This window comes from Schistocerca americana, chromosome 7 (assembly GCF_021461395.2).
Source record: "Schistocerca americana isolate TAMUIC-IGC-003095 chromosome 7, iqSchAmer2.1, whole genome shotgun sequence".
Lineage (NCBI taxonomy): Eukaryota > Metazoa > Arthropoda > Insecta > Orthoptera > Acrididae > Schistocerca > Schistocerca americana.
The window spans coordinates 454,943,217-455,087,395 of NC_060125.1; the positions used below are offsets into that span (position 1 = coordinate 454,943,217).

At 42.9% G+C, this 144,179-nt stretch overlaps 1 protein-coding gene across 1 annotated transcript; it reads right to left on the reverse strand.

The window, feature by feature from the left end:
- Positions 1–41,328: 41,328 nt before the first annotated feature.
- Positions 41,329–106,296, reverse strand: LOC124623001 (myrosinase 1-like). The gene is made up of 11 exons (XM_047148791.1): positions 106,143–106,296; positions 94,225–94,358; positions 88,766–88,900; positions 85,413–85,535; positions 81,827–82,010; positions 74,974–75,068; positions 69,325–69,469; positions 59,383–59,531; positions 51,268–51,402; positions 48,943–49,049; positions 41,329–41,511 (listed from the first exon to the last, which is right to left on the reverse strand). The coding sequence occupies exons 1-11, from the start codon at positions 106,294–106,296 to the stop codon at positions 41,385–41,387; spliced, it is 1,488 nt and encodes a 495-aa protein (XP_047004747.1). The 3' UTR covers positions 41,329–41,384.
- Between the last annotated feature and the right edge of the window lie 37,883 nt (positions 106,297–144,179).

A 144,179-nucleotide genomic window follows, 5' to 3' on the forward strand; every position in this document is an offset into this window, starting at 1 on the left:
TACATGGTCCAGAACATAACAGCTCTGTAACATCATCTAATGAGAGTGCAGTGGCTCAAAAACTACTTAACAGTGCAATCAATGGTATTAAATTGATAAACAGACTGGTTTGGTATCACACCTATTTAAAGCGCCATTCATAGAAGCAGTCCTCAAATTTAGTATAATGATATAATTAATGGATTCGTATTGACACGTGTGCTGCTGTGAAGGAAACGAAACGTAATAGAAATCATATTTAAATGTCTCGGTTCTCAGAATCTCTAGTCAGTAATAACACTCCTGCAACTCGAGTTTGGAGATCAACGCTCTGCTTGGCAGCTATAAAAGTGTGTGCTTCAGAGGGCAGTTAATCTTCATACGGCTTTCCACTCCTCCTACTGTGCGTGCAGTGAATTTATAACGCCGGCCGACGAGCTGCTGCATCTGCTCGCTTCCCAGCGCTTATTTCAGGAGGAGGACTAAGCCGCACCAAAAGTCTTCGTCATTTGTTGGCATTTATATCCAGGTGCTGAACGAGTTATTACAATTCAGATGACAGCACTTTTGCAAGTAATGCCTCGCAAAATGGTGCACATTGCCTATAAGTCACGCAAGTATGTACGTTACCGTCCCCATACTTTCGTTTCTTCAACAATTTTCATCTCATGTACACAAGCTAATGGAATGTAACGGATTGTAGCCAGAGACGTCTTGTTTTACACGATGGCCCACTCAACGACCTACACACATCAAAAAAAGTTTTTCATCACACCGGTTACCAGAACTCCTGAGGATAGATGTTGACTGGATATTGTATCACGGACTCAGTCCCTTTGACTGTTCTGAGATGTCATAAACCCGCCAAAAGATGTAAATAACCATGCTTGAGCAGTGCCTACTACACTGAGGGCGTTCGAAAGCCCATCAGTTCCAGTCATTCCACCCGGAATGAGGTACACAGTTTGTGTTGTCTGTAGTTCAATCGTCCCTAAAAGGTCAATACCGCTGTTCGATCACGTCCGCATTGTTACTATGTGCCAGGAAGTGCTCTAAACAAGCAAAGTGTCCAGGCGTATCGGAGTGAACCAAAGCGATGTTGTTCGGACATGGAGGAGGTACAGAGAGACTGGAACTGTCGATGACGTGCCTCGCTCAGGCCGCCCAAGGGCTCCTACTGCAGTGGATGACCGCTACCCTGACGGCAACGCCACCATGTTGAATAATACTTTTGGTGCAGCTACAGGACATGGTGTTACGACTAAAACTGTGCGCAATAGGCTGCATGATGCGCAACTTCACTCCCGACGTCCATGGCGACGTTCATCTTTGAAAACACGACACCATGCAGTGCGGTGAGATGTAATTGTAATGGCCAGTATTGTAAAAACAAATTAAGATGAATGAGGTAAAACAATCCTGGGAATCGCTAAACGTCTTAAAATGACAGCAGAGCAGATACGACACAAACTTAGTCTCCTGTATGAAGTCTTCAGATACTCAGTAGCACGGTGATTGTGATTTGGATTTTCCGTTGTTTCACTGAAGTGTCTCATTCGCACTCCACAATGTTTCCTTCATCAAAACACACTCGATTTGCTTTCAGATTAACATCCTGCTTGGCTAGTGCTCCGTATGATGACATCGATGTCTGCGCCATTTTCAAACGTAACATATGAAAAGAATAAATCTATTATACTTAATGGCACTATAACGTAATATGATGATGATGGTGATGAGTCCCATACTCCTTTTGAGAGCGTAGGGGAGCGACGCGGGAGACCCGCGCCGCTCTTACTAGGCAAGGTCCTAGTGGAGATGGTTTGCCATTGCCTTCCTCCGACCCTAATGGGGGATGAATGATGATGATGAAGACGACACAACAACACCCAGTCATCTCGAGGCAGGAAAAATCCATGACCCCGCCGGGAATCGAACCCGGGACCCCGTGCTCGTGAAGCGAGGACGCTACCGCGAGACCACAAGCTGCGGACCAACTTAATATATAGTTAACAATTATTTCTACAGAAATTCCCATTTTGCTCACAAAATTTTGTGGTCCAGTAGCATTTTATCTACAGCAAGCAGCTTACCTTTTCAGCGCGGCGCTACTTGTGGCAAGTGGCATGGAGATCACCTTGCGTTTTTACTGAGATGTCAGCTGCCTGGCGCTGGAGGTGGCGAGGACTGCCGCTCGGCGGAAGCTCGGCCACCACAAGGAACTGCCGCTACAGCGATAAGAGCCAGAAATCTGAGGCCTGTGAAGAAATGCTGACCATCGGGAGCCTCAGTCATACGGTAAATGACACTGATGCGCTACATAAAATTACCAGAAGAAATACGTTCTAAGGACAAGATATGAAAAAAGGACGCATCACGAAGGAATTATCCGGATCGGACGGAAATCGTAGATGTGATATAAATGCGCAGATAAAAAGATGACTACAATTTCAGAAAAATTGGATGTTTATTCATGAGATAGAGCACCACAAGCTGAGCAAGTCCGCGTTGGTTCACTTCTGGCCCTTATGCAAGCAGCCATTCAGCTTGGCATTGAAAGAGTTTTTGGATGTACTCCTAAGGGATATCGTGCCCAGTTCTGTGCAATTGGCGCGTCATACCGCTACTTTCCCGAGCTCGTTGGCGGGCCTAGCCCATAGTGCTGCAAACGTTCTCAGTTGGTGAAAGGTCCAGCGACTTTACTGGCCCGTGTAGGATTTGGCAAGCACGAAGGCAAGCAGTAGGGACTTCCGCCATGTGCGGGCGAGCGTTATCTTGCTGAACTGTAAGCCTATGTTGACTTGCCAAGAAGGGCAAGAAATCGTGACGTAATCATCAACGTACCACTGTTCTGAAAGGGTACCGCAGATGACAGCAGACGGGGTCCTGATAAGAAAGAAAAGGCAGATCACACTATCACTCATGGATGTCGGGCCCTATGGCGCGCGACAGTCAGGCTCGTATTCCTTGGTTATCTGAACTGTCTCCAGAGACTGGCATCGGGGCTCAGTTCGAAGCGGGAGCCACCACTGAGAACAATTCTACTGCAGTCAATAAAATTCCAAGCCGAAGACGCGTCTGGACATGTCCCGAATACCACTGGGATACCAACTTGAATGTCGCCTCCAACCATCTAGAGATGCTTACGATATAACGCGCGAATAGGATAGATGTTGGCACAACATCGAGTAGGAGAACATCCCACAACTCTGTCAATCAATGCGAAGCCGACTAACTGCTTGCGTAAGCGATAGAGGTAGACCAAGGCATTATTGATTTTCTCAGTTTGTGAAGCTCTTTCCCTTGAACGAGTCATCCACTTTTTCTGAAATTGTAATTATTTATTTGTCTGTACGTGTACATCACAGCTGACAATTTCCGTCCAATTCAGACAAATCCTTCACGGTTCTGTGTCTTAGGGTGTATTAGTCAACCACGCACATCGAAGATCACACTACTAATTTGGAGCTTTTTAGCTTTTGAATAACTGACACTATCAATGGGAGGCCACGAGGTTGCGATCACGGATATACTTCAAACTTTGTACATCTTTAGTAGGCCGTTACAACAACAACGTGTGAGTAGTAAGGTGTGCTACTCTGACAATTTCGAGAAAATCGCAAGAGGAGATTTATGGGTGGATGATGTAACTGATGTACTCTATCTCTGCGAAGATGTCGGAAGTAAAAAGTAATGACGGCCAGGTGCACTAGGCGACTGTTCGAATTCTGTCAACACTTATTTTTTAATCTATACTTTTTTCGTCACTGGTCACATTATTTCATTTATATGACGTTTCAGAAGTAGCATAATGAAAAAAGCACTTCCTTTTTCATGAAGTTTAGTAAATTTCATATGTTATTTGACTATTTACTATTTGTAAAGCCCAAGTCACCCCTCGATAAATAATGATGCGATTGACGTTCACAATCAGTAATGTAGTAAGTCATAGTGTGCCAGACCAAAAGAGTAATGTGCTGTCGACATCACACTTTGCAGGATGGTATTTGTCATGCAGTTATGGAAAACATAAACTGAAACTTCATGGAAATACTTCGTGCCAACACATGTGGTTTATTTTTTCATTATATTACCTCCCAAATGTCATAATTTAAATAATATGACGAGTGTCGAATAAAATAAAGTAGTAAGTTGGAGTGTAAGGCGAACTGTCGTCTTATATACAGTCGTTTTACGAAATTCGAACGCTAATCACTTGATCACCAAGAACCCTAACGTCCAATTCCTACGCACAGACACAGACGGCACATAATAGACGCTTATAGCTTCTCCTGCAGATTTCTCGGAATTGCTAGAGTAGTGCACCTTACTACTTGCAGATTATGTTGTTTTAATGACCTACAAAAGGTGTACAAAGTTTGAAGTAAATCTGTGATCCCAACGTCGTAGCGTCCTCTCTTAAGCGATAGTGACCCTCATCACTTAACGCCAAATCCGTACCACGTAGTCAGTCCGATAAGATGGCTCGACGTGGATATCTGACTGAATGAGAGAATGGAATTCTAGTGTTTAGGCATTCCCGTGATCACACAATGAATGAACTTGATTTATCAACTCAGAGAGTCCAGTGTGTCTACAAGGAATGGTTTACCACTCGGCAGTCATGTAACACGGCATAAGAACAGGGACTAGTGACAAATGTCTCACCTTGTCAGTGACAATTGCCATCGAAAGGCTGTGGGATGACACGTTTCATGTATCTCTTTCATTGTGCCAATTTGTAGATATCTATATGATACTACAATGAAGCGCCAAAGAAACTAGCATAGGCATGCGTATTCGGATATAGAGATACGTTAACAGGCAGAATACGGCGTTGCGTTCAGCAACTTCTGTATAAGACAACAAGTATCTGGTGCAGTTGTTTTATCGGTTACTGCTGCTACAGTGACAGGTTATCAAGATTTGAGTGAGTTTCAACGTGGTGTTACAGCCGTGGCAAGAGCGATGGGACACGGCATCTCCGAGGTGACGAAGTGGCGATTTTCCAGTACGACCGTTTCACGAATGTACCGCCAGTATCAGGAATCCGGTAAAACATCAAATCTCCGACATCGCTGCAGCCGGAAAAAGAATTTGCAAAAACTGCTCCAACGACGACAGAAGAGAATCATTGAAAGTGACAGAAATGCAACCCTTCAGGAAATTGCTGCAGAATTCAACGCTATCCCATCAATAAGTGTCAGCGTGCGAGCCACTCAACGAATCAACATCGATATGGACGTCCGGAGCCGAAGGCCCACTCGTGTACCCTTGATGACTGCACGACACACAGCTTTACGCATCGTCTGGGCCAGTCAACACCGGCTCCAACACCGACTCTATACTGTTAATGAATGGAAACATGTTGCCTGGTCGGATGAGTCTCGCTCCAAATTGTAATGAGCGGATGAACGTGTACAGGTATGGAGACAACGTCATGAACCCGTGAACCTTGCATGTCAGCAGGGGGCTGTTCGAGTCGTGGAGTCCGCAGCTCGTGGTCAGGCGGTAGCGTTCTCGCTTCCCGCGCCTGGGTTCCCGTGTTCTATTCCCGGGGGGGTCAGGGATTTTCTCTGCCTCGTGATGACTGGGTGTTGTGTGATGTCCTTAGGTTAGTTAGGTTTCAGTACACTCCTGGAAATTGAAATAAGAACACCGTGAATTCATTGTCCCAGGAAGGGGAAACTTTATTGACACATTCCTGGGGTCAGATACATCACATGATCACACTGACAGAACCACAGGCACATAGACACAGGCAACAGAGCATGCACAATGTCGGCACTAGTACAGTGTATATCCACCTTTCGCAGCAATGCAGGCTGCTATTCTCCCATGGAGACGATCGTAGAGATGCTGGATGTAGTCCTGTGGAACGGCTTGCCATGCCATTTCCACCTGGCGCCTCAGTTGGACCAGCGTTCGTGCTGGACGTGCAGACCGCGTGAGACGACGCTTCATCCAGTCCCAAACATGCTCAATGGGGGACAGATCCGGAGATCTTGCTGGCCAGGGTAGTTGACTTACACCTTCTAGAGCACGTTGGGTGGCACGGGTTACATGCGGACGTGCATTGTCCTGTTGGAACAGCAAGTTCCCTTGCCGGTCTAGGAATGGTAGAACAATGGGTTCGATGACGATTTGGATGTACCGTGCACTATTCAGTGTCCCCTCGACGATCACCAGTGGTGTACGGCCAGTGTAGGAGATCGCTCCCCACACCATGATGCCGGGTGTTGGCCCTGTGTGCCTCGGTCATATGCAGTCCTGATTGTGGCGCTCACCTGCACGGCGCCAAACACACATACGACCATCATTGGCACCAAGGCAGAAGCGACTCTTATCGCTGAAGACGAGACGTCTCCATTCGTCCCTCCATTCACGCCTGTCGCGACACCACTGGAGGCGGGCTGCACGATGTTGGGGCGTGAGCGGAAGACGGCCTAACGGTGTGCGGGACCGTAGCCCAGCTTCATGGAGACGGTTGCGAATGGTCCTCGCCGATACCCCAGGAGCAACAGTGTCCCTAATTTGCTGGGAAGTGGCGGTGCGGTCCCCTACGGCACTGCGTAGGATCCTACGGTCTTGGCGTGCATCCGTGCGTCGCTGCGGTCCGGTCCCAGGTCGATGGGCACGTGCACCTTCCGCCGACCACTGGCGACAACATCGATGTACTGTGGAGACCTCACGCCCCACGTGTTGAGCAATTCGGCGGTACGTCCACCCGGCCTCCCGCATGCCCACTATACGCCCTCGCTCAAAGTCCGTCAACTGCACATAGGGTTCACGTCCACACTGTCGCGGCATGCTACCAGTGTTAAAGACTGCGATGGAGCTCCGTATGCCACGGCAAACTGGCTGACACTGACGGCGGCGGTGCACAAATGCTGTGCAGCTAGCGCCATTCGACGGCCAACACCGCGGTTCCTGGTGTGTCCGCTGTGCCGTGCGTGTGATCATTGCTTGTAGAGCCCTCTCGCAGTGTCCGGAGCAAGTATGGTGGGTCTGACACACCGGTGTCAATGTGTTCTTTTTTCCATTTCCAGGAGTGTAGTTCTAAGTTCTAGGGGACTGATGACCATAGATGTTAAGTCCCATAGTGCTCAGAGCCATTTCGAGTCGTGGAGCTATGTAATGTGATATTTTGGGGCGTGTGCAATTGGAGTAATATGGGACCCCTGATACGTCTAGATACGACTCTGACAGGTGATGTGTACGTACGCATCCTGTCTGACCAACTGCATCCATTCATGTCCATTGTACATTGTACATTCCGACTGACTTGGGAAATTCTAGCAGGACAATGTGACACCCCACACGACCAGAATTGCTACAGAGTGGCTCCTGGAACACTTACGAGTTTAAACACCTCCGCTGGCCACCGAACTCCCCAGACATGAACGTTATTGAGCATATCTGGGATACCTTGGAACGTGCTGTGAAGAAGAGATCTCCACCGCCTCGTACTCTTACATATTTATGGACAGCCCTGCAGGACTCATGGTGTCAAATCCCTCCAGAACTAATTCAGACGTTAATCGAGTCCATGCCACATCGTGTTTCGGCACTTCTCAGTGCTCTCGGAGGCCCTACACGATATTAGGCAGGTGTATCACTTGGTAGGCTCTTCACTGTATTATAGGTGATTGTAACAATTGCGAAGATCGAACCGCTGAGATTCGTCTCATTTTTCAAGTAATTATTCAGTTGCATATTCTTGATTTAATGAGTTGCGTGTCTCCATAGAGAAAGTGAATGAACCCTGTACCAGAGACGTTGGAAGCCATCTGTGGACGCCAAATGTATTCGGAGGCTGGGCCTACTTCTTAAGGGAGGCCATATGGGATATAGATCCGGGTGCTCGCCACCGTCCGCAGCTCGTGGTCGTGCGGTAGCGTTCTCGCTTCCCGCGCCCGGGTTCCCGGGTTCGATTCCCGGCGGCGTCAGGGATTTTCTCTGCCTCGTGATGATTGGGTGTTGTGTGGTGTTCTTAGGTTGGTTAGGTTTAAGTAGTTCTAAGTTCTAGGGGACTGATGACCATGGCTGTTAAGTCCCATAGTGCTCAGAGCCATTTGAACCATTTGTGCTCGCCACCATATAGAATCTGTGGCACCATTGTTTTGTGTTCGTCGGCCCCAGCCTCTGTAAGTCTCTAGAATTGTGGACTGGACCTGTACAGATTGGGGTCACTTTCTAAAGGGCTTGGTTTCAGAATAATGCAGCGCATTGGGCCAGCTAAAATAAAATTATTAACTTCTCATGATAGGAGCTCACGTTAATGCAGAATTTTATGACTGATACAATGTTCGCTGCTGACTGTAGAAGATTAATTTTTTCTCTTCCCTGTAGTAACGTAGTACTGCAAAATATTTTGCGTCAGCACATGCGGCACTTTCAAAATTTTGAGACATGTTTACATGTCATCGTCAACAAGTCTCAGGATTATAAATTTCTCTCGCAAAATCCTTTGCAGTACAACTTCTTAATGGCCCAAAGACCAAAATTTCAGTAGGCAACGACTAACATGATGCCTTCCGTAAAATAATCATTTTTATGATATTTCTCAGTTAAAAGATTATCTAAGTGGGGGAATTTTTCGCGAAAAGGTCTTCCAAGAAAAGTGGCGGGGGTTGTTCAGGAACAAAGAAAGATGGGATAGTTATGTGGTAGTTACTGTTAATGATTTTCTCGTTTCTGAGGGAAAGTAACAGCAAAGTCCGGACGCAAAACCACGAGTACAACGAAATTACTTACTACAAAATTTGAAGGTAGACGAAGGAGAAATACATATTACAACTGCGGATTCAGCGTGGTGTCTGTTCTCCGCATTCATATAAAAATTCTTTATCTCTCAGCATGAGGAAACATCTCATTGGATAGCTTAAAAATTATCGACTAGTTGGGATGTTTGGGTTCCGTTCCTTAAAATTTGACAGTGTATTCATTGGCTGGGCTTTCCCATTGGTGGAGGGAAGTTGACCAAGACGTTCTCGGGAAACTCAGATTGGAGGGCAACACAAGAGCATTCTTCTGGGCTGGACATCGAGATTGATACGGATGTAGGTACTTGGATTCGAGAGTCATCTGGCCACTTTATGATTGATGAGCAAGCCGCAGAGGAAGCAGGTCTGACAGGAGTGAATAGTTTCACGGCGATATGTACTAGTAAAAGATTCTCGGGGTTCTAGCCGCGTCAAGTGGTTTAAAATCCACGAGCTTTCGACCGAGTACTCCTCGGCCATTGTCAAGTGGTGACTGTCTTCTGGTTGTTGCTGCCGTCCTTTTCTTCCAAGGATTTCCATTTCAGTACACGGACCATTTCCGTGACACTAGCGTGTTGATCCAACCTATAAGTATCAAATCTAGCAGTACTCTCGTTTAACACGACTTGCTGCTGTGCCAAACGCTCTAGCAGCACTTTAATATGGGCTGCAGTAGTGTTCTGTTGATGGTCTCCTTTCTAGATGAGCAACGCTCTCTTAGTATTCACCGGTGGTCTGAAGTCGACTATTCGCCTTCCCTACAAGCGACTTTACGTGCTCGGTCCACTTAATGACACTTTGTAACCTAACATCTTCTGATTTAATCGGTGTGACTGTCTCAAGCAGTACATCAGTAATACAGTAATCGAACATTACAGGATTGTTTTCCGTACTCATCTGCATGAACTCACGTCTGCCTACATTTAGAGCAAGATGTTACACATTACACCAAACAGAAATTCTGTCTAACTTGCCAGCACCCTCCTACAGTGACTCAATGGCTTCTCTTTCCCATACACTTCAGAGTTATCAGCAAAGAGTCGCGGTTGCCACTCACGATATCCGCCAAACAGCTAATGAGTGCAGAGAACAAGGGCGCCCTGTCACACTTTTCTGGGTCACTCCTGACGACACCTTTGTTTCTGATGAACACTCGCTGTCCAGTTCTATTATTCAATTCTTCAAAAAGTATTCGAGCCACTTCCAAATCTAAGAACGTATTCTGCATACTCGAGCCTTTGTTGCCAGTATGTGATGTAGCACTGTATTAGAAGATCTGCTTGAATCTCGGAGTACGTAACGTGCCCGCTGCTATTCATCCATGATTCTTAGGGCATGGCAGCGACGGTTTAAAGAAATTCATCACTGCTGCCAGACAAAGTTGAAGTACTGCTGCACAGACACTGTGTATAAGTACAGTTTACTGCGAGTAATATACTATAATGTCAGTCAGTTGTTGCAGCAACGTATGAAATTTTACACCTGCACATTAGTTCTGACAAAATCTTGCTGGTGGCAGAAACATGCTTGGCGTTATTTTAGTCCATTTTGATTCTCCCCGGTTTGCTGCCAGGAACACGTATATTTCAAAAAGCGTTCCTCCCGTAAAGTATTTCTTTATGAAGTCCTCGAGTTTCGAACTTATTGTATTCATATTCTGCCTATATTTTAGATTTGAGGGATGAAAGAGTGAAGCCACCAGAGGATCAAGTAGGTAAAAAGACGAGGGCTAGTAGAAATCCTTGGGTAACAGAAGATATATTGAATTTAATTGATGAAAGGAGAAAATATAAAAATGCAGTAAATGAAGCAGGCAAAAAGGAATACAAACGTCTCAAAAATGAGATTGACAGGAAGTGCAAAATGGCTAATCAGGGATGGATAGAGGACAAATGTAAGGATTTAGAGGCATATCTCACTAGGGGTAAGATAGATACTGCCTACAGGAAAATTAAAGAGACCTTTGGAGAAAAGAGAATGTCAAGAGCTCAGATGTTCTCGGTTCTAAGCAAAGAAGAGAAAGCAGGAAAGTGGAAGGAGTATTTAGAGGGTCTATACAAGGGTGACGTACTTGAGGACAATATTATGGAAATGGAACAAAATGAAGATGAAGATGAAGTGGGAAATATGGTAATGCGTGAAGAATTTGACAGAGCACTGAAAGGCCTAAGTCGAAACAAGGATCCGGGAGTAGACAACATTCCATTAGAACTATTGATAGCCTTGGAAGGGCCAGCCCTAAGAAAACTCTACCATCTGGTGGTCAAGATGTACGAGACAGGTGAAATACCCTCCAATCCCAAGGAAAGCAGGTGTTGACAGATGTGAAAATTACCGAACTATCAGTTTAATAAGAAACAGCTGCAAAATACCAACACGAATTTTTTACAGACGAATGGAAAAACTGGTAGAAGCCGACCTCGGGGAAGATCAGTATGGATTCCGTAGAAATGTTGGAACACGTGACGTAATACTGACACTACGACTTATCTGAAAAAATAGATTAAGGAAAGGCATACCTATGCTTCTAGCATTCGTAGACAATGTTGACGGGAATATTATCTTTCAAATTCTGAAGGTGGCAGGGGTAAAATACAGGGAGCGGAAGGCTATTTACAGTTTGTACAGAAACCAGATGGCAATTATAAGAGTCGAGGGGCATGAAAGGGAAGCAGTGGTTGGGAAGGTAGTGAGACAGGGTTGTAGCCAATCCCCGATGTTATTCAATATGTATATTGAGCAAGCAAAAATTAGGAATAGGGATTAACATCCATGTTGAAGAAATAAAGACTTTGAGGTTCGCCGATGATATTGTAATTCTGTCAGAGATGACAAAGGACCTGGAAGACCAGCTGAACGGAATGGACAGTGACTTGAAAGGAAGATATAAGATGAACATCAACAAAAACAAAACAAGGATAATGGAATGTAGTCGAATTAAGTCGGGTGATGCTGAAGGAATTAGATTAGGAAATGAGACACTTAAAGTAGTAAAGGAGATTTGCTATTTGGGGGGCAAAATACCTGATGATGGTCGAAGTAGAGAGGATATAAAATGTAGACTGGCAATGGCAAGGAAAGCATTTCTGAAGAAGAGAAATTTGTTAACGTCGAGTATAGATTTAAGTGCCAGGAAGTCGTTTCTGAAAGTATTTGTATGGAGTGTAGCCATGTATGGAAGTGACACGTGGACGATAAATAGTTTGGACAAGAAGACAATAGAAGCTTTCGAAATGTGGTGATACAGAGGAATACTGAAGATTAGATGGGTAGAACACATAATTAATTAGGAGGTATTTCATAGAATTAGGGAGAAGAGAAGTTTGTGGCACACCTTGACTGGAAGAAGGTATCAGTTGGTAGGACATGTTCTGAGGCGTCAAGGGATCACCAATTTAGTATTGGACGGCAGCGTTGAGGGTAAAAATCGTGGGGGAAGACCAAGAAATGAATACACTAAACAGATTCAGAAGGATATAGGTTGCAGTAGGTAATGGGAGATGAAGAAACTTGCACAGGATGGAGTAGCGTGGAGAGCTGCATCAAACCAGGCTCTGGACTGAAGAAAACTGTTATGTCATCATCAGGTGGTGCTGACGCAATAGTCTGTCCGGTGTCAGCCGCTAGTATTTATCCCTCGTGGGTCCAGGCGCGATTCTGTGCGCCGCAGCGCGCGGCGTGTCCGGTGGTGGGGGAAGTAGTGGCTGCGGTAGGTAGTGCGGGGCGGGGGGAGGGGGGGGAGCGCAGTATCTCTTCGGCGGTCGTACCGGAATGATCTGGTGTCCGCTTGCACCGTAGCTCCTTGATAGAGCTTGGTATTAGCTTCCAGGCGCTACAGAGTTCGTAACCAGTGTCCCTATTGACGAGGTTCTCTGTTACGCGAATTTCTATAACCTCTCTGAAGATGCAGTTTGTCTCGTCATAATTCACTGTCCGTCCAGTGTTTATGCATTCTGCTAGGGAAGATTGGCTTGGCTTACCTAGGCGGGTGTAGCGTTGGTGTTCTTTGCATTGATGTTCCACTTTACGAACCGTTTGGCCGATACAGGATTTGCCACAGCCGCACGGAGTTTTGTATGCCCCTATTTCTTGAGGCCGACACCGTCTTTCACTGTTCCTAGTAAGGCGCGCGTCTTGGCCGCCACAAATAACAGCTGGGACTGCATGTTCAAATACGCCATAGGAATTCGAGTATCTCGGCAACATGGAGACTGGCTACAAACTCAGTAAGGTCTGGTAATCAGTACTAAGCTCTATCAAGGAGCAACGTTGCCGGCGGACACGAGATCATTCCTTCACGACCACCGAAGAGAACTAGCGGCAGAAAGCTGACAGACCTTTGCATCAGCACTATCTGATGATAGCAGAACGGTTATTCGCCGAAATATCGTGGGCATTCGACGATCGTATCCATTTGGACACCCGATAACCCTTCAAAAAGCATATACGCTGGTAAAGTCTCAGGTCACAATTTCTTTTACTTAAAAAGCGAATAGTTTGTAGTGAATTCAGCATCAGACAAAATTTTGAATACTGATATATGTATCCTGAAGATGACCGAGACATGACGATAACATAATGTAAAATGTAATGTAGGCTTACAGACGTATTTTTCCCCGATTTCTATGAATAGTTAACAGCATTTATAGCTTACGAATAGCCAATAATTTTGCGATTAACGTTAAAATAAGGCTGTACTCGCAACGTGAATTTGCCACTAAAAAGGTCCCCAAGGCTGGGTGACCTAACATCTCAGAGTAATTCTTTGAGGACTTGTGGTTCATCAATAATAATAATAATAATAATAATAATAATAATAATAACAATAATGCCACTCTGGAGACTCGCCTGTTTTCGGATAGCACTCAGAGGAAACAGTCAGCCTTCATTTTACCTGGGCTTCAAAGGAACAATATCTAAGTTATTTGACATTTATATGAAGCACTAAAACTTGAGTTAGAAAACTCGGTACGTCGTTGTGTATATAACAACTAGAACTTAAGGTTCATTTAAATTATATATAGGATGATTCAGCTGCCCCCACAGATGTCGTTTTATGCAACCAACGATGTTAATAGCTCGCCTTCAAAAACCACACTCGAGAATTTCATATTTTTACTCTCTCTCTACGCGCAAACTACATTGAAGCGGCAAAGAAACTGGTGTAGGCATGCGTATTCAATTTCAGAGATATGTAAACAGAATACGGCGCTGCTGTCGGCAACGCCTATACAGGGTGTTACAAAAAGGTACTGCCAAACTTTCAGGAAACATTCCTCACACACAAATAAAGAAAAGATGTTATGTGGACATGTGTCCGGAAACGCTTAAATTCCATGTTAGAGCTCATTTTAGTTTGGCCCCCATGTTCTTCCACCTACGCTCAATGCAGCACGTTATCATCATTTCATACGGGATACTCTGCCTGTGCTGCTAGAACATGTACCTTTTCAAGTACGACACAACATGTGGTTCATGCACGATGGAGCTCCTGCACATTTCAGTCGAAGTGTTCGTACGCTTCTCAACAACAGATTCGGTGACCGATGGATTGGAAGAGGCGGACCGAGTCCATGGCCTCCACGCTCTCCTGACCTCAACCCTCTTGACTTTCATTTATAGGGGCACTTGAAAGCTCTTGTCTACGCAACCCCGGTACCAAATGTAAAGACTCTTCGTGCTTGTATTGTGGACGGCTGTGATACAATACGCCATTCTCCAGGGCTGCATCAGCACATAAGGGATTCCATGCGACGGAGGGTGGATGCATGTATCCTAGCTAACGGAGGACATTTTGAACATTTCCTGTAACAAATTGTTCGAAGTCACGCTAGTACGTTCTGTTGCTGTGTGTTTCCATTCCATGATTAATGTGATTTGAAGAGAAGTAATAAAATGAGCTCTAACATGGAAAGTAAGCGTTTCCGGACACATGTCCACATAACATATTTTCTTTCTTTGTGTGTGAGGAATGTTTCCTGAAAGTTTGGCCGTACCTTTTGTAGCACCCTGTATAAGACAACAATTGTCGGGCGCGGTTGTTATATATCTGTTACTGCAGCTATACTGGTAGATTATCAAGATTTAAGTGAGTTGGAATGTCTTGTTACAGTCGGCACATGAGCGATGGCACACAGCATCTCCGAGGTAGCGATGAAGTGGGGATTTTCCCCTTACGACACATTCACGAGTGTACTGTGCTTATCAGAAATCCGCTAAAACATCAAATCTCCGACACTGCTGCGGCCGAAAAAAGATACTGCGAGAACGGGACCAACGATGAGGCTATTGCGCAAAGCGAAGAGATTTTACAATTCCAAAAATTTCCAAACAAAATGGTTTTGATTCCTCTGTTAAATGAGACTAATTTCGGAGGATTAGCCCTTTTGCAAATAAAAAAGTTGACAACGTTTGCGACTGTTTCCAGCACTTTCCAGCTGTTGTGGGATTCCATTTAGTTAATCACTAATGTTTTATAAGAGTAAGTTAGGCTGTCTGGGGTTGGAAAGCTGATTTGAACACAACGGTGCTTTAGTAGGTTGTCATATTTAAATGTTACACTCCTGCCTTTCTCCGAACTTGCAATGATTTGCCTAGCCAGTCAGAGGGGGACCTGCAGCTTTCCACTGACCGCAGCAGCCTAAAAAATTGTATTTTTTAACATATTGGGCAAAATGGTGCCAGAGATGTAACAAGCGAGAATTAACAAAGAAATCTTGAGGCTGACACTGGATTGATCCCAAGATTCAGCTGTTTGTAGCCTGACACTCACCGAGACCAACTTTTTTGTTTTGTTTACACGGGCTTCGTTTTCTCTTTTCTCCTTGCGTTGTCAATTGCACCTTATAAGGCGTCAGACTTTAAATTTGTTTTAATCTTCTCTCCGCAGCATGTTTCTTCCTGTAGGTGAACAAAAATAATCAATGTAACAAAAAATTTCTCTTGTATGAGCATGTGACGATAAAGATGGGAACCTGAAGCGTACTAATTAAGTTGAAAATTGCTTATATCTTTCCTCAACTTCATGTCTTCTTGAAGGGATTCAGTGCAACGATATAGTCCCTCTGAAATATATTAAAACTATTATGAATAGGTACAAATATTTTATTCTGCTTCATTCAGTATATTAGATAACTGATTGTAACATATTTCTGAAATACTCATACATTGTGAGCATACGACAACAGTAATGTGAAACAAATATGTGTGACTGGCTTTAAAGTTTACTGTGCTCGAACTGCAGGCAGGGTATGTCTGACAAGGTGTAATTGCCCTCGACATTCTGTGTCTACATTTCCCCTAAATAAACAGTTCGTTTTACAAGTTTCTTTAAGTTGTGACTGCAACCACAGATTAATGCAAATGCATTCTAGCCACAGTTCATCCTTAGAGGCATAAGTGAAATACATTACAAAAATAAAGTTCCATGAAAAAATATCAAGTTTCTTAAACTCACTGTGAAAAATATGACAAGTCCGTGAACACATGCAAGAACTTATTTAGTCTTTAAAATAACGCTGCTGCAGTCTGGAACCGCAAGACCGCTACGGTCGCAGGTTCGAATCCTGCCTCGGGCATGGATGTTTGTGGTGTCCTTAGGTTAGTTAGGTTTAACTAGTTCTAAGTTCTAGGGGACTAATGACCTCAGCAGTTGAGTCCCATAGTGCTCAGAGCCATTTGAACCAAAATAACGCTGAATGTTAGACTTAGTCCGCAGAATCTACCGCAGAAAATATTTTTAAGTCTACTCGAGCACAAAGGAATTTTAAAAGTCCCTAGATCAGTTGCACGAAAAATTTGAACACTCTTAGAAACACAAGATTCCGGGTTACCAAGGATTCTACTTCGTTAATCGCATACCACCGTCTGCCCACGACCAGTACGCTTGAGGTCATTTTATAGCCATCAGTATGCACGTGAAAAAAAATTATTGTAATACTACTACTAAAAACATGTTCCTAAACCTATCACCTGATTCTCATGCGCTAGTTACTCTTACAAGTATAAAGGGTTGTGCTGGGGACTTGGTTGTCATACAGTAAAGGAAAAACTGCTCCGAAGCCACATACAAACGTTTAGTTACATCAATGAATATCTTTTCGTATACTGCAAGTAATTTCTTTTAGTAGAATATATGTTTCAGAAGATAACGTACGAATGCTATCTTTTTTCGACCAACTTCTAAATTTTATTTTTCTTTGTGCAGTTGAGATGAGTGAGCTATAGTCTCCCGTAGCTAGCAAATGGTTCGAAAATTATTCGGAGCCAGGGTTTTCTATAGAATATATCGAGGGGAAACGACATTTCCAAAAATCTCGTAAAGTTCTTGACAGATATACTTCTAATACTCTCATTAACGGTACTCCAATAAACATGCGGACGACCATAGGCTATAATCACATTTTAAACAATATATCGGTTTTCTGTTAAAGCAAATTGAGAAAAAAAAATGGTGTGCTGTGCTGTGAAAAATATTATTTGTTTTCTTTCACACAGTCTGTTTTTGCTACGATTGTGGGACATTTAAACCATTAGTCCAGTTTTTTTCCGATGCGTATTGTTTCTTCTTGTAATAGTTTTAAACAATAATTGTACACACAACAATGTGTTATTTAGTTTTTTCCTTATAAACGTTTTAACAGAAAACCTGTGTATTAACAAATCATTAGAATCCTACTACTAGTACTATTACTATTACTTCAACTAATCAGCTACTCAGTCTGAATCGTAATAATTTTGTAATTTACCCGTTCGCAGATTAAAAATCTACTCACAGATCCAGCAACGGGAGGTCATTCTCAAATCCCATATACCAATGATTCCAACCGATTTACCCATTCAGTTTAAGTGAATCAAGGTTTCGTTAGGAATAACAACAAAGAAGGCTCAAAGTCTGACATTCAAATATTTTGAAACTGATCTACAGTCGCAGACTTTCCCAATTGAATGTGTTCCTTCTCTGGTAGTTTAGAACGTCAGTTCACAGCCATCACCCACAACATAAAAAAAGATGCATATTTTTAAATTTTGTAACTGTATAGTGCACAGACAATTTGAGAAAGGCACCTTAAAGGCAATGAAAAACAAAAAAAATGTTTTTTCATTCATATTCTATATTATTTATTGAAACTTAGGGTTAAATACCTTCGAAATTGGCGTAATCGTGAAGAGGAGCAGAAATTCGCGACACACAGGTCACACGGATACCCAGATAGGACGTATGTGAAATTTCGGTATATATTTACCAACTGCGAAGCATTGTTGGGTTAGCTAGTAACATAGTTTTTCCTCGTCACCACAGTGTTAGACGCCAAAATATACCAAGAGTCTCATTAGTGACGGGGCTAAGGGTATATGAATATTAGCCGACATTCACTTTCAAGGATAATATTAAGGCCTCTACCCTAGCGGATTGACTAGGGGTTTGTGGTGATAGTAGAACATGCTGCGGCCGGTAGATCTGAAATAAGATCTTTGTTAAAGTACAGCGTAATTTGACGAGAGTCTTCCATGATTTATTTAGCTAGAGTGTGTTACATTATGCATCATGTCTGCACAGTTCATGTGTACACAATCCCAAATCACTTTAGGGACACAGTATGAGCTCATTATTATATTAAAAGATAGCTAAATAAAAGCGATATATTTGTGAAATATTGACACTACTGGCCATTGTCCGCCCCGGTAGCTGAGTGGTCAGCGTGACAGACTGTCAATCCTAAGGGCCCGGGTTCGATTCCCGGCTGGGTCGGAAATTTTCTCCGCTCAGGGACTGGGTGTTGTGTTGTCCTAATCATCATCATTTCATCCCCATCGACGCGCAGGTCGCCGAAGTGGCGTCAAATCGAAAGACCTGCACCAGGCGAACGGTCTACCCGACGGGAGGCCCTAGCCACACGACATTTCCATTTCCACTGGCCATTAAAATTGCTACACCAAGAAGAAATGTAGATGATAAAACGGGTATTCATTGGATAAATATATTATACTAGAACTGACATGTGATTACATTTTCACGCAGTTTGAGTGCATAGATCCTGAGAAATCAGTACCCATAACAACCACCTCTGGCCGTAATAACGGCCTTGATACGCCTGGCCATTGAGTCAAACAGAGCTTGGATGGCGTGTACAGGCACAGCTGCCCATGCAACCTCAACACGATACCACAGTTCATCAAGAGTGGTGACTGGCGTATTGTGACGAGCCAGTTGTTCGGCCACCGTTCACCAGACGTTTTCAATTGGTGAGAGATCTGGAGAATGTGCTGGCCAGGGCAGCAGTCGAACATATTCTGTATCCAGAAAGACCTGCAACATGCGGTCGTGCATTCTCCTGCTGAAATGTAGGGTTTCGCAGGGATCGAATGAAGGGTAGAGCCACGGGTCGTAACACATCTAAAATGTCACGTCCACTGTTCAAAGTGCCGTCAATGCGAACAAGAGGTGACCGAGACATGGAACCAACGGCACCCCATATCATCACGCCGGGTGATACGCCACTATGGCGTGACGAATACACACTTCCAATGTGCGTTCACCGCGATGTCGCCAAACACGGATGCCACCATCATGATACTGTAAACAGAACCTGGATTCATCCGATAAAATGACGTTTTGCCATTCGTTCACCCAAGTTCGTCGTTGAGTACACCATCGCAGGCGCTCTTGTCTGTGATGCAGCGTCAAGGGTAACCGCAGCCATGGTCTCCGAGCTAATAGCCCATGTTGCTGCAAAAGTCGTCGAACTGTTCGTGCTGATGGTTGTTGTCTTGCAAACGTCCCAATCTGTAGACTCAAGGATCGAGACGTGGCTGCACGATCCGTTACCGCCATGCGGATAAGATGCCTGTCATCTCGATTGTTAGTGATACGAGGCCGTCGGGATCCAGCACGGCGTTCCGTATTACCTTGCGGAACAAACCGATTCCATATTCTGCTAACAGTCACTGGATCTCAACCAACGCGAGCACAATGTCGTGATACGATAAACTGTAATCGCGATAGGCTACAATCCGACCTTTATCAAAGTCGGAAACGTGATGGTACGCATTTCTCCTCCTTACACGAGGCATCACAACAACGTTTCGCCGGCCGAAGTGGCCGCGCGGTTCTAGGCGCTACAGTCTGGAACCGCGCGACCGCTACGGTCGCAGGTTCGAATCCTGCCTCAGGCATGGATGTGTGTGATGTCCTTAGGTTAGTTAGGTTTAAGTAGTTCTAAGTTCTAGAGGACTGTTGACCTTAGGAGTTAATTCCCATAGTGCTCGGAGCCACTTGAACCATTTGAACAACGTTTCACCAGGCAACGCCGCTCAACTGTTGTTTGTGTATGAGAAATCGGTTGGAAACTTTCCTCATGTCAGCACGTTGTAGGTGTCGCCACCGGCGCCAACCTTGTATGAATGCTCTGAAAAGCTAATCATTTGCATATCACAGCATCTTCTTGTGTCGGTTAAATTTCGCGTCTGTAGCTCGTCATCTTCGTGGTGTAGCAATTTTTATGGCCAGTAGTGTACATCGTCCTTAACATAAGGCATAAAACTTATTTGGTTTTACGTTTATTTTTAATTTCACATTAATCTATATAAAACTAGATATTCATATTTATTTAGTCCATAGAAATTTATTGTTCCGATGCTCTTTAACCAAATGAAGTGCAAAAGCTTGTACCACGTCTACTGCGTTCGCACATGAAACAGTAAGTGATTATTTTTTCCACACACTTAGTGTTAGAACTTTGAGTGCTTTTTTTTTCTGTGCATCTCTTGGATATCAGAAGCACTTGTGACATAGATACTGATATGTTATAATGGTAACGTTGTTTTCTGACTCCTCCATCACTCTCCACCACTCACCGTACTCTTGTTCAATATCAGGCAATTCATGCGTGGAAAACAGACTGCAAAATCGAATGCCCTCTATGTTGGTCACTCTGAGCACCGACTTAGAGAGCACATGAGCTTACACTGAAGACCAGCTGTCTGACCAACAACCAGCGGAATCCGAGCGAAAGCTAGCGAATACGACCCGAACATGAGCTAATGGTTGTTCGCTCGCACTCGGCTACCGTTGACTCCAGTGAATGGCCACTCGCTAATCCACGATCTCTTGTTTTCGCTTAGATATAAGCCAGCCTTTGGAGACAACCAGCAACAAGCCCCAGATGTCGACGAAATGTACTATCAGTTGCATAACAAACTAAGTTTGTCATTTGTGCCCGGAATGATGGGTTTCTGGACAACTGCTGGAGTAAGTTACACTTGATGTTAGTCATTTGGTAGTGAAGCTGCTTGTGACACTGACGAAGAGTCGTTTTCCAGGAACAGTTAGTGTATTTACAGGCTCGGAAGGAAGGTCTGCTACGAACCGAATAATCCTATCAAACGCGACTCTAAGAGGAATGTCTGGTATTTAGTAACATAAATGTTTTACGCTGAGTAGGCAGAGGAGAGAGGTTGTGGACGGCAAACTGCATCTCTACTACACTTGTAAATATTCCAAGAGGTTAAGAAGGTCTTTCTAAGTCGATGTTGCTACAAATATAAGGGAAAACAGTGCAGAAATCTATATAGAAGGAGCGTGAAAAACTAGAATTCTTATTAATTAAAACCCGGGAAAGACCGAAACATAGGGAAGTCTCTGACGTTGCCCTTAGCCACCGACTTAACGAATTCCAAGATTCAATAAGAGAACAAATTAATATGCAAATTGGTGGCTATCTTCTGGCGACGAAATAAATCTTGAAGACTGAACTCAAAGGTAATTTCACTATGAGAGTTCTCAGCTTACATATTGGGCTTAACGATGTAAATGAAATTAATAGACTGGTGTGACGGAAACAGAGTTTCATAGAGATATCAATGACATAAAAAGAAAATAGCATATATAGCTGAACTGTTGCAACCAGTTGATTCATACTCTGGGCAGGCTGTTTCACATTTAAGTATTGATAGCGTGAGCATAGAGAATTTTGATATTTATGAACTCTTCACAACTTAAAAACAGCATTCCACATGCTATACCGAGAAGCCGCCATCTGATAGTCACACTAGTGAGTGCAAACGTTAATTGACTGTTATTTCAATATAAATAGGGCCAAAGGTAATGCTGAACAGGTGGAGAGATTTAGAGGATATGATGGTATCAAACATTATGGTTCCAGCGGCCTTTCCAAGTCTCAAACGTCTGTGAGGTATATGCGCAGTCTGAAACGACGAATGAAAATTTGTACCACGGCCAGGTTTCAAATCTGGGTGTCCTGCTCTTTATACTGATGTGCTAACTGCTACGACACCTTGGTAGCGTAGCTTTGCACAACTGCACAGAGTACCCTAGCGGATCTCCCTTCTCAATCCAAATTCCTATAGGCGCCTCAGTGCACATGATATGCCCCCTAAACTCGAACAGCCTGGTAGAGGCTCTCCAACTATACTGGAAAAGCATCTCAGCATCGAACTAAACGGGGGATCCTGCCTCAAAGCAGGGCAGAAAGACGTTAATCAGACAACATGATTCCAGTGACTTTTACAAGTCCCAAACACCTGCGATCTATATTTGCAGATTGTAGCAACGAATGAAAATTTGTAGCAAGGCCGGGATTCAAACGTGGGTCTGCTGCTCACTAGGCAGACCGCTGTCCACTATACCACCCGGAGGAGTGGCTGTGTTCAACTGTACGGACAACCCTACCACACCTCTTTCCTCTCCCTTAATTCCAGTTCGCGCCTTAGGCCACTTGGCATCCCCTTAAACTCTAACTGTATTGCGAATTTTCTCCAACTGTACTGAAATAGCACCTCGGCATCAAACAAAATGGGGGCTCCTGCTTCAAACCTAGACCCAGATGCTTTAGTCAAATGAAACATTATGGTTCCAGAGCTCTTTTCAAGACTCAAAGATCTTCGACGTATATGCGTGCAGAGTGAAACACGAATGAAAATCTTTACCAGGGCCTGGATTCGAGCCCGAGTCTCCAGCTCACTAAGCAGTTGCACTACCTGCTATGCCACTTTTTACTGTAGCTTTGCACAATTGTACGGACTCCCCTGGTAATGCAAAGCGACTTTGCCAGGGCGAAGTAGTGGTTAGTGCATCTGTCTAGTGAACAGGAGACCTGGATTCGAAACCCGGCCTTGATACAAAATTTCAATCCTCGCTTGTCTGCATATATACGTACATCATAGTTGTGTGAGGCTTGGAAAGATCTCTGTACCCATTTTGTTTCATTATATTAAAGCACCTATGACTGTGTTTCAGGCAGGATTTGCCGTTTCGTTCGATGCTTGGGTGCTATTCCAATACACTTGGAGAGGTCCTGCAGTGTTGTTCGAGTTCAGGGGGAACAACAGGTGGGCCGAGTCGTGAATGGGGATTTGGACTGAGGAGGGAGGCTCGCAAGCATTGTCCATGCAGCTGTGTGAAGTCAGTCTGCCAGCGTGACGCAGTGGTTACTGCATCTGTTTAGTGAGCAGGAGATCTAGGTTCAAATCGTGACCTTGGTACAAATTTTCATTCTTCGCTTCAGTCAGCATATATACATCGGAAATGACTGTAGTTACACAACACTGAACAGAACTCTGATTAGTGCCAGGAAAGACCAAGTGCGTCAAAACGACATGAGAATGTTTGTTTCCGTTCCTGATTGATTTATTAATTACCAGAAATAAATTTGTTCGTTGCGACGGGGCGGTAAATAATAAGTGCGGTTGAAGAGTTTACACGAATGTGTATATACAAATGTTGATTAAGAAATGTTATTGCAAATTTTGGCTCTCACGTAAGTCTCAGGGGATGATTTCCACACTTGGTGCATTAGTACACTGTTCCACACCCGCGCATTAGTTATAGTTTTGAATTAATATTCATGAGTGCAGTTTATGCTAGGGAACAAAAAATTTGGCCATTATTATAGCAAAATCAGTTTTTCACGACACAGTTCAATCTATTTATTGGATTTGCCCATTTCTTTCACACAATGAAATTAGCACTGATGAGACGGTTTACAGTTTCATTTTAATAATAATTTGACTCCGAGCCCCCAATAGCAGGCTGCTATAAACGAAAATTACTCAATCAGCTCGAACAGAACCACAAGTCCCACTGTCCTCTTTGTTCTAGCAGTTTTGACGCGAAATCACAGATCGCCACCTGTTCACTTACACCGATGTATACCTTGTAATTCGTACTCACACAAATAATCATAGTACTTCCAGTTCACCAAATATATGCATGCACACTTGCACTATTAAACAATACTCTTCGTCGAAATAAATCGGCTCGAAAAAAAATTCTCAAACGACCACATGGACCATACTCAAGAGGGGCTCGGTCGCCACCCACCCTTCAAAACGACTGACCAACGCTGACCTCTGGCCAAGATGGCCGCTCGCTTATATATGCTCGGATGTCTACTCCCTGGCTATGCAAGTGCCAGTCTCACCAGTTAAGGTTACAAATTTTGATACATACATCCCTCGACAGAGATAAGTGCACCATCGGATCCGCACTAAAAAGTACATCTTATTTACTATGTTACATTAATTTCTTGGATTATCCTATCGCCCGTAAATCAAGTTTTAGTTTTTGCAAAATTTCGCCACTTAGCGCAAATGTGTTTGTTGACATCTGTGCTGCAAAGTTTTAGCACAGAACTGCATACAGCACCGTTTTTAGACGTAATCTATAGCGACCTATACAATGCGGTGCTCAAAATCTTCGTATTTATAATAATTAATTAATTATGGGCGATAATGTTAATAATAATTTGCAGACAATGAAAACTGTTGCAAGTTATGTATATAGTATAACTTAACTAGTTTAAAATACGTGTGATGCCACCCAAAATATTATATAGTGGCGTTCTTTACGTCATGAATTTTCTATTGAATTTTATATACAATTTTCCCTCAAACTTTGTTTATTGCTCTTTACGTGCTTAATTATTTAGGTATCTTAACATATGACTACGTCACTCTATCAGCTATGACGAAACGTTTTTAATGAGTACTCGCTCATCCCTGTAAGTTGTTATTTACTATTTTTATTAATCTTTCAGTATTCGTGATATTAAGCGATTTTGAGGTTACCATAACTTTTGCGTCTCGTGGCTTGAAATAAAGATCGATCTTTCAGAAGGTGCATATTGCTGACCACAATCCACTGCCGCATCGCTCTTCACCGTAAGTTACATAGTTTTTGCGTAATGCGCGTAAAACCAAACAATGCCCAAGCAGCGGGCCACGTGGCCGCCCGGCGGGGGAGACATCCCACCAACCGTTGCAAATCTCGCTCGGGCGCAGTAGGTGCTTCCGCGAATGGCGCACCATGTCGCGCGCTCGCTCTCCACAAAGCAATGCTTGCATAGTAGACCTATTCATCTAGCAACGGGAGTTCGTACCGTCACAACGTCAAGTAGGAGAAGATGCTCGGCCACTCAGTCAGTACCACTGGGGACAAAGTCCGTCATCGTTAACTTTCGCCGCTGTTCGAGAGATCACAAAATATAAACCTTTCGCGGACAGCTGGTATGAAGGCGACCACTCGTTACACAAAAAGTTTGTCCACACCTGTCCGCTGTATGTTACGAGTATATGATAACCACGTACGCGTTTCTACTGAGCGAATCCCGCAGTACCACTGAAGTCTGTGCTGGCGCAACCATCGTTCAAGGCGAATGTTTTTGACCTGCCCATACGTAAGCAAAATACCTGTAAGGTAAGCACTGGCCCAGGAACATTCGTGTATTCAACGACAGTGTTCGCAAAGAGGACTGTAATAAGTCAGTCATTTCTGTTACGAGAAAGAACGCTAGAACCACTTTAAAGCAGTAATTTATCGACGTCTAAGGGAATCACAACTGTAAGAAAGAAAAGAGTTCTGTGTCAAAATACCCGGTGTGTATATGATCCAAAGTCAAGCGGAAAGTATCTACCCACCAACGTGGATTTCCGGAGAACTGGGCTCAATGTGGCAGGTTGACTTACCAAAAGAAAAACTTACTGTACCTTTACGTGGGATAGACTTGGTCACCTTGAGTGCAGAAGAAGCGTACAAGACCACTACAAGAGCACATCCAAACGAACACAAAGACAAATTCGACGTATAGTATACTCAAAGCCCAAAACGTCACTTCAAACTTACAACACTTGTAGCGCTTTGACGGACCGGACTTAAACACGTCCTACCCGTACGACGCTGCAAACGGAAACTATCAAAGGGCGTAGTTTCACTTTATTATTTTTTCACCCCCCGCGCTCCATATGGACTGGGGGGGGGGGGGGGGGGGGCTGTCTCCGACACAGGCAACCCGCTCTTCTGCCCGCTGACATAAAAGTAAAACGAAGACCAGATAATGGAGATATTTACATTGAATTTAAAACTTTTTAAAGTTTAAAAATAAAACGGAAGTTTTTGGATAAACGATAGGTGACTTCTTGCACTGGTAGTTAGAAACAGTAATAATAAAAGGTAAAATGAAACACATAAGCCCACATTTGAAACGTGTTGCCAAAACGCTGATATTTACTGTAATTTATTCGTACAGCTGAAATATTCTCTTTCAAATTTTGAATGTGGCAGGGGGTCAAATATAGGGAACGAAAGGCTTTTTACAATTTATACAGTAACCAGATGGTAGTTATAGGAGTCGAGGGGCATGAAAGGAAAACAGTCGCTAGGGAGGAAGTGAGACAGGGTTGTAGTCTATCCCCGATGTTATTCGATCCGTATATTGAGCCACCAGTAAAGGAAACAAAAGAAAAACAAAATTAAAATTTTGTGGTTTTATCGATGACACTGTAATTCTGTCAGAGACAGCGAAGGATCTGGAAGAGGGGTTGAAAGGAGAATACAAGAGGAACATCAACAAAAACAGAAAGAGCATACTCGAAAAAAAATGTTAAAAAATTTGTGAAATCCTAAGGGACCAAACAGCTGAGGTCATCGTTCCCTAGACTTACACACTACTTATGCTAAGTACAACACACACACACACACACACACACACACACACACACACACACCAATGCCCGAGGGAGGACTCGTACCTCCGGCAGGAGGGGCAGCGTAATCACTGACATGGCGCCTCTAACCGCGCGGCCACTCCGCGTGGCGATAATCGAATATAGTCGAATTAAATCAGGTGATGCTGAGGGAATTAGATCAGAAAATCAGACACTTAAAGCAGTAGATACGTTTTGCTATTTGGGGAGCAAAATAACTGATGGTGATCAAAATAGAGAGGGTATAAAATGTAGACTGACAATGGCAAGGAAAGCGTTTCTGAAGAAGAGAAATTTGTTAAAATCGAATATAGATATAAGTGTCAGGAAGTTACGGAAGTGAAATATGAACGATAAATAGTTTAGACAAGAAGAGAATAGAGGCTTTCGCAATGTGGTGCTACAGAAGAATGCTGAAGATTAGATGGGTAGATCACATAAGTAATGAAGAGGTTCTGAATAGAATTGAGGACAAGAGGAATTTGTGGCACAACTTGACTACAAGAACGGGTCGGTTGGTAGGACTCGTTCTGACGCATTAAGGGGTCATCAATTTAGTACTAGAGGGCAGAGTGGAGGGTAAAAATCCTAGAGGGGGACCAAGAGATGAATACACTAAGCAGATTCAGAAGATTTTAGGTACTTCTAAATCAAGAATTTTGCACAGGATGGGATAGCATGGAGAGCTGCTGAAGACCACAACAACAATAACAACAACAACAACAATATATTCTCCATAATTACAGCCTATTGTCTGAAAAGCTAAACTAGACCATACAAATAATAGTTCCTTGGGTAGTTATAAATTTGAACATTAACTATTTATTTCTCATACTTAATACCACAACTACTTCTACTGCTTCAAAACACTTAACCAGCTATCCAACTACTATTACTACTATAAGCCCTACAGATTCTGTTCGCTGTTTCTTCTTCTTTTTTGGTGCGTTTAACTTGTAGATGCTTCTTACCGCTACTATATCCACCCTCATACTACCCCGATCAACAGCCGTTGTTTGCTGGATACCTTGGGTGTCGGGCAGCACGTCAGCAGCGTTTCTATTATAGCAGGCAATTCTACCCATCGCTTTTACGTCTTAAAGTCCACACTTAAGTGATAAATTGCACGAACGCAATGTAGGTTCTTGGGAAACTCTATCATTCGGTGATCACTGATCTCAGTTACCTCCTCTCCAACCGCAGAGCACATTGTCTAGTCCGGATGGCAGCATGCTGACTTATGGTTGAATGCCTCGTGAAGTCTACTTAGCCTTCCAGGGTATATAGATGCAATATAGTCCAAGATGCTCCACTCGCTCTTTAGTGCTGTTTTGTGATCCAACATTCTTAACTTCTGTCGTTCATTACCGGCCGCATCTTCATAGATCGCTCAGTTTCACAACGTGTGTTCTGGACCTCCTGCACTGCCGCAGGCACAGCTATCATTTATCTGTCATTGTATAGATACGTAGAATGCGGCCATAGCCAGTCAAATAATGTATTAATCCAGGTTAAGAAGTGTCATTTTTAATTTGTCCATGATGTTAAGGAGAAATTAGTGTATTCTATAGCCTGTGCCTGATGTGTCCCATTCTTTTTTCCACAGTTGTAAAAGAAAATCTTTTATAAATTTTTTCGAATTGGCCTCAGTTCCACGCACCCTTCACACTTCCATTTGTTTGCCCTTCTTTAACAATTAAAAGGCTTTCCATTTCCTAATTTCCAAGTCCACGGGGCATGCTCCTAGAACTATAAACAAAGCATCATTTGTCGTAGTGCAGCAGGCACCCTATAATCTTAGTAGCATCCCTCGTTGAACTCTTCTCCTTAATGAAGCTGGATTCACCAGCTGCAATGTATGACCCCAAATGCTCGTACGATATCCTACCATGCTAATGTAGATTGCTGGTATATTTTGATTATTTTCAAGGGGTGCCGAAATTGCCTATTTGCGATGGTTATAACTTTATTCATCACGTTTCTTCCTTTTCTGCCTGCTTCCTCTATATAATGTGCAAAGTTACGACATTCATCTAGAAATATCCCAAGATATCTCGTTACTGCGCATCTCGCAATCGTTACATCATTTAATTTTATTTCAGAGGTTCTCACTAGGTACCATTTCAGCAGGAGGTACGTTTTTTTGTGAGGTGCTAGTGACAGTTTAATGTTTCGACATTGCTAATTAAATGAAGCACCTTCCTGTCGGTAGTAAATGGAAGCACCTGCAGTGGATTAGGGAGTCAGCTGTTGAAGGAGCAAAGGTGCACAGCAGCGATTGGGGAAGGAGCGGCTGTTGGGATAGAAGACGGGGGGGAGTAGAGGGGGAAAATGGTGACACTAATAGTTGTTGGGAACAGGGAGGTACGGAAAAAGACACATTCGGATAAGAAGGGGTAAGGAAATGTGAGGATGGGAAGGAGAGAATGCCCTGATAATGTAGATTGGATTGGGTGGACCTATAGCTTGTAGGATGGGTAAATGTCAGGCTGGATTTATGACCTTTGAGAAGCAGATGGTTGAAGTTTCTTTGGGAGAACATGTGGAGGGAGTATAGTTGGTGGTTGATATTTCACGTGGCTTAGGAAAACAGTACTTACCGCATGCAGTCCAACACTGCTGCAGGGCTCTTCTCATTGTTGCCGGGCTGCCTCCATAGGTTGTTGCCAGCGTCGTAGCGGTGTAACAGTTTAGCGTGCGTATGGCGGTAATTGTCTACAGTACGTCTTTATAGCTGTACATCGGAAGATCGTTTTACTCATTGAGCTCTTTCTCTGGCTCTTTCATGTAATGCGCGAAACTTTCAAGTTACTCCGGTATGTTAATAAAACAACAATTTAAGACTGTATTCATTATGTCTATGTGCTGTTCTACATTTTATATTTTAAGTTTCACGTGTTTTATGGATGTATCGAACGCAGTTCTATTATTTGTTCCCACGTATTCCCTGAATTGAGTACGGAAACTTCACCCTGTCTGTCATACGTAAAAGTTACCACACTCTGCACACAGTATCTCTTATAAGTACATACTGAATTTAGTGGCCTTAGTTTAATGGAACCTTGTTTAGAAGTGCTATGCTGACTGTTTTAGGAAAACATCTCACTATTTATATTGATTCCCCTGTACGTTCGCATTATACGCTTTCTGTACTTGGTGTGTATGGTTTTGTTTCTTGGAAGTTGTTCCATTTTATTTTTAATTCTTTAATGCAGATCAGTTACATCAGTTATTTTGAAGCTATTTTTCCACTACCACTTCCTTGAGAATGTCTCGTTCGCGCTGCTTTTTGAGTCCTGTAAACGGCAGTTTTAAAAGCCTGTAAACCATGCTGATAAAACAATCTTCTTTATGTTTATGGGGTGGCAGTAATTCTGGCTTATTGTGCTACCCGAACACGTCACTTTTCTGTTACAATATACGATTCTATGAGACGTTATTCTGATTGAGATATATGGGTAATTAGTGATGGATTTATTTTCGAGCTCTAGGAAAAAAATTCAGCTAATAACCCTGAAATGCGTTCTTTCTTGCCTAGATCATCATTCTGTTTCTAGAATTTACTGTTGAACATAAACAAGTTTAACTTTGACTGAAGTAGATATGACATTTCTTATAGTTCCCCTGTTTTTGTTAGTTATAGGCTGTGCTTTGTAATGTCCAGTGTTTCTTTAATAGATATATCAGTATGTAGATTTACAATGTCTAAAGACGCGAAATTAGCATCAGATGGTATAACGATGTTCTTGGTTTTGTTAGCAAATTAAATGGTGTTGTTTATTATCTACGTTTCTGAAACATGTACTCTTGGCTCAATGTCTTGTACAAAGCTTCTTTCAGATTTGTGCCAGATGCTTCTTTCTCATTCATCATACCAGTCTATTATTCAGGCATGTCTGTAACATGACATAACATGATGTTCGTTGAGTGTCGCAGGATCTAATTACTACGTGTTTTAAGTCGCTGTAATTCCTGGTGGTTATTCTTTAAAATTCTGCTGCTCTTACCTCTTGCGCAGAATTCCGATCTCATTCAAGTACCGGCGAATACTTTGATTGTTGATAATACTTCCAAATAACACACCAAAGCATGTTACACTAATTACGCAAAAAATTTCTAAACTAACACCTACAACTATCGTTCTGTCTGTATCATTTGCTATTTTCTTTGTTTTGTCAGATGTCATACTTTCCTGGCGTTTTAACTGCACCATCGCATAATTAGATGCTTGGGGTAACATCCGAAGTTTAGTGTAATTCCACTGCGTGATGACTAAATCAATGAGGAGCCATAATCATTCCTCTTTGAGTCGATTTTATCGCTTGTCGTACGTCCATTTCTGTCTCTATGTCTGATAAATGTTTCTATCAGGCCCTACGTCACATCATGAATTAGTAACAGATTATTTCCCTTTGATGGAGAGTGCGTGGTCATTAATGGCGAGCTAATGTGTGATTAACTCACCGTGTGGCTGTCAATCAAGGAGAAAGGCAAAATGAACAACGGACGATGAGTTATAACACTGATTAGTATAAGTGACGTGGGCAGATTGTTTAATAATTTACCAACACACCGTGACAATCTGGCGAGCAATCTAGTAAAATCCTTTGGACGTAATTATCTGTGTCTCCAAAATGCGCTTATGTTGATGTACTAAGGCTAATGACCTTTCGAAACAATCATGGTCGAAAACTTGCCATAAGAAAGGTGGCGGTGCCAAACCCCTAGTTTTACGATTATATCTCCGCCAGTCTGAATGAGCGTGATTTTTTAAAATTTTTTTTGACCTTTTATATGTCACCAGCAGATTTTTAACTACGGCACACAACTCTGCCAACTGTTTTCCCTGGATCTAGTTACTAACGATACTCTAGTATTACGTTGGCAGCAAGTAGGCCAATGACAGCAAGACTCTGAGACTGTTCACGATACAGATACACGATGAAAACATCTGATGCTGAGGTGGTTCACTTCACCTGCCCATCGCTTCCCCTATCAAGTGGAACAGAAAGATGAAGACAATGTATGGTGTGTCCTCGGAAGTATCTGTCTCGGTACTACTTACAGGCATAAATTATCCGTTAATTAAAATTTCTCATGGGCATGCAGACGAGAAGAAAGGGTCGTACCACGGTCATAATAATTCATTAATTTAAATGTATTCTACGATTAAGATTTACGAACGAACAATGCCTTCCAGCTGAGTACTGAAATCTGAAGAAGAGTGTCCACTGGTATTCACAAATGGTTTTACACGCGATCAACAACAATACACTAGAAACAAAATTTACAAAAAAATATCACGGAAGGAAGTATAAGGCTTAGACGAATGAGAGAGGTAAATACGTATTTGTATACTTCTACTGCTAGTGCTGCCACCCACTACCTGTGAGTGGTTACTGCACGTTGACGTTGAACATAGGCGGTGGTCACATTCGTTTGACTGTACAGCGTATTACGGTGGCCGACGATTGTATTCTGATTGCGTGAATAATGCGTTATTTTCGTCTAGCAAATAATAAACGTTATTTTCTTTTCTCAAAGGCTCTCATTAATGTGACAGGTGTGTGGTATCTTAGACCCAGACTTTGACTAATATGACGATTGTGACGAAGTCCTCTGTGATCAACGCTGACTATGCGAACATCACGTGTAGACTGCTCCAGGACAAAGACAAAACTGCACTTGAGTGACAACGCTGGATCCTTTAAAATATGGGTCCCAACAAGAAAACAGCAGACTGTGAAGGTAGACACTATTTTATATCCCCTCCCTTAAAACACTATTCCTACAAAAAGCTGTGTCCTTCTGACAAGCAAGTACTGAGGGAACCATTCAGATACACTACGTGATCAAAAGTAAAGACATGAACATGATTGACCATATCTGGGGTGCCTTGCAACGTGCTGTTCACTAGAGATCTCCACCCCCTCGTACTCCTACGGTTTTATGGACAGCCATGCAGGATTCATGGTATCAGTTCCTCCCAGCACTACTTCAGGCATCAGTCGAGTCCATGACATGTCGTGTTGGGGCATTTCTGCGGGGTCACGGGGGCCATACACGATATTCGGCAGGTGTAACAGTTTCTTCGCCTCTTCAGTGTAATATTGGAGGTGTTCGATATTACCGGAGTGTCTCCAAACAAAATTTCTGCGAATGTCACGGTACAAACAGACCTGAATGTCGTCATTAAACAACACCCAGCGTCACTCCTGGGATGTCCAGATCTGCATGTTTCCTTGCCCATCTGTAGCGGAGTCCATAATGTGTGGAGTACGCCGTAGTGTTCGCCTTGGTCGTGTCGTTTGAAGATACGGGTCACGCAATCCTCTCCTAACAGTCTAATGCGTTCTGCTGCTTCTTCAAACACCGAATTCCGTTTTGAAACAGTTAGCCCACGGTTCCATTGAATCGTACAGTTCACCTGTCGAACGTGGTTGACTTGTGCGACATAAGTTCTGACCACAATGTCAGTTGGAACCATCCCCGGTCCACGTGACGTATTCCCGATGCACACGTGTAATATATTCACTCTCCTGTTCCACAGACGTCTGTAATGCGTCCCTGATTTTGCTTTATTTTCAAGTGAAGTGCTGCAATCTGCTCTGGTGTGACGCTTAACCCGTATTAAGCGGTCATGGTGTTGTGTATATGTTTACAAACATCGTTAGAGGTGATGTTCCGATCGGTACAGCAACAGTCACATTAGCAACCCACCTGCACGACATATCGGGGTGACGTAAAACTTTTGTTGATGTGTGTATTTTCTACATTACCATTTGCATGTAGTCTCATCCATGTAAATCAGCAATTTCTACTTCTTTTGCTTGTTGAAGACATTATGGACTTTTTTAATTGAAGACGAAGTGTAAAAAGGTTTTTATAAATTGCCCTAAAAGGTTTTGAAACAAGTTCATAATCCGCATTCTTCTCCAAATCTCCCAGCTGAATAGTCTTCTCACAACAGAGAAATCCTATATACAGCCGCCGGTGTAATGAAAGGTAACGTAAACTTGCATTCTCATTGCATTTCAGTAGACGGTGCTGTGTCTCCAATCGTGAATGCAATAGTGCGACTTGCATCGTGTTTGATAGTGCCTCCAAGGACCGGTTCAATTTTAGACGGTGCGCGCTCCGTCACTTAACGGCAACAGGGGTTGGCAGCCATGGGAATGGCCCTCAGAATTGACGGCAACCACTACGACGGCACAGAAATATTCAACGGCTGTCGTGAGAAGCGACAAACTTGTGGAAGTGGTTGCAGCTTAATCGTCATAGAATGATGTAGTAGTGGTCGCTTATCAATGCACTTGAGTCGTGGCGAGCTGGCGCCAGTGTTATTTTGTTCATGTATCGTTGAGTTCGACTGCGGTCGAGCTAAGTTACCTTTGCTTTTCGCGTATCTTATCTTCCGGGTTGGCGGGCGAAGTGAGTCGGTTGTTAGCCTTCGACGGGTAACCCTCGAGATCTCGTGACATTCGCGGGGAGACGAGTGTCAACCGCTGCCGAACGAGCGTGATGACCGTTACACGTTGTGGTGTGAAACTGGTTGGGCGTTCTGTGACTTCGCTGGGAACAAAATTTGACGGGAAGCGGTGAAGCTGTGGAACCCGCTCCCTCGTATTGTGTACCTGATGTGGAGTAAGTCGTCGTAATTGTTCGTTCACCGACGCACTCGGACACTTTAAACTCCATTCTTATGGTGAGACTTTCATAGTCGAACCTTAAGACGGTGTGGAAGAGTTCAGTTGGCCTAGCCAAATGGTGGCCGCTATTTGAAAATTTTCTCAGAAGTTTTACTAGTGCTTTGTGTCTCTTGCAATCAAATGATGATATCTATTAATACAGTTGTCCATGTGTAAGTGAGTCAAAGGTTCTGCCGAGTGTTTCTATGTTTCAGAGTTATTGGAGTGTCTTTGTGATTCGGGCAGAAACTTTTCTTGGCGGGGAGTGAAATGTCACCCGAGGTCTAGGCCTGGCAGTGTTTAAGAGCCTGGCCACAACCGGAGTTGTTCACTTATCGTCTTCCAAAGTTTAGTATTTATCTTCCTTCCGTCAAGGCGGGTTAAGCTGGTAGATACATACATTCTATGTAACCTGTTTGTATACGAATTTGTTTTCTTAAATATTACGGACTAGCAGCTGGCTAAACCTTAAAGTGCATAGCATCTGCTGAGTTCCTTATGCAGCTTTTTCTAGTAATTTTTTACTAACACGTCTGAGCACATGAACATGTATTTTTTAAAGATCAGTGTTTCTGTTGATAGTTTTTTTTTTATTTCTGTAAGTGATTCTATCATGTCATGTAATGGAATCTTAGCTTGGCACTAGTGTTCAAGTGTTATTACGTCACCCTTTACCTGTAATTGTTTTCATTATATTTATTTTGAGGGAAGACCTATATGAGAGTTTCTAACTGTATTTGAAAAGTTTTTATCTAGTGGCTCGTTCACAATTTTTAACTGTCAATTTTTTAAACAGGTGTAATGTCAATAAACTGTCTTAATTACAAGTTGTGACTACCAACCATGATTCCATCCCGCTTCCTTTTTTATGGTATTTAAGATATGGTGTGTAAGTGTGGCACGATTAAGGAATCATGTATCAGCACTCTCAGCCATACAAACCCACGGATTTATCATCAAGTAGGTTCAAATGGTTCAAATGGCTCTGAGCACTATGGGACTCAACTGCTGAGGTCATTAGTCCCCTAGAACTTAGAACTAGTTAAACCTAACTAACCTAAGGACATCACAAACATCCATGCCCGAGGCAGGATTCGAACCTGCGACCGTAGCGGTCTCGCGGTTCCAGACTGCAGCGCCTTTAACCGCACGGCCACTTCGGCCGGCCATCAAGTAGGTCAGCCAGGTTTTGGGCCGGTAAAACATATGGAAGTAGGACGCTTCACATGTTATCGAGGTTAATTCGGAAGCTGGACAGTATCAGGACGCAATTCTCCAACCTGGATGTCCAATAATACAATTTCGGAGACTGAATCATGTGTCCAGATGACGATAAACGTGCACAACGTATCTAGCTCGTAGTGCCCATTCTTGAGTAGGCAGCAGTCAACCAATTGGAATGACCTGCGGTATCTACTGAAGTGAATGCGATTGATTACGCCTGTGACCAGTTGAAACGTACAGTACGCGGGCACGGGTCACATCGTCACACGCTTAGAAAATACCAAGAGGATCGCTGAGGTGCAACACGCTGTTTAGTGGTACTCAGCAGCACACTTTTATTTCACAGACGTGCAATTTCGAACAAACTGCCTTTATTTTTGTTATTTCACAAGCAGCTTAAAAAAAAATATTTCGTAAGACTTATTTCTTTTGCTCCGAGTTCCTTGGAACATAATCCCACAAACCCTCGCGAATAGGCAGCAGCTGCACACGAAAATAAATGTGTGTCTACATCTACAGCTGCATACCTAATCGTATGGTGTATGGCGGTGGGTACCTTGTACCACTTCTATTAATTTCCTATCCTGTTCCACTAGCAAATAAAGGGAGGGTAGCCTTCATACGCGCCCTAACTTATGTAGTCCTGTGCGAAATGCACGTTGGCGGCAGTAGAATCGTTGCGCAGTCAACGTCAGATCCCTGGTTCAAACGGCTCTGAGCACTATGGGACTTAACTTCTGAGGTCATCAGTCCCCTAGAACTTAGAACTACTTCAACCTAACGAACCTAAGGACATCATACACATCCATGCCCGAGGCAGGATTCGAACCTGCGACCGTAGCGGTCGCGCGATTCCAGACTGTAGCGCCTAGAACCGCTCGGCCATCCCGGCCGGCTCAGATCCCTGTTCTCTAACTTTTCTCAATAGCGTTTCGAAGAAAGAACATCGTCTTCCCTCCAGGGATTCCAATTTCAGTTCAGGAAGTATTTGTGGGTTGCTTGAATTCTGACCGAAAATACCGGCCACATATCTAGCAATATACCTCTCCACTGCTTCGATGTCTTCCTTCAACCCAATCTGGTGGGGATGCCAAACATTCGGGCAGTACAAAGTGCCGGTCGTCCTAGTGGTGGTTTCCTTTATAGATGAGCTACGCTTACTTAGAATTCTCCTAATAAACCGAAGTCGACCATTCGCCTTTCCTACTACCTTTCTTATATGTTTGTTCTATTGCATATCGCTTTGATACGTTCGTGGTCGGCCTGACACGACACGACCGAATCACACTTGTTACTACAGAGAGAGAGTTTTGCCTTCTTCCAGCTCAACCACCATCCCAGTTCCCTGCACTCCTTTTTACCTGTTTCACAGCCGAGCACCATTCGTCTTTTTAACCCGTGCAGCGCCATACCGTCCGCCTTGTTGGACCTGCCGACCAGCAGTCAACCACACGAGTAAATTCATCTCCTATCAGCTTCAGAAGGCCGTATAGCTCGTCCACATACGCGTAACGTTAGATTGTGACGGTGGAATTTGGTGCATGTTTCGTGCATCTATATGAGTTTTACATTATGTTAGTTCGATCAGCCACTGCAAGATAGCACCACAGGTAAAAACGACAGGATACGAATATGGCAATGTAATGGGTACCACACAACATGGTGTCCGTAATACTGCGCAGTTCATTGGTTGTTGTTGTTGTTGTTGTTGTTGTGGTCTTCAGTCCTGAGACTGGTTTGATGCAGCCCTCCATGCAACTCTATCCTGCGTAAGCTTCTTCATCTCCCAGTACCTACTGCAACCTACATCCTTCTGAATCTGCTTAGTGTATTCATCTCTTGGTCTCTACGATTTTTACCCTCCACGCTGCCCTCCAATACTAAATTTGTGATCACTTGATGGCTCAGAACCTGTCTTACCAACCGATCCCTTCTTCTAGTCAAGTTGTGCCACAAACTTCTCTTCTCCCCAATCCTATTCAGTACTTCCTCATTAGTTATGTGATCTACCCATCTAATCTTCAGCATTCTTCTGTAGCACCACATTTCGAAAGCTTCTATTCTGTTCTTGTCCAAACTATTTATCGTCCATGTTTCACTTCCATACATGGCTACACTCCATACAATACTTTCAGAAACGACGTCCATGTTTCACTTCCATACATGGCTACACTCCATACAAATACTTTCAGAAACGACCTACTGACACTTAAATCTATACTCGACGTTAACAAATTTCTCTTCTTCAGAAATGCTTTCCTTGCCATTGCCAGTCCACATTTTATATCCTCTCTACTTCGACCATCATCAGTTATTTTGCTCCCCAAATAGCAAAACACCTTTACTACTTTAAGTGTCTCATTTCCTAATCTAATTCCTTCAGCATCACCCGACTTAATTCGACTACATTCCATTATCCTTGTTTTGCTTTTGTTGATGTTCATCTTATACCCTCCTTTCAAGACACTGTCCATTCCGTTCAACTGCTCTTCCAAGTCCTTTGCTGTCTCTGACAGAATTACAATGTCATCGGCGAACGTCAAAGTTTTTTTTCTTCTCCATGGATTTTAATACCTACTCAGAATTTTTCTTTTGTTTCCTTCACTGCTTGCTCAATATACAGATTGAATAACATCGGGGAGAGGCTACAACCCTGTCTCACTCCCTTTCCAACCACTGCTTCCCTTTCATGTCCCTCGACTCTTATAACTGCCATCTGGTTTCTGTACAAATTGTAAATAGCTTTTCGCTCCCTGTATTTTACCCCTGCCACCTTCAGAATTTGAAAGAGAGTATTCCAGTAAACATTGTCAAAAGCCTTCTCTAAGTCTACAAATGCTAGAAAAGTAGGTTTGCCTTTCCTTAATCTAGCTTCTTAGATAAGTCGTAGGGTCAGTATTGCCTCACGCGTTCCAACATTTCTACGGGATCCAAACTGATCTTCCCCGAGGTCGGATTCTACTAGTTTTTCCATTCGTCTGTAAAGAATTCGCGTTAGTATTTTGCAGCCATGACTTATTAAACTGATAGTTCGGTAATTTTCAGGTTGGTAAACCTGTCATTTTCCCAAGAGCTACATTTTTTCATTGTTACACAGTATTATGCCAGCCGTCCGTAGGCACCTGTTGCAGATACATTTCGTGGGAAATATCTTGGTGTTGCATTGAGGAACAGTTCAACAATGACGACATTAGCCGGCCGGAGTAGCCGAGAGGTTCTAGGCACAACAGTCTGGAACCGCGCGACCGCTACGGTCGCAGGTTCGAATCCTGCCTCGGGCATGGATGTGTGTGATGTCCTTAGGTTAGTTAGGTTTAAGTAGTTCTATGTTCTAGGGGACTGATGACCTCACAAGTTAAGTCCCATAGTGCTCAGAGCCATTTGAACCATTTGACGACATTAATTGCCCGTTTCCGGGAATGCGAATTAGTTACAGACAAGAAGGGAGTACCGAGAGACCGGCGATTTTGACGGACGCTAAACTGCCTGAGGTGAGGGATGCGATGCTGCGGTAGCCTTCAAACATTTGAGGAGAATATCTGTCGCGGGTCAGATTTCGTATGGTAGAGCACGGAAAGCAATGCAGAAGTTGAAATTTCGAGCATATTATGTTCACAGTGTGTAGGAATTGAAGGCACCGGATAAAGAAACGCGATTGTCGTATTGGAGTCCTACGTGATTTTGGGGATGGAATTTCACAACTGGACCGTGGTTCCTCACTGGTAAGGCGTGGTTCAGGTTAGTGGATACATGAATAGTTTATTTCTAGTTACTTCCAGGTACACCAGAGCGTTGATAATTGTCTCACATACAATGAAACAGTTCATCTCGAAGGCGAACTGTTTAGTGTTCGAATCATCTCGGAAGAATGATTGCCACCGCGTTCTGACGATTTAACGTCTCTGGACTTCCTCCTGCTGGACTGTCTTGAAGGGTCTGTAAAAACAAGTCACACATAGTGGCGGAAATAAAAATTAAGGTAGCTACGGAGGTTAACTACTTGAGCACCAAAGTACTCCGCAGAGCGGCATGTAACATCATAAAACATGTACGCGCATGCGTTACTGAGCAGAGCAACCATTTGTAGTATATGCTGTACACAATGTATGTAAGATTATGAAATAAAAATATATTATATATATATATATATATATATATATATATATATATATATATACTTTGGTACTTACGCTGTACGTGACTTTTCGAATACCTTGTAATTTTGAGTTATCTGAATGTCGAACAGCGTCTCTGCTTCACCTTATTATCAACTTACAGAAATACTGTTTTGGCTGATGAAACTTTTCTGTTTCATATAGCTTGGCTATGTAACAAATACAGTGACGTTAGTGTTTCGTAAATTTTACAAAGGATGATCTCAGTCATTTGTGTTCACATTGGAATGTTTTTATAGCGCTTGTGAAGCAATGGAATCACACGACAGTGGATAACATTCTGAGACAGGTCAAATAGTTCCATGGGTCTTCAGTATGGAGGATTTGTGAGCGATCTCATTTTTATCACTGGTGATGAAAATGAGAGTGACTAAGAAGAGAAGAAAAACCATCCTTACTTTCTTTATTCAGTATCTCCTATAAAGTTGGCATGTCTATCTTCATTTCTAATGATAAAGAGTGTCAGATGATGATACGCTCCAAAAAACAGAAATATAATCGCTGAGAATGTATTGGATAACATAAGGATGGCGCTTTAGAGAAGTTTTTGTATGTCCTTCCTTCTGATTGAATGTTTGAGGGACTTCGACCCCTAGAACTTGGAACTACTTAAACCTAACTAACCTAAGGACATCACACAACACCCAGTCATCACGAGGCAGAGAAAATCCCTGACCCCGCCGGGAATCGAACCCGGGAACCCGGGCGTGGGAAGCGAGAACGCCACCGCACGACCACGAGCTGCGGACACACTGTATAGAAACCAGTTCGCAGATGTTGGCCACTGATGGAATCGTGTGTAGAATTGTATTTAACCCAACCATCAGTGTCAATTAAGGTTTGAACATGGTGTACCGAATCACCGAAACTGCTAGCCATATAACAAGTAACACCGCAAGAACTATTGTAGGTGTTCCATTTTATTACACTTTAGAAAGGAAGTATACTGGCACGCAATATATTTTATACAGTGGCTGCTATCCTGAGAGAGCGACAGCTCTGTTAACTATCACTGATTCACGCGAGATATCCAAATAACAGACAAGAAGTTGAGTAAGATATCAGTAACATATAACTGTGATGTTCACATGACAGCTCATGTTCATTTCGTGGAACCTGCTAATGCTGTGTCTGATATTTCAGCCTCTGAAAAGCACCGCAAAGATGCTGACGTTTTATGAAAGACACAAACATGTCCCAAAGTAAATCACAGATAGAAAAATGAGAGGGAACCACAAATAACCAAGTAAAATTTTGTTGGTTGGGTTGCAAATTAAAACGCCGGTGTACAAGAAAGTATTTTCTTCTTTTTTGTCTGGAAAATGTATAAGGATAACATTTCGTCTTCAGATGTTGGTGGTATCATTGTTTTATCGACGAAAAAGAGATTACTCAGGAACGCAGTGACGAGGTAAGGTAGTGCTGCCGATAGTAGTCCTTTTTATTATAGGAACCACGCTGTTAACTGTATGTGTCATTATTTAATTGTAGAAGCACTTAATACTTAGAACATTTATTTGGAAATTTTTCATGGTTAATTTACATCGAGACAATTACTGGAAGTATTCTTCTGGTACACTCATATTCCTGTAGATGCCAGCAAGAAAGCTTGCCGAGGCCTTTGGCGTCCTTGTCCTCTCAGTACTGTTGAAATCCACGTGGTAGATACCGAATTTCACACTGCAAACAAGAACAGAAGCATATCAAACATCAACAGTTATTTCTTATGTTATTGACCAGTAGCACACAACAGTAGTGCAAAACCACGTACCACACACACACTAGCACACACACACACACACACACACACACACACACACACACACACGGACACAGTATCAATAGTCGGATTACTTGAGTCTATATTTCTCAAAACGACAACATGATAGTACAAAAGTGAAGTCATGGACGAAATACTATTCGCTATCCAGCAGGAAAAAAATTTGGCATTGTAGTTACGAATAAATTCGGCCTGATGGTTCAGGTGAAGGCAGTTTGAAAGGTTATATTCTGTGTAGGAAGAAAAGCAGGTAAGACGACGTTTAAGGCTTCGACGATATTGTAACGTCAAAGAAAGACCACTAGATGCTAACTAGGAGAATGGCTGAAGGAACCAAACATTTTTGTGGTAAAAAAGCCATTCCGAAACTTTCGTTATTTAGTTACGTCTTCCATGGACTATTTACACAATAAATCGTAATAATGTTGAACGAGTCATTTTACATTCACATCGCAAATTAAACCTTTCAAACCAGAATTATTTCTGGTGGGAAGCAAATTACTCTTTATGTGGTAATGGTCTTAGGTGATTTTTTAATGATTTTAGGTGCAATATTTATACAAAAATTTGTTTTCAAAATATAATTTGTAACTTGGCTTCATTCTATGGACTAAATTAACTAATTACTAAATGTTCTTTATTGTAATAAATTATGAAATTATTTTTCAATTATTATCATCCAAAAGAACAATAACAATAGTCAATTATACTGTGAAATATAGCAAACTAATCACATTCGTGTTTTCTGGTGGTCACGAGTGGCTGCACACTGCCACATTTACTAGCTTATATTTTCATACTCATGACCAACAGCTGGCAGCACCTGCACATGATGGAAATGGTGAACATTCACAAATGTATACCTCAAGTTCCCAAAGGCAAAAAGGGAAAAATACTTCTGTTGCAGCTAAGACATATTAAAAGTTAATGTACACAAGTGCAGCAAAAGGGTCTCAAAGGGTTAATTTGCAACTGTGGCTACATGCAAAACATTTATAAGGTTTTTCTTTCTTTTGTTTTCCGTGGATTCATGAAGGTAAATTCCGTCTTTGCAACTAAATGGGAGGCAGTTTGCTTTTGCGATATGCGTTTCACCTCTTTCATTTATGAAGCAGTTTTTATATACATACAAAAACTAAAAGCATTATGTAGTAGTTAAAAGTAAGTTATATATTACGTTTTCTCTTGATTTTTAGGTTAGAAAAAACTTTTGAACAACAAGTTTCATGGAATAAAGACATCGTTTAGTTACTGATTTTTTTTAAAAGACGCAGATGTAATTTTTTATTTAGTGGAACAGTCCTAAACCCCTAAAGATGTTTATTTATTTGCTGCTGACTGGTTTCGACCACTGTTCTGGTATTCATGAGACAGCTTACTACTGGGGAGTCTGCTGAAGCTGGCGAGGACAGGGCGCCAGTTTAGGAAGTGCGGTTGGGACTGTTTTATTATGGAAAGAAATTTAACATTCCAATAGAATCAAGACAAACTGTTTCAAAAAATTTTAAATACAGGTGTATATTTTACACATTACAACAACAGAAATTCTTCTACGGGATAGAAGGAGCTGTCAAGCAGAATTTTTTACACTTTGTTTACAAATTTTACTTTGCTGTCTATCAGACATTTTGTATCGTTGGGTAAGTTTTGAAAAATGTTAGTTGCCGCATTGTGCATCCCTTTTTGTGCTAAAGATAACCTTAATGATGTGGGGGTAATGAACGTCATTTTTCTTTCTGGTACTGTAGTTATGTACATCATTGTTCCTTTTGAGCTAGAGTGGAAAGTGATTTAGAGAAATCGCGGAGAATATAAAATTCTTGTTCACGACATCGTAAGTCTAGCAGTTCCGACCACAGACACAAGTAATACCTCATAAAAAAACAGGGATAGTCATTCCATTGTCTCTTATCACCCTCCCACACTGGTATCAAGATACAGTTTTCACCAGCTCTCATCCCATTTGTATGTGTCGCAATCGTCACGAAAGACAATGTACCTCCTGCGTCCCTATTTTCCAAGCCATATAATGAACATTTGTGGACCATATGGTGGAACGTTTCTTTGTGCTAAAATATAGCCTCACAAGCACGTTGATGGGAGGACAAAAACTGATGTTCCGAGCTCTTCAGTTCGATGCTGTAGGGAACACAGGCAAATATCATGATGCGACATTTCAGAACATACCCAAACGAAGTCCTGACATTCGTCTAGTGCGAAAATACACTCCTGGAAATGGAAAAAAGAACACATTGACACCGGTGTGTCAGACCCACCATACTTGCTCCGGACACTGCGAGGGGGCTGTACAAGCAATGATCACACGCACGGCACAGCGGACACACCAGGAACCGCGGTGTTGGCCGTCGAATGGCGCTAGCTGCGCAGCATTTGTGCACCGCCGCCGTCAGTGTCAGCCAGTTTGCCGTGGCATACGGAGCTCCATCGCAGTCTTTAACACTGGTAGCATGCCACGACAGCGTGGACGTGACCGTATGTGCAGTTGACGGACTTTGAGCGAGGGCGTATAGTGGGCATGCGGGAGGCCGGGTGGACGTACCGCCGAATTGCTCAACACGTGGGGCGTGAGGTCTCCACAGTACATCGATGTTGTCGCCAGTGGTCGGCGGAAGGTGCACGTGCCCGTCGACCTGGGACCGGACCGCAGCGACGCATGGATGCACGCCAAGACCGTAGGATCCTACGCAGTGCCGTAGGGGACCGCACCGCCACTTCCCAGCAAATTAGGGACACTGTTGCTCCTGGGGTATCGGCGAGGACCATTCGCAACCGTCTCCATGAAGCTGGGCTACGGTCCCGCACACCGTTAGGCCGTCATCCGCTCACGCCCCAACATCGTCCAGCCCGCCTCCAGTGGTGTCGCGACAGGCGTGAATGGAGGGACGAATGGAGACGTGTCGTCTTCAGCGATGAGAGTCGCTTCTGCCTTGGTGCCAATGATGGTCGTATGCGTGTTTGGCGCCGTGCAGGTGAGCGCCACAATCAGGACTGCATACGACCGAGGCACCCAGGGCCAACACCCGGCATCATGGTGTGGGGAGCGATCTCCTACACTGGCCGTACACCACTGGTGATCGTCGAGGGGACACTGAATAGTGCACGGTACATCCAATCCGTCATCGAACCCATCGTTCTACCATTCCTATACCGGCAAGGGAACTTGCTGTTCCAACAGGACAATGCACGTCCGCATGTATCCCGTGCCACCCAGCGTGCTCTAGAAGGTGTAAGTCAACTACCCTGGCCAGCAAGATCTCCGGATCTGTCCCCCATTGAGCATGTTTGGGACTGGATGAAGCGTCGTCTCACGCGGTCTGCACGTCCAGCACGAACGCTGGTCCAACTGAGGCGCCAGGTGGAAATGGCATGGCAAGCCGTTCCACAGGACTACATCCAGCATCTCTACGATCGTCTCCATGGGAGAATAGCAGCCTGCATTGCTGCGAAAGGTGGATATACACTGTACTAGTGCCGACATTGTGCATGCTCTGTTGCCTGTGTCTATGTGCCTGTGGTTCTGTCAGTGTGATCATGTGATGTATCTGACCCCAGGAATGTGTCAATAAAGTTTCCCCTTCCTGGGACAATGAATTCACGGTGTTCTTATTTCAATTTCCAGGAGTGTACGTTAATACAACGCATTAACTTATTCATTGACGGTAACTATGGCTAAATCATGACTGATAATGTGATCACTTGCAACTGTCTGTCTTCACATGCCCAAAGAACTATTAGTCCGGTAGTTACGATTTGCATTGCAGCAGAGACTATTATGTGGTGCACGAAAACCGGCGAACTGGAATTTTCGAACTGTATCTCTGCAGAAATCACAGAAGTTGGAGCAGAAAAGGCAATTTTTACCTTTTGCGTGAGTTCCTTTAAGCGTTTCCTTACTGCAAGATAAAGTCTACGAATTTATAAAATGGGCTTATCGCTAGTCAGTGAGTGAACCGTTTCTCTTCACAGATAGTAGGTAAGTGACCCACAGTGATTTCGCATCACCGCAATTTAGCGGAAATTATCTAAGAAACATAGTAATAGCTCTATGATTCGATGTAACTAACTTTTAAAGCCGATTTTTTATTTGACACTGCCTCGTAATATATCTGTAATGCAATAATACAAGCTTTAATCGTGCACTGTGTTACCAACTTCACTCTGAGGTAGTATCCTGAACTACCCATGAACAGATATTTACACCGTTTGCAGTGTTTATTTTGAAGTAAAGTGAAGAGAAAGACACTTCATTAAATCCTTCGTATAGAACAGTTTATTACAGCAAGAATTGGCGCAAATGGAGATTGTTTCAAAACGGAGTGCAGAGGAAATATTAACCTACACAACTCTTGAACCCCAAAGAATCATTAGTGGACGATGCGGCGATAAATGTAGGCTGGATGTAAACAATAATTATCAAGTCTACTCTTTTCACTTACAATGGCATCTGGAACCAAGAGTTTACAACAGAGGAGCAACTGCTCCCCTCATGCATTTTATTAGAGAAAACGTTACAGGTGGCTTCAAAATAGCATCGCGCTTAATCGAACTGGAAGTCAAATTATGCTGATTTCTTTAGGGTGGTTGGGGTTTTCAGTGGAAACTATTTCTGTTTAAAGGTAAAAAAATCACCTTTATTTTCTGAGCAATATGAGAAAAAATCAAAAAAATGTGTAATCGTATTACTTGCTGCATTTGCCGCATACGATTTCTCCCTCCATCTTGTTACACTCTGGTATGGACCATCTTTATCGTATACTACACAGTTTATTCCTCTGGTAACTTTTCCCACATGCTGGACAGTTTAACACGAGTCTGACTTCAACAAGATTATTTTTAACTCTTCTCTAAATTTCCGCTCTCAGCCTCACACACTACCTCTCAATCTCGGACGTTCCACACTCATTTCATTACTCGTATACATGATTTCATTTCCAGGAAAAAATGCTTCTCGTTTCATTCCTTAAACCTCTTTTTCTTAGAATTATTTTCCAGCTTATGTATCTCAGAGACGATTATGAGCTCCCATTTTCCCGTACACTCTAAAATTTCATCCCAAAACTCAGTCTTACTTGATTATAATCTGAATTCATGCCTGTACCAGAGAATTCTTCTTTAGTCAGTATTTCATTCCTAGCTGTTTGACTAGCAGAACTATTAATGTGACAACTTCGCAAGTCACCCGCCTATTTGCAACAGTATTATTTTCTTTGGTGATTTTGCTAGAGGGTGTTTGCTACCGCCTGGTGAAACCAATCACTGAATTAAATAAACACTTCTTGGTTGTAACCCTTCTTCAAGATATTCTGTTTAATTAGGACGGCAATATGTACAGTCATACACACAGGTTGCCATCACACATGGATAAGAGTGAGGAAAAGACTTCATCCACTGGTAAAGCATCCGTAATCAGTTACCCACCTTCACATTCACAACAATGCAAACATCTGTACCATCATTTAATCTTGGGGACCACTTAGACTAGTCTAACAGGGGACACCAAGAATGTGCAAAGAGAAAGTATGAGACCAATTAGAATAGTTAAGAGTGTGATGTCAAGCGTATGAAAAGAGAATGTATGGGATCATTTACACTAGCCTAGCAGGGAGTACTGTGTGCACGCAAAAGATGTGGGCGCCAATGGTTACAGGCTTGTTGGAATGGAAATAGCATGTAAGAGAGTTGTTGAAGGACCTTCATGGCAAGCAGCCGTGTAAAGTCGCTGATATGAAAGAAGAACCTGTGTAATAACACTCATCAAAAGTCTGTCAGGTAGAAACTATGAATATTATTCGGCTCTCTGCGTATCAGCCCTATAGAGACCGTGCTGATGACATGAGGCAAACAGTCATTATTTGGTCATTCGATTCTTGAATGGAACGGGAAGGCACGTTAATGGCACGATGAAAAGTACAAACAGCACCAATCTTCAGTTTCGCTAAGTACAGCTGTAGAGGAAGATGTGAAAGACAAAATAGTCATGTTGCGATATTTAGAAGTTTCATATGCTGTGTATACACTAATTTTAACTGTCCAGATGTTTTCCTTCCCTTTAGTCTCCTCATGGCAGTAATCAGTGAGGTCTCTTCCAATACTCTCTTACCTCCAGGGTAACAGACCAGGCTCTCCTCTTATAACCATTATCTGAAAAAGCTACTGACAGGATCTTGGAGGCTTATTCTGTAAGTAACTTCGGACCACTGTATCGAACCATGTGTTAGCCAAACATAAGGTATGGCTCGAGTCGAGCTTGTGAGTTATAACTTAAGTAGCAAAAAAACCCAAATAACCGCCCTCAGCAACGAAGCACGTAAAATAGGAAAGGGAGAAACAAAAGGCTTGTAGGCTTTTTACGTCTACCTTCAGTATATTAACCCTTTCGCTATGGTGAACTTCTGTAGAAGTCGGGAGTGAATGTGCCGCCCAGCCGGTAGACTGCTGTAGCAGTTCCGCCTCGTGTAACATTTCTCCGCTTCACTACGCTCGACTTGAGTGGAAGTTTGACATATGCACCACCTAGCGCTTTGTTCGAAGTCTGTAGTTAACAACAGAGTCACTTGACAGCAGCTGCATTCAGTTTCAAAGCGTTGGTTTCGCTTGAGTAGTACTGCTCATTTCGCGCCTTGTTTCTAATCTGAAGTGTCGTGTTGTTAACGTCAGTTAATTCCTACTAGAAGTGATATGTCAGATACGCTCTTTCTCTCGAACTGGGTAGTGACTGTGAAGATGGAAGCGAATCATCGTCCGAATCTGAAGATGAACATGAAACACCTATTGTAGCTACTTTTGCAGGACGTACACGTGGTACTCCAGCTATTCCATTGACATCCCCAGACTTGGATTTGTGCACAGACTCGACACACAATATCAAATATATGTGTGATTTGTGTAAATATTTTCCCGAATAAATACATAGTGTAAAGTCCAATAATTGAGATAACACTACGAGTGTGAAAGCAGAACAGAATAACACCGCGGGGAGCGCGAAAACTCGCCGTACTGCGGGCACGGTAGGGTGGGTCTGGCTCTCGTCTACAGCGCACGGAGCAACAATCACGGCGCCGGCATCAAAGGGTTAACAATAGTGTGTCTCTAGTTGGTGACGATATCGGTAGAAATCGGTAGTTTAATACATTACAAACGTGTAACGTGTCTGTGAAAGCAAGAACTAAGGAGGTGTCATAAAGGACTTCGTAGCCTGATTGTTGGTGGTATGGAAAGACACTAATGTTTCATAAATCGATAGAAAATCAACTGAACTTAGAGAACTAATATGTCTCTAAATCATACCATACGATACAACGTCGACTTACCTGAAACCAGAATTCCATTCCAAGTTGTCCAGAAGGCTCCACGCTGTATATCCGATTACATTGACCCCATCTTCGTTAATAGCTTTCAGCATTTCTGCCAGGTATTGCTGAAATAGAGTATGATATTATGTAAAGTGCATTAAATGGTATCAAACTAATGACGTTAACCTTAAAACTAATTTGTTCTATGTAACGCAACCAGTAAAATAAATTGCTGAATCTATTCTGACGCGCCAGATAAAAATAATACGCATATTCTCTCAAAATTACAATCGTACTTCCAGGAAGGTTAAAACTCTAGGAGAGATGTGTTGGCAGAACATATGTTGTGCAGGCACTTCATGTGACGTTCCTGGAAAGCTCTGAGCAGTTGCCTACGAAATGAAAAAAAAAATCCAAGTTTGAGACTGGATCTGGTGCAGTGTTTCAATGTGCCAGGATGTTTCAGCTTCCACTATCAGTTGGCGATTATACAGCCTGCTGGTGTTCAAGTCATGGGGCATCTATCATCTTCTCGACACAGAATCTCGGGAACTAGCACAGAAAGAAGTCAATATTTCACTCTTGTCTTCCAAAGAGAGACGCAGCTACTTGTCAGGCAGTGTGAGAATGAGTGGCAAATCGCCATGGGGAAAACATTCTTATAGTGTAGACGTGGCTCGTTCACGATACGACGGGGCCAGAGCAACAGTACTGTTCTGGAAATATAGACTTCTAGTTGTTCGGACATTCAGTTCAGCGCTCATGATCAGTAATTTAGAACTTTATTACAACTACATAAATTAAGTAAGACACAAAAATTAAATATCATGTGAGCACTGTGGACACCAGTATTCTCCCAGGAAGCATCATGATAGCACTGTGTACATCTCCTCTAGCCTTGATAGCGGCCTCAATTCAGCGAGAAACGTTTCTTCAGGCATGACGTGCAGTAGAAGATACTCATAGACGATTAGAGCCTGTAGACGTGCCATGTTGTGGAAACGTTGACTGTCAGTTAATCAGCTGTTCCAAGTAGCTCCCGATAGACTTTGTGGCATTAAGATGGAGGGCCAGTTGAGGTTCAATAGGATGCCGCAGTGAACGTCAAACAAGAAATGTGTATTTAAAGCCCTATGAACACTGTTTTCTCATCTTGGAAGACAAAAGTGTCTGAAGCACACTTGTAACAGACATGTAAAAAATAGGGCAGTAGTTGGTGACTGAGAACAAATAAACATCCTAGTTCATGTTTACTGCAATCTGAATGAGAGGACTCAAATAATGGTACAAAGGCCAGTCCCAAAACATCACAGAGCAAACATCTCTCTGGAAGAATACCTTGAACACACCATGCGTTAAATGCCTCTTTGGGCTGTCAGGGCACTTGGCACTTTGCATCATTTAAAAGACGTTAAGTCACTACTCATTGGATCACAATGGATGCCTCCAGGCAGTCACTGTCCTGTTTCTGTTTTGGTGGGCCCATTGAAGAGATGTAGCCTTATGTGCCACGGTGAGCAACGCATTTCCCCAGGCATTCTTTGCACTTTTTCATGATGAGTAGTGGATAGCACTTCGGGTTCATCATAATTTCCCAGTATTTCACTTTCGACTAATTTCAGGGAGCATTGACATTTTTTGGGATTTCTGCGACTACCTGTATGTAGTAATTTCCTCAGAGACATGTGAAAGACAGTAATATAATGCATGAGGACGATGTAAGAATTGTTAACAAGACTGTCAGTGAAACACAGTATATATCTTACAGCGTATGGTACTTGTGTTGGATGAGCCTTTCTGGCACTATCCAAACGCACAGCAATTATCTGAACCTATAGATGTGCGTAATACTGATCCCACACTTATAAGGAATACTCAGGATTCAGTCAAGCAGGAGTTCTGTAAGCTAATTGCTGCAAGTAAGTTCTCCTTCAATTCTATCTCTGTTCCACCAACATGAGCCTTATGCCAAATTTAGAGACTGTGCCCCAAGAAAAGCATCTATAGTAAGGAATAAAACTACAAAAAATTCGCCGAAAACTTGCGCTGCAGGCACACAAAATCTAAAAACTTTTGATTCCAAACTTAAAAACTCTTTTTCGTAAACGCTCGTTTCATTTTCGTCTGCTGTAATGGCAGGGTTGGACAGACTGCCTCGTGCTCATAGAAGTTTATAGATTACATCTCGACAGAATCATAAATCGCAATTTAAAAAAATCTTATTCCGTGCACAATACGAGAAAATATGATGGAAGAGCGACTGCCTTCCACAATTGTTCCATTGTACATTGATAACGGTACAGACAGACAACTGAGCGTTTGCTGTAAATACAATTCACTTACGCCATAGTAGCTGATACGCTCTTGATCATCCAGGTCTCCATAGTCAGCGTAACCATTCTCTGTAACGATGATTGGGTAGTTCGGGTACCTTGTAGACGCCCAGTCCAAAACTCGGCGGAAACCCCATGGCACAACCTAGAAACAGAGACATCAAACGAGCAGCATTAGATAAATCAAAGTGGGCTGTAATTTTTTTTTTTTTTTTGGTTGCACCAAACAGTGTTAAGCTGGTATTGTGACTGATGGTAACAAGGAGTAATTTAGGTGCTTATTTGGAAAGATTTGGTTAATAAGAATGTCAGCATCTTACTTAACAAATAATTAGCGTTTCATGGTAAGTGTTACGGTTCGGAAAAGATGTCCCATTCATGAATGAGACAGGAAATAAGAGAACGAGGGGCGTAGTGCAATATCCTGACAACTGGCAGCTTGCCTTGAGCTTACATTATTTGTAATTACAAACCTGTGTTCGCTAAATGCTCTCATAAGTTATGTCGCAAAATTGAAAAGTTCTACGAATTGTTTGGCACTGGAGTATTCAGCGGTCTCTTCTAACAATTTCTTCATAAATTATAAATATCAATATAGTTACTACAGTTTTCTGCACATATTACCATCAGTTCGGTATTGTCATGTAACTTTCGATATGAATGCATGTTTACACTTTGTATTAAGACATGTACGCACCAAGAAATGTTTTCATAGGCAGACATTTGAAGCAGTGTGTGTGTGTGTGTGTGTGTGTGTGTGTGTGTGTCTTACGACAGGTACTTCGCTTTTTTGAACATTCGTTTTGTTTTTTGTATTTTCTCCTCATAATATTTATTATATAACGTAGGGAACATTAGACCATAAAATGCGCAAAATAAGTACGCCAGTTTCTAATTCACTTCACGCCACAGTTCGAAATTCGACATTTGTTCAGAAACTTTCACCATGGAGAACTTAGAGAGCATTTCCTAATGCTACCGAAAAATAATTTGTTAAAAGAGAGATTCGGTACTACGCTCAAGTCTAGCGCAAAGCCTAAAAAAACGGTGCCCCGATCCTTCGTTCTGCTAAAATAATAAAAGCGACTTCTGAGAAGTGTTACTTTCTGATAAGCAATCGAAATGGCCTTGCATTTACTTCTGGGAAGCTTTAAGCCAGATTCATTCTGGGTAAACCGTGCAAATAGTTAAGGTGCAAAAATCAACGGTACTTCAAATTGAATTCTGTTGGTACTAACGACGTAATGGCGCACAAAATCTGCAGATCGCTTCTGGGGAAACCTTGGGGCCCTACCACACTGGGACACAACGGCAGCTGTGCTGGCAGCGCTCCGGTCTGCCGGTACGCCTGCTAGCACAGTCCGTTCTCAGTACCCAAATGGACGCTACTATGAAACACATCTCATCTACTGAACAGGCGCCCATAGCTGTTATAGTACGCAGTTTAGATCCCACTTTTACTGGCCTTTTTTCTTGTTTTCGCCCATACTGCCACCTCCAAGGCTGTCGTAGCCAAAGATCTTGCTGTAGAAGAGAAATATTTCACAGTATCGAAGATGAACAGTTGCGCATAGCTCTTAAGGTATGCATTTTAGAGCCCACGTTTTCTAGATATTTTTGTTTTGTTTTCATCTATACTAGCACCTCTGTAAGTTGCCTACGCAACGATCTTGTCAAGAATAGTACTGGTAGAAATTTTCCACAGTCACAGGTATTCGAAAGATTTTCGATTAAAACTTTCGAATCAGTCGTTTCCGGACCAGGCTCGCTTACGTCAAATTGATATATTTACCCTTATCTATCATGTGTAAGAGTTTGTAACATGGAATCACACTGTGTGCATAAAAGAGATTTGTGAATTTTTATTTGAAAAGTAATTAATTATGAAATTAAATTTAATATCGCAAACATATGCTTGGAACAATAAGTAAGAAACCAGCCTTATCTATTTACATTTTTATCTCTTAATTCAATTTCATCTGAGGTCTTAGATCCATTAGCATCAATTGCTGCAGCAAGGGATGCAGCTGTGCTATTTCGGTCTGGAAGTAGCTTTTAAGGAAAACTTTCATATGCCGGATGGTAATGTTGTTTATCTGTGTTTTAAAATTCTTGTGGTTGGAGTGGATCATCAGGAACAAGCTGTGAGGACACTGAAGATCGACAATTTCCACTATCTCCAACCACACAGTGCTTTACTGTATATAGTTTGAATGTGATTGTAAAGTGAAACGGCGTGTTCTTTGGAATGAACTGCATTTACGACGCTCATGTTTCCCAACACAATTTTCTTCTGTTCACATTTTGAACAGTCCTGAAATGGAGTTATCCAGATTGCTGGTCTCATTTGAATCTTGTAGATAAATGATTCCTTGTCTAAACTGTCCATAGCGCACACTTTGAAGTGGAAGAAAACTACGTAAGGGTGAGTGGCAGGTAGCACAATGCAGCTCTCCTTATGTGCAGATGTGGGACGGCCATAAGCTGCAGTGGTTTGTTTTCACAGACCTCTCGTGGTAAACTCAAGGAACAAAGTTCTTTTAGCAGTGCTGCCATACTCAGATAGATGCCAGCTACGGGAAGATCCATTGAGCCCCATGAGCCTCAGCTAGCAGAGCCGCTTTGGTACCCCAGTGTGGTAATTCCCTATCATCATACCAAAGTCACGTGACCTAGGAGGCAATATAGAGTGAGACCGCAAAGTCCGTGTAAGGTTGGCAGTACATTCATGTCGTTGTATAAGCCGGGGGCCACGAATCACTACTAGTGGCTGCAGTTGTGTTGGTTGATTGGATTCAACATTTTACTGTTAAAACATTGAAATTAATTAATTATGTTAATTACATTTAAACACTGTACTCACTAATATCACATTAGGTTCTGGAAATGTTTTCCTCTTAGTTGAAGGCATAGTTCAACAAGTTTACATCTATTTGCGAACACCTTTACCAAAGTGTCACGTGTAATCAGTTTGCAGTCAATAAATTATCACTGTCTTCAGTTCATCTATTGCCTTTGGGTTACTTTGACATAAAAATGTTTTAGTTATACCCGAAAGGAAATAGTCGGTCGGAGTCAGATTCTGCGAGCGCGCAGACAAGAGACCTTCCGTAGTTACAATCTCTCCAAAGATTTCATCTAAAAGTCATAGCGGCTGGTGTGTCATATGAGCGGTAGCGTTGTCTTATTGGAAAAAAGGAATGATTGATACCTTTTTCATTCAGCAGGACAATAAGGAAATAAATTATCTTGGAACAATAGACATCCGAAGTGACGGTTGTATCGAAAAAGATTGGCCCTATAATTCACGTTCGTGTATCGCAACCCACACTCTGATTTTCTCGGCGTATAATGACATTTCCCTTAAGGCATGTGGATTTTCTCATTACCGAGTTCGTTAAATTAATGTAGCGAGACTAGTGAAACCAAGCGCCATTTGTGAAAATGGTTCGATCTAAAACAGCAGTTCCATGTCGGTTAACAATCGTTGAAACCATGCGTAATACGTGATTCGTTTCACATGGTCCACACACTGTAATTCTTGCTCACTACTAATTTCATACAGATACATCTCCAATTCTTTGGTTACAGCCTTCTGCTTGTCGTACGAAAGATTTTAGCTTGTTGGGATAACCTCCTCACAGATTTTGTTGGACTCCGTAACATGATGTCCGAAATGTCGTCAAGCTTTCGTTCTGTTGAAATTGTGGGCCTACAAATTCATGGTTCGTCATGAGCTGAACGTGTTGTCTGAAATTTGCGAATGAAATCATGTACTGTATCACTATGTGATTACCACGAAGCAGGAGAACGCAATCTAATCTGCAGCCGCATATGGTCCGAAAAGTTTCCACCTGCACAGAAAATCTCTTCCACTAATACCACTTTCTCTGTAATGGTAAGCATTCTCACTACACTCAGGTTATGCAAGAACTAGACAATAACACAAGTAACAGGCGCAACGCACAACGCACACATAACAATAGAACACTCTGCCACTGCAGGCTCGCGGAAGACGAGCAGTGAGACTTGGATGTGTTGACACCCTCACACACTGAACTAGACGAGACAAGCGAGGCTTCCTGTTGCGAAGAGACTTTGCGGACGCACAGTATATTGCCACAAAAACCCTGTTCTGTGCATATTAACTCCAGAGGCTTACTTCATTTATGGATTTATAGTAATTATATAACAGCACTTCCTGATTTTAAGAGTCTCTATGAGGCAACTCCTCAGCGTGAGATGTTTTGTTAGCGATTTTGATTACTGAAATAAAGTGAGAATATTAGAGATGAATAGTGCTAATGAATTAAGATTTTTTTTTACTATGGAGAAATAGAAGGAACTGAGTGAAACACTTAATATTGAGCACAGGAAAGTCTGATTTTTCTTCTGGTCAGAATGTTTTTTCGCGAAAATCTAGAACATAGTTTCATTCATAACAAACGATCTGCGATCTGATCATATAGAAGTCTTAAAATAATATCTGTGATGCATTTGTGAGATATGAAGAGCTCTTAAAATGATATAAAGCTACAAAGGACGCAAACCTTGAAAATTAGGAAAGCGCCGAGTTTCACATGCGAAAAATGACAAAAGTAAATCATTATATTGGGAAACGTTGTAATTAACAAAGGACGTGGATGGTTCAAGAACTGACATTTGTTGCAATGGAAAACATACTGATCAAATGTCCAGATGACAGAATGGTTGTAGAACTCGAACACAGCGAACAGTTTGTAGCTAGCGGCTCAAACAGGCTCATTCTATATAATTCAGACCAAGAAACGTAGACGTGTCGAAGCAATGTTCGTAATCTAGATAAAGTCATATATATTTGAGAAAAAGAGAACAACAATTAATTAATGCTTTTACCAGTGGGAGCACTGAGGAAATTGCTTATCAGAACAGTGTCTATAATGTTAAAGACAGTTCCTAACTGTGTGAAAAGGGTGCCTACAAATTTAAACAATGTAATACTGTTACTACACTTGGGCGTGCGAACACATACACACACACACACACACACACACACACACACACACACACGCACGCACACGCGTCCACGTGCATGTTTTACACAATACATGCAAGAAAACATTTCCTTATAGCAGCTACCCACGCCAAGGAATAATCTGGCAAAGGAGCCCAACAAGACCTGAGAAGATGCAGTAAGCAGCAAGGAAACCAATGACGAGACTGGCTCCCGTCGCTGAGATGTTGTTACAGCTCCTCAAAGAACCTGTAGTAGCGGTGACCACCAAGACACCCTGATAGCTATTGAGCAACACTTTTTGGGCCTCGAGACTGTGGAGGCCTTTTCGTTTTAATATTTTTAGCATAGTGCAACAGAGTCAGAAACTGTAAAATATAATTATATTAAATTTCAGCCTCCAGTTGCATAAGCAAATAAAATTTGCCTAGGTTTCGGCTATAATAATGTAGCCTCCTTCAGAATGTCACAATACAAAATTAACATTAAAATATGCCAGACACTGGCCTCGTCAAACTTAAAATCTTGGTGCTACATTACATAGCCGCGTCACTTTACTCATGTTTCGTCGATGGGCCACACCAACGGGCCAGACAAGTGAGGAGTTGTAACTCAGCGCCCGTGAAACATGAGTGAAGTGACACGACTATATAATGCAGCACCAACAATTTAAGTTCGACAAGGCCAGTATCTGGCATATTTTAATGTTAATTTTATGTTGTGACATTCTGAAGAAGGCTACATTATTATAGCCGAAACCTAAGTAAAGTTTATTTGCTTATGCAACTGGAGGCTGAAATGTAATATAATCCGTTTTGTTTCACCATTCAGATTAGTCCGCCGGGTATTTCTCGGTCTACCAACACATGCCTGGCTGACCTGTAGGAACCAGCCCTCACTGTCACCTTGTACAAGACAACTTCCTCGAACAGTTACCAAAGAAGTGGCTACATAATGCAGAAACTGTGCTAAGCGTCTTGGTCGAGTGTGTTTTGTACATTTTTTATTCTTTTATTCCTTTTTCCTTTTATGTCAAAATTCGTGTCGTTTCACTCGTGTACAGTGTTTCGGAGCAGCTTTCCCACATTTTTATGTTAGATTACTCTTAACTTAAAACAATATTTAATCCCTGGCTCGTTTAATGGCACGAAAATAGAAGTACGGCACAACTAAGTTTTTTGTGACAAGCTGTTCAGGAAATGTATCATTATTGTACATAACTGGTTGATATCATGAAAGCTTTCGTTTGGAGTGTGGCCCTATACGGATGTGAAACTTGGGCAATTGGAAAAGAAGAGAGAAGACGGCTAGAGGCCCTGGAGATGTGATGCTATAGAAGTATTATCAGCTGGAGAGACAAAGTAACAAATGGAGAGGTGCTTAGAAGAGTACAGGAAACAAGATCTCTGTGGAGGCGCATCCAAACAAGAAGAGATAAACTTGTAAGGCACATCCTACGACACAACAACATCATTGGAACAATATCAGTAGGAGCTACTGAGGGAAGGAATCGGCGGGGACGACCAAGGATATCATACATGCAGCAGATCATGAATGACGTTGTCTGTGACACATATGTGGAGATGAAGAGGAAAGCAGACAGAAGAGAGGAATGGCGGTCTGTTGCAAACCAACCTCAGGGCTGAACACCAAAAGGAAAAGAACTGGTCGATTAAAGCTTGCCACTCGAATGATAAACCGTTTTTATTTATTTAATATCAACTGATTTTTCATGCGCCACAAATTACTTATTTACATAAGTTGTACCTTGTAAAGGAGACGAGAGCAGCTGCAGTCTCCAGAATCCATTGTGTGAACAGAGTGCTAAAACCAATATTAGTCCGGGCAGGATATAAAATGTTGACTGGAAATGGCAAGGAAAGCGTTTCTGAAGAAGAGAAATTTGTTATCATCGAGTATAGATTTAAGTGTCAGGAAGTCGTTTCTGAAAGTATTTGTATGAATTGTAGCCGTGTATGGAAGTGAAACTTGGACGACAAATAGTTTGGACGAGAAGAGAATAGAAGTTTTCGAAACGAAGTGCTACAGAAGAATGCTGAAGATTAGATGGGTAGATCACATAACTAATGAGGAGGTATTGAATAGAACTGGGAAGAAGAGCAGTTTGTGGCACAACTTGACCAGAAGAAGGGATCGGTTGGTAGGACATGTTCTGAGGTATCAAGGGATCACAAATTTAGCATTGGAGGGCAGCATGGAGGGTAAAAATTGTAGAGGGAGACCAAGAAATGAATACACTAAGCAGATTCAGAAGGATGTAGGTTGCAGCAAGTACTGGGAGATGAAGAAGCTTGCACAGGATAGAGTAGCATGGAGAGCTGCATCAAACCAGTCTCAGGACTGAAGACCACAACAACAACAACAACAGGATGGAGACGTGACTGTACGAAGGTCCTGCTTACCAGACTTTGCGCCAATGAACTACATCAAACTCCAACCTTCCTTGCAGTGTCTCATGGAGACAGAGCATGTGCCACTGTCAGTAACTCATTTGCTGGATTGCGACGTTGAGCTCGACTGTCCTCTTGGTACCATTTGTGGGCAGTGGACAATTAGCCGGCACTGAGTGTAACCCCCTCAATTGTCTCATCAGCACAAATATGTCACAGACTGCACACTACCATCAGAGTCACTTACTGTCAACAGGCACACGAAATCATTCTCATTGTTTACGGAAGAGGAAATTTTTTCAAACTGGTCGCGCAATCTACCAGTCGGGGTTCCTAGCCAACAACGTCATACGACTCTTTCCTTTTTTTGTAGGTAAGGCTGTAAATCTGCAACCCTTTCTTGCTAACCGAAAAACCACCGCAAGTTCGTGATTACTTAGAATGCTAAAGAAGAGACGGTGCACTACGGATAATTCTTTACACTAGCTTTTTGCAATGTGTCACATTTCATAGAAAGAATTTATGTTCAGATCCTAGTTTTTATTCTTGAGAAGACAGCTTTGAACCATCACCATGTATGATGATGTGGCAAGAATTCATAAGAGATAAAACATCATATAGCTCAGCTGTGAAGTAATGACGCGTAGATTAAAAGGACTTCCAGGGCAGACTCAAGGTTTCCATGCTGTGAAGATGCGATAAGGTCTGCATGTTAACTTACCGTGAGCCAGATGGCGGAGCTGGTAGGGTAGGTGTAGTTGGGCATCCTGAAGGCTCCCGAGTCACGATCCATTGATGGAGAGATACCATGCTCTCGAGAGAACACCGTCATTGTTGTGTATGAATTGAATCCAAGGAAATCCGCAGATCCTGTGACAGACATGCCAAGTTTTGAGATATTCTTGTGTGAAAGGTAACTTTGACTCAGTACATCATAATTTATTATCACATTCTGAAAGATACAGATATGTGTATAAATAGTTATAAAAATGGGGATCAGACTAAACAGTGCCCATTAAAGAAAACTCGTTATTCAACGCTGTCTGAAGGTACTATATAGTAATTCCTGGAAGAATGGAATCCTTCCTTGTACAGCAATTAAATAACCAAAATATTTGTTTTATATAAAATAGTAATTGTATTCGTATTAGGTAAGTCATATCAGTTTTTGGCTTCTGCTAGTCATTCTCCGACTAATAAAATGCGGTTATGACAGTAAGAGCAAAACCTCAAGTTCAGCTATATCAATAGTTGAGTATTTCACAACAATTCTCTCTGGATCCTGGGTATCGATGTAATTACAGTGATTACAGTAAAAAACATTGGCGTGACTATAATAGCAGTGATATCGATCCGTGTTATCTGTTGTGTAGCTGTCTTCCCTGTGCTCTACTCTCCATAGATTCTTCAGTCTGATAGGTAAGAAACTAATACGGAATTTAGCAGCGGCATGGTGATTTCATTAAACAACGAAGTCAGGTGGATGTCATGTACGTTTAGTACTTCTGAAAAGAACAAATGGATTTGTGTAACACATCAATAGCCGACAAGCGTTAACGAAATAATAACGTTCAGAGACACAGAAAATCAAGCACATTAAGCATCTGGTAAATTGCTTTCCGCGACACTTTGAGCTTCAGTACGATATATTTAATGTTTTCTACTGTGTTTTGATCAAAATTTTTCGCGTTAATCTATGGCTAACAGTAATGCGTCTTACATCTACAATATTTGGAAGAAATTTGATAGAACCCTTCCAGAGTCATCAAAGAAAAGTTAATTTTTTAAGGATTTTTTTCTTGTAGGGGCGTTGGGAGGCATATGGGAGGGCTTTGGAATTGAGTACTATTAACTTGTCCCCACTGCAGTAGTTACGCCGATATGCAAAGACTAGCACTGATGCCCTGATGTGGAATGTTGCATGGTACTCGGACTGAAAACCAAACCAATGGCACTGGAGGCTTTCTTCCCTCGCTGGTGGGGCCCTATGGCACCTGCAGTCCACTCACGCCATACGCCATCTGTCACTCGGCTCATTAGCTGGTGAGCGTAGGAGACACCTAGTGTGGCTTTAGGGGGTCATCAATCTTGTGACTGGTTTGAAGCAACCATCCACGAATTCCTCTCGTGTGCCGAACTCTTCATCTCAGAGTAGAACGTGTAACTATGTCCTGGATCTACTGGATGTATTCCAGTCTCTGTCTGCCTCTACAGTTTTTACCCTACATACTCCCGCTATTTACATGGAAGTTATTCACTGATGTCTTAACTGATGCCGTATCATCCTGTCCCTTCTTCTTACCAGTGTTTTCTACATATTCCTTACTCTCCGATTCTGCACAGAATCTCTACATTTATTACCTTACCAGCCCACCTAATATTCAACATTCTTCTGTAACACCTCATCTTTCTCTTATGATCATTTCAGGAGTGTACTGTGAACATCAGGAATCCAGTAAAACATCAAATCTCCGATATTGCTGAGCTGCGAAAAGATCCTGCAAGAACGGGACCAAAGGATGACTGGACCCTATCGTTCAACGTGACAGAAGTGCAACCCTTCCGTAAATTGCTGCAGGCTGGACCATCAACAAGTGTCAGCTTGCAAACCATTCAATGGTACACCATCGAAAGAGCCGAAAGCTGACTCGTGTGTCCTTGATGGCTGAACGACACAAAGCTTTATGTCTCGACTGGGCACGTTAACATCGACAATGGACAATTGATTTCTGGAAAGATGTTGTCTGGTCGGACGAGTCTCGTTTCAAATTGTATCGAGCGGATGGACGTGTACAGGTCATAAATCCATGGACCCTGCATATCAACAGGGTACTGTTCAAGCTGGCGGAGGCTCTGTAATTGTGTGGGGCTATGCAGTTGGAGTGAATGGGACCCCTGATACGTCTATATACGACTCTGACATGTGACACATACATAAGCATCCTGTCTGATCACCTGCATCCATTCATATCCATTGTGAATTCCGACGGACTTGCGCAATTCAGCCGGACAATGCGACACCCACACGTCCACAATTGCTACAGAGTGGCTCCAGGAACACTCTTCTGAGTTTAAACACGTCCGCTGGCCACCAAACTCCCCAGACATGAACATTATTGAGCGTATCTGGGATGCTTTGCAGCGTGCTATTCTGCAGAGATCTCCACCCCGTCGTACTCTTACGGATTTATGGACAGCCCTGAAGGGTTCATGGAGTCAGTTCTCTCCAACACCACTTCAGACATTAGCCGAGTCCATGCCACGTCGTGTTGTGGCACTTCTGCGTTCTCGCGGGGGTCCTACACGACGCTACGCAGGTACAGCAGTTTCTTTGGCTGTTCAGTGTATTTCTAAGCCTTTCAGGGCTCAGTATTGATCTTGAATTTGTTGTAATACATAAAAACTTCAATGCAATTTCTAAGCCTTCTGGCGCTTGGTGATTGCTGATTTTGATATAGTTGTAAATTTTTTAAATAGAGAATTTTAAAGTGATTATTGATGTAGATCATGTTGTAATTTTTTTTAAAAAAAAGGGGAAAAGTTTCAAAGCAAATTTTTAAGCACTGTGGTTATTGGTTGTTAATAACTGACTTTTCCCTTCATTCCGTTGTAAGGGCAGATTTTAAATTTGGTCACGAAATAAATCTAGATGTAGTCATTCACAAGTGATGTTGAACCTTGGGCTTGGCCCTTTCATGAATTACTGCCGCCACCAATGAAAGAACATTTCCGTAAACAGGTACTATCATCTAGATCCTTCTTCTTGTCAAATTTTTCCAAGCATGTCTTTCTTCACCGATTCTGTGGAGAATCTCTTCGTTTCCTGTCATTCTACGTCTGAGGCTCTTCGGTTCTTTTCTTGTTACCCCTCCGTCCACAATTCACTTTCGTACAGTATTATGTTCCAGATATACATTCTCAGAAATTTCTTCCTCAAGTTTTAACAGATGTTTATCACTACAGAACCTCTTTTGGCCAGGAACAGCTTTTTGTTTTTTGTCTTCTTTGCTTCGCAATGTGTAACTTTACTTCCAAGGAAACACAGTTCCTTCTCCTTGTCTATTTTGTGGTCCACAATTTTAATTGGGTGCTTCTCATTAATTTCATTTTTGCTACTCGTCTTTGTCTCAAGCACTTAAAGTCCCACAATACCAAACACTATACAACCCCGAAATACCCACCCACCCACCCACCCACCCACCCACACACACACACACACACACATATATATATATATATATATATATATATATATATATATATATGGAGAGCTGCATCAAACCAGCCTCTGGACTGAAGACCACAACAACAACAATCTGCGCCACACAATTAAGGGTCACTTCTTCGTAATTGCCATCTGTCGCGAAGCAGATGTTTAAAATTTGGCTCAAAGGTGCACACAACTCCCTTCTGTAATGGTGCAAGAATGTGGTGCACTGCGAATCCACACTCGGTCTCGACGGTGCTTCAAACAGCAAGATGTTGACACATAAGGAAAAAAAAGGCCATAGTTCGGAAATTCATGTGAAGTGTAAGTAAGGTAATCATGTGAACTTGGCACAAGAATTTTACCCACTGCCACCGTGGACGTATCACACGATAGGAAGGTTATCACACTCGCTGTTACCCATATTCCATGTCTTCTCTTGACGCCTATGGCATGGGGGCTAGAACCGCTACTCCCAGCGTTAAAATCTCGAGGTTTTACCATGGACGGATGAGGAAAACAATTCACACACACACTCGCTCAGAATCGACACAAAAAAATGCCCAATGTGTTCGCGTAATGGGCGTCAATGAAATCGACCCTTCTCATGCATTTCGTGGTCGAAAACGACAGTTCGCAGTTCGATGAGCAATAGAACGGCACTTTTGACAATATTTGACACTGCTGACTCCAGCGGACGATACAAATCTCCTGTAATAAAGTAAAATCGTATGGCATGATTGGCTGGGAGGCCGCTACGAGAAAGTTCAACCATCTAATCGGAAAGGTTTTCCCAATCCTCCGTGCCCGCCGGCACCTTACTTTTTTGAGGCATGAGGACTGTGTGCCTACAGTTATCTTTTAACTGTAGGTGACTGCAATGGATGTGCGTGTAGTGTAGTGTCATGTTCGTGTCGGAGAGGGTGAAACACGGCGCCGGCAATAGTTTATCTGGTACCGCGCGCCGTGGAATTTGAATCCCCGCCAGATGTCATGGACACCAAGACCCCTAGAGGTCTCTGCACCATCACGCCGTAATCTGTGGCGGCGAGCGCCTCCTGGCCCGCTTTTAGTGTGAGGGCGCCACAGTGGAACATGTGGTTCCAGTGGCCAATAGCGGCATCCCCGGTAGACGACTTAAGCGCCTGCCTCTCGCTCAGCCTGTCACCCCCCCCCCCCCCCTTTTCGTTTTTTCCTCTCCTCCCTCCTTGTTTTTCCCCATCCTCCAGGCCCCCCCACCCCACATCTGCCTTTCGCTCGGGAGTGTCATATTTGTGCCGCCATTTTCGTGCAGTGTTTTACAGTGAGTGTTTTTACAGTGAGTGTTCCGTGTTGCGTCTTTTGGGAAGTGTTGCGTACAGCCATCATACTGTCGTTGGGTGTAATTTTTATCACTTGCGAACAGAAATCAGACTGTCGCCATGTTTTTTAGTTGTGTGTCTACTATGTTGCTTGTCTGATTCCTGTGTATTTTATCAACATTTCCAACCCCTTTTGCTTTCTGTTTTAACTTTCCGCATTTTTCCGCCATTTTACACTTTAAGTCACCGTTTTATCGCCTGTTTTTCTTGTTTCTTTTTTCTTCCTTTTTTTATAAAAAGTCTGTAGGCTGTAGAGCAGCGTACTAAGCTGCTGCCAGCCCTCCCCCTTCGGGGGGAATTGAAAATCAATAAAGGAAAAAAAAGCTCTGCCAGTCAGTCTAATCTCGCGTACGTCTGTGGACACATGGCCTCGCGTTAGACAGCTTACTTACTTTCTTGTTCTGTGTACGAATGGACGTGTTTGTTAGGTTTCCTTGTGACTCCGTTGTTCGGCCTTGTTGTTGTTCGTTCTGTCCTTCGTTGGTCGTGTCCGTCCTCTCCCGTTGTGCTGTTGTTTGCGGGCCTCGCCGCGAGTCCCGCCGCGCTTTCCGTCATTTCAACCCCACGACCGTCCCGGTCGCAGTTACAGCAGCTTACTCCTCTCAAAAAGCATCATGGGGGCGGCGGAGTTTAACGTCTCCATCCGATGGACGGATCACCATCAGCAGCGTCATAAGCTCTCAGTTCATCATACACTGCGAAGATTTTTTTTATTGAACCGAAGACATTGCCGCAAAGTCTAATGATTAGGAACTTTAAATTATCTCCCTGCCGGCCAAATATTGGCAAAGAAAATTTCTTCCGCCACCAAGATTCGAACTGGCTTACCTCAGGGTCAAGCACCACCATACAAGCGTGCGTTAGTGAAGTCGGCCGTGAAGGTGGGTGCTATTCTGAAGACAGTGTGTAGCAGCATCTTCATTGAACGTAATCGCTCCCCTTTGGACTGTAGCGCGACCGCACATTTTGCTCCCGTGTACTGGATGAAACCACTAGGGACAGTTCAAAATCATTGGACGTGATATCAAGCAGCAAAGGGTGCTTATGGTTTTCCAGCTTTCCAGTTTCACACCGTCTTACAGCATGGCCAGTTGGTGGAGGAGGGGTGGGGGGATCGGGGGGTAGGGGGGAGTTGGGGGGATGGTTGTGTGATATTGACACATTCGTGAATAAAATGTCAAAGCGCCCCTGAAGGTTTCAACACCTTCGATGACATCTGTGCACGTTTCTTAGGCACTTTAAAAATGTCTCTGTACAGAGGCAGCCATTCACTAATGCCTAAATGCTGAGACAGCCCTTCCTTCACTCATAACATTTCGCATGCGGCCAGTAGACGCCAGCTCAGCGACGCAGAGCCACTCAGCTGAGTTAGTCTGTCTCAGTGACGTCTAGGAATGAGTCAATTGATGTCTTTGTAGAGGGACGATTAAAGTTCCCAATTAAGGTAAATTTTGCCGAACTGGGGGTCTTTGTGGGACCCACTGCCGTTATTCAGGAATGTGTCAATGTCGCACCCTGACGCCGATTCTGTGCCTTAAATAGAATTATATATTAATACCATCAGCTGCTGACAGGCGTTGATATATATCAACGGGGACAGGTGAAAATATGTGCCCCAACCGGGAGCTGAACCCAGGATCTCCTGCTTACGTGGCAGACGCTCTATCCATATGAGCCACCGAGGGCACAGAGGATAGCGTGACTGCAGGGACTATGGAAATCCGTATATGTATATAGTTATGGCAATACCGGCCACGACAGTCCTCTTCTGTGCGGATGCACACATATTACCCGAACTCTTACGGGACTTGGAAAGAATGTCTTCCACGTGTAATGAGTATATTGGGTAGGGACACTACGAATGTAGTGTGTGGACATATATGATGAGAATATGGGTCACGCGGGAGACATGCGCGAGGTAGGCCCCTGCAGTCGCACTATTCTGTGTGCCCTCGGTGGCTCAGATGGATAGAACGTCTGTTATGTAAGCAGGAGATCCTGGGTTCGAGTCCCGGTTGATACATATCAACGCCCATCAGCAGATGAAGGTCCTAATATACAATTCTGTTTTAGGCGGCTAGAGAATAGACACCATATCCATATAAGTATATAATTCTGTGCCATTCCCTCTCCCTCTCCCACTTGCAAATTGTCCCCCCCCCCCCCCCAACCCGATCTCGCGACAGGACACGAGGGCACGAAACAGTAGGGTTGAAAATTTATGAACAGCCTTTTGTGCCTCGGATCCGGTTCCAGCTTCCGAATGCTATTGCGGCTACAGTTTACAAGGTAGTGAACTGTAATTATGTTACACCCACATTAACAAGATCCTTCCCAGAGGGAGAGCGGGTCCTTGGACATTAACTGTTAAGGACAGCAGAGAACAATCACGGTTCAGCACTTTGTAATCTTTACCCTAGAACGTGCGACATGACCTATGTTCATCAACTCACCTGCCACAACACCTACTGCCTTTCACAATGTCTGGCTCCAGATCCGAATGCCGTGAATTATTTAGATAACACTGTCTGACCAAAAGCTTCTTCCTTCCATACAAAGACGGCTCTCATTTGCTCCGCTACAAACACAGGTTAGTGCCACAGGTACTTCACTCGCCAACTCTAAAGCAAATGGCATAATGTCCTGTAGCAAAAGCCCCTCCTTCGCAAACCTGTGCGCACTGTATTCAGTCTGCAGAACACTCGTTGAACCCCACTAGATTGACACACACACGTCACTGCTGTCTGAGTGACCCATGTATACGAGGCATGGCCGGAAAATAAGTGTATTAGAGTTTTTACTTTTTTTTAGAAAAATCATATCTGAAGAAAAGTTAACAGTATACTGTTGATATACGTTTACTATTTTCCCACACAATACTTGTCAATGCATGGGGTGAGCTGTGGCACAATTTTCTTTATACCCTCCTCGAAGGACTCTCCCACCAGTTCCGTACCAACTTTGGAAAAGATGTTAATCTTGTTAATCTGAATGCCCCAAGTCAGAAAATACAATTGTCGGCGGGAGGGGGGTGGGGGGGGGGGGGGGGTGCGTTAGTGGATAAGGCAGTGTGAGCACGGGCTTTGTCGTGCAACAGGGACATTTCTCTCTCCTCCTGTCAGGTTTCCTTACTTTTTGTTTTGAATGCTGATTCAGGGGCTCATAATATCGATGTGCGTTGACGGTGCCCCTCTGAGGCAGAGACTCGAACAAAATGATGCCTTTTTTGTCCTAGAACACAGAGAGTAGGAGTTTTTGCCCGAGATTTTGGTTTTGAACTCGTCTGGTAGGTGGGTGACTTGGACAACTGTCTTTTTGTCTCAAGCGTATAATGAGCCACCCACGTTTCATATCCAGTCACAACAAGAGCTCAGAAATTCCACACTTTCCAATTCAAGTCGCTCCAGAAACTCGTGGCCGCTACTGAGATGTCTTCCTCGAGCTGCTCTGTCAGGTACTACCTCCAAACACTGCTTGTACATCACAGGTAAAGTTCAGATGGAGTCCACGAAATACATTTGGACCTCCAATCAACTGCTGTTTATTAAATTGCCTAGCCAAGTCAAAATCAATCGCCTTCAAACTGCGATACACAGGCACACTGCGCCGCCAGCGACGACGGTAACCACGTCGCACAGGCATTGCTGTGGCACGTTAACACGAGTGAACGTAGCAAGCCAACGCCCAGCGAGACACCCAGAGCTATGCGTCCGCACTCCTCGACGTTCGCAGAGCGAATAACGCTCCGTGCTTATCGCAACCGCAACTTCCGGTCGCCACGCGCTGGCAGAGCGCCAGCGTGCCTTGTCAGCCCGACCGGAAGCCAATTATTCTGCAACACGGGACTAGTAGAACTAGGGCCCGTGTTGCCCGGCAGCCTCGTACAGCGGTACAGCGGCCACGTGCCACAGCAATGCCTCTGCGACGTGGTTACCGTCGTCGCTGGCGGCGCAGTGTGCCCGTGTATCGCACTTTGAAGGCGATTGATGTTGACTTGGCTGGGCAGTTTAATAAACAGCAATTGATTGGAGGTCCATACGTTTTTCGTGGACTCCATCTGAACTTTACCTATGATGTACAAGCAGTGTTTGGAGGTAGAACCTGGCTGACACTTGCTGTTGTATGGGACAATCAAGCAGATTATGGTGGCCTTGAAGCATTTCCGGATGCTAACAGTTTGGCTTGGAAGACATGCAGTATTGCTGAGACTACAGGACTGTTGCCTAAACAGCCTTATGGTACTCTTGTTCCAAGCATGCCATTTGTTTTGACTACGAGAAGGAAGAAGAAGTTAAATGCTGATTGGGACGCACTATGTTCACAGTTTCTGCTAACCCACGTTTCCCTGGAAGTTTTGTATCAGAGAATTGTAGAGAGATCTGGAAAAACCGCAGAAATGACAATCACTGTGAATCGGTGGTCTTAACAAACAGTTCCCGATTGTCTGCACCAATTCATCAGTCAAAATGGAAGGTCTTCCACTCCTCTGTTCGTTCATTTGTTCTGTCCCCACTATACTACCTACACCTCTTACCCACACTTATTCTATTCATAACATCTTCACCGTAACCGTTTTGATTCACGAAAAAATTTCGGTAGGTGTTATTTCTTTCGCGAGAAGGAAGCGGAACACAGTACGTGTCTGGCACTTGGCAGAATTTCCTACCGGCATCTTTCACACAGCTGGACATTACAACATGGGTCTACGTACTATCGTATTCGTGCGGTGTTTCGTCAGGTGAGCGGATTTTCCTCTAACACAAAGGGTTCTCAACCATCAAAATACCACATTACACTTACTCTCTGAACATGCATCGTACACGCGACACGTGAGTACCCTCAGTTTAGCGTACAAGGTGCGGTACGCTCATTCCTAATGACTGTAGTACTAACTTCAGATCATAGATGTGTCGGCAACAGGCACAGAAGATAGTAATGTTGATGCAGAAATGATACTTAAGTTACTGGGTGAAACATTCAATTAAGAATTAATAGATTAATTTGTAGTAGTATGTAATTAAGAGCGCCTTAGCTGACTGCGGGATTGATAAACAGAAAAGATGAGTAATCAAGCCCCTTCTGTTGGTGTACTGACCGTTGATCATCCGCTTCTCCTCCTCTGTGAAGCTGGGCAGGCGCGACCTGGGTCGACCCTCGGCTCTGCTGTTGTTGTCCACACGTTCCCGCACCACGGCCGGGTAGTCGCCGTCCACCAAGATAGGGTTCGCGTACAGGCCAAACTGTAACAGGTTAAGAGAGTGCCAGTTGCTCAAGACACGGCTGAAGAAACTGTCTTTGTGTCATATGCTAGTGTAAATAGCAAAAGTGAAAAAAAGGGTGTGTAGCCGTAATAGAAACTAGAATGTACAACTTGTGATATGCGGGGTGAGTCTCTAGCTATGGCCACCAAGATTCACTCCGAAAGTATGATAGGAGCTGAAAAGTTTGTAGGACAAAAGTTGCATGGTACAACGGGGGCCATGGGATAACGTTGGTTTTTTTGCTAGGTGCGGTCGTCGCTTCAGAGGTATGGTCAACTTTGTTCTTTTACATGTGATGCTATAGTTTGGTACTTATTTTCTGATAGGGGCTATCGAGACGAATCCAATGATGTGTAACAGTAAGGTCTTTGAAGGTCACAAAGGTGGCATGAACGTCCATTTACGGAAGGCGTTCGAAGTAATGACCATTGGTATCAATGCAGTGCTGCAGTCTTCTAATTATGGGTTGAGTGGTATTCCTTATCACTTGGGCACTTATCGAAGCACATGCTCTGACAATTCTCTCTCGTATATCTTCAGGTGTAGTTGGAACGTCTTTATAAACAATCTCTTTTTACGAATCGTCACAAGAAAAAATCCAGAGGAGTCAAGTCTGGCGAACGAGCCGGCCAAGACACATTTCTTCCGCGTCCAATCCTACGATTTAGGAATTGTCTCTGCAACTCATTTCTAGCCATCAGCGAAAAATATGCCTGACACCTATCGTGGTGAGACCACAATATCTTCCTTATTCCTAAAGGTATTTCTTCCAATAGGATAACTAATGTTTCATGCAGCAATGTGTTGTACTTCCTACCATTAAGATTTCCTTCGACGAAATAGGGGCCTATAATTCTGTCCTCCAGAATCCCACACTGTACATTCACCGATCACGGTTTTTGGTATGCAACATGCCGCAGCCAACTTGGGTTATCAGTTGCCCAATAATGCATGTTATGTAAATTAACATTTCCGTGGATCGTGAATGTAGCCTCGTCAGTAAATGCAATCAAATTAATAAATGTGTCATCCCTCTGAATCTGAAATTGAGCCCATCGGCAGAATTCAATGCTTCGCATACAATCCGACCAGTTAATTCTTGGTGGAGGCATATGGTAAGGATGATATTTACGATGCAGAACACGAACAACACCACTCTGGCTCATGACAGTCCCTTGCGATTTGACGAGAACTAACATAAGGAATTCAAACCACAGTGGCAAGAGTACCAATTTCCGTTTCTTCGTTAGTAACTATCCTTTGCCGGATATGTTTCCGATGCGTTAAAGATCCAGTTGTTCTCAATTTATTATACACATATTAAATGTACGACTTGTAGCGTGAGTACGTTGAGGATACATTTCAGCACATAAATCTGTAGCTCTCACTGAATTTCGTTGGAATTCTCCGTAAATTAGAAGCATATCGACTTGTTCTTCGAAGAAATATATCATTCACATTCGCTGCATTCGACGATACTAGTCTTACAGTTCCTATCAGTGCTGTATCGCGAAACCGTTTAATGGTTGGTGTTTACATGCCAATGGCACGTTGGATGTATAAGTCGCATTCGGTGAATATTGACTATTTGCACGATATACGAGAGAGAATTGTCAGAGCATGTGTTTCGATAAGTTCCGAAGTGATAAGGAATCCCACTCAATCCACGATAAGAAGTTGCAGCACTGCATTGATACCAGTGGTCATCACTTCGAACACCTTCAGTAACCTTTTTGACCTTCATTGATCGTCGAAGGCCTTACTGTTACACGTCATTGGATTTGTCTCGATAGACGCTGTCTGAAAATGGGTACTGAACTATAGCATCCCATTTAAAAAACAAAGTTGATCTTCATATCTCTGACGCGATCCCACCTAGCAACAAAAAACCAACGGCATCTTATGGTTCCCATTGTCCCATGCAACATCTATCCCACAAACTTTTCAGCTACTATCATACTTTCGGAATTATTCTAGGTGGCAATAGTTAGTGACTCACCCTGTATTGTGAATTATCCGAAGCTATTCATGAGCATGTTTCATATAGTTTACATAACGACTGTGTATGGATAGAGTAGGGTTGTAAAAAGGTCTTTTGTGTTCCAGTTTCCTGGCGTAAAGGTGCAAGTTTTTTATAAAGCAGCTATTCATTTGTTGTTATTAATTATGTGTAGCTAATATTCATGTTTCATTATCACTGTATTTTTTTAAGGAATTTTGAGTTTCAAGAGACATTTCTCTTGGCAGTGGCCTCGTGTCCAACACATTGCTTTTCACGTTCTCCTGACATTCGCTAAAACCAAGCGCTTTCATCAGATTGCTGCAGGATATGGCGTCACTCATCGATCCAGATCATTCCTTTCTAGTCCTCCACTGATCAGTAGTGTCACTCTTTCGCTCTTTACACCATCTCAAGAAATTTAGAAATATTCGGATTATGAAGAAGTACACGACCATTGCACCCCATTCTTTTTAAATCTCTACTCGCAATCGTTGTGCAGATTGGAATGTTGGTGGCACTTACGAAGACACAAGCAGTTACTTCCACCGTCAGATGCAGTTTTTTATAACCACCCTCCGCAATGCTCGACGATCTTTGACCATCAGTACATGAGGTCTGCCCGATTTTGGACTCGCTTTCGGGAGGACGACGGTTCAATCCCACCTCGGGCGATCCCGATTTAGGTTTTCCATGATTTCCCTGAATGCAAATGCTGGGACGATTCCTTTGAAAGGGCACGGCCGACTTCCTCTCCAGTCTTTCCTAATCCGATGAGACGGATGACCTCGCTGTTGGGTCTGTTTCTTCAAATCAACCCAAACCAATCTGGTTTTGCTTTAGCTGTGGGTGTTCCTTCGCGCTTGCACTTCACAGTCACATCAACAACAGTTCGTTTGGGCAGATTTTTAATGGTTTAAATGTCTCTGCTGGATTTCCTATTCACATGGCACCCAATGATTAGTCCACGTACGAAGTCACTGAGAACACCTGACAGACGCATTCTGCTATTATTGCTTCTCCACTGACAACACAATTCTCCCCGCCTCCTTTCATACTTGCAAGTCTGCCTACCATGATATCTAGTTGTCAAGTCAACATTAAATAATGATGTCACGGTGATCTTAGTTCAAGTCCAATAAAGGAGATAGCATGTTTTAGAAATCAAACACAGAGATCCAATTTATTACAGCATGTTTCTTATAATGATGATCTATATAGACGACTACCCCGACAACTTTAAAATGTACAAAAAAAGGACATCTTTCAACTACACTGAGTGTGCGAGAAGTCCCCATACCCTCTAGTATCGAATGCTAATTGATTTTATTCGATTTATAAATTATAGAGCGCAGCAATCGTCGTGACTGACGCCCGAACACCAGGGAACTGACATGCATTGAGGCTATAAAATAGTGCATTGATAATGGCTAGGCACTAGCCGCAATTTCGATTTGCCAAATAAAACCTGCAATTAAAAGGACGACTGATTGCTGCGCTCTATAATTTATAAATCGTATCACAGTCGCTGAGTGCACCCACGTTCCTAATGGAAAGTATCCTGATGATATGGTTTGTTTTAGCGCAAATACATACTTGCGTATTTAGTTTCCCATACAGAGATAAGTTCCCCATCATGCTGTAAACACATTTTCGTACGCCTCCATGTTCTTCTTGACATATTTTTGAGCATGTCCGATGTTATAGCCCGAAATGCAACCTCAGCAGAGTTACTCAGTTTTTCATTTGTATCATAACGAAGTATAGATACATGCGGGCTAATGACTCCCCATAATGAGTTGTCATGAGTGGCGAGGACACGACTTCTTGGCGGTCTCATCAAGGGAGCTGGTGTTACCGATGAACCTCGACCTATCTACCGTCTCGGAAATTGTTGAGGAACTAGCACACTGCATGAGTGTAGTGAGTATGTGCTCCGTCTTTCCGCAACCATATGCGCTCTGTAAGACCCCTTTCCTTCAGCTGAGGTATTGACCATTACACTCACACGTGTAAGTACGTTTCCCCTTTTTAGCACGTCAGCTGTTCATCTGAAAAAATAACCGTAGCAGGATTCACTGCATGTGGAAATTGACTTGAAACAGTCTTCTTCCTTCCTCTCCGAGGCCTGTCTTTAACGAAGTCGAAAGTAAAAGTACGTCTTTCCCAATCCACAACTGTTGCCTTTCGCGGTGAGCCTTAATAAATCTTTCTTGGAATGCTCCTATAACATGTCTCATTGTCTGCCCTGCGTGTTGTCGCTCTTGCACCCACACACTTGTCACAAAGCGTCCGTCAATAGTGTAACCGCGTCGGCTCTCATTTACCATGGCTACAAATTTAAACTCGAGAGCAACTGCGACTGGCACTGTGAAGACATATGAACATGAACTCCAATAATTGATTCCTACAACTGATAAATAGTAACATAGCTACGCCGGCCGCTGAGTATGAGTGGTTCTAGGCGCTTCAATCCGGAACCGCGCTGCTGCTACGGTCGCAGGTTCGAATCCTGCCTCGGGCATGGATGTGTGTGATGTCCTTAGGTTAGGTTAGGTTTAAGTAGTTCTAAGTCTAGGGGACTGGTAACCTCAGATGTTAAGTTCCATAGTGCTTAGAGCCATTTGAACCATTTGAACATAGCTACCAACCTATATAATGAAGCTGATACTAAACAGGGGTTGCAAGGGTACAGGAACTTCTTGTCCACCCTGCACAGGGTTGAGCGGGACTCCACTCACATACTTTTAGACATTGTTCTGGGATATATTCTGAGCTGGTGTGAAGTTTCCATGGTCTCCGACGGCTAATTGCATAATTATTGCATTTAGTTTGGTTTCTTTATTCAGTCAGCTTAGTATCCGCATTGCACTGAAAACAGTGCACACCAGTTCCATTCACGGACGAAGCGTCAACTTCGTAATGCCTATGAGAATGATACGTAGGCAGCTGGATAATATTCACCCGTTCCGTTGCGAAAACCACTTGCTGGAATATTCTATAAAAGTTTTCATGAGATGCTGTACAATTCTACGTGTGATTCCCAACAGCTATTGTTCAGCGGTTCTTTTACGCTCTCTGTTTAGGAAACAATACGAGATTTATCCGCTTTCTTGTTTCCTCTATACGTTTAACATCTATTACTCCGATTTGATACAAATTACAGATGCTGCAGAAGCATTTTAGTGCAGATGACAGAAGTGTTTTGTAAGTAGTCTCTACTGTATAGCAAGAGCAGATTCTAAAATAAAACGATCCAGTAAAAACTAGCTGCCAGTAGAGATTCTTCATAGTATTAGCAGTACGATTTTCCATTACGGTGGCACTATATTTACTCTTCATAGTATTAGCAGTACGATTTTCCATTACGGTGGCACTATGTTTACTACATGCCTTTTTTGCATCGCAGACGTGACCATCATTCTTGACGTGACATTGGGACTCTCTGGAAGTGGACGAGCAACGTAAGGAAAACTGAACCTACCTCAAACTGGAACATGCGCTCCTGTGCTGCCAGCGTCTCCTCTCGGTCGTCCAGAGGTTCGTACCAGTTAGTGCTCAGTGTGATGCCGACTCTGCCTGCAAAAAACAAGAAACAGAACAGGTACAGTATATGACGCTGATACCATACAGTATCAGTAAAGGGTCTAGTCTGTGACTTTACTGATATAAGCGTTAGTTCTCTATTAGAAAGTTTTCCTTGGTATGTACCTCGTGATTATGTATCCTCAAGTTCTCATACTATCCTATATGTATCTACTACATTCAGAATCTACAAGTAGTATCAAGGATATCTGTTCGACAGTGCATGTTTGCTGCTGGCTTCTGTCGGTGCCTAATGGTACAGTAACTATACAAAACGAGCTCCTAACCAGGCCATGAACGCCTTGTGGATGTCTACCGGCCGCTGTGTCATCCTCTGCCTTGCGGCGTCATACGGATGAGGCATGGAGGGCCTTTTCGCAGACTTTCGAGACCAAAGTGACAGTTTATGCGATGGAAAAGTATTCTACGTAATGGGACGACGTTAGAGGTTGCTTCCAGGCTGCAAGGAAGCAGACATAGAAGCATAGTTTGCTCACATCTCGACTTACTTTGGTATTTGTGGGCATAATACGCCGTCGGTTCCAACATCGAGCCACAGACAGCTTTGGAAGACATCGTTCAACGCACATCTATGTGACTTTGAACACTTTTAAAAGTCAGAATCCCCTCGTTCAAGAAAATTTACGAACAGTTTCATTTTCATTTCTGGATATAATGATATTTTAATTGATCTAAGGAATTTTAATTTTGTAATAAATGTGCCTTGACAGTAACTAAGTTGAATGGTCGCTCAATAATTATTAGTTCCAGTATTCATGTCTTATATATTGAAATATTCTTTACAGTCATTTTACGTGATCTTATTTCAAACTACATCAATTAAAAAATTTTCTATGTTTTACATATTCAGTGATATATTTTGCAGTTTGAAATTTTTCTCTGATGTGGATGTGTGAATGTCACACGGTGTAATCTTATTAACAGGTACGCACGATATCTGACTCGCGTTATTTTTGTCTACTGTTTGTCATTATACGTATTTTAATAATTTTTTGTGGTAAGTTCTCTTACATTAGTGAAATATGCGTATCTTTGTGTTGCATTTAATTAATACGGGTGAGCTGTAGCTTCAACCATTTGAAGTCTGTGCTCTGGCCAATTAGGTACATCAGGTTATTTTTCATTGGCGGAAGTTTAAAACATTACGCGTAGTTTGAATCTGGCAGATAGACTGTGACAGAAACTTCAGTTCCGATACGTGTCGGATTGTGGTTTCCCAAAGTCGTGAAGGACGCGCAGACAAAGAAGGCTGTAGTAAGTATAGGATGCAGTATTCTCATCCCATCGTACGTTATGTAGATAAACTCTGGGCGGTTGCTGTTAACGAACGTGATGCGTACCTGCTGGTGGCAACAGGTGCCAAAGCAAAATCACCTCTGTGGCACAGTAGGCAATCTGTCGAACAGGGTGAGATCTTAGAGGACGCAGTACATGAACTGGACCTCATTGTTTTAAATCTAGAAGACCACCCGTGTATAGTCGAAGGACGAGCAGCTGTAGCCACTAACACAGACGTCACTCTAGCAAACCGAAAGCAGCAGCTAAGGTTTATAGTTGGCAAGCAGAGGAAAGCAGGAGTGTGTTGGACACCACGAAAACTGTCTGGGATGGCTTACTTGCCTACCTTGCATCATTTCCAAAGGAATCGCATCCGGTACTTGTAGACTTGGCTGCGCGCGTACTAACCGAACTCTTGCTAAGAGCGCGGGACATTTATATTCGTAAGAATAAGGTAAACAGTCAGGCTGCAATCCCTTGGTACCCAGAACATCCCACGATGAGCCGAAGCGTAAGATCGAGAAGAAGAGCTTATCAACGAGCTCTAAGGGATCACAGTGCGCTTCCAGGTTCGATGACTCCAGGACAATTAAGAGGCTCTACAAACAATTTTCAGGAAACAACAAAAATGCACTGGGACAAACTCTTACGAAGACAACTGCAATTTAATATTTGGAGAAGACTTACAAATTACTGACTGAAAAGTTTAAGAGACCTAGCCTACTATGATACGATAGCTGCTTGGAGGGAGTCAGCAAAATGTCCGCTAATCGCCCTACTTCCTGATAACACAGACACAGATACTGAACCTGAAGCGCAACGTAGAAGTGAACTAGGTAACGAGTACGACAATCAGATGTTGGTGATACATTGCGCTCAAGAAGAAGTTGCAATTTCCAAGCTCAAACTTGGAAAGGTTCCTCGTCCGCACTGCGTCTACCGAGCGCTTGTGCGAATGGTAGGTCCACAGATAGTGCCATATTTGGTAGCATTACTAAACGAGGCGTTGCGGATAGGTAGGATCCCGTCGCTGTGGTAAAAAGTTAGAGCAGTGGTGATAAAAGTGGCAAAAGATAAAGAACCGGCGTTACCTACCTTTTGTTTATTAAACGTCTTGAGCAAAGTGTAGGAACCTGCTCTGCGATCGGCTGCAGGCGCACAGAGAGCTCTTAGGTCTAAACCAGTGTCAATATGGATTCACAAAAGGGAAATCTATAGATGATGCGGTCAATAGAACTTTTCAGATTGTAGAAAATTCAACAAAGAAGTGTGCGGTCACGCTCATGATTAACATAGCAGACGCTTTCGACAATCATTGGTGGCCTGCGATGCCCGTAAGCCTTCGATTACTTAGGGTCCCCAGGTCTCTCTATAAGAGGTTTGTAGATTATTGTAGTGGACGTAGTGTCCAGAGGCTTGCGGGGCAGAGTAAGGCAACCAAAAAGGTTACAAAGGGCTGCCATCAACGCTCCATAAGTGGGCCACTGTTCTGGGATCTTAGTATCGAACCCCTGTTACATTTATCACACGGGGCTGATGCTACTGAAGGTGTTGTCGCAGACGTGGGTGGCGGCCTAGCAGTTGTGTCTGCAGATTCCAGGATGTGACTTGAAAAAAAAGGTGAATGATGTGCTTGCTGGTGGTGCAAGAGCAAGAAACTGACTGTAGCTGTTCATGAAGCCACATACATACTTCTGAAGAGAAGACTTTCTCTTGCCAGAAACTCTTTCCTGCGGCTTGGTGGAGTACCTGTAAAACGTGGCACTGTTTACAGATATTTAGGCATTCTTTTCAACGAGAAAAGAATCTTTCTAGAACACGTAAAATCTGTTACTCAGTAAGTGGCCAAAGTTATGTATAAGACTGCTCGCACTGGCACTGCTGACTATAAATTACCGTTTCGGTGGTGTGGTCATACCACGAAGCTATCTTCAACGCAATTGTGGGTTTCGCGGCAAGCGCCTGGGACCATTGTGTTAGACTAGACAGCTACAAAACAATACTGCGACGAATTCAGCGGAGCGTACTTCTGAGGCTCACCGGTGGGTTTCTCACTACACCAGTAGAAGGTTTACTGGTAGCCCTCGGGATAGTCCGACGGATATCGTGGTAGGTTACAGGGCAGCGCCGTGTTGGTTGGGCTGAGCAATAAGATCGTGTCTACTAGATCACAGGAACGCATTTACTCATAAAAGACGTTTATGAGCCTGGAAATTAGTTGAGTGGCAGGCTGACTGGGTCATAAGGAGCACTGCAAGTCGTGTTTACAGCATATTCCCAAACATGAGGAACAGGCTCAAACTGCGCATCTATTGATAGGTCACGGTCCTTATCCCACATATTATGTGCACTGAGTGGGACATAGTGACACATTAGTCTGTGAGTATGGAGAGGAAGGTTCCGCTGATCATGCCATTTTCAGATGCCCCTTTTTCAGGAACACTGCAGGCAACTAGACAGCGGTCTGCAAACAATTGTAAGTGACCAAAACTTGCGGACTAAAGTCAGTATGATATCACATCAGATACCTTAACGGCAACTGCTTAACTTTCAACCTGTAAGATCAAGTGGACGCTCTGAGTATCAAATTAATGTCAACAGGTCACAAGAATCGTTTCCTCAATTATTATTTCGTATGAAGAAACTGAAAATACTTATGTATAAATTAGGCAAAAAAATTACTAAAGTAAAAAGAAAGGAATAATGATATGGTCATCCACACTGGTGTCCGTAGACTCTAGGATTGCCGAGGCACGCACGTACCAGTGTGGGTGATGTAGAACAGAGTGGCAACAAGAGGTTTAGAGGTTAGTATAGTTCTGTCGGCCGGTAAACCTCGAGTTCTTCCGAGGCTGACAGTGTTGTAAGATGGAAGCTATTCACTTGTAACATGAGGTAATTCCCTTCATTTTATATTTTTGAATTGAATTGAAATTCCCAAAGTCGTCATTGAACCCATTTGCTCTTTCAGGTTTGTTATTACGGTTCATGTCGGTTTACGTTGCAAAAGTGCTTATGTCGTTTACGCAGATTATATCTCTTGAGCTCGCTTCTTAATAGGGAATGTGACTTTCAGTAATGAAAGCGACACAGAGGTAGGTTTTTCCCACGTCTAAAATAATTCATGTTACTTTCTTAGTTATGGCTTATTTTTGTAAACAGGGCTGAAATTAAGTACTTTCATTAAATACAATCTTACAGTGAACCGATACTGTAAGGGAGAGGAGGGGGGGGGGGGGGGGGGGGGGTATCCGTCGTCACAAAAAATGGGATAGTTTCATTTCTGTACAAACTGACAATTTATTAGAAATAGGTATGAGAAAGGGATTTATCTATAAAATCATCAACGCTACCCACTAAAAGAGAAACTTACATTCATTTATTACAGGCATTAATGGAACGTCGCCATTGGGTAATGTACGAGGGTCGTTCAATAAGCAATGCCCCACGTTTAAAAAAATCTAGTAATATACATAGAAAAACGTCCTTGTTGATGCTTCACATCTGATGTTTGTTCAGTGCGCCGGTGAAGTTTCGAACCGTTCTGGCAGTTAGCAGAGCTGTAGTACAGCGTCAAAATGGCGTCTACATACTACTCGCGTTACAAGCAGCGTGCTGTTACTGAATTCTTGTAAAGAAACCATGGTGAACATCCATAAACATTCGTGTGCAGTGTATGGCGATGCTGCCGTTGATAGGAGTACAGCTGGGCGATGGGCAAAGTAAGTTACAGCCTCAGGAAATGCAGAAACAGAGCTCCATGATCAACCGCGCTCCGCATGTCCTGTCACAGCCACTGCTCCAGACACTCTGAATCGTGCCGATGCCATTATTCGTCACGACCGGCGCATCATAACTCGACATTTCGCTCTACAGTTGTCGGTCAGCATTGGAAGTGCGCCTGCAATGATCGAGACTCTCGGATATTGGAAGGTCTCCTACGAATGCTCACAGCGGACCACAGGATTCAAAGAAAGGTCATTTCATCTGAATTGTTGGAGCGTTTTGAGACCGACGGAGAGCCTTTGCTGTCACGGGGGACGAAAGCTGGGTGCATCACTTTGCACCGGAAACAAAAAGGCAGTCTTTGAGTGGCATCATCCTCATTCACCACAAAATAAGAAACTCAAGACAACCCCGTCTGGCGGAAAAGTCATGATGACAGTCTTCTGGGATTGTGATGGCGTCATTCTCGTGGATGAGATGCCATGTGGGTCAACCATCAATTCAAAGGCATAGACTCTGAATAACCGAGCGAGGTGGCGCAGTGGTTAGCACACTGGACTCGCATTCGGGAGGACGACGGTTCAATCCCGTCTCCGGCCATCCTGATTTAGGTTTTCCGTGATTTCCCTAAATCGTTTCAGGCAAATGCCGGGATGGTTCCTTTGAAAGGGCACGGCCGATTTCCTTCCCAGTCCTTCCCTCACCCGAGCTTGCGCTCCGTCTCTAATGACCTCGTTGTCGACGGGACGTTAAACACTAACCACCACCACCACCACCACTCTGAATAAACTGAAGAATCGTTTCAGACGTGTTTGATACAGCAGAAATCTTGCTCCAACACGGTAATGCACTCCCACACACAAGTCTGAGAACCCAGGAACAGATCGCGAAATTGGGTTGGACATCATTGCCTCATCTACCCTACAGTCCAGACCTGGCACCCTCGGACTTCCATCTCTTTGGGCAGCTTAAAGATTCTCTACGGGGAACACTTTTTGAAGATGGAGAGAGTGTCAGTCATGCAGTGAAAACATGACTACTTCTACAGGACAAGAGCTTTTACCAAGAGGGAATACATTCTCTTCCACAAGGTTGGCTCACGGCCACAGAACGTGATGGAGACTGCGCTGAAAAACAGGTCATTGACAAGACATGTTGATGTATCTTGTCATCAAATTCTGACTCTTAACAATAAATATGTTATAAGAAAGAAATGGGGCATTATTTATTGAACGACCCTCGTACGAGTGAATTATCATTATCATAAGACTTTCGACAACCGCATCTGGATAGAACTCTCTCAAGACTTGGGTCCATACAGTACGTTTTCAGCTGTGTTTTGGTCCAGCGTTGTTCCGTCACTTCTTCACAATAGCCTTTGACGTGTCTAGAAACCCATCGAAGAATTTTCTTAGTTCTAATGCAATCCATTATCCTCACTGAATATCCTGCCCACCTCTATTTCGTTTTCATTATAGTGAATCATCCTGTTCCCTGATATTTAATTTTTGAAACACTTTCGTGTTAAAAGTCCATATCTCGCTGTCTCACAGTATAAAGTACACTCCACCACATACTTCAAAATGACGTACAGAGCAATGATGTAGGTGTTTATTTTCTTTTTCCTCTCTTATGATAATAAATTTCTGCACACCTTTTTAACTTGCCTTGTAGTTCTTGCTAGCTAACTATATTTAAGTGAGTATCAGTGTACAGTGTGGACTCACCGTTCTGCGTGGAGCGGTACTGCTCGTTGTAGAGGCGGTAGACCATGGCGTGCGCCCTGATGACGGTGTGCGACGCCAGGTAGTCTCCGATACCAGAAGCGTTCTGTGACGGGGCCTGCCCGCCGCTGCCAGCGTATCCGCGAGTAAACGAGATGGGCTCGTTGAACGTCGTCCACAGTTTCACCTGCGAAAGGAACGTGGTCCCACTGTACTGTCAGATCGCGGTGATTTTACAAGAACCTGTGAGTAAATGTGGCTGGATAATAAACAGTCGCACTGTGAGCATTAGTACAATATTCAGTATCTATTTTAAATTTAAAGCTTGCATGCGTCTGTGCTCGCTATGACAACTTTCATGTCCGTTGCAAATTAACATATTACGACACGCTCTTGCCCCGTTTTTCACATGAGAATGGCTCGCAAGGCCGAAATTGGCCAATCGTACGAAATGAACTACGTGTTAATGAAACAACTATTTGAACCGCTCCAGTGTCCTTAAGTGTTGTTTATTAACGAGACATCTGGTGAATGACAAAGTCAGGAGAAAGTCACGGATCGTCAACAAAAGAATTTGAACTCTTCTGATATCACGTATTCGACAAATATCCAACTGCAGTATGGGGCCGTGAGAAAGAGTTATCAGGTTATGATTACAGTCTAGTTCAAAGTTGGTACTTGATGATTCACGACGTTCAGAGTTTCTAAAAAATAGTCACTCAAGGAAACGCAACTGCCTCTCACTGGATTTCATCTCGTATAGTCCAAAATTTCGAAAATATCACGCACAAATTGTCTTTAACAACATCTACTGCAAGTGCTACCGTCGTAACTATAATTTATCATTTAGCTACTGCTTTTATAGCCTTAAGGTTTCCTATTGGTTCTGGTGTTGTTTCTTTGTGTCATCCACTTGGTATTTCCTCTTTGAATCCAGCAATGATCTTCGTAGGTCCATCTAACATCGATTTGTTTCGCTAAATGTTCTGACCATCTGCATTTCATTTCCACTGCTGTATAATTACGGCTTCCATCGCAGCTGCTCTATGTTCCATATGTTTGCCTTCCTGTTGGTATCAGTAATTGACGACAAGTACCTCTCCATTTGTCGCTTAGTGACATTCAGTTTTTCTGTGGTTTCCTCAGGTCACTGACTCACTGTCAGAAGTGAGAACTCGTAATAGGCACTGAATGTCAATTATCCTCAACACTGAGATGGAGAATTATCTTACGAATCGAAATCAAGGCTAATTTCAGTCTTAAGTCTATTCCATTTGCTGTTCGTTGAGTACGTGTCGCCAGCCGCTGTGGCCGAGTGGTTCTAGGCGCTTCAGTCTGGAATCGCGCTGCTGCTACGGTCGCAGCTTCGAATCCTACCTCGGGCATGGATGTCTGTGATGTCCTTGGGTTAGTTACATTTAAGCAGTTCTAAGTCTAGGGGACTGATGACCTCAGATGTTAAGTCCCATAGTGCTTGGAATCATCTCAGCCAGTTTTTGATTTGAGTACGTGTCACCCACTTCCTATATAGAAATAAACGTCACTTGGTTCTGCATTATTTTCTTTTAGATCTATTGTTATAGATTATTGCAGCATCGCGTAGCTGGTTTTCAAGCCTACTCTCAAAACTGCGATAGTAAGATAGTCTGTCCATAAATGAAGTCTGTTTGCGCTAGCGGAAAATGTTAGAGTATTATTCATGCTAATGATTGTGAGTAATCACCACAAACATGAACTAGTACGAAATTGTAACCCCACCATTAAAAAGCCTTGTTCTTGTTTAACAACGGGAAATAGACAGTCCGGTGAATAATATTCTCGATCATATGTAGGAGGCTCTGATAATAATAATGATAATACTAATAATAACCAATTAGTGTAGCTCAATGCCTTGTTGTAAGTCTCTCTCTTGGACACCACTTCGACAACTTACATATTCCTAACCTGTCCTCGTTACCCAAATAGAGAAATGGCATCTTCAGTTTAAAGTGGAATCAGAAACATGTTTCGTTTCTCCATCATGGAGAAATGAATACTCCTGAGCACGACTTTGTTCACGATGGTATGGAGAGGTGGGCTGAAGAGTGCTGTGGCAACTGTCGTCGTAGGAAAGCTGGAAGGAGCAGAAATGATTAGAGACCAAGTTAACACAGTAAACAGATCCTTAACTTGTATTTCTCCAAGCATAATGCAGCAAGATATAAGTAAATCTATTACAACAGCAACAGCTATGAGGCTCTCTGGAGTAAGCGCGGACGGTATTGCCTTAGGTGGGCTGAGCGGCTGCCGCCAGCCGTGGTATGTTGCGGCGGCAGAAGACGCTCCTAGCCAGAGCATGGCTCAGTGGGGTCACACCACCACCCCGACAGATCATCACCGCTGCTATTGGCGTCTGGCGGTAACTTACAATTCTGTTGCCAACCTAAAGACGCCTGTGGTGTAGTATAGATACGTGATACCTCAAATACTACGTTAATGGCAGCCTGATAGAAAATCGTTGTCCGACGGGGATTCGATCCTGCTCCTTCAGGAAGGAAGTGATATCACACACAACAAGGAGAAGTAATCTCATGATATTGTTTCTTAATGTAGGCTTGAATTGCATCACCAACATTAACATTGTTCTGACACGTTTTTCTTGGTGATCAAAGTGATCGAGACTGCCACTGATGTGCAGTTTCTGCAGTACATTCCTGCTCCTATTACAGTAATGAGCCTGCTATTTCTAGAACTTCAATGTTATCATTTACGGTACATTTTCGTTAAAATTATTTGCAAAATATGTATTACCTGTTAGGTAAACTACTTATTGAAAATTGGTGTTTGGGGTCTACTTCGTTTCGCCAATTTTCGTACACAGCGGTGATACATCATCACATATTCGACACAGTTGCTCTCCATGCGCTCTTTTAAATCTAACGTTCTTCCCATGAACTATACATGTTGTAAATACAAATGCTATTATATTTCGCTTGAATGTTGTCAGTATCACTAGAGAATGTGTAATTTCGACACATTCTTCCTTTACTTCAAAAATATGTACGTTTATGTCCCTCTCCATCAAACGTTGGCAACATACTATCCCTATGGGAAACTTTAGCTGTCAACTGGTTTGCAAAATTCTCTGTCCTGACATACAGATCTGAGTTTTCCATATGGTCGCTAAACTGATTAGACGGTAGGTCGTGATTGTTAGTTAGGAAAGACACGAACGACTTCTTCTCTCATCCTTGTCCAATCCGAGCTTGGGTTCGATCTCAAAAATTTCTTGTTCGGTATGAAGTGAAACCCTAAGATTCTTCAGAAACTAAGGACTAACGTTTCTCCCTTTCGACCCGAACAGAAAATCTGTTCGATCTCCATTTGACAGTATCTTTAATTCCTCACTGGCGTAAGACAGGGGACAGTAGCTTGCTTCGGAAACTACATCGATGGTTGAAAATATTAGGATCATGAGAAGATGTTACCGTATTTCGCTTTACATATTCATTACTGTAGAACAAAATCCTACAAACCTTAGTTGTAGTGAAATTATCCTTACTAAGTATCATCAATAATAAGGGAAATATCAGTATACAAAGTAACTTACCCTGTCGCCGAAGTTGTCAAAGAGCACCCTGGCGTACTCGAGAAAGTAGTCCGCAAGGATGGGATTCGGCCAGCCACCTATGTACTGCAGAGCTTGCGGCAAGTCCCAGTGGAACATCGTCACCTGTAAGGTGGGAGACCTTGGCTATGAACATCACATGTGATATATTTTCATGATGAAAATACCAAGATTGTCACTTATTTTATTTCCTTCAATTCCGTAGAAAATTACGGAGTATCAAGTGAATGTCACTGTGTCACAGTGACTCGAAAGGATAACATGACTGTCGGGAAAGAATTTCAGACGACATAGTTTGACAGGGATGCTAGGAAAAAAGATGATTTAATGTTTGGAAGTTATTTTAAGGACTGCCTGCACTTAGTTGAGCGGTTTACATAGGCTTCAAGAGAAGTCGAGAAATGAGTGAACAGGAAAATAAATGTAAAAGCGGGAAAAATGTAAGAGATGGATAGTGAACACCGATTTCAAATAAAACCGTAGCTGAATGTTTTCCAATAAGTGATTCAAGCCGTTGTACAATACAATGTAATACTCCAATTAATCATTAAAACCAATTTCTAAATTTCTGTACTATAGTAGTAGTGCTAAAAGTGTATTCGAGTGTGGATATGCCTTTTCTTGGATTTTAAATAATAAAACTGGGAGTTACTTTTGGAAATCTTTGTGTCTAGTTCATTTAATTACAGATAAAAATATTTTCAACCATCTTATTTTCAGTCGCACTTCACCCAATAGCCTTGGCAGTAATGCTGTTGTAACGGGAGCCTCGTTAGGAGAATATTTCTGTGTAAGCCGATATAAATACGTTTTATTACCTTCGTGGGGCGGCAATAAAGTTAAGATTCTTAGTTTCTAAGAAACTGGACAGTATGATGAAAAGCTGCTTATGCGCTACAAAATGATGTCATAACGTAGTGATTTTTTTTTTTGCTAGAGAGGAACTAAGTGACTGAAGATGCTTATGTTTTTCTGAAAAAAAATCCCCTAAAAGTAACATAACAGCTGGGTATAACGAAAAAAAGAAATTCTGAATGTTACGTAAGAGGCCACGTCAATACACATATACGAAATAGTAACAGCAGGCATATGGAAGAAATCTGTAAACGAGCATCAAGGAAAAATGTAACTGCATCAGTGTCGTATAGACACCTCGATTACATTTCAATTAATTGGAGCAAATTGTGTAACAGTATTTGGCACCGTCATGTACATGTAAAGAAACACAAAAAACCTAAAGTAGAAACTTTTCTGTACACATAATATATATCACATTAGTCATAGTTTATTTGTATGTTGGTGGAGATGGTGTTTTTACATGTATTTCTTTTTGTAAGGACTCAACTTTATCGTCATCACTGCCGTTATAACTGCGATGCTTCAACAATGGTGACACCTTCATCAGAGTACCTTTAAATTATAGTTTTATTGGCAATTTAAAACTAGTGTAAAATGTGTGACTAGAACGAATCCGTCAAGAGCCGATATCCTTGTGAACTTATATAGGCACGCAGAAGTGAGTTGTACTCCAGAGGGAGTCAGAGGTGCAGCCCGTGACCGACCCCCGAAAAATAAAATTGAACTACACTGCTGGCCACCGTAAATGCAACACCAAGAAAGACAAGAGGTAGCACAACAAAATTTATTTTGTAGATAACATGTTGACCAAGTATCAAATGATTACGTTTACAGACGTCTGTGACATGTGGTTCCTGCCAGAATCAGTAGCCAGAGTAGCCGCCATTGTTGGAGATCACTGCTGCCACACGTCTCGGCATTGAGTCAAAGAGACGTTGGATGTGTTCCTGGGGTACAGCAGCCCAAGCAACTTCCACACGTTGACAAAGATCATCTGGTGTGGCAGCTGGGGATGTAATCTGGGTCACTCGTTGAGTAACCATGGACCACATGTTTTCTATCGGCGAAAGACCCGGAGACCGAGCCGGCCAGGGAAGCAATTCAATCTGGTTATTGACGAAGAACCTTTGGACAATGCGTGCCACGTGTGGTCGCGCATTATCCTGTTGAAATATGGCTGTGGCCGAGCCCTGAAGGTAAGGAAGGACAACTGGCTTCAGCACCTCGGATATGTAGCGCCGGCTATTTAAAGTGCCGGCAATGCGTACTAGAGGCGTGCGACAGTAATATCCAATACCGCCCCATACCATAATACCCGGTGCAAGACCAGTGTGGCGGTGCATAATGCAGCTGTCCAGCATCCTCTCTCCACGGTGTCTCCACACTCGAATCCGAACATCGTGGTGCTGCAGACAGAAGCGTGCCTCGTAAGTAAAGACAACGTCATTCCATTCTGCCGTCCACATCCGTCTGTCATCACACCATTAGCGACGGAGACGTCTGTGGTTCTGCGTCAATGGTAGACGAAGCAATGGACGTCTTGCGGAGAGACCACTCTGCTGTAAACGGCGTCGAATGGTACGCGCAGACACTGGATGATGCGTTACAGACGCAATGTGCTGTGCTATGGTTCGGAATGTCACTGAGCGATCCGTCACTGCCATGCGCACAATTTGCCTATCAGCACGTGCAGTGGTGCACCGAGGTGAATGCGATCGACCACGTCGGTCCGTCGTACCCTCCTGCATCCAACAGTCACATATCCACATCACAGTTGTTTGGTTTCGTCCAACACGACTAGCGATTTCTCTGTATGATAATCCACAATCTCGGTAAGCCACTATCCTTCCTCTGTCGAACTCGGATACATGATCAAACGATGTTCGCTGTTGTCTACGAAGCATAACTGATCGTCTTGTGAAACAACCACAAGGTAAACACACGTGCCGAACGTACACTCGTCGAAATCGCCAAGCCTTAAATGGCGCTATGAGGTGGCGCCACAGGCGCGCGTGATGTGCGTCTGCGCTGAAATTCTAATCAGTTGCATATCTCATCGCTGCAAACCCATGGTGTAAATTTCACTTGATTCGGATGCTTCCTTCAGGGTGTTGCATTTACGGTGGCCAGCAGTGTATTTCCGCAGCGGGTGGTTCTACAGGCGTACTCAGTCCAAGATAGATCCGCAGATCCTTGTTATTTATTTTTACTGACAGGATATTCGTCCCTTCATTGTTGTTGGTATCTGGTGTGTAAATGTTTCTTCACTTGCTAATATAAGAGGCCGAGAGGAATTCATGACCAGTTTCCTCCTCAGATTGACAAGTAAATTTTTACACTAACGTCGATAACTTCTATTAACGCTAGGATGGGCAATTATGCTGCAGAATAAAGCTATGTGGAGTAGTGAATGGTCAAAGCATAGTGTGCACGTCACAATGGATTCTTACAGAGAGTAGACATTAAAGCGTTCTTACCAGTGGCTGGATATCGTTCTCCAGTAATAGGTTGATGAGATTGTTGTAGTAGTCGATTCCCGGCTGGTTGATCACGTCCAGGTCACCATTAGGCAGTATGCGAGGCCAAGAGATAGAGAAACGGTATACTTTAGCCTGAAACAAACAATGCAGTGTTACACTAGCACTTCTACTGCTAGTGGTGGGCAGCACGGTATTGTGAAAGAACATTCAGCAAACGTCTCCGAAAACTAACAGTAAAAGGTAGAAAGGTAGAAAGGTAGAAAGTAGATTTATGTCATTAATTAGACTTCGCAGGTGTTAAGCAGTGTCAATCGCTATCGAGCTGACAAATGTCGAAATCTGCAGTTTATCCAACTTGAAATGGCTGAATATTTGGCAGTATTTTGTTCAGGTACGTCACGTTGGAACACCGGGTGGATATATTAATTTTAACGGATGATGTATTTAAAAGAAGGCGAAAAATGTTATTGTTCATTGTGAATGTGTATTTTGTAACTGAACTCCAGTGAAGCGTACATTTCGCATTTGCTGGACGAACGAACAACTATCTCCCTGCAAGCTAATCGAGGGAAGACGTTATGCAGTTCGAATCTAATATCTGCAATTCATGGAGAAATTATTTATCTACGTTGGCTTTCGGACTTTTGACAAACGTCAGACGGCTGTTTTCCCAGCTGATTCTGGGGAGCGGTTATGAGAGAATAAGAGATTATTCAGGTTGGGCAGAACTGGCAATAGATTTGGTGGTACAAATCTGTAATCACAGCTATGTCAATATGAGTGTAAGAAATTGAAAACTTGTAGAAAATCACTATCACTCATAGTGGATGTTTTTGATTATCGACAGTTCAGTAAAGTTATTTCCGGTCTATACTGAAAAATTGCCCTCAGTTATCGTGGGAAAAGCTTTTCGAAAATGATGGTTGTGACATTATAGGTGATGCTGAGGAAATTTACAAGCCCTTTTTACATGAAGATATTATCGTAGCTACTGCGATACTGAGATGTAATACCAGATTGTCGATGGGGTATGTGAAGTACGGAAAATATGCATTATCGTTAGAATTTTGACAGGCTCTGCTAAACAAAGGTCTCCGACACACCCCTGCATCTATTACAGTGTTTTATACGCTTCCATGGTTCTCCTGCATGTTTCATAATGTCCTCCACCAGGTTTCCATTTCTTTGGCGTCCCAGCTTTTATTTATCCCTTGGAATAGAATAACCTATCGCCTTGCTCTGTCGACCATCCGTTCACCGGCTTATGTGTCCCAAACACAATTTCTATTACGGGCTTCATTACATTTATTTTTATCCTAGGAATTCCCGTTGTTCGCTAAGAGGCTTTCTTGCGTTTAGGATACGTGTTCTGCAAACTTCAAGTTTTTGGTGCTCTGTAGGTGGTACTTTCAAACTTTCACTGTTGAGCTGTCCTATTTGTTGAAAGTTTTATACACTCGGAATTATTTGCAAAATTCAGGCAGTTCAAGTAAGTTTGAATAAGACGTATTTTTTCTCTGTTTCCAGTGTTTAATCACCTGTAAATATCCTCTAAGGCTGCTGACAATATTTTTTGTGATACTAAATGTTTTAGCACCCCTTTATTATTCCTGTTTTCAGCTTAAGTCCTATACGCTCGTTGTCCAATCTATTTCCTATTTGATGTCTGCTCAAAGTATGTATAAGGACAAAATCCTGTTCGACCGATTCTACTAACGTATTTCGTCTGTCTTTTTTGCGCCATTATTGTTCAGTTTTTATTCTGAAATTTGATCAAAATTGATATTTTTAAGAAGTTGCTGAAACCGCAACTAGAAACCTCTGCTTCTTCACCAGAATGTGATTATGGTCATCGACAAATAATTCAGTATATGACGATTCTGAACTCACACTAGGAGCAGCTTGTTGGGACATAGTTACTCACATAAATTATTTTGAGCGAGTGTAATAGGTGTGTGACCAGAAACAAAGCGTGGTGTAACGCAAGTATATTACGCTCAAATTACACCCTGCTAAAAGTCTCAATATTGGAACCATGGCGTACACAAATACCATCGGATGCGTTTCGTTGACATTGTTGCACTTTCGGTCAGATATTCATCACTCCAGATGATGATATGCACCCTCTGTTCCTGAAATGTGAAAATATAGGTGCAGCGGAACTGGGGTTGGCAGTGGCCACAGTTGCCGTCCGAGGGAGGCATACACCTGGGTGCGGCCGTGTCCAGCCTTGTGGTGTCGCACGGCGTCTTCGGCACTCTCGCTGCTGCTGCCGACAGCACCCTACCTTGCGCGTGAGCTGTTTGCTGCTGTAAATGCTGTGCCCCGAACTATTGTTTTTGGTCCATTTCTGTCTAGAAACCGTACCGAGCTGTGAATCCACAGCTTTACTTTTATGCTTAAACAGTGTACGAATTCCGCCCCTCCTATAGTTCTACGTATGCATAAACCAGTTGATTGTGCTTGTTGATGAGGCTAGTGTTTACGGTTGTGCCTGGGTTGGCAGCACGTACTATTTAAAGCTTTCATGTGTAAAAACAGTAAAAGTTCTAACCACCAGTAATTCTGCCGTTTCCTCCTAATCTAACGAGCTACGTGTCACGTCGGTTAGCACACTGGTCTCGCACTCGGGAGGACGCCGGTTCAAACCCGCGTCCAGCCATACTGATGTAGGTTTTCCGTGATTTCCGTAAATCGCTTCAGGGAAATGCCGGGATGGTTCCTTTGAAAGGGCATGGCTGATATCCTTCCCCATCCTTCCCTAATCCGATGGGACCGATGACCTCGCTGTCTGGTCCACTCCTCCAAACCAGCCAACCAACCAACCAACCAACCAATTGCTAAACTGATTTTAATTCTGAAATTCCATTATAACCACTGTAAGACTCCGAATCTGTCCACTTCACCATTGAGCACAATTGGTGTTGCTTAGGGTAGTTTGGTTTTTAGTTACCTAGTGCTTCTGTGAATTAAAAAAGCTAAACTAAACTCCGTCCGTATAGGCCTTGGAAGGCACAACGGTTCTGACCGGCTGCCTTGTCATCCTCAGCGCAGAAGCGTCACTGGATGCGGATATGGAGGAGCATGAGGTCAGCACACCGCTCTCCCGGCTGTATGTCAGTTTACGAGACCGGAGCCGTTACTTCTCAATCAAGCAGCTCCTCAGTTTGCCTCACAAGGGCTGAGTGCACCCCGCTTGCCAACAGCACTCGGCAGACCGGATGGTCACCCAGCCCGACAGCGCTTAACTTCGGTGATTTGACGGGAACCTGTGGTACCACTGCGGAAAGGCCGTTGGCTGCTTCCGTGAATTCGCTTGTGTAATTAAGTACTGATCCGCTGCCTGCTTTTGCTGCGGTTAGGTAAGAAAAGCAGAGTAGTTCTTTCATTAATTTTCACTTTCCCGTGTGATAGTAAAAGATACAATTATGTTGGTCATATGAACCCCTACAACTGCCACTGCTAAGCGTTATTTAAAAAAATACTCGCTTTCATTGGCTAGTCAGCTGTAGGTTTTACTGTCTTATATCATCAAGGTTGGTGACTCGACAAATACCGTCACCCTTGGCAGTGATTTTTTTTTAAGTATATATTGTAGAGTGAGATTTATTTTTTCTGTATCGTGCGGGGCGCTGCCTCAGGGGTTGTCATCGTCCAATGCAGTCAGGAGAGTCTATGCTCTTTGAAGGGTGCCACAGCGATATAGCACGTCATTGATGCACTCGTATATTATTAAGAAAGTTTTTTCTCCTTTAATTACATTTTGTAGTTTATACTATTCTAAGTTAAAAGATTATAGAGTTCTGATTCTATTGTTAAGAAAGCGTTTTCTCTTTAAATTACAGTTTGTAATTCCATTCTAAGTTAAAAGATTATAGAGTTTTGATCCTATTGGACCCATTCGGTTGGAGGTTTGATAAATTAACCTGCCGTCAGAGTAATTTTTATTAAATAAAAGTTTTTGAATGGCATTTTGCTTAAAGTTCCCTTTTCGGAGGGACTGAGTGAATCTTTGTTGCCTATTCTCATTCGGATTCAGGAAATTATTTCTGTTCGACTTAAATTATAAATTTGGTTTCGAAATATCTCTTTACTTGCGATCCCTCCCAGTTCGTACTAGGCACTTGAGAATTCACTTTTCCATGCACCGTATTTTTTAAAATTTTTACTGGGTAAACGCCCGCTGCTGTAATCTGGATGTTGATGTTTTTAGCAGTGTGCACTACTGTCACATTTTGGCGAACAAAGAATATTGTCTCCACAATCGGGCTCAGACATTGCATTCCTATAGCCCTCCCTGTGCCCTGCTAACGCCTATCGAAATGCTATGTAAACCTCTTCAGCATTTTATACTGTCAGCCGTTTGAACTCTAGTGCGATAGAGAAGTGCTTGCTTAAACATAAACGAAGCTGCTAACCAAGCTTGTATTTGACCTTAAGTGGCCCTTGGCCAGTGGCCTCAATGCGTTAAAGGTGTCAGTCGCTGTCAGAACAGTGTGCTGTGTGGTTGTGAGTGGATTATGTCAGAGTTAAGTGACTTCCAATGTGAGAAAATTGTTGGTTGTCATGTGATGAGTACTTTCGTAACCGCAGTAAACAAACTAACTGGTATTTCAAGAGGCACCATATCGAACACTTACGCCTCACCCAGCGAAAGCAGAAAAACATCATCCGGTTGGGTACAAAACGAACGAAAACGTGTGTCGGGTCATTGTGACAGACGGCCACTGAAGAGGATTGTGATGAAAAATATGAGGACGACAGCTGTGAAAGACAAATGTCCTTAATAGAAAAACGTGATGGCAAAGCCGTAGTACCTGAAGTATGGAGAAGTGAAAAAAATGATTTGGTCGGATGAGTCTCGTTGCACACAGTTCCCAACGTATGGCAGAGTTTACGGCCCATGAGTGAAACATGGCGGGTTTGATGATTTCGGCAGGCACATCTTGGTTTTTCATGGGTCCATGGGTCCTATACAATGTCACATATTGTCAAGGAGTATTTGAACATTTTGGCTGTTCAGGTCCAACCATTGGTATAATGTTTGTTCCCCAATGATAACGCTGTGTTACAAAATGACAGGGCCGCAGTTCACATACCTTGCATTGTCCAGGTTTAATTTGCAAGCATAAGGACGAATTCTCGTACCTCCCCTGGCCACCACACATGCCATATGTCAGTATTGTTGACCCTTTTTATTCTGCTTTGGAGAAAAGTGTGCGTAATCGCTATCCACGTCTACCAAAGTTACATGGACATTCCACTATTTTGCCGGATGAATAGTATAAGACTTTCCTTAAGAGCAGACAAAACCGGTATTTATCCATTCCGAGACAGCTGGAAGCTGTTTTGAATGCCAGTGGTCTTTCGACATCATCTTAGGCACAGTAATGTCTTGTGCTTTTGGTGTTTCCGTACAGTTGTCCACTCCATGTACATTTGCTGTGTGTACTCACCCCCAGGTCCTTGAGCGCCTGCACGTCCTCGGCATACTTGTGGTACGAGTCACAGGCCACGTCTCCGTTGTCCCCGTTGTTGCCGTATTCTGGATGCTCGTGCAGCATGTGGTCCCAGATGCTTTCTCCTTTGCCTGTAAGATAGAAGGGAGTCTCGCTATAGATAACAAGGATTTTATTTTGTACGGTTAGGAAACCGACAATGCTCACAATTGCCAAAAATGCTTGGGAATTGGATATACATCCTAATCTGCTTCTCTCTCCCTTCTTTGTCTCTTCCTCACCCGCTCTTTATCCATGTCCTCCTCCACCTTCTCCTGCCCCCTCTGTCCGACTCCTCCTTCCCCCCAGCCTGTCATTCTCCTCCTCCCACCCCAATCTGACCTTGAGTTTCGTTTATTTGTGTCGCAATTTCGTATTCTGCAGTATTCTAAACATTAACCGATAATCCATGAACACAACTTTTCTGTTTTCTTTGAAATCCGACTGTGAGGAAGAAAACTAAACAGCACATTGTTGCGTATACAATTTTACTTTCAATATACACTACTGGCCATTAAAATTGATACACCACGAAGATGACGTGCTACACATGCGAAATTTAACCGACAGGAAGAAGATGTTCAATATTGTGTGTGAAATCTTACGGCACTTAACTGCTAAGGTCATCAGTCCCTAAGCTTACACAATACTTAACCTAAATTATCCTAAGGACAAACACACACACCCATGCCCGAGGGAGGACTCGAACCTCCGCCAGGACCAGCCACACAGTCCATGACTGCAGCGCCCTAGACCGCTCGGCTAATCCCGCGCGGCAGGAAGAAGATGCTGTGATATGCAAATGATTAGCTATTCAGACCATTCACGCAAGGTTGACGCCGGTGGCGACACCTACAACGTGCTGACATGAGGAAAGTTTACAACCGATTTCTCATACACAAACAGCAGTTGACCGGCGTTGCCTGGTGAAACGTTGTTGTGATGCCTCGTGTAAGGAGGAGAAATGCCTACCATCACGTTTACGACTTTGATAAAGGTCAGATTGTAGCCTTTTGCGATTGCAGTTTATCGTATCGCGACATTGCTGCTCGCGTTGGTCGAGATGCAATGACTGTTAGTAGAATATGGAATCGGTGGGTTGAGGAGGGTAATACGGAACGCCGTGCTGGATCCCAACGGCCTCGTATCACTAGCAGTCGAGATGACAGGCATCTTATCCGCCTGGCTCTAACGGATCGTGCAGCCACGTCTCGATCCCTGAGTCAACAGATGGGGACGTTGGCAAGACAACAACAATCTGCACGAACAGTTCGACGACGTTTGCAGCAGCTTGGACTATCAGCTCGGAGACCATGGCTGCGGTTACGCTTGACGCTGCATCACAGACAGGATCGCCTGCGATGGTGTACTCAACGACGGACCTGGGTGCACGAATGGCAAAACTTCTTTTTTTCGGGTGAATCCAGGTTCTGTTTACAGCATCATGATGGTCGCATCCGTGTTTGGCGACATCGCGGTGAACGCACATTGGAACCGTGTATTCGTCATCGCCATACTGGGGTATCACCCGGCATGATGGTATGGGATGCCATTAGTCACAAGTCTCGGTCACTTCTTGTTCGCACTGACGGCACTTTGAGAAGTGGACGTTACATTTCAGATGTGTTACGACCCGTGGCTCTACCCTTGATTCGATCCTTGCGAGAGCCCACATTTCAGCAGGATAATGCACGACCGCATGTTACAGGCCCTGTACGGGCCTTTCTGGATACAGATAATGTTCGACTTCTGCCCTGGCCAGCACATAGTCCAGATATCTCACCAACTGAAAACGTCTGGTCCTAGCGTCACTCTTATGCGATCGGTGTGAAATCTGAGTAGGCATCATCTTGCAGGTGCAGAAACACGCCTACCAACGTTCGTTTACGGTGCTCGACTCCTTATCGGTGTTGTGATTCTTTTTCCCAGCAGTGTGTGACCGTCTGAATGATATTTAGAATATGTTTTGAATATACGAAGTAAATGGGTCAAGAAGTTCTCGAAATTTTTGTTAATAATGTTGTCCCATTAGTATATATACACTTACATAATACATACGTTACAGTCAAATGTAGCCTATGTCACTCCGAACGTTTATTAGATCTTCGTGTAATGAGATGAAGGTAATCCATCAAGTACTTTTCGAAATTTTGATAACGACGTTAAACGATGACATGCCTTCATATAATAGTATGGATATTCACGAAAGTAAGCAGTCAAATGAATGCAAATTGCATTTACTACTATTACGATCACATATATTATCATCAGGTATCAAAAAATGGAAATACTGTAAAGTGTCAAGTCAAAATACATGACGGAAAACTGAATTTTGTGTGGTTTGGTGGTAGTATACGTAGACATGTATTCACTTTTGAAACTGGTACCATGTCAGTACAATAGTTGTGATACCGGATATTATACTTTTTTATAGAATATCTTGTATTTTCTAATTTAAGAATTCCGATTTAACAATTTGTGACCTACAAAAACGAAACAGGTAGTTTGTGAAATGCCTCTTTGGCTGAAAATGAACTACTTCAAACATTTAGAAGCTGACGCAAGCGCCTATGCGAAATTTGTGCTGTATTTCCCATATTTTCTTCAGGCATAGATCCACGTCGTAAGTTTTCTTGCACATCTGTTTTTCGTCACCAAAATTTCTGGACCATAATCTCAAAACCGATGAACAGAAATATATAGATGGACGAAATGATCAGTAGTGAATAAAATGGAGTGTTTTTAGACTTTGACAGTAGACTAAATGCAGTCCTATATCCAGATGATCTAAGACTGATTTGCAGTGAATGAAGATAGCCACAGAATAAAACCTGAATTGTTTGTATATACAGAGAAGTTTATGACATACCGTGGGGTACAGCCAGTAAGATCAATAATAGTCTTGGATAATAAAAGTATGGCGCCAGATAAACTTTTTAAAAACCTATGATGCTACATCACATATGACCGCAACCGTGATGGGGACCAACAATTAAATAAATTTAGTTTCATAAGGAAACAGTTCAAAAATATCTACAGAATAAAATCAGGAAAGTATCCATCTGAGGAGTTCGAAAACGATAGCCGCGTAAACCCTTATTCACGGAAGTGAAACATGGGCAACAGCATGACAGCAAAAAAGAAATGAGGTTTCTAGGAAGTGTCAAAAGATGTACCAGAGACTGCAGTAAAATAAATGAGTATATAAGGAAAGCTTTGGGAGTATATAACCTAAACTAGAAGGTTAAAAGAGATATCAGAAAATAGAAGGAAAATGTAGACTATGTTGTTGGAGAAAGACTCCTGGTAAAGGCTCTTATATACGCACTGGAAGACGAAATGTGGGAGAGATATAGAAGAGGTGGAGTACGTAACGGACGATATACCTAGTACACGAAGCGAAAAATGCGACTGGTAGTTAGTATGAAAAAAAGTAAAATGCACCAATTTCTTTTGCTACAAAGACGCCAGGCGATTTTTTGGGGTGTCACCAATAATTTTGTATAGAGAGCTTGTCTATGAAACTGTCGAATTATCTGCTTGCCGTACGGCCGATGGTGATCTGCAAGAACAGAGTGGAAATGTTTTGATTCACTTCCATTCATCAAAATGTATTGTAATGGATAATATGACTCAAAAGATCCGCCTTCCATACCTCGCACTACAACATGATAACACTCATTTGTTCGAGGTAATTCAAGATAACAAATTTCCAACAGCCAAGGAAGAACTCTATACAGTGTCATGACTAAATTGTAATGGGAGGTAAGACTCTAGTGAGTTGTGAACATGGGAAACTACTTTTGTCCAGCCATAACTGTGGGTCCTTTGATGGCTCTGGAAGGAAGCTCATCAAACTAGAACTCATGAAATATTGATTCACTCTCTTACATAACTGAATAAAAGATTTACTAAACATTGACACACTTCTTTGCAACAGGAGTAGTGCATGATTTACAAATTTAATTGACTATCGAAGGATCGCTTGATGCACTTGTTCACAATAGTTCTCTTACTGTACAAAATGCAACCATAACGAAATTATATTTCATCATAACTTTAAGAAATCGTTGATCTTGCACTATTATGTCGTCTCCTTCAGATGAGGTCACGTAATGGCCAGAGTGCCTGCATGCTCCATGCTACACTGAGGCGACAAAACTCATTGGATAGTGATATGGACATAAACAGATGGCACTAGTACCGTGTACACAAGATATTAGAGGACCGTGCATTGGTAGAGCTGTCATTTGTGCCCAGATGATTGATGTGAAAGAGTGGCCTACTTGATTATGAGTGCACCACCGGAAGTAACAGACACTGTGCACGTAATGATGTCGCATTTCTTTTCTGAAATCGTTACTGAATTCATCATTCCGGCATCCACAATGTCAAGCGTGCGCCGCGAATACCAAATTTCAGGCACTACTTCTCACAACGGACAACGCAGTGGCCGATGGCCTTGACTTAATGACCGAGACCAGCGGCGTTTACGTAGAGTTGTCAGGGCTAACAGACAACCAACACTGCGTGAAATAACCTCATAAGTCAATGTCGGACGTTCAGTGAACGTATCCGTTAGGAGAGTGCGCCGACATTTAGGGATAATAGGGGTATGGCAGCAGATGAACAAGTGCCCTGCAGCGCCTCTCCTAGGCTCCTGACGATATTGGTTGGATCCTAGACGACTGGAAAACCGTGTTCTGGTCAAATGAGTTCCGATTTGAATTGGTAAGAGCTAAAGATGGTATGGCACAGACCTCACGAAGCCATGGACCCAATTTGTCAACAAGACACTGTGCAGGTTAGTGGTGAGTCCATAACGGTATGGGCTGCGTTTACACGGAATGGATTGGTTCCCCAGTTCCAACTGATACGATCATTGACTAAAGATGGCCATTTGATGCCATTCATGAATTTAATGTTCCCAAACAACGATGAAATTTTTGTCGATGGCTATGCGCAATGTCACCAAGCCACAACTGTTCGCGATTGGTTTAAACAACGTTCTGAACAATTCATCGAATGATCTGGCCACCCATCGACATCGGGCCGGCCGAAGTGGCCGTGCGGTTAAAGGCGCTGCAGTCTGGAACCGCAAGACCGCTACGGTCGCAGGTTCGAATCCTGCCTCGGGCATGGATGTTTGTGATGTCCTTAGGTTAGTTAGGTTTAACTAGTTCTAAGTTCTAGGGGACTAATGACCTCAGCAGTTGAGTCCCATAGTGCTCAGAGCCATTTGAACCATTTTTTTGAACCCATCGACATTTATGGGACACAATCAGGAGGTCAGTTGGTGCACAACATTCTGTACTGGTAAAAATTTCGTAGTTATGAACGGCTATGGAGGCAGCACGACTCAATATTTCTGCAGGGGTCCAGCGACTTGTGCAGACCACGCCATGTCAAGTAGCTGCACTATGCCTGGTAAAAAGAAGTCCGACACGATACTAACAGAAATCCCTTTGTTTGTGTCATCTCAGTGTATATTGACCCATAGCATGAGGGCGCTGCTTTGTTGATAGGGAGGAGTGGGCTTTTGGAGTGCCTCGTTTTGGTCTTTGCGGATTGCAACGCGCCGTCGCTAATGTATGTGGTACCGAATCGTTTTGCCGACACCTCATAAAGCCTATGGAGTATCGTCGCATTTGTAAGATTGGGTTCGTGATTTCTTGTCTGAAAGGCCACAGTTCATAGCAATTGACGGTGAAGCATCGATTGAAAAATGAGTGATATCTGTCGCTCTCCAAGAATGTGCCCTCTGCTGTTCCTAATATGTATAAACGATTTAGGAGGCAATCTAGGTGGCCCTTTCAGATTGTTTGCAGACGTGCTGTAGTTTGCAGTCTACAAAAGTCATCAGAACATCGACAACGGTCTTGCCATGTTGGACAGACCAGGTCTAGCCCGATTGCAGAAGTTGAGCAACGCCAGGACCACTTGGTACTTGGTTGGGTGACTCCCTGAAAACAATACGATGACAGTTAAAGCTGGCTGTGGATGACGCTGGAGATGTCCTCCGATGGTGTTCCACATGTTCTCGATTGGACACAGATCTGGTGACCCACCAGGCCAACGTAACATTTCGACACTCTGTAGACCATGTTATGTTACAACGGCAGGATATGGGTGAGCGTATTCCTGTTGGAAAACACACGGACATCACTGGGACAGAGGTAGAACCAGCTTTCGCCGGCCGGTGTGGCCGAGCCGTTCTAGGCGCTTCAGTCTGGAACACGCTACCTCTACAGTCGCAGGTTCGAATCCTGCCTCGGGCATGGATGTGTGTGATGTCATTAGGTTAGTTAGGTTTAAGTAGTTCTAAGTTCTAGCGGACTGATGACCTCAGATGTTAAATCCCATAGTGCTCAGAGCCATTTGAACCATTTTAGAATCAGCTTTTATCAGAAAACACAACAGATCGCTCTGCCCTCCAACGAGTTCTTGCTTGACATCACTGAAGTTGCAAACAGTGGTGGTATGGGGTCAGTGGAATGCATGCCACAGAGCGCTAGCTCGAAGGTGTCCTTAAAGTAACCGGTTTGTAACAGCGTGTTGTGTCACAGTGGTGCCGACTGCGGCTCAAATTGCTGCTGCTGATGGAGTACGACGTGCCACAGCCATACGCCGAACAAGATCGTCTTCCTTCTCGGTAGTGCCACGTGGTCGTCCAGAGCCCGGTCTTCTAGCGACCGTACATTCTCGCGACCACCGCTGCCAGTAACCATGTAGTGCCGCTACATTCCTATCAAGTCTTTCTGAGCCGCGCGGGGTAGCCGCGCGATCTAGGGCGACTTGTCACGAAACGCGTGGCTCCCCCCGTCGGAGGTTCGAATCCTCCCTCGGACATGGGTGTTTGTGTTGTCCCTAGCATAAGTTAGTTTAAGTTAGACTAAAGAGTGGGTAAGTCTAGGGACCGTCAAATGAAAAATGGTTCAAATGGCTCTGAGCACTATGGGACTTAGCTACTGTGGTCATCAGTCCCCTAGAACTTAGAACTACTTAAACCTAACCAACCTAAGGACGTCACACACATCCATGCCCGAGGCAGGATTCGAACCTGCGACCGTAGCAGCCGCGCGGTTCCGGACTGCCCGCCTAGAACCGCTAGACCACCGCGGCCGGCATCGTAAAAGGAACATTCGGCTTCTCGTAGCCGTATTACACGACCTTGTTCCAATTCAGTGAGGTGTTGATTATGACGTCTTTGTCACCTTAAAAAATTCTTGACTAATATCAACTCACTATGTCCAATCTCAAAGGTCACTACGTATCCACGACCGTTACAACGTCTACTGAAGCACCCTTATAGGGCTGTAGCGAAATTTGAAAAGACATCGCCTTTTAGATGAGGAAACACACCTACCAACATTCTTTTACGTCGCACAACTACTCCTTGGTGTTGCGATTTTTTTCTGCTAGTTTATTCTTATTATCAGAATATCAAAACCAGTTGCAAAATGATTCTGAGGCCTGCATCATACGAAAAGTAGCAACCGGCTCTAAACAATGCAAAGTGTGAGTACTGGAAGAAACACGCTAAATTTTGGTTACGAAATACATCACAGGAATTGAAAGGTTGCTAGTTGAACAGATGCAACAACTCTACTGATGAGGCTGCTTATATTGAGCTTGTCTCTAGTCTTCTGGAGAACTGTTGCGGTATGTGGGATCCTTACCAGATAGGATTGGCGAAGAACATCAGGGAACGGCAGATCACTTTGTGTTGTGAGAAAGGGAAGAGAGTGTTGCGAATAAGATACTCGAGTTCCGGTGGCAATCACTAAAACAAAGGAATTTACGATCCGGCGATACCTTTTCACGAAATTTCAGTCATCAACTTTGTCCTTCACCGTAAAATATCAAGCGTTCTTTTTTCCCACATAGTATTCGAGAGTGGAACGTAGAGGAATAGTCTGTAAGTGTTTCTAAGAATCCTCCGTGAAGCACTTACATGTGAGTGGCACAGTAGTCATGTATTAGTAGACATAGATTTAGTAATGTCAACTCACTCTCCCTCTCCCCCTCTCCCCTCCCCCGAAATAACCACCTTGTATCCTGTATAAATAGGCAATTTTTTTTCCATATTTCTCAGGTAGTGGTATTGTATAGCCACACTCATAAAGACTCTCAAAAATGCTAGATACGGCTGAAGGAAATCGATAGTTCTGAAAGTTTGGGAAAACATGTAACGAAATACGTGGAAAACAGGCTGACTACAATCAATCGCAGTTGTCCTTGGGAGTAATCAGGTGATTTACTGACAGTGTAAAAAGTATTAACGTAAGTTAATTATAAAATGAAATGCTGCTTTTATGTGGAAGGACGGGAGAAGACACAAATGTTTCGGGTAACAAACTGGGGTGTAAGACAAAAATGTCCTGTAATGAAAATGAAATGTTGGGTGAAACATATATCTAGGCGAATGGACGGTAGATGGTGCAAAGAAGTTCTTGATTGGTTTCGCAATACATATTACGCTTCTGAGCACAAAACAGCACGGATTTAAAAATCGTCGCTCGTCCAAAACTCGGCTTGCCTGTTTTTCGCACGATGACCTGCCAACAATGGACGAAGCAGGATCGGATATTCCTAGGTTTCATTAAACAGTGCCCTCTTCAGACTGTTAACAAAGCATCAGAACAAAATTTCAGATACACGAGTGGCTCTAAACGTTTTTGAGTAATATAACCCAGTAGCCCTCCCGGACTGGTGCGCTGTCTAACGCGCTACCTCCTGGCGGATTAGTGTCGAGGTCCGGTGTGCCGGCCGGCCTGTGGATGCTTTTTAATGCGGTTTCCCATATTCCTCAGCGAATGCGGTCTGGTTCCCCTTATTCCGCCTCAGTTACACTATGTCGGAGATTGCTGCGCAAAAACTGTCTCCACGTACGCGTACACCATCCACTGAGGGCTGAACCGCACGGTAACCGGGGATTCGGTGTGGGGCGGCGGTGTGATGGTTGAACTACTGTGGCCTGTTGCTGGGTTGTGAACCTCTGAGGGCTACAGCGGGGCGAAGCCTCTCCGTCGTTTCTGGGTCCCCGGTTTAACACACAATGCAATATAACCCAGTACTGTAATCGAAACAATCCCATCTTGAGAAATTCAGCAACTGTAGATATTTAAGCTAATTCTCATACATTATTCCGTTTAAGTTGTACATTTTTAATTAAATTAATTACTTCGCTGACTCTGGATGATATTCGGGTATAAGTGGCTATCTACTCTTGTATGTGGTTCTGAGCAGGTAGGACAGTTTCCTGACGCAACTACTAAGATCCGAAGACGATCCAAACTGCTCGAAACAAGTAATCTAATTAAAAATCTGCAGCTGAGACGGAACAAAAAATCAGAATCTTCTTAAAGAACCCAGTACGTTGTCCTCGTGTCTATCACAGACTCGCGTGTTTATCAGAGACAAGGGCACCGTCTTCGGTGCATAGGGAAGCTTGATAAGATCTCTTTATAGATAAGCGATCTGACGGCTAATCGAACAGCAACCTGTTTGCCGATGGCGCTGTTGTATACGAAAAGGCGTCGCGTCTTCGTTGGGTGACACAAGGAGGGTAGAGGACCACTTGTACAGAATTTCTGTTTGATGTGATGAATTGCAGCTTGCTCCAAATGTGCAAAAATTTAAATTATACAAATAACAGGAAAACCAGTCCTGTAATATTTGAATACAAAACTGTATGTGCTTGTTGCTTGACACAGTCACGTTCATTAAATACTTGTACGTAATAAATCAAAGCGACATCAAACGGAATAACCACATGATATCATTTTCAGGGTAGGGGAGTGGTCTTTAGTGTATCTGATGAACTCTAGGAAATTGTAGACCTATAACGGTAACGGCGTGCATAACACCTGTGTGTTCCAGTCTTGAACACTTTTCGAGTGTGTCGGACCCAAACTAATCCATATTAAAAGAGGACAAGGAAACAACTCAGACGAGAGCTGCTAGATTCCTTTGCCCTTAGGTTCAAAAAACACGCAAGTATTATGGAAATGCTCCATGAACTCAAGTGGGAATCCTACTGCCACTAAAAATCATGTCATGCAAAAACATCGAAGACAAGAGAAATGACGGCTCGATCGGGAACAAATAGACAGTCGTTTTCCATCTAGATTCATTTGTGAGTGTAACTGGAAAGGAAATGACGACCAGCGGTACAATACACCTTCCGTTATGCACCGTATCGTGATCTGCGGAGTGTGTATGAGTTTATACAGATGCAGATGTAGACTTAATTGAATATATACAGATTACGATGACAAACAAGTACTTGTGTAGCTTAAAACATTAATACGAGGAAGTGTGCAGGACCCCTATAACAGCATTTGATACCAAATGCCGTGGTGCCCTAGAATTTAGGCACGGATGACACCACGCGCAACGTATCATTCGTGCTGGTTACAGCGAGCCCAATCCCTACAGCGCATACGACATGAAACTCCAACAAATCCGGAACTGACGGCCGGAGTGGCCGAGCGGTTCTAGGCGCTACAATCTGAAGCCGCGCGACCGCTACGGTCGCAGGTTTGAATCTTGCCTCGGGCATGGATGTGTGTGATGTCCTTAGGTTAGTTAGGTTTAAGTAGTTCTAAGTTCTAGGGGACTGATGACCTCAGAAGTTAAGTCCCATAGTGCTCAGAGCCTTTTGAACCAAATCCGGAACTCCGCGACCAGACCGACTAAAGACTTCAACAGCACTTCGTCCAGGTCGACAGGCGGCGTACACGCGGACTGTAGATGTCAGTAACTCGCTTCTCTTCATGTATCCGCCATGTCACGTGCCAAAAATAGACCAGCGCGTATCCCTCTGCGAGGCGGCCTTTATGCCAGAACACGAGCTCTGGAGAGCAGTTCCGTAGCAGCTAGCAACCTGAAGATCTCCACTACGCCATCGTCTTCTTGACAGCACGCTGCCTCCTCAGCTGGGACTCATCAGTAATCAGCGACGTGCTCATAGAGACTTAGTAATAACTGTGCTGTTGTTCTTCTAACTGGAAAGACTGTGTCAGGCTAGAAGTTTCTATCCTTGTCGCACTTAGATACTTCATTACAGTTGGCTCTCAATACTTCTTCAGCGAAGTACACTCTAAGAGTTTTTAAGTGTTTATTCTCCTTGACTGAAGCTTCGATTTCGAATTTGGTTTTAAATTTGAAGTGAGAAAATTATATTTTCCGTTGTAACTTGTTGGCAATACTTCAGGACTCTGCTCATTAAAGAGCGTGTGACTACAGAAGCTTAATTCACAGTTTTTAACTTAAGGCTCTTAATAACTTAAGACTGTTAAATGAAGCTTGTGTAGCTCTTTGAAGTACCATGAAAATTATTTATTTACTTGTGTCCACCAGCGGTTTACACATCACCATATATTGATTGGCGACTCCATGGCGTGTTGCGTGCACCACAACCAAATAGTGGATAGAATTGGAAGGAAAATGAGCATTGGCCGTATTTTGTTGTTTTATCGTTAGCAAAATCGATTTTCGGTCATTTAGTGACCATCCTCAGTGCTGTAATATACAATTAAAATTGGTAGGCACTGGTATCAAGCTATAACCACAAGCTTAGAGCTATCACATAAACATATTACAGCACTGAAGATGGTCACTAAGTGACCGAAAATCGATTTTGCTGACAATAAAACAACAAAATACGGCCAATGCTGATTTTCCTTCCAATTACATCACCATATACGTGAAGATGGTGGTGGTAGTGGTGGTGGTAATGATGATGGTGGTGGTGGTGGTGAGGGCACTATCCCGAAGTATCTTTGTTGTACTGACTTTACCTGATCTTCAGGAACCTAATCGTCCTGAAATTAACGAAAGTCCAAGATAAAATAGAAAAGTTTGTCGCTTACCGTCCTCGTTCCAGCCACCCTCTATCTGGTAGGAGGCGGTGGCGGCTCCCAGCAGGAAGCCCTCTGGGAACTGGTTGACCTCTCTGCTGGTGGCTGTCGCCAGTAGACACGCAATTCCCAACAGCTCCAGACATAACGTCACAGGTGCCACCATGTTGGTATCTATTGCTCTAAAGGTACTCGTTGTCAGTTTATAAACTCTCGCACATATCGGATAACACTCGAGTGCCACTAAATGGTCGTATCTAGCAGCCTATCATGCGTATGATCTCGTGATAAGTGTGCTGTAATCTGATAATCACTTCCTGTACAGCCATTCTCATATGTGTTGCGACATTTTCTGTAGAACTAGCAATAGCGTCAACCTCAGGAATATATCAAGCATAGCAATATATATGGACTTTAGAGTGGGCCTCAAGGGTGCAACACCAAGGTGCTCTCCATACGCCATGGGAAGTTACGGTGTATCGACTGGAAGCGACAGATGGTCGAGTGAAAAACATTGACACACTTTCATAACTAAACGGTGTCGTTGCACAATCTGAAAGCTTAAGTATTTCAAGAACTGTGCGTGGTTGTCAACACGTAGACAGATACATAGATAATTGTATCGCGCCATTTTTCGGAATCTTCCGACAGGAATTATTTTGCTTTTTGCTGAGATTCCCTTCCTTTAGCTGTCCGTAGACACGTTCCTGCTAGCAATAATTCAGCAAGAAGGCCGAAAACGTCGGAACGGTAGCTTTTTTAATAATGACACCACCCAAGAACATTTGTCATACGGGGTGGCCCCGAAAGCCTACGTTCTTAAGTAGCCCAGAAAATTTCGTAACAGAAACCACTGAACTTACTGTGAATTCCCATGCAATTAACACTCGGAATTTTCGGTCTCTGATCGAGGATAAGTCTTTGAAACTTTTTGATGCAATTTATGGACTCTTTTGTTGTTCTTGCCTGAACACACCCCTTTCAATGAAACTTGCAAAGCATTAGCTGCACGGTCTTTGTTTGCGTAAAATCCTGTTCGAATTTAATTACCAAAGAGTTCTCATTTTAACTAGATATCTCTGTTTCCTGCACATTCTCTTCTCTAATCAGAACTCTTATTTTTATGCAGACCATTACGACTTCTTTTCTTCTGCCAACCCCTCTTGTCTGCCATCCAACGTCCTCACTATTTTTTATTGACTCATCGGTCTTCAGACAGTTTTGATGCACCCACCACGAATTTCTCTCTTGTGTCAACCTTTTCATCTCAAAGTAGCACTTGAAACTGACGTCCACAATCATTTACTAGATGTTTTCCAGTCTCTGTCTTCCTCTACACTTCTTACCCTCTACAGCTCCCTCTAGTGTTAGGGCAGTTATTTCCTGATGTCTTAACGGATGTCCTGTCATCGTTTCCCTTCTTGTCAGTGTTACCCACACATTCCTTTATTCGCCAGTTTTGCGGAGAACCTCGTCAATCCACCTAATTTTCAACATCTTCTGGAGCACCACACCTCTGTTTTGGTTGACCCATAGTCGATGTCTCACTACCATGCAATGCTGTGCTCCAAACGAACATTCTCAGAAATTTCTTACTCAACACCCATGTTTAAAACTAGGAGACTTCTCTTGGCCTGAAATGCCTATTTGCCAGTACTAGTCCGCCTTTTATATCGTCCTTGCTCCTTCTATCATAGTTTGTTTTGCTACCTAGGTAACAGAATTGAGAAAGGTGAGCACATCTTTTATATTTTTACGAAATATGACGTGCTCCCACTATTATTTACTGATCTCTGTACAATATGATGTTTTTGCATCTGGCATTTCGTGGGGAGCCAATATTTTTCTGAATTTATGGCCAATTGTGAGCTTTATGTGCTATAATATGTGTTAATGAGATAAACTCAATCACTTGAAGATGGCATAAAAGACCTAAATCTAGATCGTAATTAAATAAACAATAACACAGTCAAATGGTGGTGTGTTCATTTAAAAACTAGTACATGACTGCTGCTCAGCAACATCGGAAACTGTCAACACATTATATTCTTAGTAGGTAGATCATTTCTTGACAACGTTAAGGGTTTCTACCAAGACGAAGCATTGCGGTAAACTTTCCAAGGCTAAACAATACCGTTCCAGCTCATTCTGCACCAGAAACGGTCACAACAGAAGATTTTTGGAGTGTCAAATTTCAGCAGTCGATGCGTTTCCTGACGTGGCAATCAGTGACTGTTTCCTCCTTCCTGGGATGAAGAAACTATTACGAGTCTAGTTATTCCAGAAAGATGGTCGTTTCCTGCACAGCCATCACGAGGACTTGTACAATAAAGGTCTCCATCAGGTCATTACGAAAAAAAGTACTGAAAGGCGGAGGACTAACATCATTACCATATTGTTTAGTCACACCTTGATTATTTTGGAGGTGATGGTTCCGCAACTTTGTTACTACTCCTGGTACACTCACCAGCAAATCAATCAGAGACAGATGTGGTGTTGGCTTGGGATCACATCTGACACCACAGACATTGGAACCGTTGGGCGTATCACTTCGTGCCTTGCGAACGTTTTGTTGTAAGCCAGTATGGCTGCTGGTGTTCGAAGTGCTCAACATCAGCGTGTGTAATAGGACCAGATCGTCGCTGCCGCACATTTGGGACCAACTTACGTCATCGTTGGAAAGGCACTGAGCCTTTCACCTATAACTTTGTGAAGGGCATGTAGTGAGTACCAAGATTCGGAAAAAAACCAGAGCTGCTAATCATTTATGATTGGCAGTCACGTGTGGATGACAAGAGCAACTGATAGCTAGAGATAATAGTAGCAGCACGTAGACTGGGAAACTTGCTCAAATCACTTCCCGTGTCAGTGCCAGATAACAACACAGGTACCGTGCAGAGCAATCCGCTTCCTTCAGCTTGCTGGAGTTACTGCCTACGCGTGGAACGGTTATTGCCGTCTGTCATTGACCAGAGAAATCAGTACGAGTACAGGTACTCGCCATAATGCAGTCCATCCAAGGAATAAAGTATCCTGCACTGGTGATTCGAAGTAGATGCTGGTACACGCTGATGGCAAGGTAAGGGCACCTAGAAAACCTCAATCGTTGTCTCCCTCTTTGATCGGAGCTTATTGTTAAGGTTACACATCTCTTGCTACAGTGAGGTGACAAAATGTCATGGGATAGCGATATGCACATACACAGATGGAGGTAGTATCGCGTACACTAGGTATAAAAGGGCAGGGCATTGACGGAGCTGTTATTTGTACTCAGCTGATTGATATGATAGGGTGTCCGGCTTGATTATGGCTTCATTACGTGAATTAACAGACTTTGAACGCGGAATGGAAGTTGGAGCTAGAAGCATTGGGGATTCCATTTTCGAAATCGTAACTGATTCAACATTCCGAGATCTCCAGCGTCAAGAGTGTGCCGAGATTACCGAAGTTCAGGCATTACTTCTCGCCAAGGGCAATGCAGTGGCCGGTGGCCTTGACTAACGACTGAGAACAGACAATCAATACTGCGTTCAATAACGACAGAAATCAATGCCGGACATTCGATCAACGCACCCATTAGGACAGTGCGGTGCAATTTGGCGTAGTAGGCTACGGCAGTAGACGACCGTCGCAAGTGGCTTTGCTGACAACACAAAATCGTCTGCAGCTCCTCTCCTGGGCTCCTGACAAAAAGCAGATTTCAGAGTATTTGACGGCTCAACACAAAAGTTTTGACTCAAGTACAGATAGTGTGGAGGATCGGTGGACAAACTTCAAAACCATCGTGCAATATGCGTTAGATGAGTATGTGCCAAGCAAGAGATGGAAAAGCGCCACCGTGCTACAACAACCGAGTTAGAAAACTGCAACGGAAACAGAGGGAACTTCACAGCAAACATAAACATAGCCAAAGCCTTGCAAGAAACAAAAATTACACGAAGCGAAACGTAGTACGAGGAGGGCTGTGCGAAAGGCGTTCGATGAATTCGAAAGTAAAGTTCTATGCACTGACTTGGAAGAAAATCCTAAGAAATTTTGGTCTTACGTCAAAGCGGTAGGTGGATCAAAAAAAAAAAAAAAATGTCCAGACACTCTGTGACCAAAATGGTACTGAAACAAAGGATGACTGAGTAAAGGCCGAAATACTAAATGCCTTTTTCCAAAGCTGTTTTACAGAGCAAGACCGCACGGTAGTTGCTTCTCTAGATTGTCGCACAGATGACAAAATGGTAGATATCGAAACAGACGACAGAGGGATAGAAAAACAATTAAAATCGCTCAAAAGAGGAAAGGCCGCTGGTCCTGATGGGATACCAGTTCGATTTTACACAGAGTACGCGAAGGAACTTACCCCCCTTCTTGCAGCGGTGTACCGTAGGTCTCTAGAAGAGCGTAGCGTTCCAAAAGATTGGGAAAGGGCACCGGTCATCGCCGTTTTCAAGAAGGGACGTCGAACAGATGTGCAGAACTACAGACCTATATCTCCAACGTCGATTACTTGTAGAATTTTGGAGCACGTATTATGTTCGAGTATAATGTCTTTTCTAGAGACTAGAAATCTACTCTGTAGGAATCAGCATGGGTTTCGAGAAAGACGATCGTGTGAAACCCCGCTCGCGCCATTCGTCCACGAGACTCAGAGGGCCATAGACACGGGTACCCAGGTAGATGCCGTGTTTCTTGACTTCCGAAAGGCGTTTTATACAGTTCCCCACAGTCGTTTAATGAAAAAAGTAAGAGCATATGTACCATCAGACCAATTGTGTGATTGGATTGAAGAGTTCCTAGATAACAGAACGCAGCATGTCATTCTCAATGGAGATAAGTCTTCCGAAGTAAGAGTGATTTCAGGTGTGCCACAGGAGAGTGTCTTAGGACCGTTGCTATTCACAATACGTATAAATGACCATGTGGATAACATCGGAAGTTCACTGAGGCTTTTTGCGAATGATGCTGTAGTATATCGTGAGGTTGTAACAATGGAAAATTGCACTAAAATGCAGGAGGATCTGCAACGAATTGACGCATGGTGCAGGGAATGGCAATTGAATCTCAATGTAGACAAGTGTAATGTGCTGCGAATACATAGAATGAAAGATCCTTCATCATTTAGCTACAATATAGCAGGTCAGCAACTGGAAGTAGTCAATTCCATATATTATCTGGGAGTAGGCATTAGGTGTGATTTAAAATGGAATGACCTTATAAAATTAATCGTCGGTAAAGCAGATACCAGACTGAGATTCATTGGAAGAATCCTAAGGAAATGCAATCTGAAAACAAAGAAAGTAGGTTACAGTACACTTGCTCGCACACTGCTTGAATGCTGCTCACCGGTGTGGATCCGTACCAGATAGGGTTGATAGAAGAGATAGAGGAGATCCAACGGAGAGCAGCGCGCTTCGCTACACCGTCATTTAGTAATCGCGAAAGCGTTTAGGAGATGATAGATAAACTCCAGTGGAAGACTCTGCAAGAAAGACGCTCAGTAGCTCGGTACGGGCTTTTGATGAATTTTCGAGAACATAGCTTCACCGAGGAGTCAAGCAGTATATTGCTCCCTCGTACGTATATCTCGCGAAGAGACCATGAGGATAAAATCAGAGAGATTAGAGCCCACACAGAGGCATACCGACAATCTTTCTTTCCACGACCCAATACGAAACTGGAATAGAATCGAGAACCGATAGAGGTACTCAAAGTACGCTTCGCCACACACCGTCAGGTGGCTTGCGGAGTATGGATGTAGATGTAGATGTAGATGTAGATCCTAGACGACTGGGAAACTATGACATGGTCAGATGAGTACCGATTTCAGTTGATAAGAGCTGATGGTAACGTCCGAGTTGGGGCAGACCGCACAAAGCCGTGGACCCAAGTTGTCAACAAGGCACTGTGCAAGCGGTTGGTGGCTCCATAATGGTGTGGGCTGTGTTTATATCTAATGGCCTGAGTCCTCTGGTCCAACTGTGCCGATCGTTGACTATAAATGGTTACGTTTGGATACCTGGAGACCATTTACAGCTATTGATAGGCTTCATGTTCCCAAGAGATGGAATTTTTATGGATGACAAGGCGCCAATTCACCGTGCCACAGTTTGGGATTGGTCTGAAGAACTTTCTGGACAATTCTAGCGAATGATTTGACCACCTAGATCGCCACCGGTACAGGCTGTTCACGAAAATCAGCCATTTCAAAAACAACAACAACCCAATACAGTTCTTACTCTAATCCGGACCATCTTCAGCGACGGCACTTGATTTACTAACGCTGGAGCTTTCGCGGTGTGGGATCCTACTGGAAAACGCGGTACTGCAAAATCTCTGCCCAACAAAAAATTAGTTCGGTTTCTTTGGGATGCCCCCTTGTAGAAAATTATTTGGGACGGGCTACGTAGGCTGTGGAAATGGAGGGAGGAGGACATATTGGTATATGTACAGGAACAGTCTAGTACTGGAGCACATGGATTTCATCTTTTTGTTGATGAGATGTAAGACGTTTAACGAATTGAAAACTGTGTGTGAGGAATTTAGTCAGATGACAGATCAATATACGAGAGGGGAGACGGTTACGGAAAGTAAGGTTCAATTCGCTGCATTCTAGAAGCTGTAAGGAGAAATTTTTGCTTGGCGGAAATCTAGATTACACTGGTATAGGTAAGCTTGATATAGATAAGGCTTTTTTGAGCGTAGAAGACGAAGGAACAGAGTAATCATTATGGATGGATTTTGTGGTTTCAAAAAGTTTTCTTTACTGTCGACTTTTTGTTGATTGACCCAGGCTCCATGTTAGTCTGGTTTCAAGGGTTAGTCCAAGACATTTGAATGTGCTTGTAAGACAGATGAGATGGTTACTAATGATGTGGTGGAAAACAAAGGAAAGGGAAACGCTGTATAATATCTTCTACTGCTTGAGATTGACGAGATTTAGATTCAAGTATCAGGAGCTAAATTGGAGGTGAAGTAATTCGGTTGGATCTGGAGGGCCCATTGGAAAGTCTTCACATTTGGGTGAAGGAGAAGGAAGACAACGTCACTTGCAACTGGTGCCTAAGGACGGAGAGCCTTTTGTCACCTTGATACCAATAACAGGTAAAATTCCAGACATCTTATATCTCGATACCACAAATGTACTTCGGTAACTTTGGTTAAATGTTGGGTACTTACTAATCGAGGTGGTGATTAATATATTTAACTAAAGTAAATAATGGGTTACTGAGTGTTTACAGATATTGTAATTTACGGGTATCTGAACTAGGCAATTATTTTAGTTCAAAATTGCACACCATCCTTACCCATTGCACTACGGTAACAGGTGCATCCTACGAAAATGTTTTGAAGAACAAATTCCTTCCTGCACTGCAACAAAAACGTCCGGGATGGGCTGCGCGTGTGCTGTTTCACCAAGACAACGCACCCGCACATCGAGCTAACGTTACGCAACAGTTTCTTCGTGATAACAACTTTGAAGTGATTCCTCATGCTCCCTACTCACCTGACCTGGCTCCTAGTGACTTTTGGCCTTTTCCAACAATGAAAGACACTCTCCGTGGCCGCACATTCACCAGCCGTGCTGCTATTGCCTCAGCGATTTTCCAGTGGTCAAAACAGACTCCTAAAGAAGCCTTCGCCGCCGCCATGGAATCATGGCGTCAGCGTTGTGAAAAATGTGGACGTCTGCAGGGCGATTACGTCGAGAAGTAACGCCAGTTTCATCGATTTCGTGTGAGTAGTTAATTAGAAAAAAAATAGGAGGCCTTAGAACTTGAATGCACCTCGTACACGTGGACTAAGCTTGTGAACTCAATCAAGGTCAGCTTGTGTGAGTTTACGTAAGTATAGAAAATCCTAACTTTGTTGCGATCTAATCAGCCGAACCTGCTGTATGATGTTGACATAATTGAGAGACTGGAGACTTGTAAGTGAAGGCCACCAGAACTGTAAATATTGCCTTTGGCTCTCTCCAAGTCCAAGACCGTCCTACGGAGTCACGAAGAGACTGGAACTGACACTGCCTGCCCTGTAACAGAAAGGCGAAGTAAAGTGACCACCGCACTCCGAGGATCTGCTCTGCGCGGTTTTTCTCGCGAAATCCTTGTCTGCCAATGACGACAGTTTTCCTAACTTGCGCTAATAGTGTTGTTGTTAGTTCGCAGTGTTACTCCCACCAAGGAGTGCACAAAACCGAGCTTCCGATCAGGTGTCTGTCAGTCCGTTACGTTCTGAGAAATATGGGCTTTGGATCTTCGGCATGAAGGTCATTTCACATGGAAAAATACTGCAAAATAGCTCTTTGTTTTTCAAGAGTTGTCACGACGCTACTTTATGTCTTTGGGTACGAAATTCCTTCCTAGACAGTGGCCTCTACAACTGTTGGTTAACACGACATGTGGGAAATCCGTAGGAATGTTTTATTCGCTTTCAGACTAAGAGTAAAGACAGACTTCTGTTGAAATAGGTCTCTCTACTCCTGTCTTCCATGAACTCGCTGAATATGCAATAAAGCTCAATAGAAAAACCGTGTTCCAGCAGAAGGAGAACCGAACGGTCAAGACAGTCTCTCCTTTGTTGGGATGGTTCTATATAGTGCCGTTTTAATGGGGGCGAGCCTATTCATATTGTCAATTAGCTGGGAAAGGCTGGACCCAGCCGTCACGGTGACGCTACACCGGAATACATTCGGTGGGAGCTTACCTGAGCTGTATGGTGTGACCACTAGCCACTGTCCTTTGTCGGCTCATCCTTGAGCTGTGGGTCCACCCAACTGTGTATCCACAGGCCTGGGGGTCTTACCTGCCAGCTATTCGTTCGCGTTCCGCCCTCGCCATTCCACCGAGAGTGCGTTTCACAAGCGAAACACCACCTCTATGGAAGCCGATATTGCTGATTATCGAAGGAGGTGTCTGGCCTAACAGTCACTGCCATTACTCTTGTCAAATCTGATAACATTTGATCGATCTGAATGTGAGTTACCGAGTTATTAACTGGATATCAGTATCAAAAACTAATGAGACGTCGCAAGCCAGGGATGGCCTGAAGCCTCTCAATCTTTCGTTGCTCTTTCAGCAGTAACAAAATCGTTTTGCCATTATAGCAGAGAAACACCGTCAAATAAGCTCACCACCAGCTGAGGCTACATGGTGTACTGCTCACTCGTCTTGGGGTAGGCCACAGACCCCTGACTCATTGCTTCCTGCTCTGGTGTTAGGACGCGGTACGTAGGGTGTACAAATACTAGTTTATCAAATTTTTAGTTAATGCCTTTGATATTCATAAAAGAGAACAGAGGTCGGTTTGACAGCTGATATGCCCGCTGTTTTAGCTGACAATGAGACGAAAGTGGTGCGACATTTAAGATATTGTGAGATGTCTGACTTGCTTCCTAATCTTTTAGGAAGAAGGGGTTAATGTAATACTAGGTTGACTGTCTCATCAAGGTTTTGCGAAATCAAATATGGCTCCTGAAAAATCTGTTCTCTGCCATCTCATCACAGTACTGATGTGTTGCTAGTACTGACGGTGGTTCAAAGTAAATGATTCAAATAATAACTCTGATTACTATTACTGCAAAACGTAACTCTTAAGACTATCTCTCAGTTAACAAACTGCGACTACTATTCGTGCTGAGTTTTTGGAATGAGCAGTGTAAGAAGAAATCGTTCAGGAATGACCAGCCTCTTCTGCTGTGGAGGGTCAGGAATCCTCTGCCACTTGACTTCTTCAACCTACACTAACAATGTCAATTTTTCTCCCTGGTAGGTCAAGTTACCTCCGATTACCACAGTCCATAATATTTCAGGCATTTTCATTTCTGGGTTAGAGAATGGCGAGTTGACCCTTGCACAAGAAGATAACGTACTTCCTGCGTTCATTAAGAAGCTGATACAGAATTTCTTGTGCAACAGATATCTCACTTCTAAGATACGAACACTTTCGCTGTCCAAGTGGCACCACCACTTAATATGCCCTTCTAACTTTCCAGAGATATACGATTCCCCTGAGATTTCAAGTGCCTCACTGATATCGACCACCCACTCCATCAAAGAAAGCTTCTTGCTTTTAACGGCATCCTCAAATCGGTCAGGCCAATATCATTAACAGGCGGTCACCAACGAGGAAAGTGTAATAATTTGGAACTTCTTCTCTTCCTTTCCTGTGCTAACCTCTTCATCTCAGAGTAGCACTTGCAACCTACGTCCTCAATTATTTGCTTCACGTATTCCAGTCTCTGTCTTCCTCTACAGCTTTTGCCCTCTACAGCTCCCTCTAGTACCATGGAAGTCCTTCCCTCATGTCTTAACAGATGTCCTATCATCCTGTCCCTTCTCCTTATCAGTGTACTCCACATATTCCTTTCCTCTCCGATTCTGCGTAGAACCTCCTCATTCCTTACCTTATCAGTCCAACTAATTTTCAACATTCGTCTATAGCACCACATCTCAAATGCGTCGGTTCTCTTCTGTTCCGGTTTCCCCACAGTCCATGTTTCATTACCATACAATGCTGTACTCCATACGTACATCCTCAGAAATTTCTTCCTCAAATTAAGGCCGGTATTTGATATTAGTAGACTTATCTTGGGCAGATATGCCTTTTTTGCCATAGCGAGTCTGCTTTTGATGTCCTCCTTGCTCCGTCCGTGATTGGATATTTTACTGCCTAGGTAGCAGAATTCCTTAACTTCATTGACTTCGTGACCATCAATCCTGATGTTAAGTTTCTCACTGTTCTCATTTCTACTACTTCTCATTACCTTCGTCTTTCTCCGATTTACTCTCAAACCATACTGTGTACTCATTAGACTGTTCATTCCGTTCAGCAGATCATTTAATTCTTCTTCACTTTCACTCAGGATAGCAATGTCATCAGCGAATCGTATCATTGATATCCTTTCACCTTGTATTTTAATTCCACTCCTGAACCTTTCTTTTATTTCCATCATTGCTTCCTCGATGTATAGATTGAAGAGTAGGGGCGAAAGGCTACATACAGCCTTGTCTTACACCCTTCTTAATACGAGCACTTCGTTCTTGATCGTCCACTCTTATTATTCCATCTTGGTTGTTGTACATATTGTTTATGACTCGTCTCTCCCTATAGCTTACCCCTACTTTTTCAGAATCTCGAACAGCTTGCACCATTTTATATTGTCGAACACTTTTTCCAGGTCGACAAATCCTATGAAAGTGTCTTGATTTTTCTTTAGCCTTGCTTCCATTATTAGCCGTAACGTCAGAATTGCCTCTCTCGTCCCTTTACTTTTCCTAAAGCCACGAGCGCATTCTCAATTTTCTTTTCCATTCTTCTGCATATTATTCTTGTAAGCAGCTTCGATGCATGAGCTGTTAAGCTGATTGTGCGATAATACTCGCACTTGTCAGCTCTTGCCGTCTTCGGAATTGTGTGGATGATGCTTTTTCCGAAAGTCAGATGGTATATCGTCAGACTCATATATTCTACACACCAACGTGAATAGTCGTTTTGTTGCCACTTCCACCAGTGATTTTAGAAATTATGATGGAATGTTATCTATCCCTTCTGCCTTATTTGACCGTAAGTCCTCCAAAGCTCTTTTAAATTCCGATTCTAATACTGGATCCCCTATCTCTTCTAAATCGACTCCTGTTTCTTCTTCTGTCACATCAGACAAATCTTCGCCCTCATAGAGGCTTTCAATGTATTCCTTCCACCTATCTGCTCTCTCCTCTGCATTTAAAAGTGGAATTCCCGTTGCACTCTTAATGTTACCACCGTTGCTTTTAATGTCACCAAAGGTTGTTTTGACTTTCCTGTATGCTGAGTCTGTCCTTCCGACATTCATATCTTTTTCGATATCTTCACATTTTTCCTGCAGCCATGTCGTCTCAGCTTCCCTGCACTTCCTATTTATTTCATTCCTCAGCGACTTGTATTTCTGTATTCCTGATTTTCCCGGAACATATTTGTACTTCCTCCTTTCATCAATAAACTGAAGTATTTCTTCTGTTACCCATGGTTCCTTCGCAGCTACCTTCTTTGTACCTATGTTTTCCTTCCAAACTCCTGTGATGGCCGTTTTTAGAGGTGTTCATTCCTCTTCAACTGTACTGCCTACTGTGCTATTCCTTATTGCTGTATCTAAAGCGTTAAATAACTTCAAACGTATCTCGTCATTAATTAGTACTTCCGTATGCCACTTCTTTGCGTATTGATTCTTCCTGACTAATGTCTTAAACTTCAGCCTACTCTTCATCACTACTATATTGTGATCTGAGTCTATATCTGCTCCTGGGTACGCCTTACAATCCAGTATCTGATTTCGGAATCTCTGTCTGACCATGATGTAATCTAATTGAAATCTTCCCGTATCTCCCGGCCTTTTCCAAGTATACCTCCTCCTCTTGTGATTCTTGAACAGGGTATTTGCTATTACTAGCTGAAACTTGTTACAGAACTCAATTAGTCTTTCTCCTCTTTCATTCCTTGTCCCAAGCCCATATTCTCCTGTAACCTTTTCTTCTACTCCTTCCCCTACAACTGCAATCCAGTCGCCCATGACTATTAGATTTTCGTCCCCCATTACATACTGCATTACCCTTTCAATATCCTCATACAGTTTCTCTATCTGTTCATCTTCAGCTTGCGACGTCGGCATGTACACCTGAACTATCGTTGTCGGTGTTGGTCTGCTGTCGATTCTAATTAGAACAACCCGGTCACTGAAATGTTCACAGTAACACACCCTCTGCCCTACCTTCCTATTCATAACGAATCCTACACCTGTTATACCATTTTCTGCTGCTGTTGATATTACCCGATACTCATCTGACCAGAAATCCTTATCTTCCTTGCACTTCGCTTCACTGACCCCTACTATATCTAGATTGAGCCTTTGCATTTCCCTTTACAGATTTTCTAGTTTCCCTACCACATACAAGCTTCTGACATTACACGCTCCGACTTGTAGAACGTTATCCTTTCGTTGATTATTCAGTCTTTTTCTCATGGTAACCTCCCCCTCGGCAGTCCCCTCCCGGAGATCCGAATGGGGGACTATTCCGGAATCTTTTGCCAATGGAGAGATCATCATGACACTTCTTCAATTACAGGCCACATGTCCTGTGGATACACGTTACGTGTCTTTAATGCAGTGGTTTCCATTGCCTTCTGCATCCTCATGTCGTTGATCATTGCTGATTCTTCCGCCTTTAGGGGCAATTTCCCACCCCTAGGACAAGAGACTGTCCTGAACCTCTGTCCGCTCCTCCGCCATCTTTGACAAGGCCGTTGGCAGAATGAGGCTGACTTCTTATGCTGGAAGTCTTCGGCCGCCAATGCTGGTTATTTATCAAAGTTTAAGGCTTGGAGGGGATCGAACCTGGGACCGAAGACGTTTTGATTATGAATCAAAGACGCTACCCCCAGACCACGGGTGCGAACGTCTTCTCAGTCACCTGTTATTAGTTTATTCTACTTTTTACTTTGTTCTCTTTTTCTACCTTTCAAGAACTTTTTCTGTTTCAGTGCAATTATGTTGTCTGCAAGTACATCATCAAATAAATTTAGACTAAAATTTCTGGTATTTTTCTGTGTCTTTATCAGTTATCTTGAAACGAGGTAGCACCTCACGGTGTCTTCCGAAACTACGCATTTCAGAAAGGCGAACTCGCAGCCGTACAAACAACAATGCTGTTTTCTTTTTCCGAGTTGAAGGCGGGTAATGTCGTTTAAACTCAGTACACTGCGGTGACAAAAACCATGTATAGCAATATACACATATGCAGACGGCGGTAGTATCGTGCACACACACGGTATGAAAAGGCAGTGCATAGGCGGTGCTGTCACTTGTACTCAGGTAATTCACGCGAAAAGGTTTCCCAAGTTATTGTAGCCACACTATGGGAACTTACAGACTTAGAACGGGGAATGGTAGTTGGGGTTAGACGCATAGTGCTTTCCATTTTTGGAAACTGTTAAGCAATTCAATATTCCGAAATTCACAGTGTTAAGAGTACGCCGAAAATAACCAGTTTCAGAAATTACCTCTCACCACGGACAGCGTAGTAGCCACCGGCTTCTCTTAACGACCGAGAGCACCGGCGTTTGAGTAGAAAAAAATGGTTCAAATGCCTCTGAGCACTACGGGACTCAACTGCTGAGGTCATTAGTCCCCTAGAACTTAGAACTAGTTAAACCTAACTAACCTAAGGACATCACAAACATCCACGCCCGAGGTAGGATTCGAACCTGCGACCGTAGCGGTCTTGCGGTTCCAGAGTGCAGCGCCTTTAAGTTTGAGTAGAGATGACAGAGCTAACAGACAAGCAACGTTGAATGAAATAACCGCAGATATCGCTGTCGGTCGTACAACGAACGTATCCGTTAGGATAGTGCGGCGAAATATGGAGTTAATGGGCTATGGCAGCAGACGACCATCGCGAGTGCCTTTGCTAACAGCACAAGCGCCTTTCCTGGTCGGTTCAATAGGCTCTGAGCACTATGCGACTTAACTTCTGAGGTCATCAGTCGCCTAGAAATCAGAACTAGTTAAACCTAAATAACCTAAGGACATCACACATATCCATACCCGAGGCAGGATTCGAACCTGCGACCGTAGCGGTCGCTCAGTTCAAGACTGAAGCGCCTAGAACCGCACGGCCACTCCGGTCGACGCCTCTCCTGGGCTCGCGAACATATTGATTGGACCTTGCCTTGATCACATGATCCCCGATTTCAGTTGGTGAGAGCTGATGGTATGGTTTGAGTGTGGCGTAGACCCATTGAAGCCATAGACCCAAGTTGTCAATTAGGCACTGGGCAAGCGGGTGGTGATTCCATTATGGTATGGTCTGTTCTTACACACAATGTGCTCGGTCCTCTCGTTCAGCGCAAACTATCATTAACTGGACATGCTTGTGTTCGGCTACTTGGAGACCATTTGTAGCCATTCGTGGACTACTTGATCCCATACACCCGTTTCATGTCACCAGGCCACAATTGTTCGTGACTGGTTTGAAGAATATTCTGGGGAATTCTAGTTAGTAATTGGCCACTCAGATCGCCCGGCATGATTCCTATCGAACATTTATGGGATATAATGCATAAAATCCTGCACCGGCAACACTTTCGCAATTATGGACGGCTGTAATGGCTCAATATTTCTGCAGGCTACTTCCAGCGATTTGTTGAGTCCATGTCACATCGAGTAGGTGCACTATGCCGGGCATATGGAGTTCAAATGGCTCTGAGCACTATGCGACTTAACTTCTGAGGTCCTCAGTCGCCTAGAACTTAGAACTAATTAAACCTAACTAACCTAAGGATATCACACACATCCATGCCCGAGGCAGGATTCGAACCTGCGACCGTAGCGGTCGCCGGCTCCAGACTGTAGCGCCTAGAACCGCACGGCCACTTCGGCCGGCCCTGGCATATGGAAGTCTGACATGATATTAGGCGTTATCCCATGACATTTATCAGCTCAATGTATTTGAGACGACGTCTGTCAGTGTGGCTTCCTGTCTCTTATTACTGCTGCTATCTACTTTTGCCACATACTTCGCGAACATATGGAACAGATTACAGCATTAGACTAATCCATAAGTGTAATGATTTACCAAACGGATTGTAACCAGTGAACACCTTTAAGCTTTCAGCTGTGGCTTGAAAGAATCCGCACGAACTTAGAAGATTGTAAGAATTTTTGGCATCATGCTGAAATGGCAGCTATTGCACTTAATATAAATAAAATGTATCAGTATAAATAGCTCCAGAGTGTACCGAAATTCAAGTTACAAACTTATAGGACTTGTAAAGGGGAGTGAGTACATAACATTTTGAATAGGAACGCAATGAGCGTCAAACGACGCTTAAGTGTGTCAAAGTTATAGGCACCAGCGTCTGTAAAAATATGTATGTACCAAGTAATTCCATGATGACGTTACATACTTTCCATGATGATGAACAAGATAAATGTATCAATTTGAGGTGAGGATTCCTGTAAGGGAAACAAAATTGTTCATCTTTGCTGTTGTGAAAACTTATCTTCTACTGAACAAGCTCTCATAGCTCTTAAGCTATGCATTGTAGAGCTCTGGCTTACTGGAAATTTTTTCCTTGTTTTGATCCATGCTAACACCTCTGTAAGTTGTCTACCCTACTATCTTAGCAACAACGGTAACGACATGTGTTATGCAGTCAGAGGTATCAGAATGGTTTTCGCTTATAACTTCGACTAGTTTCTTTCTGATACAGGGACCCTAGCCCTAGCCCCAAATTGACACATTTATCCTCTCCCATCTTCATAGAAAGTTTGTAACTTTATTACCGAATCACCCGGTATATACAGGCAATTACAGGCGACAGCACCTACAACGTTGACACTCTTAAGCGTCGCTGGATGTCGTTCCTGGACATGGTTATATATTTAAAATGTTGTGTACTTACTCCTGTCTACAAATATTAGAAGCTTGTAAAGGGAATTTCCGAACACCCTGTACTCTGGCTGTCTGCATCTTGTAGCCTTAGGTAGTATTGGGACAACAGGTGTATGGGGACACTCTGCATTGTTGTCAGATGTATCCAAGATGGCAGTGATGACATCATCCAAGATGGCGTCCTGTGGACTTCGAAACAGCCCATGAAATCATCGAAGATGGCGGCTGTGACGTCATTGAAGATGGCGGATTTTTGCGGGAAGTTTGAATTTTGGCAGGAAAGTGCCACGCCCCCCTCTCTCCACATGAAAAATGGCGTGAAGTTCAAATTTCAACAGGATAATGCCTCACACCCCTGTTATCTCCACTAAGCAAAGAAAATCGCGGGAACATACGTCATTTGGGCTACCTCCACCAACCTGTCACTCGACCGCCACCTCTTCCTACAAACTGGCACCAAGTTTGGATTTTGGTGGTAAACGAAGGTCAATTCGCGTATTTCTACTAATCTAAGAAAATGGCGGGAAGAAAGCACACTTGGACTAACCTCAGTCACCCGACCGCCACCTCCTCCTAAAGATTTGTGGGAGGAAAGGACTTGGAAATATGTCTTTAGTATTTAACTAATTTCATGCAGGAGTGCTCACCACGAGTTTTGGACACCGCCACCACCAGAAAGGTAGCGCCTATGAAAAGATCTGTTGTCAAATATATTACACTAGCAATTTTCTAATCCCAAATGATGTTCCGTAACGTCACAAAATTCAGTGCTGTGAACTAAATCGAAGAACATACTGTACACGATATACTGACAGAAGGAAACAAAACAAAGGAAGATATCTGGCTCTATATCACCAGCACCATCATAACTTACGGAAAACCAAAAAATATAAAGAAAAGTCCGCAAATTTCTTAAAAATGACGATTACGTAACAAAACAGTAGTTCGTTTAAAACGGATGGAATAAAGAAGACTAAATAAAAGTTTGTAAAGTTTCAACACGTATTCACTAATCTGATAGCTTATCGCCAATGGATATACATTGATAGTTGATGACATTCTTCAAGCACAGATCTCGCTGAAACAAACAGGAAGAGTATTCTTAGAACTGTCCATATTTAAAACTCAAGAGTGAATATGTTACAATCTCTCCGCAACGAAGTAAATAAACTGATTATTTTGTTATTATGATACTGCGATGTGGTTGTGCAACTTAATTTTGTGAAATGAAGTTTTGGAAGAAAGTGGTCAGCTTGGTGGCATGTCGCTCGTGGGGTTCCGTATCCAGTTTCTGGTCGCGACGGAAATTGTATCCAATTGGGGGTTGGGTGTCGCGTTGCCTACGTCATCATTTCATCATCGATGTGCAGGCCGAAGTGTCGTCAAATGAAGAGATTTGCTACAGGCATCCAAACAACCGCAAATGCGACCTCCCGGCCAAAAATACCATACCATCTGTTCGATTAGTTTGTATTGTTGGTAACCTAATTCAGTCATTAATAAGCATCATCAGACCATATACTACTAACAAAGTAAAAGCGCTTCAGACTGATACCTTAAATTTAATATTACAAGTTTATGACAATCACATCGGCAGGTTAAGTTCATTTAATTTATGCGCAGTGAGTCAATGGAAGAGGAAGAAATATATAAAGAACAAAATAACCAGATAAAAATCCCTATACAAAGAGGATAAAAATTCAGTTCGGAGATGTTCTGCAATTCTACATCATCTAATCATTCGATTAATGCTCTAGAAATGCCAGTAAATAGCTGCAGTAATTAATCACTGAATATTCACGATTATAGTAATAACTGGGTAGTAGTAGTGGACAGGATCTGTTCACTGATGTGTTCGTGGCTCATGCATTATTGGTACTTCTAAGTTCATAACCCATTATTTGCACGCAGTTGCACTTACTGGATTGCGGTATTCTTATATCTGCGGAAGTGCCTTCATTGGCTTAGAGCTAAGACTACCAGTCCGAATGGTTCACAGTGAAATCTGGTCTACATGAAACTAAGCGTTAACTCTACAGAAGCAAAATTAGAGTGTATCCTTCGGAAAGAACTAAAATCTTAAATTGTTATTTTCCAATTTCACTTCTCCAAGCTACATGCTCTCGAGTGAAGGGACTGTAGGCCAGCTATCAATTGATATGTTACATGTTCAAATTCGTTTCTTGCAACTAAATGTAAATCATTAGCATATTAAATTCCTAGGCCTTCTCAAAATGATTTACGAGTACTGATAGCTCACTAACGATTTGTTGTCAGTATATTGCACGAGATATTGACATTCTCTAATTGCCTTGTGAAGAAATCGTGGATTTTATTTTTTTAAAACCCAAATTCAATTGAGCGGATTCAGAAGGAATGATGACAAACTTAGTGTAAAGTGCCGATGTAATGCAGCTGCCATGGGCGATAAATTTCCTGGTGTCCTTAACGTGTTGTGCTGAATGTATCAATTGATCTGCTGCGAACATTCAGTTTTTACACCACTCACAAAACCGAGCATAACACGCTCAACAAATTTTTCACGAGTGCGCTGAATGGTGTATTGTATTGTGTGTATTGAAACCTGTTGACCTAGAAACGAAGGAGAGGCTTCGTCCTGCCGTTGCCCTCAGTGGTTCACAACCCCACAACAGCCCACAGCAGTCCACGGACTCCACCGCCGCCCCACACCGCACCCAGGGTTATTGTGCCCCCCCCCCTCCCCCCTTCGGAAAGTCTCATACCAGGCGATCGTGACCCCAAATATTTGCGTGGTAGAGTAATTATGGTGCATGCCTACGTGGAGGCAGTGTTTGCGCAGCAATCGCCGACATAGTGTAACTGAGGCGGAATAAAGTGAGCCAGCCCGCATTCGTCGAAGTAGTTGGAAAACCGCCTTAAAAACCATCCACAGACAGGCCGGCACACCGGTCCTCGACACCAATCCTCCGAGTAGATTCGTGCTAGGGACCGGGACGCCTTCTCAATCCGGAAGCAGCGAATTAGACCGCGGGGCTAGCCGCGCGGGCATGCGCTGAATGGTACTCCAAGGCATATGATGTTCGTACAGGAATTTTAGGCGAAAAGAAATCCTTATTTCGCAGTAACGCTGTGTACATTGCTCTGAAGTTACTCCATTTTGACAGGTGCAATTCAGTCACCACTGTGCGCTGTGATTTTCGTCGTGTGTACGACCTTGTACCTTACGGGCTTGTACCTCCTACAGTTCAAAGCATTCGTCGACAACATTATCGGTTTCAAGTCACTGGTTATTCACAGAAGGGTAAATCCGCGTTTCGCGACGGTGTGCTGCTTTGAGTCATTCCGGGCATTCAGCAGATTTCTGCACGTAGTTCACAGAAGTACAGTCGTGCCAGGAGAGAATTATCCATTACTCATGTACCTGTAGGTCGCGTTTTGCGACGATATTTCGGGTTGAGACCATGCAGGTTTCGCTTGATAGATTTTATCTATTGTACATATATGACCTTCAGATTTACTCAAATTATAATTTAAAGTGTCCCTAAGCGTTTTCTGTTTGTATGTGAAGGCTAATCTCTGGAGATACTGTAAGCATTTTGATGCAGATTTCACTAACATACAAATGTGCGACGAAGATTTGCGCATACAGGGGGGAACAAAAAGGTATGGACAAACTTTTATGCATCATTCTTCCCATGTAGGGGAAGAAAATGCTGTAGGGACATGACTCCGGACACGCTTTATTTCCATATTAGAGCACTTCTGAGTCTGTTTAGGTTACACGAACATCCTCAGACAATTTCCGGCGTTACACACTGTTTCTACAACTCTACGATATATTAATCACAAGAAATACGCAGGAAAAGAAACCATATCAGCACATTGTGAAACACTTGTCTAAATGAAGTGTTCAAAACGTCCTCTGCTGGCAACGAACAATGCATCAACCAACCGTCACGTTTAATCCCCGATGCGCTGATGTACCTCTGGTGAATTGCGTATTATTTCACAGCCTTCCATAGCACGGGCACGAAGACTCTGTACACCTCGTACCGGGATTCAGTAAGTAGAGCTTTCGACACAATAGTTTAGTGTGTATAGCCCCAGAGGGAGTGGGGGCCAAGGAATTGGTTCACTTCCACCTGTCCATCTGTCACAGAATCTGTTATTTAGAAGGCTCGGAACATTAACACAGAAATGAGGAGGAGCTGCATCGAGTGCATCGTTTATGAAGCCCATGCTGTCTCGCAGTGGTGAAGGGACATCTAGCAGAACAGGCAGACTATTCTCTCAGAAAGCACGGTGAGTTTCTCCGTTGAGCTCGTGTGGAAGATCGTGAGGCCCCAGAAACGAGTTAGGAATAGTTTTAGCACAGACGTTAACAGAAAATCCTTGTTGATAACGTGATTGCACAATTTCGTGTGGATTCTTGACAGCCCATACACGCTGTTTGTGAAAATTTACAATTTACGTTGAAACGAAGCCTCATGTGTTAACAGCACGTTTGCACTAAAGTCAGGGCTGACATATTTTGGAATGAAGCATTCGCAAGACGCGTACCCTTGCAGGAAAATCGGCTGTTGATAGTGCGCTCTCTACAAGCTACGGATACAGCAGGTACATATGTTAGAAGCCTCCAGACAATCAGCTGGTCAACATTACTGGTTGAAGCTCATAGTCTTATTCTGACAGAAGGGCTGTCGTCAGTTGCGCGAAGAAGTTGTTCAGATGTCTTCGTCCTTCAAGGCCTTCCCTCTTCGCGAGTGGTAGGCTTAAACGTCGCATGTCAACATTACCTTCCTTGCATTGCCGCTATAAACGCTGACGGTGTACTCTGTACTTTTTCTGAATAAAAATAAATAATAAGGTGTAAATCGCGAACTATGACTGTGCTGCAATGAAATAGTTTCCTACTTAAAGAGGCTAAAATTTTGAAATTTTCAATTTTCAGTTTTCTCATCGATCATAAGCTTCGAAATTTCCTCCTTCCACTGATTATTTAAACTAGAAACTGTGTGGGTGTGACCATGTACATTTGACAGTTCTCAGACTGAAATTTGATTTTTTGAATCCTCTTCGTTCGAGGGCAATTATTTAGGAAATAGGAATTCAAAGACTTTCAGAGTAGTTGAGGAAGAGAAATCATACGGAGAAACTTAGCCACCGCTCATATGTAGTTGATGAGATGAATAGAACACATTTTTCTTGTAGCAAACTATTGCCAGTTTATTTAAGAACTACATATATCAGTTACAGCTGCTTAACACTTAATACAAGCCGGCCGGAGTGGCCGAGCGGTTCTAGGCGCTACAGTCTGGATCCGCGTGACCGCTGCGGTCGCAGGTTCGAATCCCGCCTCGGGCATGGATGTGTCTGATTTCTTTAGGTTAGTTAGGTTTAAGTAGTTCTTAGTTCTAGGGGACTGATGACCTCAGAAGTTAAGTCCCATAGTGCTCAGAGCCATTTTTTGAACTTAATACAAACTTTAGACGCCTAGAAATGTGAGATATTGCTCGATCGTACTCTTAGCCACATCCTCTGGTAAGATTACACAACATGTAGTCATAGAGTACACACTAACATAATTCATAAGAAAATGTCCTTCATAACGCGTGCATTCATCATGCCATCATTTGGAGCAATTATCGCATTTAATCCAGTCTTCCGTGATAGGCTCCATGTGGACTTCACCACACCCTGAGCAATTAACACACATTAGATCCCTCCTTGAATTTTGAACTGGTTGTTCCTGAAGATGATGGCGCAGTTAAGTCCAGATTAGCGCTGCAGACGCTGCGTTGCTCCTTGTTAGAGCTATATCTTTTCTTGGTTATGTCTGGTTTAGCTTATTGTTCTAACAATGCATATTTGCACGGAGACCCAGACAAGATTTAGGACTTTTGCTATTTTCTTCTTTGTTGTGGGTCGATCACTGGAAGTGGATAAATGCTGCATAGGCATACACCTGTTCGTACATCAGCACTCTGAAGTTCATTTGTGTCCCGCTCTTGGTTTTTTCCTGGTGATTTCACAGGCAAATCTCCTCCCATTGAGGAGCTGTTGTTGAATTGCTTTGCCTTCTTCACTTATTTGAAATTCGGCTCTCTCAGTGATTTCTGATGGAGCCAAGACTTCTGCTGTGAAGATGTCGTGAATGAACTGCAGTATTCCCCCCCCCCCCCCCCACCTAAAAAAATAAATAAAATAAAACTACTACCTGATGAGTCTTCCTGGATTAGTAACCGTTACAAACAAGGTGGGAGAGGGGGCGGGGGGCGGGGGGCGGGGGGCGGGGAAGAGTACGGTCGTAGTCTTTCCCACTATCCTACAGCGAACTGTCAACAGGTGTGCCACACAAATATCATAAATGGCAGTCACTGTTCCGTTCCTATGTGTGTGTTCACCATAGTCGTCAGGATTGAAGATTCGCATCACGCAATCGTCTCCTAACAGTCTGATACGACAACTAACATTCTGCAGCCTCTCCGAATTTAGTTTTGAAGCACTCAGTTCCAACAACACAAAGACATAGATATGGATCGTACTGTCAAACGTGGATGACTTGTACTTTGTAAGTTCTGATCACAACCTGCCAATTGTAACCGATCCCTGTCCATGTGACGATTGTGCGATGCACACGCCGAGCACATTCCCTGGTCGAGAAGCCTCCCACGCGCAATGTTATAATGTGGACCTTAATTATGGTCGCGATTGTCCTTCGTGAGATGATGTATGTTCACGCTCCCGTTCCACTGTCTTCTGTAATGCGTCCCTAATTTTGCATTACTTTCAACTGAATTGCTGCATATCTTTTCAACCCATAGCTGGCGCTCGTAGTGTTGTGTATATGTTTATAAACAACGTTAGAGGTGGTCTTCCGATCGGCACAGCAAATGTGACTTAGCAACACACCTGCAAGACGATCGGTAAAACGCAAAACTTTTCTTGATATGTGTCTTTTATGCCTTACCATTTGCGTGCAGTGTCTTCCATGTAAATCCACCATTCCACTGTTTTTGCTTGTTGAAGATATTTTTGGCCTTTTTTAAATTGAAGAAGAAAAGTAAAAAGGCTTTTATAAGTTGCCCTAAAAGGTTCGGAACGAAGTTCAATGTCCGCATTCTCCACTAAATCTTCCTCCTGAGTACTCTTTTCACAGCTATATACAACCGCCTGTGTAATGGAGGGTAACGTAAATTTGCATTCTCAGTGCATTTAAGTAGACGGTGCTGTGTCTACAATTGCGAATGCGGTAGTGCGACTTGCATCGTGTCTCCAAGGACGAGTTCAAGTTTAGACGGTGAGCGCTTCGTCACTTAACGGCAACAGGGGTTGGCAGCCAGGGGAGTGGCTCTCAGAATTGGCGGCAACCACAGCGGCGGCACTGGAATATTCAACAGCTGTTGTGAGACGCTACGGACTTGCGGAATTGGTTGTCGCTTAATCGTCATAGACGGATGTAGTAGTGGTCGCTTATCAATACACTCTCAGCCATGCAAATCCACGGATTTTGCAGGAAGAGGGTCAGTCAGGTTTTGGGCCGGTAAGGCTTTTGGACGTAAGATGCCTCACATGTTATCGAGGCTAATTTCAGAGCTGGATAGTATCGGGACACGATTCTCCGCCCTCATGTCCAACCCTACAATTTCGGAGACGGAATCATCTGTTATGATAATAATAAACGTGCACAAAGTATCCATCTCGTGATGCTCTTTCTTGAGGAGGCAGCCGTCAACCGAATGGAACGAGCTGATGCATCTGCTGACGTGAATGCTATTGAGCGTGCCTGGGGCCAGTTATACACTACGTGGACCCAGGACACGTCGTCACACACTTTGGAGATACCAGGAGGATCGCCGTCGGACATGTTTGAGCAGCAACATCTGGACCACCGTCAAGACAGCATAACGAGGAAGATCCCAGCACATCACAATGCGCGCTAGAGTGAAACACGCTGTTTAGTGGTACTCACTTTCATAATTTTATTTCACAGGCGTACATTTTCGAACATACTACCTTCACTTTTGTTACTTCACAATCAGTTATTTAAAATGTTTCGTAAGACTTTCACTTCCTATCCTATTCCCTTCGCATCTAATCCCACAACCCTCACCGATATGCTGCAGCTGCACATCAAAATAAAGTGTGTCTGCATCTACGTCTACGTACATACTCCGCAAGCCGCCGTATGGTGCATGGCGGAGGGTACCTTGCCGCACTTCTATTAATGTCCGGTCTTGTTCCACTAGCACATAACGGGAGAGAAAAGCGCTCTGACTTACCTTGTCTTGATCGAAATGTACGTTGGCGGCAGTGGAATCGTTGCGCAGTCAGCGTCAGATCCCTGTTCTATAACTTATCTCAACACCGTTTGCAGAAAAGAACATCGTATTCTATCCACGGATTCCCATTTCAGTTCATGAAGCATCTGTGCAGTACTTCAGTTCTGATCGAAACTAATGGGAACATATGTAACAGCCTACCTCTCAATTGCTTCGATGTCTTCTTTTAATACAAACTGGTGGGGATCCCAAATATTGGTGCAGTACTCTAGTGCTGGTCATCCTAGAGCTCTGCAGGCGGCCTTCTTTATAGATGAGCTACGCGTACTTTCTCCCAATAAACCGAAGTCGACCATTCACCTTCCCTACTACCGTCATTATGTGCTAGTTCCCTCTCATGTCGCTTGGCAACGCTCATAATCGACCTGACACTACATCACCTAATCACACTTGTTACCACAAACAGTTTAGCCTTCTTCCTGCTCAAACGTAAAAGTATTTCAAGACTGTAGCGTCTTGTAGCAACCACCATCCAAATTCCCAGCACTATTACCCCTTTTTACTTAGACTGCCAACAGTCAACCACACAAGTAAAATGTCCTACCGCTTCCACACGGCCGTATAGCTGGTTCACATACACATAACGTTACAGTATGATAGTAGAATTTACTTACATTACATTACATTACTGACCAGCAGTACACCACAGTAGTGCAAAACCATGTATCACACACACACGGGCACACAAACACACACACACACACACACACACACACACACACACACACACACACACACACACACGCGCGCGCGCGCGCGCACACGCACGCACACAGTGTCAATAGTCGGATTACTTCATCCTATATTTCTCAAGACGACATTATGATAATACAAAAGTGGAGTCATGGACAAAATACTATTTGCTATCCAGCAAGAAAGAATTTTGGCATTGAAGTTACGAAGAAATTCGGCCTGATGGGTCAGGTGTAGGCAGTTGGAAAGGTTTTGCACTGTGTAAGAAGGAAAGCAGGAAAGACGACGTTTAAGGCTTCGACGATATTGGAACGTCAAAGAAAGACTACTAGATGGTAACTAGGAGAATGGCGGAAGGAACCAACCATTTTTGTGGTAAAGAAGCCATTCCGAAACTTTCGTTATTTAGTGTGTCTTCCATGGATTATTTACACAATAAATCGTAATAATGTTGAACGAGTCATTTTTCATTCACATGTCAAATTAACCCTTTCAATCCAGAATTATTTCTGGTGGGCAGCAAATTACTCTTTACATGGTAATGGTATTAGGTGATTTTTTAATGATTTTAGGTGCAACATTTATACAAAAATATGTTTTCAAAACATACTTGGTAACTTGGCTTCATTCTATGGACTAAATTAACTAATTACTAAATATTCTTTAGTGTAACAAATGATAAAATTGTCATTCAATTATTATCATCCAAAATAACAATAATAATAGTCAATTACACTGTGAAATATATGCAAGCTAATCACATCCGTGTATTCCGGTGGTCACGAGCGGCTGCGCAGTGCCACATTTACTTGCTTATATTCTAATAGTAATGCCAAACAGCTGGCACCACTTGCGCATGATGGAACGGGTGAACATTCACAAATGTATACCTCAGGTTCCCAAAGGCAAAATGGGAAAAATACTTCTGTTGTAACTAAGACACGTTAAGAGTTAATGTACACAATTGCACCAAGAGGATCTGAAAGGGTTAATTTGCAACTGTGGCTACATGCAGAACATTTTAATCGTCAATTGTTTTAATCAAATAAGTAATTTTTTACACTTTTCAGGAGAAACAAAAAACTGAATACTGCCATGTGTTTTATTGCTATATTACTGGAATTTTTCAAAACTGAAAGTGACTTCATTCTGCTTTTATATGAGAGAGAAATAATTTAACTTTGAGTACATCATTTCTATGTTTAATGATTTCAGAGTTCTTTAACTTATTTGGTTTCAACAATTTACAAACATATTTTTCGCTTCTTTAGGATTTAATTGTATGAATACCTCACAATACATTAGAATGTTCTGTCAAAACGGAACAATCTGAATTATTTTAACAGCAATAATGATTAGCTGTACTTAACCTATAATTTTAGTCAGTGACTGACCAAGAAAGCACTTCTTCATAGATTGATCTCTTTGTAGCAGGTATAAATTCAATGACTTTCTTCACATCTTCCATCTTCATTTTGGAAATAGGTACTTGGTATGTTGGATAGGCCATTGGAATGCTGTCCATTAACCCTCGAATGATTGGCTCATGACTTCTTAAGTGAAAAATATGTCTTACTCACCCATCGATATACGGACGGTCAACCACCTCACTTATCTCAAGATATTGTATTTCTTTGAAGCTACTCGGAGCGGAGAGGATTTCTTTATGACGTGTTTCTGCCACTGTCTCACACGGAACAATACTTTTTCTAAAATATTTTGGCCACCAGTTGTCGAAATCTAGTATTTCCTCTCCATTAACTAATTTTACAATCACATCCCTTTTACTACTTACTACCAGATCCATGTACTCATAAGAGTTGTAAATGCGGTCATGAGATTTTATTTTCCTCTTATATTGTCCAATGTCTCGATTACACGGGAGGAATGAGTGACCCCTCTCTGGAAATTTGTGTATTATGCTCTGGAGTATCCCTGCTTGAACCGTGCCCATACACATGCGTATAAAGGTATGATTTTTGTTCTGGCCGACACAGCCATCAGTCACATTTTTAATGAGATCGTTATTTACGTCATCAGAAACGAAAGATGCTACTATGTTTGCACCTTTCTTTCCTAAGCCATCATGGTACAAGGGCACCGCGGAGTGTTCAGTTTTCAAATCATGTATGCTGAAACCGTACACCCACAGTTGGCGCAGGTAGAATATCTGTTGGATCGGGATATCTGGAAGCGGGCTGTTTTGAATATAATCAAAAACTGTAGCCATGGAGTTATAAATATGCTTATTTATTTACTGCTCACTGGTTTCGACCACTGTTGTGGTCATAACCAGACCACTTACTACATGGGAGCTTGCTGAAGCTGGCGAGGAGCGGACGCCACTATAGGAAGTGTGGTTGGGACTGTTTCACTATAGAACAAAAAACTCAACATTCCAACACAAACAAGATCAAATGTTTCAAAAGCTTTTAAATACAGATGTGTATTTTACACATTACAATAATAGAAATTCGTCTACGGAATAGAAGGAGCTGTCAAGCTGAAATGTTTTCAGTTTTTTTTACAGATTTTACTTTGCAGTCAGACATTTTATGTTGCTGGATAAGTTATCAAAAATTTTAGTTGCAGCATTGTGCACCCTTTTTGTGCTAAAGATAACCTTAATGTGGGGTAATGAATGTCATTTTTCCTTCTGGTATTGTAATTATGCACATCATTGTTTCTTTTGAACTAGAGTGGAAAGTGATTTAGGGAAATCGGGTAGAATATAAAATTATTGTTCACGATATCTTTAGTCTTGCAGTTCGACTACATACACAAGTCACTCGTCATAACAAAACTGGGACTGTTATTTCGTCGTCTCTTATCACCCTACCACAATGATATCAAGATACGGACTCACCAGCTCTCAGTTCATTTGTATGCGTTGCCATCATCACTAAAGACAATGTATCTCCTGCGACCCTATTTTCCAGCCCTTATAATGAACATTTGTGGACCATATGATGGAACGTTATTTGTGCTGAAATATAGCCTCGTAAGCACGCTGATGGGAGGAAAAGAACTGATGTTCGAAGTACTCCAGTTCAATGCCGTAGAGAACACAAGCAAATGTCATAATGTGAGATTCAGCACATACCCAAACGAAATCCTGACATTCGTCTGGAGTAAAAATACGCTAATCCAATGCATTCACTTATTCACTGAAGATAACCATGGCTAAATCATATCTGATAATGTGATCGCTTGCAACTGTCTGTCTTCACATGCCCAAAGTACCACTAGTCCGGTTGTTATGAGGTGCATTGCAGCAGAGAATATTATGTGGTGTACGAAAACAGGCGAACTGGAATTTTCGAACTGCATCTCTGCAGAAATCACAGAAGTTGGAGCAGAAAAGGAAATTTGTATCTTTTGCGTGAATTCCTTTCGGCGTTTCCTTGCTACAAGACAAAGTTTATCAACTCAATGCTTAAAATTATCTCACACAGATAGTAAATCATCAGAAAAGTTACGGAAGTTCCCTCGTTTACGAGGCATCTCTACGAATTTGCAAAGCGGGCTTATCGCTAGTGAGTGATCCGTGTCTCTTCACGGATAGTAGGTAAGTGACCCACAGTGATTTCACTTCACAGTAATTTAGCAGAAATTATCAAAGGAGGTTAGTAATATCTCTATGATTCGAGGTAACAAACATTTAAAGCCGTTGTTCAGTTTGATACTACCTCGGAATATATTTTTTATGCAATAACACAAGCTTTTATCATGCACTGTGTTACCAACTTCACTCTGACGTGACACTTTATCATCCTATGAAGTAGTATTCTTGAACTGCCCATGAACAAAACAAACTTGAGTAGATATTTACACCGTTTGCAGTGTTTATTTTGAATTAAAGTGAAGGGAAGGACATTTTATGAAGTCTTTCGTGTGCAACAGTTTATTACAGCAAAACGTCACACAAATGAAAGTTTTTCAAAACAGAGTGCAGAGGAAATACTTACCTACACAGCTCTTGCATCACACAGTCAGCAGTGGACGATGCGGCTATAAATGTAGGCTGGATTGAACAATAATTATCAAATCTAGTCTTTTCACATACGATTGCACATGGAACAGAGAGTCTACAGCGGACGAGTTACTACTCCCCAACTGCATTTTATTAAAGAAAACGTTACAGGTGGCTTCAAAATAATATCGCGCTTAATCGAAGTGAAAGTCAAATTGTGTCGATTTCTTTAGGGTGGTTGAGGTCTTCTGAGGAAAATATTTCTGTTTAAAGGTAAAAAATTACCCTTCTTTTCTGAGTAATATGAGAAAAATCACAAAAAATATGTAATCGTATTACTTGCTACATTTGCCGTGATTTCTCCCTCTATCATGTTACGGATCATCTATATCGTATACTACACAGTTTGTTCCTTTGGTAACTTTTCCCACATGCTGGTCAGATTAACACGAGTTTCAGTTCATCAAGATTATTTTTAATTTTTCTCTAAATTTCCACTCGCAGCCTCGCACACTACCTCTCAGTCTCGCACATGCCACACTCATTTCATTGCTCTTATACGTGATTTCTTTTCTAAGCGAAAAATGCTTCTCGTTTAATTCCTTAAACCTTTTATTCTTACATTTATTTTCCAGCGAATGTTATCTCAGAGGTGATTAAGAGCTCCCATTTCCCCGTACACCCTAATATTTCATCCCAAAATTCAGTCCTACTTGATTATAATCTGATTTCATGTCAGTACCAGAGAATTCTTCTTTCGTCAGTATTTCGTTCCTAGATGACTAGCAGAGCTACTCATGTGACGCCTTCGAATGTCACCAGATTATTTGCAACAGTATTATTTTCTTTCGTGATTTTGGGACAGGGCGTTTGCTAACACCAGGTGAAACTAATCACTGAATTGAAAAAACACTTCTCAATTGTAACCCTTTTCCAACATATTCCTTTTTATCCCTCTTCCCCTTCCCTACAATAAGGTTCTGTTTAATTAGGAGGGCAATATATGTAGTAATACACACAGTTTGCCAACTCACATCTATAAGAGTGACGAAAAGACTTCATCCACAAGTACCGCATCAGTAATCAGTTACCCACCTTCACTCTCACAACAATGCAGACATCTGTACCATCATTTAGTCTCTGGAACCACTTAGACTAGTCTAACAGGGGACATCAAGAATGTCGAAATACAAATTATGGGACCAATTAGAATAGCTTAGCGTCGGATATCAAGCGTATGAAAAGAGAATATATGGGACGAGTTACACTAGTCTTGGAGGGAGTACTGTACGCATGCAAAAGATGTCGGCGTCATTGGTTACGGGCTTGTTGGAATTGCAAGAGCATGTAAGAGAGTTGTTGAACAGCCTTAAAGAGAGGCAGTAGTATAAAGTCGCTGATATCTAAGAAGAACCTGTGTAATAACATTCATGAACAGTCTGTCAGGTAGAAACTATGGATATTGTTCAGCTCTCTGCGTATCAGCCCTACAGAGATCGTGCTGATGACATGAGGCAAATCGTATTTCACACAGAGTTTTACAAACACTCATTTGTTGGTCTTTCCATTCTAGAATGCAACGGAAAGGCACGTTAATGGCACAATAAAAATACAAACAGAATCACTCTTGAGGTTCGCAGAGTACAGCTGTAGAGGAAGATGTGAAGGACAAAGTATTCAAGTTGCTATATTAAGAATCTCCATATGTAGTGTATAGACTAATATTTAGAAGTACTCTCTTACCTCAAGGTTAATATATCAGTCTCTCCTCTTATAAGTATTATCTGCAAAAGCTACTGACAGAATATTGGAGGCTTATTCTGTTAGTAACTACGGACCACTGTATGAAACCATTTGTTACCCAAACCTTAGGTATGCTGGAATAAAGCTTGAGAATTATAACTTCAGCAGCAGAAAACCCCAAATAACCAGTCCTCACCAATGGAGCACATTAGACGGGAAAGGGAGAAACAAAAGGCTTGTAGGCGTTTGTCTGCCTTCAGTATATTAACAATAGTCAGTCTCTGGTTCCTGCCGATTTCAATAGATGTAGGTAGTTTATACCTTACAAACGTTTAACGTGGGTCTAGAAGCAAGAGCTAAAGAGGTGTCTTAAAGGACTTCGTAAGACACTGATGTTTCGTAACTCGATAGAAAATCAACTGAAGTTAGAGGACAAAATATGTCTCTCAATAATACCATACCATATAACGTTGACTTACCTATAACCAGAATTCCATTCCAAGTTGTCCAGAAGGCTCCACGCTGTATATCCAAATACATTGGCCCCATCTTCGTTAATAGCTTTCAGCATTTCTGCCAGGTATTGCTGAAATAGAGTATGATATTCTGTAAAGTGCAAAAAAAAACATCAAGCTAATGACGTTAACATTAAAACTAATTTGTTCCATTTAAAGCAGCCAATAAAAGAACTGCTGAATCCATTTTGACTCACCAGATAAAAATGATACACATATTCTCTCAAAATTACTATCGTGCTTCCAGACAGGTTAAGACTGTAGGAGAGATGTAGTGGCAGAACACATTTTGTGCAGGCACTTCGTGAGACGTTCCTGGATAGCTCTGAGCAGTTGCCTACGAAACGAGAAAAATCGGAGTTCGAGACTGTGTCTGGCACACAGTTTCAATGTGCCAGGATGTTTCAGCTTCTACTATTAGTTGGCGATTATACAACCTGCTGGTGTTCAAGTCATGGGTCATCTGTCATCTTCTCCACACAGGATCTCGGGAACTAGCATAGAAAAAAGTCACTATTTCACTCTTGTGAGACAACGCTACCTGTCAGGCAGCAGTGAGAATCAGTCGCAAGTGGCTATGGGGAAAGCATTCTCATAGTGTAGATACCTTGGGGCCAGACCAACAGTACCATTCTGTAAATATAGACTTCTAGTTCTTAGGATATTCAGTTCAGCACTCACGACCAGTAATTTAGAACTTTATTACAACCACATGACTTATATAAGACATAAAAATGAAATATTATGTGAGCGCTGTGGACACCAATTATCTCCCAGGAATCATCATGTTAACACCGTGTACATCTCCTCTAGCCCTGATAACGCCCTCAATCCAGTGAGAAAGATAGTCCACACGTTTCTTCAGGCATGACGTACAGTAGAAGCTACTCATAGATGATTAGAGCCTGTAGACCTGCCATATTGGGGAAATGTTGACAGTCAGTTGATCAGCTATTCCAAGTAGCTCCTGACATTTTCTATGGCATTAAGATAGTGGACCAGCTGAGGTGCATTAGGATGCCGGAGTGATCGCCAAACAAGGAATTTATACTTGAAGCCGTATGAACACTGCCTTCCCATCTCGGAAGACAAAAGTGTCGGGAGCACACTCATAACAGACATGTAAACAAATAGGGCAGAGGTTGGTGGCTGAGAAGAAGTAAACACGCTCGTTCATGTTTATTGTAATGTGAATGAGTGGACTCAAATAATGGCACAAAAACCAGTCCCAAATCATCACACAGCAAACATCTCTCTGGAAGAATACCTTCAACACACTATGCGTTAAATGCCTCTTTGGGCTGTCAGGGCACTTGGCACTTTGCATCATTTGAAAAAAGTAAAGTCACTACTCATTGGAACACATTGGATGCCTCCAGGCAGTCACTGTCCAGTTCCTGTTTTGGAAGGCCCACTGAAAAGATGTAGCCCTATTTGCCACTGTGTGCAACGCCTTTTCCCAGGCAGTCTTTGCACCTTTTCATGATGAGTAGTGAAGAGCACTTTGTGTTCATCATATTTCCACTGTGCTTCACTTTCGACTAATTCCAGGGATCATTGCCATTTTTGGGATTTCTGCAACTACCTGTATGTATCAGAGGACCATGTAAGAATTTTTAACAAGACTATCAGTGAAATACAGCATATATCTTATAGCGTACGGTACTTGTGTTGGATGAGCATTTCTGGCACTATCCAAACGCACAGCAATTCTCTGAATCTTTAGATGTACATAATACTGATCCCACATTTATGAGGAATACTCGGGAATCAGTCAAGCAGGAGTTCTGTAAGCTAATTGATCCCAAACAAGTTCTCCTTCATTTCTATCTCTGTTCCACCAAAGGCAGCCTTATGCCAATTTAAAGATTGTGCCTCAAGAAATGCATCTGTAGTAAGGAGTAAAACTACAAAAAATTCACCGAAAACTTGCACTGCAGGCACACAAAATCTAGAAACTTTCATTCCAAACTTCGAAACTCTTTTCCGTAATCGCTCCTTTCAACTTCGTCTGCTGTAATGGCAGGGTTGGACAGACTGCCATGTCTCCATAATTACAGATTACACGTAGACAGAATCATAAATCACAGTTTAAAAGAAAAATGATTCCGTGCACAATACGAGAAAATATAATGGAATTGCGATTGCCTTCCACAATAGTTCCATTGTACATTGATAACAGTACAGACAGACAACTGAGCGTTTGCTGTAAATACAATTCACTTACGCCATAGTAGCTGATACGCTCTTGATCATCCAGGTCTCCATACTCAGCGTAATCATTCTCTGTAACGATGATTGGGTAGTTCGGGTACCTTGTAGACACCCAGTTTATAATTTTGCGAAAACCCCATGGCACAACCTAAGAACAGAGACATCAAACGAGGAGTATTAGACAAATCAAAGTGTGCTGTTAATTTTGTTACAGTAATGGTGTTCTGCTGGTGTTTTGACTGGTGGTAACAAGGAGTAATTTAGGTGCTTACTTGAAAAGGTTTGGTTCACATGAATATCAGCACCTTACCTCATAAATATTTAGTGTTTCGTGGTAAGTGTTACTATTTGGAAAAATTGTACTATTCATGAATGAGACAAGAAATAAGAGACCACGGGGTGTAATGCATTATCCTGACAATTGACAGTTTGATTGGAGCTTACGTTGTTTATAACTACAAAGGTGTGTTAGCTAAATACGCTCATGAGTTATGAAACGTATCTGTCGCAACATTCTAGAGGTTTTACGAATTGTTTGGCACTGGAGTATTCAGCAGTCGCTTCTAAAAATTTATTCCTAAATTAGAAATATCAATACAATTACTACAGTTTTCTGCACATATTTCCAACACTTCGGTATTATCATATAACTTTGGATAATAATCCTTGTTTACATTTTGTATTAAGACATGTACTTGCCAAGAGATGTTTTCAGAGGCAGACATACGAAGGTTTGTGTGTGAGTGTGTGTGTGTGTGTGTGTGTGTGTGTGTGTGTGTGTGTATGTGTGTGTGTGTCTTTAAAGCAGGTACTTCGCTTTTTCGAAAATTCATTTAACTTTTTGTAATTTTTTCTCATAATATTTGTCCTATAACGTAGTTGACATATTAGTACATAAAATGCACCAAATAAGTACGCCAAGACGTAAATTGGTACTGTGAACTCACCTGTTATTAAATAAAAATAAATATAGAACAACTGATAAAAGTAATGGGCAAGTATAAATTTCTAATTCACCTCACACCGCAGTTCGAAATTCGATGTCTTTTCAGACTCTTTCACTTTCTACATCTACATACATACTCAGCAATCCACCATACTGTGCGTGGTGGAGGTTACCTCATACCACAACTAGCATCTTCTCTCGGTGTTCCACTCCCAAACAGAACGAGGGAAAAACGACTGCCTATATGCCACTGTACGAGCCCTAATCTCTCTTACCTTTGTGGTCTTTCCGCGAAATATGAGTTGGTGGCAGTAAAATTGTACTGCAGTCAGCCTCAAATGCTGGTTCTCTAATTTTCCTCAGTAGCGATTCACGAAAAGAACGCCTCCTCTCCTCTAGAGACTCCCACCCGAGTTCCTGAAGCACGTCCGTAACACTCGCGTGGTGATCAAACCTACCAGTAACAAATCTAGCAGCCCGCCTCTGAATTGCTTCTATGTCCTCCCTCAATCCGACCTGATATGGATCCCAAACGCTCGAGCAGTACTCAAGAATAGGCCGTATTAGTGTTTTGTAAACGATCTCCTTTACAGATGAACCACATCTTCCCAAAATTCTACCAATGAACCGAAGACGACTATCCGCCTTCCCCACAACTGCCATTACATGCTTGTCGCACTTCATATCGCTCTGCAATGTTACGCCCAAATATTTAATCGACGTGACTGTGTCAAGCGCTACACTACTAATGGAGTATTCAAACATTACGGGAATCTTTTTCCTATTCATCTGCATTAATTTACATTTATCTATATTTAGAGTTAGCTGCCATTCTTTACACCAATCACAAACCCTGTCCAACTCATCTTGTATCATACTACAGTCACTCAACGACGACACCTTCCCGTACACCACAGCATAATCAACAAACAGCGCACATTGCTATCCACCCTATCAAAAAGATCATTTATGCAGATAGAAAACAGCAGCGGACCTACCACACTTCCCTGGGGCACTCCAGATGATACCCTCACCTCCGATGAACACTCACCATCGAGGACAACGTATTGGGTTCTATTACTTAAGAAGTCTTCGAGCCACTCACGTATTTGGAAACCAATCCCATATGCTCGTACCTTAGTTAGGAGTCTGCAGTGTGGCACAGAGGCAAACGCTTTCCGGAAATTAAGGTATATGGCATCCGTCTGATACCCTTCATCCATGGTTCGCAAGATATCATGTGAAAAAAAGACGAGTTGCGTTTCGCAGGAGCGATGCTTTCTAAAGCCGTGCTGATGCATGGACAGCAACTTCTCTGTATCAAGGAAATTCATTATATTTGAACTGAGAATATGTTCGAGAATCCTGCAACAAACCGATGTTAAGGATATTGGTCTGCAATTTTGAGAATCCGTCCTTTAACCCTTCTTATATACAGGCGTCACCTGCGCTTTTTTCCAGTCGCTCGGGACTTTACGTTGGGCAAGAGATTCGCGATAAATGCAAGCTAAGAAAGGAGCCAATGCAGTAGAGTACTCTCTGTAAAACCGAATTGGAATCCCATCAGGACCTGGCGATTTATTTATTTTCAACCTATTCAGCTGCTTCACAACCCCAGGGATGTCTATCACTATGGGTTTTCAACAAGATCTTTTGCTAAGGTATGACGGTGGTAGTGGTTGTATGCTTCGTGCATCGCTCTTTTTACAGCAGCACGAATCTCTACTAACTTTCCTGTCCTCATTCTCCCGATCTTTCTTGTACCGCTAGTGCAACTGTCTTTGCTTCCTGAGCATTCTCCGAATTGCGCTGTTTAACTACGGTGGGTCTTTTCCGTCCGTAACTCACCTTTTCGGCACATACTTGTCCAATGCGTGATTTACAATGTGTTTAAAATTTGCTCATAATTCTTTCACGTTCACCGTACCGGAAGTAAATGAAGTCGATTCATTTACTAAGTGGGATGCTAACAACTGCTTATCTGCTCTTTCTAGTAAGAATACTCTCCTAGCCTTCTTGACCGACTGTTTAAGTTTCGTAACCATAGTCGTAATGACTATATCATGATCACTAATCCCTGTTTCAACACTGCCACCGTCGATGAGGTCTGATCTGTTCGTGGCTACCAGATCTAAAATATTTCCATTGCTATGGAGCGCTAGAGGGCATTTCATAATGCTACCGATAAATAATTTGTTAAAAGAGAGATTCGGTAGTACTGTCAAGTCCATCGCAAAACCTTAAAAAAAAGGTGACGCCATCCTTCTTTCTGCTGTGACAGTAAAAACGGCATCTGAGAAGTGATACTTCGTAACAAACACTCGAACTGGCCTCTGATTTACTTCTGAGAAGCTTTAAGCCAGATTCATTCTGGGTAAAACGTGCAAATAGTTAAGGTGCAAAAATCATCGGTACTTTAGAATGGATTCTGTTGGTACTATAATGACGCAAAAAATCTGCAGATCGCTTGTAGGAAAACCTTGGGGTCCTACTGGACTGCGACACCATGGCAATTCTACTGGCAGCGCTCCGGTCTTCCGGTACGTCTGCTAGCACAGTCCTATCTCAGTACCGAAATGGACGCTACTATGAAAAACATCCCATCTACTGAACAGGCGCCCGTAGCTGTTATAGTACGCATTTTAGACTCTACTTTTACTGACCTTTTTTCTTGTTTTGGCCCATACTGCCACCTCCAAGATTGTCGTAACCAAAGATCTTGCTGTAGAAGAGAAATATTTGGCAGTATCGAGAACGAACAAGTGATAATAGTTCTTAAGGTATGCATTTTAGGGCCCATGTTTTCTAGACATTTTTGTTTTGTTTTGATCCATACTAGCACCTCTGTAAGTTGCCTACGCTACGATCTTGTCAAGAATAGTATTGGTAGAGTTTTCCGCTGTCAGAGGTATTTGAAAGATTTTCGTTTAAAACTTTCGAATTAGTCGTTTCCGGACCAGGTTCTCTTACGTCAAATTGATATAATTACCCTTGTCTATCATCTCTGAGAGTTTGTAACACGGAACCAAACTGTGTACATAAAGGAGATTTTTCAATTTTTAATTGAAAAGTAATTATTTATGAAATTAAATTGAATACCGCAAATATATACTTCGAACAAAAACTGAGAAATCAGCCTCATCTATTTACATTTTCGACTCTTAAACTAATACTATCACATCTGAAGTCTCAGATCCATTAGCATCACTTGTTGCAGCAAAACATG

Bases quoted from the DNA above. Each gene is read 5' to 3' on its own strand.
- LOC124623001 (XM_047148791.1), bottom strand. From the start codon at position 106,296: ATGGTGGCACCTGTGACGTTATGTCTGGAGCTGTTGGGAATTGCGTGT. The intron at 69,470-74,973 runs GTAGGTTCAGTT...AACCTGTTACAG, and splicing joins AGCGCATGTTCCAGTTTGAG to TTTGGCCTGTACGCGAACCC. The intron at 59,532-69,324 runs GTCAGTACACCA...TGTCTGTCACAG, and splicing joins GGAGAAGCGGATGATCAACG to GATCTGCGGATTTCCTTGGA.